Source organism: Atractosteus spatula, chromosome 2 (assembly GCF_055471065.1).
Source record: "Atractosteus spatula isolate fAtrSpa1 chromosome 2, fAtrSpa1.hap1, whole genome shotgun sequence".
NCBI classification, from domain to species: Eukaryota; Metazoa; Chordata; class Actinopteri; order Semionotiformes; family Lepisosteidae; genus Atractosteus; species Atractosteus spatula.
Genome location: NC_142707.1, coordinates 31,718,253 through 31,862,431, shown reverse-complemented (window position 1 = coordinate 31,862,431; position 144,179 = coordinate 31,718,253). Strand labels below are relative to the sequence as shown.

At 38.3% G+C, this 144,179-nt stretch overlaps 3 protein-coding genes across 5 annotated transcripts; 1 reads left to right on the top strand and 2 right to left on the bottom strand.

Annotated features, from left to right (window-relative positions):
- The first annotated feature begins 53,833 nt into the window (after nt 1–53,833).
- On the top strand, nt 53,834–57,741 carry irak1bp1 (interleukin-1 receptor-associated kinase 1 binding protein 1). Its single transcript, XM_088909456.1, has 4 exons — nt 53,834–54,142; nt 54,665–54,730; nt 56,188–56,318; nt 56,937–57,741. The coding sequence occupies exons 1-4, from the start codon at nt 53,834–53,836 to the stop codon at nt 57,196–57,198; spliced, it is 768 nt and encodes a 255-aa protein (XP_088765582.1). The 3' UTR covers nt 57,199–57,741.
- A 19-nt stretch (nt 57,742–57,760) lies between these two features.
- On the bottom strand, nt 57,761–63,931 carry LOC148839557 (uncharacterized). Of its 2 annotated transcripts, XM_088909457.1 has the most exons (7): nt 63,825–63,931; nt 63,321–63,481; nt 62,922–63,011; nt 62,600–62,691; nt 61,088–61,248; nt 59,795–59,911; nt 57,761–58,145 (listed from the first exon to the last, which is right to left on the bottom strand). In XM_088909457.1, the coding sequence occupies exons 2-7, from the start codon at nt 63,443–63,445 to the stop codon at nt 58,050–58,052; spliced, it is 681 nt and encodes a 226-aa protein (XP_088765583.1). In that variant the 5' UTR covers nt 63,446–63,481; nt 63,825–63,931; the 3' UTR covers nt 57,761–58,049. The 2 variants fall into 2 exon arrangements, with proteins under 2 accessions (XP_088765583.1, XP_088765584.1); XM_088909458.1 differs by lacking the exon at nt 62,922–63,011.
- A 2,655-nt stretch (nt 63,932–66,586) lies between these two features.
- Nucleotides 66,587–142,982, bottom strand: phip (PHIP subunit of CUL4-Ring ligase complex). 2 transcript variants are annotated; one of them, XM_088929536.1, is made up of 41 exons: nt 142,695–142,982; nt 142,511–142,569; nt 142,396–142,425; nt 142,186–142,245; nt 141,592–141,915; nt 139,177–139,327; nt 138,348–138,446; nt 136,386–136,546; nt 125,876–126,097; nt 125,104–125,204; nt 123,221–123,291; nt 122,428–122,528; nt 122,288–122,328; nt 118,461–118,559; nt 113,611–113,764; nt 112,280–112,414; nt 111,631–111,759; nt 109,785–110,010; nt 108,705–108,842; nt 107,920–108,103; nt 106,466–106,571; nt 104,788–104,928; nt 101,484–101,566; nt 101,096–101,315; nt 100,277–100,396; nt 99,418–99,525; nt 98,741–98,865; nt 98,051–98,133; nt 96,270–96,381; nt 91,122–91,183; nt 87,884–88,039; nt 86,716–86,836; nt 86,431–86,556; nt 86,122–86,194; nt 83,423–83,473; nt 81,746–81,898; nt 80,247–80,399; nt 79,681–79,844; nt 77,196–77,452; nt 76,570–76,728; nt 66,587–75,410 (listed from the first exon to the last, which is right to left on the bottom strand). In XM_088929536.1, exons 8-41 carry the CDS (start codon nt 136,467–136,469, stop codon nt 74,689–74,691), a joined length of 4,980 nt encoding a protein of 1,659 aa, XP_088785662.1. In that variant the 5' UTR covers nt 136,470–136,546; nt 138,348–138,446; nt 139,177–139,327; nt 141,592–141,915; nt 142,186–142,245; nt 142,396–142,425; nt 142,511–142,569; nt 142,695–142,982; the 3' UTR covers nt 66,587–74,688. The 2 variants fall into 2 exon arrangements, with proteins under 2 accessions (XP_088785662.1, XP_088785658.1); XM_088929532.1 differs by lacking the exon at nt 141,592–141,915.
- Nucleotides 142,983–144,179: the final 1,197 nt, after the last annotated feature.

The following is a 144,179-nucleotide window of genomic DNA, read 5'->3' as shown; positions in this document are numbered from 1 at the left end:
GAAGGTACCATGGACAAAATGTTGAGCAATATACTTTCCATTTCTACATTTCAGCATGAATAAGAATAAGAATAAGAATAAGAATAAGAATAAGAATAAGAATGCACTTGGGGACATGCAAACTCCACACAGACAGGACCCAAAATTAAATGCAGGACCTTGAACTGTTAAAAAGAGGCAGTAACCACAACAACTTAAAAAAATATATTGTTAACATAACATTTGGTCTCGTAATTGTTTATTATTAGTAAGTTTTTTTGCACAAAACATACAGACAAAATTCCATTTGTGCTTGTTCAAGACTGGAATGAGGAAAGGTAATTGTAAAGTTTTAAAATTGCTTTGCCAGTAACATGCTGTTCAGAAGGAATGTCTGATAAAAATACTATGGCAGAAAATATAATTTATAAACATAAAATCTTTAGAAAGTTACTTTACCTTGGGAGCTACCTGGACTGTATTCAATCCTCTTTCAAGCCAGAGTCATTCAAGAGTAATTCCTGACAGGTGACATCAGAACCTGGTCTCTGAGGGAATAATTTTTAGACTGTTTTAATCATTTTCAGCTCTTTTTTCATGATCCCTGTGATAATTTTTGTAACCATTTTCTTTTATGCAACAGCCTTTACATTTCTGACAAACATGGCTCTTTCGACACCTTCTGAAATATTGCTTTTAAAGTTATACTGATGTATTTCCTTTAAATACCGTAAATTTGCAGTATTTTGACCCAGATGTCTGCTTCCTAATCCATATTTTGCTCAGTTGAAGAAGAAGGGCTGATACATCTGTTGTTGACCCATGAAAAAGTGTGTACACAAACTAGCTATATTTAATTTAAAGTGCTGTGAAAATAATAATGTACTTTCTAAGAATTTCTCTTTCCTTTACAACTTTCTTCTGCACTGTTTGAGTAATGCAGGCATATTTAATTTTGCAAATAAATGTGATGGGTATCTTTGTGACACCAGATAGTCATTTTTTCATATCTTAATTCGTCACAACAACTTTTACAATAAAATGCAGATATCTTGTTAATAGTTCTGACATAAAGTCATGGCTGCAAAGCCACGTCCGGGTCACTCTTCATACTTTCCAAACATGTGTTAGTACAATTTTTCCTTTTTTAGAGGTTTACAGGAGAACTGATCAAAATTGAGATGAGCCCTGCTAGGCCTATAAGAGTCTTGTACTGATAAAGGTTACATTCCTTTGTACATCCTTTAGTAAATGATAAAACATATGAAAATTGGCATGGGAAAAACACCACCATTTATAATAAAGAAGTTTGGGGTCCCACAGAAAGGACAGGGAAAAAAATCAGATGCTCATATTTAAACTGGGAATTTTATAATTGGCCACAGAGTAAAACTTTTATATGCCATACTCTGGGACACAGGGCTGTACACCATGCCAACATATTTAAGGGTTTCCAGGGATGTTGCGCAGTGATATTTCACATACAGTATCTGCATCTTGAACGGTACTGCAATTTTGTCCTTTGTCCATGCAGTACTAGTGATATGGTTTTATGCCACAAACCCAAGAGAAGATATCTCCTTAATGAGTTAACTACTAAATAAAACAGATGGTTTAGCCTTTTATATACATTGCACAGTTCTGTATGTACAGTTCATCTCTTGCTAAAGCATTGTCATGTACCATACCACTGGGGGAGGACAGCCTTTCCACGTCATGCCACGAACTTGTAAGAAAGAGCCTTGGTACTCTGTGAGTTGATTGGCAGAAGATCATTTAACCTTTCACCACTTGTCTGAAATAAGGCATTCTTAAGGAGAGAAGGAGGCAACCAGGGCTTCTGGAATGCTTCCAAGTCAAATATTCAATTCGATAAACGTTTATGTGCCTTGATATAGATTATGTTGAAATGAGGCCCATGAGGTCATGCTTTGGTACGCTCCTGAACAGCATTGTTTTCTGGGAAAAATGTTTGCTAAAAGTGGGTGTCATGTTTTGCAGTGGTGAAGAGAAAAAAAAAACGGTACCATGCACTAAAGTGGCCATATGTAATTTATTTGGTAAATACAGCTCTTTTACTTCCTCTTCTAAAGTTACAGCCTCATTAGGCAACACAAAATTAAACTGCAGCACTCAAGAGCTGGATGTATTGATGCAGAGCCATAATATACTGAGCCAGCTGCTGACAGACAGGACAAATGCTCAGTAGAAGGAGGCCGCTCAGCTTTTACCTTTACAAGACTAGCTGCTTCTGCAGTTGCCTTTGAAAATGCTCAATGCTTTGTTTGTTTAAAGTTTAAAGTCTTTGTAAGATTTCAACTTCCCCTTTCCCTTTAATGCAGAAATACCCAGTGACGTTCGATGAAGGCATACAAAAGAATACAAACAAGATTTCATCAAAACTCTGGAGCCCCTTCCGGTTGTGAGCACAAAAAAAAGGCAAATAAACAAATGAATAGTAAGTGAATGTTGAAGGGGCTGCAGGGAGTGTGAGATCAGACTTGAGGTAACAGACACCTCACAAAGGCGTTACAGAGCCTTTTTTGTTTTATGTGTCTCAATATAGTCTTGTGCTTCTGCAAGTGACTCATGAATGTCCTCTTATTTACTAGAATTCAAAGGACAGTATAAGTAAAACATCCTTATTTTTGACATTTCCCTGTCATCCTTGTCATCTCTATGATCATGTGGCAACTGTTTGTTTATCTACCTAATGTAAAGTTTGCACATCTGCATTTGAATACATAGACCTTCTTGGTAAAGTCACTGGTTTGTTTGGCTATAAAAGACATAATTGCGCTTCCTTTCACACCCTTTAAAATGTTCTAATTTTTGAGGGCGAATTTTACTGGAATTTGTGGGTTTTGTTTAAAATCATGTTTCGCTATAGCGCACTGTGAAATCATTCCAAGCACTTAATCTTTTGTTAAATAGTGGATATGTTAATTACATTGCATGACCTTTAGATGCTTCTTATGAGGAAAAAGTGTTTATTGCATAATGATTTCATCAAAGATGACATTTAATATTGAAATAATTGAAACCACTGTTTGTGAATGCCTGCCTATTTTTAATTTTACATTTGAGAGCCATGAAGCAAAAGGATGCATCAAAGCTGTTTTCTCTAAAAGTAAAAGGCAGCACTAATACTGTAATAATAATAATTGAATCTCATTGGCAAAAGAAGGAAATGGCTTTAACAAACACCTAGGTTCACATTTAAGGAAAAAAAAACAGTAATTTACTACATACTGTATAACCTGCTGTGTGTGTAAAATTATGACAAAAGTTTAATTAAATTTGTATTATATTTAAAGGGATTGCCCTTTGGAAGACAAATTGAGACAAACTGGGGTCCATGCCATTTGGGCTTTAACAATTAGATGGCTCTGTTCATAAGAGAAGGGTTGCTTACTCTGGTATCCCAGCTAAATTCCACGTAGGTCTTGCACAATCAACCTACATGAAGATCCCATCAATTAAACTGGTAAAGTAATCTCTCACTTATCTACCTGATCTGCTGTGTACATTGTGTTGCCATTCAATCACAGGAGAATTGGCTCCTCTCCTATTAAGTATATACTGTACAGCACATTATGAAAAGCATTGTATAAATTCAATAAATCAATTATAACTACAGGAACCATAGTTGTGAACAAACCTTTGCACAGAAAATGAGAGAATACAATTAGAAACATCAAACTATAATGAAAAATTGACCTTTTTTCAGAGCAGGTTAAACATACAGTATTACACACAAAAGGGATTTTAATCAAGTCAGCATTTCTGGAAAGGAAAGTATCTTTATACAGTAAAAAAAAAGCTGTGAAAACAAGTCCACAACTGTTGGCTTTCTACTTAGTCTTCAGAATAGAAGACTGAAGAACATAATAGAAGTCAGAGACATTAGTAAGCGTAAGTTCATGAACTTGACAACACCTGGTCCCCCTCTCTCTCAGATATAACCCTCTTTGAAAATTATTGTAAAATTGCAAGTAAATATCTCACGAGACCCTCTAGAGGCAGGATGTGGAAGTTCAGCTGTACCACAGACGAACTTTGCTTGCAGGAGTGACAGTGAAGTTGATCTAGGAAGGTTGAAAAACTGTCGCACCTGCAGTTGTGTTTGGGTCAGGAGATGTTAACACTGGCAGAAGACATGAGTCCCCTGCCCCTTGCCAAAAAAAAAAAATCTTATGACAAAGTGTACAATCCAACTTTAAATCTACACTAGAAAATCTCACCTTACATAGTAACAAAGAATAAAAGTTCAAAATATCTATAAAATATTACAGTGATGTAGAAGTGTCAAATGAAAAACACATTTTGGGCGGATAATCCTCACACTTTGTAGGGTGTTTGTTGTGTTTAAAAGATAATTTCTTGAAATAAACCAGGTTTGTCAGATTTACAATTTCACCTCAGAAAACACTGAAGTGTCATGGTTGGGTCTGAGTGAAAATATGTACATTCGTGCAATTTGTACTTGGTAAATTATTTAAGAAATCTAATAATTAGAAAAAAAATCAAAGTCATTATTTTCAACAGAAGATAGTTTGGTTGCACTGAAAGCAAAGACAAGTCCATCTCTGCTCTATAACTTCATTTTGTTCACTAAGTCCCAGAGGATAAACTTGAGCTGCACTGGTATTGAGCACAGTGGTGTTACAGCTCTGCTGTGCCAAATATTAGAGAGGCTGACAGCTGTGGTCAGCCAACTGGATTGTCAAAGGGACACACATCTGCTTTTGTCTTCATTTCACTGCCAGCGTTTCCATTCTTACAGTTTTCTCAACCAGATCTGCTCTGTTTTAAATTGAAAATGAAAAGTGAAATAATAGGTGACGTGATGTAAGCGTACTAAAGCAATTTAAATATATTTTTATCTCAGAATGCACAGTGCGTTGTGGGGTGGGTGTGGCGCCAATCCATTTCTGTGATATTTTTAGGACTTTTACATCAAAGAGAATAATGCTGGCCTGAAATCTCAATCTAAGCTCTACCTGAGAAAACAATTTTGTTACGATTTTCACAAACTTTTGGAATGAAAAATGGTGCACTCACACTATATGTATAGTTCCACCTATAAACCCCCTTGCATTCATGTTGAGTTTCATGCATTTCCTTAATAACATGCAACAATAGTAGAAGAACAGGGACAGGTTCTCAGTGTAACTGCTGTGTTTGACAAATCAAGCATTAATTGATTCAGCAAAGCTTTCTGCAGTTGGATTTCGTCAGCTGGATTGAAAAAAAAGCTTTCTTTACATTTTACCTTTTGACTGTTTAAACATTTGCTTGGTATTAGACTTGTTGCGCACAAATGGAGCTTTCAAGCCATGTGCCACTTGTGAGGTGTTGATGTGAATGATCAAAATAACTTTAAACAATTAGACCACAGGCCGTTTTGAGAGAACGTATAAACATTACCAGTTACTGACCTCAGAATGCACGGAGCTGAGAGGCAGTGACCTCCAGTGCTCTGCAGCACATTTAGCCTGATAAATGATGGGAATTGATGACTAAAGCAGACTTGTGAGCCACCCTCCAGCACTGTACCGAAGAGCTATCCCTAATAACCCATGTTAAGACCTTAAACACTGACCTCATTAGCCACTGGTGTGCAAGTAAAAGCCAGTGATCATTAACACCAGCAAGTTTTATTAATTGGGTCTTCGGCCTAATGAGTTTCAGCACTTGCTTGCACTAAGGAGACATTGCAAACAGAGATAATTAATAAAGTAGTAGTGACTTAAAGAAGACAGTTAATAATAAATTGGTTTAAAAATTATTTTTTTTCCAGCCTTTTGCTTCTGTTATCCATCTGTACAGGAGCTCACTGTGCCATCTACCATTCAAGAAAACAGTAGCTTTTGTCAGGTCATCCAGCCTTTATGCACAGAATTCAGTGAAGGATATAACAAACACCTATACTCAAAAATGTGTAGCAAAACAACAGTTCTACAGGGTTTCATGGCTTAAAGAAGTGTTGGAACTCTACACTAGGACCTTGTCTTCTTCATTGGTACTAAATAAATGCAAGTGGTCTCAATCATACGTTACACACACGTTAATTGAAGACAAAACGATTCTCAATCAACCACACAAAACAGTGAAAATAACATTTCAAACATGCTGTAATATTTCATACATTCTTATTTTCCTATTGAAGAAAGAATTGGGGCTGCTAGTGGGCTTTCCTCAAGCATTCAGTTGTCGGATACATACTACATACTACATTTAAGCACATTATGTCAGAGGACCTATACTGCCATCTAATCTGTTGTAATGTGCTCTTGGCTCTGTAACCAAACAGCAATGTCAATGCAGAGTGTGAACACATAGAGCAGCCCTGACACCTTCGTATCACAAGGTATCTGGTCCAGGTTCAATTCTAGGACAAACTCATCTGAAAATCCTGTCAAATACCTGGGAGAACCATGTTTACTGTATAAATGAGAGTTAATGCAGTATTATTTTATTCGCTTCGTTTTACTTTGATTATGCTCTCCTCATTAGAGTGTCAATAGTTTATCATCTTGAGATAAATACTGCTAAATATCTCTGAAGTGTTTTTTCTTTTCAGAAAGATCCCACGTGCACAATCTTGCTCTCAGTCCAAAGCTGGTCCTGGCCGGCCAGTGTGTCTGCACGTTTTCACTCCAACTCAGCTTATAAATAAGCTAAAGCAGATGGTCACTGGCTAAACCCAACCAATTTAGCAGCTTCTCCCAGCTCTTGAGGTGCCGTGGTTTTAAGGAGACCTTGAAAACCCACAGAACACTGGCCCTCAAGGATTACAATTGGACACCGCTGGTCTAGATTGGCAGTATACAGTTTGAGTGAATACAATAAAGATAGCTGTGGGTCAGTATTTTCAGACTAAAACCTCTTTTACTGTATAGGGGTTTACTGTATACATTTTGCCTTTAAATTCTCTTTGCTTTTCTGAGCACTAAGTGGATAATTACACTAATAAAGGGAGACCGTGGCTACCATGTGTAAGGCCCTCCAGCCCACTTAGCAAGGTAATGAAAATGAACAGACAGATGAGCCCTGTCAGCAGCTGGGAGGCTGACAGCAGAACGAGGGCTTGTAAATTCCACCTAATGCTGGTGTTAAAGTCATAGGTGAGTTATACACTAGTACAGAGGCATTTCAACTGCTGAGAGTGAGGGCTGCCCACTGACCTTCCTTCATGAATGGGGCTTTCTGCCATGGGAATTAGCAGTGGTCAGTATATCTTGTTCCAGAAAGACACTGTGCTTGCATTTGGTTTTTGTAAATCACATGTCACAGGGCCTCAGACATTCAGGAAAAATCAGAGCCCATAGTTTACCTGCCAGGCTATTCAAATACCGCCTTTCAACTCATACAACAGCAGAGCTCAATTATTACCAAACATACATGAGGACTGAATTTGCCTTTGCGCAAATTTACACACTGTAGACACAAATATCAAGTGTGAAAGGCTTGCCACAGTTGCAAATCGAATCATGAGCAGTGATAAAAGGACAATTTATTATTATTTTAAGAATTAATATTTATTGAAGTCACTGAGTAGAAAAGGTAGATAAATATATGCATGGGTGAAAAAGGTAAGTAGAAGTCAATTTGCTAAAGTTATTTTTTTTAATGTAGTTTATAACGAAAGTTTATGGAGTTTATAAAGTTTGTGAGGGATGACAACAACCAAAATGTTATAATTATCTACATGATCCCTGGCTCTCTCTCAGTCATGTCTCTTGCATCCCGCCTCCACCCCATTTCCACCTCTGTAGCTACCCCTTGGTCACCCTGCATGGGGGTCCTGGCCTCCTTGTCCTATGCTGGGGAAAAGCTAGTTGCTAGATTATGAATATTGTCATTAATGTAATACCATTAGATGAGAATCATAAGAAAATTATTCAGGAAATATTCAAGACTAAAGGAATAGACCTTGATGAGCTGATCCACCTCAGTGTTATGATTATTGCCATGTTTAACTATAGGCAAGTTGTTCTAGTCATTTTAATATTCTTCTGCTTATATCTATTTGATACTGAAAACTTCCTTGACACTTTAACTAATGACATGTTAGAATAACTGCTCAAACTGCTATGGTTCAATAAATGTTAGGAAAAAATCTCTTTTTGCATAGTGAATAATGGATAAATGATAGGGTTTTAATTGCTAGTGTCTTAACTAAATTATTTATGGTTAAACTTATAGTACCTTAAATAGACTAGAAAAGATCCCAACAAGACTGTCATGTAAGCATTTTGTTTTCCTAATTTTTTTTTGTCTGTGACAAATCAAAGTTCTTACATAGCTAATTTGTGTGCTGGGTGTCCTCATTTTTGTGAGCAAATGTTTGCGCTAGTTATTTTGAGTTATGATGTATTTAGTTACAGCTGACAGTTCTTGTTCTTCTATGACTTCAGTTGATTCAACTGGAGAATACTGATGAAAGGCACTAATGAAAATGAAATGTTATATTATATTCTATTAATGTGTGCACTTTTTTTCATTTTGTTTTCTGCGAAATAAAAATAATGAAGTCTGTCCTGAAATATGATCAAACATGATATACAGTAACAGCTTTCAATTTTACTTCTGAATGAGCTTCCCTAATGAATAACGGCTTGAGCAGATATACTTTCTGTTAGCACAGCCACCTTTATGGGGTCCCTGTCATATAAGACTTATATGACTGTCTTCATGCATTAGATGAAATACCGACTACATGTTACAATTAAATACAAAATCAATTGGTTTGGTCTTGGTTTGGCCCCTGTTGTTTCCTAACCTCTGCAGCTCTTTTGTTCAATTACCTCTGCCATAGTCCAGACGTACCTGATAAAGTACCCCAAAGTACTAAGACAGTTCAGTTGCAGGCTTTTGAAAAGAGCATATGCATATAAAATTAGCCCTTAGGTGCTTGCCTCCACCTGCATTGAAAGATTTCCTCCACAATAGCCTTGACACACTCTCACCATCTGCTCTTTTCATTGAGGTTAGCAGCAAATTGAAATTCCATCGCAGTGCTTCCCTTACCCCAGCTGAAGTCAGAGACTGTCAAAAAATCCTCTTTAAACTTCCCCTTATCCAAACAGGAAATTGACCCCTGACCTTGTGGATGTAACGGTACACCCTTGGAAATTTCATTATCCCCTTTCAGCTGAACTAAGTGAAAATTAATTGTGTAATTATCTGGATGAACGCATGTGTAAAATTTTACAATGTGTCATTTCGAACCAAGCTGTGAGTGAGGCGCATGATTTAGTGCGTGGCCCCCATGCCGTCCCATAACCCGCAATCTGAGGCAAACGCTCAGAGCGCCACCGAGGAGAAAAACACATGCCTGGCCAAACACCAGACATGAGAAAGGGGTGTTCTGCCTCCTAGTTCATACCCTGTCAAAACTATTCCAAGGACTCTGATGCACTGTAGGTGTCTTTTAGGTACACGGCAATAAAATCAAACACAAAGCCAAGAGCCAAAGGGCACTGAGATCGAAACAGAGATACAGACTTAGGATTACAAAATGAACTGAAGTTGGCACGTTTGTTCTTCTTTGAAAAGCTGTTTTTGAAACCACTGAACACTTAACATTGTGTTTCAGCTTAGTACCCATACGCATCAATAGGCAAGGCTCAGCTGCATTCTCGATTGATATACAGTACAATTGAAGCACATTCATATTAACATTGCCAGGTCTCAATAGGATTCATTCTGGTATTCCTGTGGTTACAAAAAAACATGTCAAGCAGAAATACTGTAACTGAACATGATGATTTGCTGGTCAGATCAGATACATACAGTACACGCGTCCTCACACGGCACATATTCTTTATCTGCTTTGCAGGTTTTTAAGCATTTTGTATTTTTTATAGGTCTCGAATCTAAATAATAATACTTGTCATTTCAAAACCTGAGGTTAAATAAATAAAAGCCATTGACTTTATTATACTGTGTATTATTGATCAAATATTAAACAATTTAAACAATAACAATCAAATTCTCACTTGGCTGGCTTGATGATAGGCCTATATAAGTAAAAACAATGAGACAATTTTTTATGTTAACATTTTACAGGCTTATCCAGTTCATAATTCTCTTTGTGTTATTGCTGTGAGCTATCACAGTACCTACTTATATAAACCGCATATCATCAACATCGTTACCATTATTATAATAATTCTTTTCAGAATGGTTTGTACAAATGTTATGGATATATCACATTAAATCTTTAGAAAATTACTCAAAGTGGCAAAGTTGTAATGTGCTTCTGCAAATGCTTCAGAAAAGTGAAAGATAATACCTTGGTTGAGCTAAAAATAAAGCACCAGGAGTCAGAAACCTTTAACTAAACATTTCAGTGAAGAAAAGTAATATAAGACAGCACAGGGAATTCTTTCATGGGCTGCCTCACTTTTATCCCCTTGATCAGAGGAAGTAAAATGAAAATTTCCTGGAATCCTGGGGCAATAAAATAATCTCACTCTTCTTGTGAAACCACATTAGAACTGCCATTGTACAGAGGGCCTTTGAAAAATGCTAGTGGTATGTCAGTGTTGTTTGTCCCAGGAAGCCGTGGGCCTCCTCCATGTGTGTTACCTACGTGGCCGGAGCAGATTCAAGGTATGGTTGGCCTTTGGTCCATAGCAGTTTCGGGGCCTCACGAGGGGCAGCCTTTGGAGTAACATAACATTTATGTTCCTGCCAAAAACAAGTCACTTATGGCATTCAGAATTTATTGATACAGAGTCTGCTAACTCCTGTCCTCCATTTTCCAACATCATGCATCCTGCAAGGGATGACACAGAAATGTTCTTACTCCGGTTGACAGGTCTGTCGCCGATTCCACTTTGGGTACAGACACGCAAGCTAAACACTTCGCAGAAAGAAACTTCCTGGACTGTCAATGCAAAATGAAGTGGGAATGTGACTCACATTTCTCTTCACAAGAAGGCCATAAATACACTGCTTGCCTTCAATATCAGAAAATGCAAACTAGTTAGTAACCTGAGTTTACACTAAAATGAAAATTCAAAGTATTCCGTTTTATACGGCCATCCACTTTCTAATTGCTTTGGTATGTTTTCGGACTGTGGGAGGAAACAGGAGCACCCAGAGGAAACCCATGTGAACACAGGAAAAACATACAAACAGTTATACAACATACAGCACCCTACGTCCAGAATTGAACCCAGGGCCACAGTGTGTGTCCTGCTCTTCACCGTATGGTACTATACCAAAAGTCTCTTGACTTTAAAAATCTTGGGTACCTTTATCTGTCCCCAGCTCATTTTGCTATGGCATGTCTCTTATAATTGTGCCCCTTCTTGTTTCTGAAGCTTGCATGTGCTGCCGCATTAAATTAGAGAAGATGTGACTGATTGGTACAAACAAGGGGATGAAAGGCATGCTGACTCCTACAACGATTGATATATGCAGATTAGCCTCCAAAGGGGAGGCTGCATCACAAACCAATGAGCCAGAGAGCTGGTGAGAATTAGCAAAACCAAGCACCCCACTGACAGATGTTGTGACACTCGAACCACGAAACCGAATGTTCATATGTCACTATTATTCATCCACAAACAGCTCTACAGAAACAGCCGTGGCTGACAAAAGTTTAACTGGTTTAACTGGCTGAGCTCCACGGAAAGGAGCACAACAAAAGCTTTTGCTTCACAAAAAATAATTAAAATCTTCATCTGATATGAAATATACACTAAAATCCCTGCGATTATTGGGTACTATATTTAGAACTTCCCAGCTCGACCCAATATACATCCTTTTATTGAACTTAAAGAGTTTCAAAACCAAAATATCGCTAACCCACGTACAGGATTATTTCTTCTTGGGAAATGTTTCGCCACTGCTTTATTCATTTGCTTTCTGGGAAACAGAAATGATGATGGAAGGTCTTTATCCTTTTAAAAATAACCAAATGAACCAAAATCCTTACAGTTTAAGAAAACACTGTGATGAGAAATGCTAGAAACAATCACACACGAGTACATGATCAGTGCCCAGCGCACCAGGATTCCTCCTTTAGCTCTTGATGTGACAGGAGAAAGGTTTTGGATTCTCAGCATGATATAGCAGTACACCTAAATGATCATGACCTGAAGATACCAAAACTGCTGGGTATGAAAACAAAAAGGTAACTTATGTTATTTCAAGTTCAGAAAAAAACAGAAATGATAGCACTATGAAGTGCGACCCAAGATGTCATATCTTGTGAGGTCATTGAATTTCTTATTTTATCCCCCCAAAAAAGTTGCATTCATCTTGTCATTAAAAACGTTTACACTTTTGGTAATGTAAAATTGGAAGCTAAAAAAAGACACGGAAAATATTGAGGGGAAATTCTGTCCTGACTGCACAATGAAGCATTCACAGCAAGTCTGAAGTTGCACTGACAAATCTTTGCACAAAACGTCGGATCGTAGAGTTCTTCAGACAGGGTTCCTAATACTGTATCTATGATGGAGGACTGGTGTGGACACCCATATCAACCAACCTGAACTCATGCGACTGTTAGGATAGATGAAAGACTAGGTTTTCCAGGCTAACCTCCATGCCGCTGTCAAACTAAAGACATCAGCTGAAAAAGACATTTAGTCAAGTTGTATTACAAGTGTATTATAATGTATTATAATGTAGAAGAGGCCATATTGAAAGTGTTCTGAAATGATAAACGCATTTCCATTGTTACATTTGTGAATTTGGTGTTTTCTACTCAAATTCTTAAAATAAACAATTCTTAGAAGTCAGATGAATAAGAATAAAAATTGGGAAGTGTATTGCCTATTATTTTTCATTGAGATGTGCCATTCATTTAAAGTTGCTCAGTCAGGTCTTTTTTTTGCTACCAATAATAGATGTGCATCTCTTGAGTATAGCATAAAATACACACTGAATCTCTGGATGATGATGTTGTATATCCAGACAACAGAGTTTAATCTGACAGAGACTTTTTTAGAGTACTGCTTTGGAAAATGTCCATTCAAACAAAGAAGAGATATTTCTATCTCACCGTGTGCAATATACTTGCTGTCTTCTGGGCACTGGAGGTAATTCAGTCATTATGGGTGCCCTATTTACAGCACATGTTCAATGGAGACAGAACAACCACAGACCACCTATCAAATGGCATAATGGATTTTAAAGCAGTGAGGGGTTGTGGCTGGGGCCATTGGTCACTCTTCATCTATGGAATGTTAAAGTCATTTATAGTAGATGATCGGCCACCTACTAAGACAGTAGCTGATAATTTGACTTGAAATGGTTCTATTTCATAGACTTGGAAGTAAAGATTAGTTGATGTTTGTACAGTATAGTTCAAGGACCAGATTTCATGCTTATGAAGAAACTACAAATTGAATGGAAAAATGCTGGAGAGTTCTGCTGAGACTTGAATGTGAAAATAGTAATAAATACCTTGGGGCGTGCTGAGAGGGAAAAGCAAGAGTATGGTCAGAATTCCTAAATTACTGAGAGGATCAGTTTCTAAAGCAGACGTCATTAGGCTTGCTTTGAGAAGTCAATTATCCTTCAGCTTGTGTCTGCAGATTGATTTGCTACTGTATATTGTATGGATCTTTTTGTATTCTCCCACTTGTGTCAAGTCTAAATATAGAGTGATCTTGTGCTAAAACTAAAACGCCTTGATAATTTTTTCTATTCTTTAGATTTTGTAACTTAAACATCAAGGTTCCCCATAATCTGGTAAAAAAAAATTTTGAGAACCCTCCCCAAGAGAATAAGGACAGTAATCTTCTTGAACTTGGTCTTTCATCATTACTGCTTTCACCATTTACCATAGTTACTCTGTGAGAATTTCCTCTGGCCTTCTGACTGGGCATCATGAGGAACCAGCATATCCAATGTGTTCCACAGATGCTTAAATCCCATATCTTGGGCTTTTGCTCCACACACGTCTGTCCAGAACAATACAGGATTAACCAACATTTCACTCTTCTTACCTCAGTAGTTTTTCTGTGTGTTACCTAGTACACAATGCTCTCTTCTGCTTTTATGTGATTATTATTCATTCTTTTAGTAACACTTTAGTCATAGCCTAGTTTATGTAGAATGGTTTTCACAGAACACTAAGTGAGATTACTTCTACATGTTTTTTTTTGTTGTGGTTGGACCAGTTTTGTTAACCTCTTTCTCATTGCTTTCACATTGCATTGCACATTTTGGTCAAGGCAAAGTGTTTCGTGTCAATTTTCTTCTTTCAATTTTAAATGGCTTGAATATCTCATTCATTGTGTGAGAATTTGCAGAGAATTAGCTAAACATTTCTATTGGGTTTTCCACGCTTATGGTACGTAGTTATCAATTCTTCCTCTTGTAAAAATGGCAAATTGTAGTGTGGCTGTTTTCATTTTTCCAGTGATGTACTGTATAATCATATTTCCTGCCTATGCAAGTCTTTCTCTGCTTAACAGAATGTGAAATTAGCTCGTTAAGTCAAACTGTCCATTAACTGCATAAGGGTAAAATGATATAAAATGACCTTTTGTATAGAAATGCAGCACATTTATTTCTGAACCACACATTCAGGAGAAAGCATTTTCAATGGACAAGAAAATGGTGAACCCAAATATACTGTACCTGAATGTACCCAATGCACCCAAATGTTTTCATGTTTTCAAAACATGTAGTGTGTCACTAATGTTGAAACTGTATATAAAGGATCTCCAACCTTCACCTGCCACTTCACTTGTGACGATAGTCCAAATTACAACTGGCCATATTTCAGGTCGGTTTCCAAGGCAAGAGCACCCAGGGGTGTTTTTGTTGGGAAATACTGTATTGGGTTGTTGAATAAAGTAAATCGGCTGTGCATGTTTCACTCCTGTTCTTCTATTTCTGGTTTAAGATACTGTCTGTGTGTTAAAAAAGTTGGTCCCCCCTCCATCACTGTAGCTGAGAGCTTGTACAGATGCTCCAAAAAATCTTTCACCACAGGGATCAGGTTCATTAATACAGCACCATCCTGGAGCCCTTTCACAGACTGTCAGACCTGAACTACACAGAAAATGTTCCTTGTCATCTGCTATTTACAAATTGTAAAGTCTTACATTAATGTGTGGGAGGTGGGTGTATGATTACTTTGAAGAATCAAAAAGAATTGAAAACTCCCGTTTGAGGGCTACCTTCTCCTTAAGTTAATCATTCTCTTTCAATTCTCTAACAAAATATGTCATGCTCTTAGTTTTATTTTAAAGTTGCTGTTCAGTTTCTTCTCTTTACTGATTAAATACATAACACTAAAGCTTAATATTGTCAGCATGTCAGTAGTCTTTCATTGTAAAATGTATTTTTTGGGAATCTCACAGTTTCACTGAAACAGTGTCCAAAAATTCAGGTCGCAGACACGGTGGATTTATTTGTATTTTGTTTTCGGACATGAGAAATTGAGAAAATCTTTAAGGTCAGCCTTATGAATCTACATTTTTCTGGGGGGTGAAAAATATGTTAACAAGCTGGGTTTTTTTTTAATTATCCTTAAAGATTCTTATTGGCTAATATGCCCTTTCTTCCCACATCTTATCCAAATGCTTCTTTTCGGGGTTTTCTCTGTACACTTTCCAGAGACTGGTATTTGGTTTTAAATTTACGAGCTGTGCCTCTCATCAACTTTTGTCACCGCAGTAAAGGCACTGTCATCCGAGACGCCTACAAAAGGCTGCTGGAAAATGAGCTGATGTCCAGAGTGGCGAAGACCTCCTCAGCGCCAGCAAATGGCAGGGTGCTTCAGGGCAGGAGACCAGCTGTGAAGACCGTTGACCAGGTTGACCACCTGGGAGGAGAAAGACACTTAATAGCTAAGAGAATTGTTTATCTTTAGTCTTAGTGATAAACACGAGCATGTCTGTTAAACTATTATTATTATTATTATTATTATTATTATTATTATTATTATTATTATTATTATTAATAGGAACAAGTAATAGGTTTATTCCATGCTGAAAAGAGAAGAAAGAAAACACAATTTTTCGGCCATGGAGCCTTCTTCAAGAAGAATGTTGTGTTTTCTTTCTTCTCTTTTCAGCATGAAATAAACCTATTACTTGTTCCTTTGCAGCCTATGCATGCTGACGCAGCTACCCACCTGAATTATTATTATATCACTTTCTCTAACCTCTTATCTAATTCAGTGTTATTCAGAGCCTATACCAGGAAACACTGGGAATAAGGTGGGATCCACCTTAGATAGGATGCCAGTCCGTCACAGGGCACACACATACATTCCAAGACACACACACACACGCTTCAATGCCAGTTTATACAGAAGCCAATTAACCTACCAGCATGACTTTGGACTGTGGGAGGTAAGCAGAGGAAACCCTGCAAACACGGTTAGAACATGCATTCTAGAGCTCAAGTGCTGCAGCAAAGCAATGCTAACCAATGAGCCACCCTGCGCCCTATTATTATTGTTGTTGGTGGTGTTATACACTATAGATACCTACGGTATATATATACAGTATATACTGTATGCAGGCAATCCAAAATGATTAACAGTATATAATGCATACAAGATGACAGGATAACAAGGTGACAAATAAAGCCAACACAAGCCGGAAGACTTCATTGAACTCTTGCTCATAAGGATACACTATGAATTAATTCTACAGGGACTTAAATGTAATAATTTTGAAATAAAAAAGGAATGCTAATTTAATGCATTACTGAGATACAATATGAAACTATCACTCCTTCAATATACTGTACATGCTATTGAAAATTAAAAATCGTGTATTCAAAGAGGTGCTATTTATTACTGAAGAGGTTTAGAATTAGATTTAATTAAAATTAAATTACACGCAGATATCTTAAAGTGTAACCAGATGAAAGTAAGCACTCCACATAAATCAATCATGACTGTAACTGCAAAACTAGAATTTCTGTCAGGATTATCTTCAAATCAAAGATAAACAGTTTAATTGGAAATGTAAGTTCTTTATCTTCCAGCTTACTAAGAAAACACTTTTATTTGCATAATTCACATATTTCAGTTCCTGACAAGCAATGGCAAGGAAAAATAGTGTTAATACTTATTTCATCATATTTATTTCCCTTGCTTTAAAATGTCAGTGGGATGAAAATACTAAGTCTTCAGCATTTCAGTATTTAATCTAATTTGCCATGTGAAACTTAATCATTCATAATAATGACTTTAAAAATGGCAAAATAATTTGCCATCTCATTTTTTAGAATAAGAGTGGATGTTGTGATATTCTGATTTTTACCATTAAATGTGTTTTTTTAGTTCCCTTGGCTTTTTAGCCTTAATACAATAGACACTGTCATATCTCCAAAAGAAGTGTTTTAGAAGAAGATCGCTGGCATTGCTGACATTTGTGATCCCTGTGACATTCTGTTTGATCAAGAAAACTACACTAACTCAGAGTCTCCTACTGGTCTGCCATTGTCTCCTTCCTGAAGGAACACATTTCCTTGAAGGTCACTGCTCTGAGCAGTGGCCAGGGCAAATCTGACATGAGGTGTGGCAGCACTCATAAATCAATTGAATTAGCTAGTGTTGAAGGAGGCTATAAAGAAGCACACTTCTCATCTTTGAAATGCAACAAAAGAAACGTAAATCTCAGTCTGCAAATAGAGTATATAATAGACTATATAGTCTCTATGGTTTAGTTTACAGTATTAAAAATGTTCATATTTTCACCTATTTTGTAAAACAGGATTCTTCTTTTCTGTCACATTATTTCTTTCCAAATGCTTTGTGCATTGATGTGGTTCCGTTTCTCGTGCTAAGCTCACAGCTGTTAACTATGGACATTTGTTTTAACGTAAATGTCCATGGACATGTAATCACATAGTCAGCTAAGAAAAATTATCAGCTTATGGAAATAATTCTGCTGCTTTGCTTACTAGTTACCTTCAGTCTTGTATTAATTTAATAGTGGTACTGCTACTGATACTACTACCAATTACTTGCTTGTTTTTTTTCCCAAAAAATACAACAAATCTGTACATAATTCCTTAATAATTGAAGACAAATAATTTAAGCCTGATGATTCCAAACAACAATTAAATTTATAGATCTGTAGCTGATTATTGAAAGTATCCAAAGACAGAAAAATCATTTACACACAAAATTCAGTTAGAGATCATTGAAGGACTGCATTTGTTGAAATGTTATGTCTAGATGACGTATATGTTTTTTTTATTATAGCCTCATGAGTATTGCTTACATCTTTCATCTTTAATCTTTTTCATGCGTCTTTCAGCGATACGTGAATGATGCTAAAATCCAGAAGAGAAACGCAGAGTAATTACTATATCCCACGCTGTCATCACTGTGACCTGCTTCTTGGCTTTGAAGGTACGCAGTGGACGTTAAGCACAAAGCATTTACTATTTATCCAGTTCAATAAAGGAATGTGGATCTGTGCAGGGGCCCATGTGCTGGATGAGGTGGTGTTTGTGTGTGGTCTGCATGTACGTGTATTTCTGTCATCCTGTTTGGGAACTAATTCAGGCTCTGTTTCATTTGGCACTTTCCCTCTGTTGTGACTACATTAAGGCATTTCTTAAACCCTTTATACAGCTGAAAACCTTGTAACCCACACCCGGCGAGTATGATAGAAATCAGCTCCATTCTCCTCCAAGAGAGGCTTGCAGATACAGTACTGCTTATTAGTATCATTATCTGTTCTGCGTTCATCTATCAACATTTCCTTTGTTTTTGCCTCAATCACTTTTTTTATCATATGCAAGGATTTGCTTTCCCATGTAACCCTGTATACTGGACAGTCTGACTGTGTTATCTCATTCTGTTCACCCTTTATCTTATAAGCAGTTTGAAGATTTGGATTTGGTTTTTAAATCACTCATTCGTCACAGGGCCGTGATGTTCTCCTTATATTGCTAATTTTAGTTTTTCGTTTCTCAATAGACCCAAGCAATAAAGATAAAGTCGGAAGTCTGAAATTTAAAGGCAAAACTGTGATTATCTCTATTACTAAGGGATTAAAAAAAAATCCTTACACTTATATAGCGCTTTTCTGGACACTCCACTCAAAGCACTTTACAGGTAATGGGGACTCCCCTCCACCACCACCAATGTGCAGCATCCACCTGGATGATGCGACGGCAGCCAAAACGTGCCAGTAAACTCACCACACAACAGCTATCAGTGGGGAGGAGAACGGAGTGATGAAGCCAATTCATAGATGGGGATTATAAGGAGGCCATAATTCCTAAAGGCCAGGGGGACCTTTGGCTAGGACACTGGGGTAACACCTTACTCTTTTCAAGAAATGCTCTGGGATGACCATGGAGAGTCAGGATCCAGTTCTATAAATGTTACAGTTTCCTCCAGCCTCCTCTACAACAAGCTTGTAGATTATCTGGAAACTCTAGCTTGCTGAAGACATGAAGAAGGGAGTCAGGCATGTCATTAATCTGCCCTGTCATATCATGGTACCTCTGTGTGAGGGGTCTCCAGCCCTGGTCCTGGAGAGCTCCAGTTCAAATAATTTTACACGTCACTCTGGATTACCTGCTATTTAAAGATTAGAAACACTTTTTTAAGCAAGTGATCATCTAAAACAAGTAGGGTTTCAAGGAAACACTGGTCCTCGAGGGCTTGAGAACATTTGTATTTTTATTCTAAATGATTTCTAAATGCCTTAATTGAACACACCACCTGTTTAATTGATCAAGGCTGCCTATAAAGCTTGTTGGACTGGGGTTGTCCTGTTATATGTCTTGTGCTAAGATTAGCATGGGTTTTTGTAATATAATGCTCTAATTGCTAATAGTTTCTTTGCTTCACAATGCATACTTTTATATCTATCCCATTATATACGTGTCTCTTATGCCGGAACTTACGAATGCACATAATTGTGCAATAATGGAATTCTGTAGCTTGATAAGAAAAATTAATGCAACATGCAGTTATAAACACTAGTTATACTGTGTATAGAAACACATGCTTGTTTTTGCAGCATACATGTGAGTCAGTACATCTGAAAGCATATTATCTGTCAACTGTGGGTATTGCCAATTGGCGAATTAATGGCAGGAACAGCTAAGGCATGGACTAGGAGACTAAAAAGAGCCAAGGTTAATTGTTTTGCTTGTAATTGCCCCTGCAAAAGACATTGAAAAACCAAACGTGTTTTTCTTGTACTGGTTTCTATCATTTTTTTAAAATGCAGAACACAGTGTCAAATTTGCAACTACAAATGCAAGAAAGCACTATGTTAGGCCAGCCCTGGGCTAATTTAGAAAACACATTACATTTGAATAAAATCTTATTCACGCAGAGTGGTATTTAGTGTATTTAAGTGCCATTCTGTTTGGTCATTTTATCTCATGAAACTTGCAGATGCAGGTACTGTATGTCACTTTTTTGTTCTGACATTTTTGTGCTTTGCAATTATTTGCTTTGACAAAAATACTGGCAGAACTATATATTTCTTTTAACGTAAATATGAGAATTATTATTATCATTGTTGTTTAAACCATAAAAATATGGCAAAATTAATTTTATGGAAGCAAAAAATTGAGTTGAAAAGCTGTACAAAAATACAAATAAAATATTGTTTGCTTTAACTTCACAGTTCTGTAAGAATTCTTTCTATTTTTACAGAGGTGTACTTGAAGCTTATCCAAGGACAATAAAACACAACTTTATTTTTTCCAAAATGCTTGTTTAATTTTGGTCAATTTTAAACCTAACAGCCCACTGCTCACTTTTGAGAGAACCAGATGCCAGAGCCAAAACTACTTTCAAAATTGATAAATTTCCATTATTTTGTCTTAAATGTCCGTATTTAACTCAGATGTTTATAATTTCTAAATCCATTACTAAAGTGTCTCATTGATTAATTATTTTTGTTAGTTTTGAAGTTATGAATAGTCTAATCTGTAACATGAAATTCTCCATCAAAAACTGAACATGACAACAAAAGCAAATGTCATATTTGAAGTGAAAGATAAATTTATGCCGAAACTTTGACTATTATGGGCTGATGAGATTAACAAACCAATTATGACAAACACAAATGCTTAAAAATCTAATCACAAGTCTGCCAGCCCACCATGAAATACGTTAAGAAGACATTGTTTGATAACTTGTAAAATTATGTTTTCTGAGTGTCTTTATCAGCAGTTTTTTGTATGTAAATCTGCAATAAATGTACTGTTGAAATTACATGAAAAGGTCCTGCAGAGTTAAAAGCTTTAATTTACTCATCTCATCAAATTCTGTCAGATATGAGCAAGGGCATTTGAGCCCTTGAATTGAAATTGGGTTTCAGTCTGCAAGAATATGGATTCAGTGAATTCTTTTCACTTTGCTAACAACCCACAGGGGTTTGTTGGAAATAAGCCATCTTGTTTCAGGCAGGCCATGTCTTTGTCATTTATTAACCTGTTTACAGTGCAAGCAGCATCTTATTATAACACACATGAAAAAGTCCAAGATTTAAGTACTTAATATTTTGTTTTTTTTATGACTTGAGAACTCGGTAATGATTTCTGACTAACATGTCTACTGTACAGAAAAGCATTAGAATGCATATTGTTATTTTAAAACTAAACAAGTATTTCAGAACTAAACAAGTATATCAGAATCTCGTAAAGACCTCAATAAATCAAGTCTAAAACACGATGGGTATACAGTTACTCCTTCTCCATTCTTATTCTTCAATTGTTATTGCACTAAGACCATCAGAAGTGGTGACCCTTAGGCAAAACAAAACATACATGCAATTTACAATCTTAAAAAAACATGCTTTTCAACACTAGTTAATAAAATGTTCCATGACACATAATATCAAGCCAAAATAAGACGCATCAGACATGGGCAAAAAGACAGCTGTTAAAAGTATTTTGCTTCATAACGTATGCCAAAAGTAAGACATTGCAGTAAAAAAGATGATTTCAGCTGCCTTCCTTGCTTCAAACTGTACTCCCTTGTGACCGCCATGCAGCTAATTTAATTGGAAGGGAAAATGTTTTAGCTGTAGTCTGTGAGCATTAACCAATCATCAAGTGATCTTTTGTTAATACTGCCAATATGTGCTTTTGGAGGGCATAGTAATACATTTTTATGATGCATATCACCGATCTCAGCATGCAGTGATGACTCCCAGAAAAATCTGAAACCCCACAAGACTTCTAACCGAAGCGAGGCAGCAAATAATATCTGCCAGCTCTAACAGCTGGATCTCAAGGTCGCCAGCATTAGTGGCACAGTTACTGTGTGCAGATCCAATGGAACATTGACAGCACAACTGTTATCACTGCTCAAGACTAATTTCAGGTTATTATAAGACGGTTTCTGTGATGCAATGAAATGTTCTTTTTCTTCAGCATTACTTCTTTCAACGCCTTGTGGTGCCATGGCCGTTTTTTTTTTTTAAAGAAAGCAGGGCTGCATTACTATAATGAATCATTATGTCACATTAGATTCATATTAGAGAGTTAAAATTTCTGTAAATGCCAATTCCTTCATTCTCTCATGTTCTTAAAGCTTTTTACTCAAGATAAAAAGGAAGAAAGCGTACATAAAAGATAAACATCCTACATTGATCATTTTTTCTTCGTACAATCCTAGGACATCCTAGGAATTTTCTGTTTTATTCATCTGCATAAGAAAGTAGTAATAGTCACAAATATTGTAATTGATATGTGTTGTTTTCCCACCTAATGGAATAAGTACTGTTTTACTGAGAAAACAGAAAACAATTCTGTTGTTCAAAGAAAGAAAATAAGACAGGAGCCAAAAAGTGCCATTTTAAAAGCTGCATTTATTTCAAAATAAAAAGTGAGGATTACTGAATAATCAAAAATGACAAATGATTGTTAAAATGGATATCCAGAGGCATCTACCAGTCCAAACATATTAGGGAGATTTTATTTTTAAATCTGAAGGTATTTTACTATTTTTTGCATTTGTCTGATGTATGTTTCAACTAATGTATAATGTACAAAGAAGGGTTTAGGGTTTCTCTTCATTGCTAGGATGGCTAAGATGTTTTCTCTCTGTTTTTCTTAGTGTTCCCATCAGTTTTTGAAAATCAAACATTTTAGAGCTTCACTAGAACACCAAATCATTAAATGCCTGATTTCAGATGGCAGAGTACAAATGTTTTAAATTATTTTTATTGATACAAGCAAGGGGCTTAGAAAAACCTGACACTCTCACTGGCACTTGGATAACAGAACTTTGCTTCACTCGTTAAATGTCTTTCGCAACACATTTGGTCATATTCCCAGCTCATTAGTCGTGTCGGTGTGTTCCTCTGAAAAAAGGAGAGAATAGATTTCTATCCATCCATTCTTTAAATGATTTATCCAATACAGAGTAGCAAATAGATTTGATATGACATTATATACTAGCATACTAATGTACAGCACAGTACAGTATTCTGCTAATTTTGTTTTTCTAAAATACATTTACTTAAGAAAGCACTGAAGTGTTTGTCTCTCATGTGCATAATGCAACTTCTCTGAAGAAAACAAAGACAAATGCTGTTGAGCACTTAGAATTCGGACAGGTTTTCATTTAGTTCATAAGCTCTTAAGTTCTATAATGCACTAGACAATCACTTCAGCTTTTGTTTTACAGTATGATTGTCTATCTTCATTCTTAGTCCTCCTATACATTTTAATCAGACCTGTAAAACCTGTTGTTATTAACAAAGCTCCAATGCAAGTCTGCTATGAAACGTTAAGTTTTTTTTTCCAGTTAAAACTTGACATGCCTTATCAAAGTCTTGCAGTTCAAAAATTAGTGGAGTAGTAAATATCAGTTGTGTTATGTGCTGTAGAAAGTCCCTGTTGCAAATTTTTTATTTAATTTGATGCCATTGTATGTGGTACTGAAAAAGAAAATATTGTAGCCTCTTTGTAGACTAGTCAAGGCTGATAGTGAGGAAATGCAGTTGGGAAGAAATTCAGGGTAGCACAGCTCATTACACAATATTCCAGCAGGGAGATGACCAAACACCATGCGCTGCTAAATTGTTTCCCCATTACTTCACATGAACTTTTTGGAATATTTTCCTCAGTCAGATTAAGTTGAACGGTCAAACAAATAACAATCAAATCTGAAAATAATGTGTAAAAAATTGAATTACAGCACACTGTATGTGGAAATGTACGTTTAAATCCCTGCACAGTCCAGAAGACTTAAACTGTTTAAGTTTAAGTCTTTACACTCCTTGCAAATAACTGATTTTACAATATGACACATAGGACTGACACACCTAATGGTATCACCGTATCCTGAATTTACTGAGCATCAGAAGTAACATATCGTCCTATTTCTGAAGTTATGTTTTTATAAATCAGTACGCAGATTTTAGTTATTGCTTTGGTTATGGCATCATTTTTGATTAAATGCTCATTCATGACTACCCATGAGGCACTAAAGCCATGAGGCTTTTAATATTACGTGATCACTACTCACCTCATTAGTGAAAAAACGGGTTGGGCACAATGTCAAGCCTTTGTGAAAACTGAGAAAGAAAAACACAGAAAGAAACCAATACCTTCTGCTTATCTAAAGACCAAAGCCTTCGTTCTGACAAGTCAAGAGCATTACCAATCAGTCTGTCAATGACAAACCACAATCCGGTTGGCCGTGAGTCATAACAATCGCTAAGATCGGCACATTACTGAGCTCCATCTTCATCATTGTCTCCCAGGATGCAGGTCTCCAAAGGTTCTTGATTGTCTTAAGTCTGTGTGTTGACTGGGTCACTTTAGAACATTACCTTTTTGGTTTTTAAGCCATCTGATGTAGCTTTTGTGAACTACAGTACATCGATCAAATCCTGGGAACTCTCCAGCTGTCGTAACAGGCGTAGCGTGATGTGACAATATTCCAACAGGACACTGCATGTGTTCAAATGTGTGTGTATCTATCGTGAAGCGAAACTGTGTCATTTACAGACATGAGCCCCATTGAATACTTGTTGGGTGATCTGGCATGCTGTGTGTGGCACCTAGAGCTCAGCAACCAGTCAAGAGGGACATGCCTGTCAGAGTTACACAAGACAGCATCTGCAACCTGGTGCAGCGCAAAACAGGAATCACAGAAGCACAGTTTGAACTGCTGCTAACCGTGGCCAGTAGTCTCCACTTTAATAGTAGACTCCCTGTTGATCAGTCCTATTGATAACAGATGTTAATCAGCACATTGAATTTACCCGTGCCATCTCTGTTTAACTGTAGTGGCTATCAAACGTATTCACCCCCTTGGACTGTTCACATCTGCTCACATTTTATTGTGTTACAATATGGAAACATAATGTATTAATAATGTAATCATTGACAAAAAATATATATTTAGGCATATCATAGCAAAGAGGATGAATACTTATGCAATCAGTTATTTTCTTTTTAATTTTCTGTTTTATATTTATAATTAATGTACAAGGATCTAGAGAATTTTGTTTTCATTTTGACATAAGATGTTTTGTCAAAATGACAAAATGACAAAAAAATCCCAATTAAATACTGTACATTATGATTCCTTATTGGGGTGGCGTGATTGTGTAGCTGTTAGCCCTTCAGCCTCACAGCGCTGGGGCCCTGGGTTCAATTCCAGACCCGGGGTGCTATCTGCATGGAGTTTGTATGTTTTCCCTGTGTTTGTGATAGGGTTTCCTCTGAGTGTTCCAGTTTCCGCCCACAGTCCACAGACATACTGGTAGGTTAATTGGCTTCTAGGAAAATTGTTGCTTGTGTTTGTGTCCGTCTGCCCTGTCCTGGCATTCTGTTCAGGGTGGATCCTGTTTTGCGCCCATTGTTTGCTGGGATAGGCTCAGGCTCTCTCACATCTCTGAATTGGAAGAAGCAGTTAGACAATGGATGAATGGTGCCATATTTTCACAATTTATTGTGAAAAGTCCAAGGTGTTTATACTTTTGATAGACACTGTAAATGTCAGTGTATCTGCCACAAAATTCATTTTCCAGATAATACATCTTGGAATTTGTTGCAGTTAAGAGTGATAACTTTATACTTGATTCCCAATACAATATGGATTATTCACTAGAATGGTTCTTTGAATATTGGTGCTCATACATAAATAATTATTTTGTTTGCAGTAAGTATTGTGCAGCTGGACAAAATTGTTTCAGAATAAAATGCAGTACTGTAAATTTTGAATATTTAAATGAATCCATGCTTTATTTTTTTTGAATACTTATGACTTAGTTTGATTTTTTGTTTTGTTGTTATCCTCATAAATACAGTAGGTTTGAGTCAGTTATGTCTCTGATTTGAATTTGTAAATTTTTGTGCATTATGTTTCATTATTCATGTTTGGCGGGTTTACCTAGGCCCAGGCTAATCTCTCTCCTGACACATGCCCTCTACAGACATACATATCTACAGTACATAGTGTTTAGGGTATGGTCTGTGCAATGTCTGACCTAATTCAAAATATCTATTGTAACAGTCCTTAATGTTCCCCTGATCAAATGCTTAATAGCCTCTCTTTTTGAATTGCAATACTTACTTTGAACATAGTAATTTCAGTCAGGAAAATAAATAGATTTTCATGCTTAGTTTTGTTGTTAAAAATTTAAAGGAACCTTGTCAAATCAATCTCTACAGTTTTCTAGTGCTCCAGAAAAAAAATGAATTGGAAAAATGTATAACTGGCAAATCCTCCAAAAGTGCACGACAAGCCTTAGTTATTAATTTAATATGCGTAATGATTGAATTCATATTTCTTATGCTTATTTCAGAATGGTTATCCAGGAAGCTCTGGGTAATACTGTTGGTCTGGCTCAGTCTCAATATCCAACAGAAGGAATTTAGATTTAATTGGTCAAATCTCTTTTTAACTCCTGTCGACTCTAAGAAATGGTTTGTCTCTCACACTTCAGCTAAGAGATCGGTCTTCCTTAAGGGACTTGTGGAATCTGTTTATTTTTCCGCTTGATTACTTTTAACTGGTCGTTCAGGGGCAATTCCTCATCAGACAATGAAGTTTGCTCTGCATGTGAGTAGCAGCCAATTATGGCCAGAAGGCACATACAATGAGCATAAGGTTTTCCCTTCTCTTCCCTACTCCGTTTTCCTGTATGACTTCATTCTACGAGAATGAAGAAAATCTAATAAAGACGGCTTCTAAGTTGGAGTTCCAGATGATATCTGTGGTGATACTGCCCACATCAGGAAATGAATATTACATTCAAAAAGTATTCTTTGTGTCATTACTTGGCCAGGGCCATAACATTTTCATTTGGCCCAGAAGTATTGGATTTCTTTCACAGCCTAAGCAACCTTTTAGATACGTTTTCCATGTGAATATGATGAACAGATTAGGATCAATAAAAGAAAGAGACGTGAGATGTGACTAGGATGGTGCACTTGTCTAAGACCCTGGGTTTTTTTTTTTTCACGGACAAGGCTGGATTTGAGATCAGTCTCCAGTCACGACCAACGGGTTCCTGGTGGTCCCATTTTAACTGAGGGTAAAGAGCCGCTCGAGAGGAGAACCACACAGGCAGTGCCTAGAGCTGAGTCTGCCTTTAACAAATGTCCAGTTTCACGACACAGTAGAGACCACATATACAGATACTGCACTGTAAATTTACTGGGACTTGTACGCCCTGTTACATCTGGCTTCACACTGAACTGAAGAACCACGGGTGGCTCACCGTTGATAGATGGAGTGAGATCCCAAAACACTAAAATGCTTAAGACAGGGCCCCAAAGTTATGGTTTTACAGAAATAAGAAACGCAAGGGAAGACCAACCTTCGAAAAAGACAACTTATTTGTAAGTCAAGCAGTTGCCACAGATCATGGGAGTAGATTCCTCTGTACAAGAGGAAAAGGGTCTTCTAACCATCTACTGTCAAAGAGAAGCCTAAATGTCAGAAATATCTCTAATAGGATTGTCTATACTGTTTCTCCTTTGCAAATGGAGCAGACTGAGTAGTGCTACCTTATGAAATAATAAATAGACTGATAAAGTAAAATGCATAAAATAGTCTGATATTGTGTTAAAATAAATGTTTTACAGTTTCCAGTTTTGTGGCCAGGTTAGGTTCTCCCTCATCAAAACCCAACCCTGTAATGCAATAAAGTTCTTGAAAAGACATAGATAGATTGATTACAGGCTGCACAGTAATGCACTGGTTAGCATCACTGCATGAAAGTGCAGAGGCTCTGGGTTCAATTCCAGACCAGAAGTTTGTATGTTCTCAGTGTGTTCATGGGGGTTTCCTCCAAGTGCTCTGGTTCCTCCCACAGTCCAAGGATATACTGGTGTGTTAATTGGCTTCTGGGAAAATTGGCCCTGGTGTGAGTGTGTGTGTTTGTGTCAGTGTGTGCCCTGAAATGGACTGGGGCCCCATCCAGGTTGTATCCTGCCTTGGGCCCGTTGCTTGCTGGGACAGGCTATGGTTCTCCCACGACCCTGAATTGAGTAAAACAGTAAGAAATAATAATAATAATAATAATAATAATAATAATAATTCCTTACACTTATATAGCGCCCCCTTAACTGGTTGTACTCCATTCTCTATGAATAATATCCAGAAAACATCGCAAATGATCTGAAAGTAACCATATATACTGTAGCAGCAAGTCAGTTTATATTCAAAACTGTAATATTGCCTTTAGATGTTGTAGTTCCTTTTACTTACAGTAGCTAGTAAAGGCCTCCTTGTAATCAGGTTGGATGAAGCTGGGAGCGGTCACAAGGGAGCAGTTGTCGTGGGCTGAAAGAAACATCAGTGCCAGTGAGATGAGAAAAAACATATCCAGAAGCACTCCGAAATCTGACTTTCACGAAACATATGGAAATACGGTGTGTGCCAGCTCTGTCCAAGGGAACAGCCATGGCAAAGGTGATCTCATGAAATTGTCATTCAAAGATGTCTGTGAGGGGTTGTGTATGCTCTACGGATTAATTTAAATTCATCGATTGATATTCCAAATGGTCACATCATGAACAAATATGACATATCACATCTCCATCTGGACTGACATAGACTCACACTGCTGTTACTATCCCGTGCCAATCAGGAAGAGATAGAAAGCAGTGGTAAAGAAAAGTGAAGTAGAACATCTAAAGATGTTTTCAGTGCATGAAAGGTCAACAACATAGTATGTACAGTACAAAGAGTTGGTATCCCGATGAAAAACGAAGAAAAAGTCAAAGATACAGTACATGAAGTAGGAGAATCCAGGAAAAGAATAAATCTACTTAAAATCTAAAAAACATACAGAGGCCTTTTTCACTGCTTAGGATTAACAAGAAAGAGTTACATCACATCATGGGAGAGTATGAAATTTAAGAAGGTGTCCAAGACATTTCTTAAATTTCTTCAAATTAAGTCTTAAAAATAGATCAACCATCTTTCTTACCGCCAAAGATTCTTTAATTATCTTCAGGTCCAGGAAATAAAAGGTCTTTGCACTTTTGTATTAACCCGTGTTTTGTGGATTCTCACCTGAAAGGCCCATTAATACTGTAGAACTTACAACTGGAACCTCAAGGCTGCCAAATTGGATGAGGTTTGTAAAAACGTTAATCATTTCCAAGGACAGCCTCTTTTTGAAACTAACTTAAATGTCATGGAATTCATGTCATGTACATATTTCTTGGGGGGGCAAAGGAGATTAGTACCACAGAGATTGGAAAGTTAAAACATGGCAGAACTTTCTTTTTTATAATGGAGATTTTGCCCCGAAGAAAGGTTAATCTGATTTTATTTTGGAAAGAACATTACTCAAATTCCACTCACTAATTAGTTGAAAAGAGGTATTTTTCAAGTCCCAAATATGTAAAGACAGTAAGCTACAGCTGCAAAGGGATATGAGGAAATAGGTGGAAATGTTTAGCCTCCAAATTTAGGGGCACCAGAGAAGGACTTGGACTAGTTTATATTGTAACGAGCCAGAATGAAAAATCATCAATCAGCTTCAGTTCAGTGGGAGCTGAAACAGTAATATCAGATGGTTTTTGGCATCTGTTAGCATTTCTGTAGAATTGAATTGGTTAAAATTTCTCTTCAGCTTAAATATTTAGTTTAAGACCAACTATGCTTAAGCTTAAGACCAGCAATGGTCAATCCCTGTGTCTCAGGAGTGGTGTGTCTGCAGGTTCTCATTTTAATTCAAATCTTAATGACCTACATCAGCTCATTATTGGTTTGATAGAACCAGTACAGTATATCAACATTTCTCAACTGTACGGGTTTTGGTTGTTGAAGAGACCTAGAAAACCTGCAGATAATTATAATTATTAATAATCATATAGTGCTTTTCTGAACACTCCACTCAAAGTGCTTTACAAGTAATAGGGACTCCCCTCCACCACCACCAATGTGCAGCCCCACCTGGATGATGCGACGGCAGCCATAGTGCGCCAGTACACTTACCACAGATTAACTATTAGTAGGGAGGAGAACAGAATGATGAAGCCAGTTCATAGATGGTGATATTAGGAGGCCATGATTGGTAAAGACCAAAGGAAAATTTGGCCAGGACACCAGGGTAACACCTCTACTCTTTTCAAGATACACCCTGGGATTTTTAATGACCACAGAGAGTCAGGACCTCAGTTCTACGTCTCGCCCAAAGAACAGTGCCTTTTCACAGTATAGTGTCCCCGTCACTATTCTGGGGCATTAGGACCCACACAGACCACGGGGTAAGTGCCCCCTACTGGTCCCTCTAATATCTATTTTAAGAGAACTGTAGTTATTGTGGACTGCAAGGCATTAATACCAAATGATTGCTAAATTACCTTTTTAAAAAATCACCTCTAGCATAAGAATACCCACACCAATTGAGCACATGTAAATTGCTCTAAGCCAGAAACTGGTGATGTCATGATAACATATAAATCCTGTGGGACTAGTGCTCTCCAAGACCAAGGTTTGAGACCTGTATCCTGAGACCTGTATGTACAGTTTCACAAATATTAACATTTATTTATGGTTTGTGTATATATTTCATTTTCATTTGATTTTGATGCTTATATTTGTAGTAAACAAGAGTCACACAGAGAACAGGTTTCAAGACACTGATAATGTGCTGCCATAGCATTTTTTTTGGATACCACCAAAACTGGCACCGCCCTCGAAAGCTGTTTGTTCAAGCCACAGAGATTACCCTACCTCTTTAAAGTACTGAACGGTGCATGCGTGAGGTTGCAAATTAGCTTTATTCTTCAGTCACTGTTTCAATATTAATCCCCCTCCCTCCACCCCACCTTCTCTGTGAAACACTTCAGGACTATAATGGCCATGTCAAAAAGAAAAGAACATCAGCCCCTCTAATTACAGAACATGTTTACCTACTTCAGAGTTAAGGGTAAGCGGTGTTCTACTTTTTTCTACTGTTGTCACACACCTCTGCTTAAAGGTCCTGTGGTGAAAGATATAATCCCATTGAAATTTATATTGGTTTAATCTGTAATTGTCACAGAGTATCTCTTTTCAATGCTTTTCTTTCCCGGGTTGTCTTATCTGCCTGATCTTCTTGTTTTGTAAGAGGATTCTGTGGGTCCTAATGCCCCAGTATAGTGACGGGGACACTCTACCGTGAAAAGGTGCCGTCCTTTGGGCGAGACGTAAAACTGAGGTCCTGACTCTCTGTGGTCATTAAAAATCCCAGGGTGTATCTTGAAAAGAGTAGAGGTGTTACCCCGGTCAGTCAGAAACTTCATTAGCATACAAATGTTTAAGGTTGCTTTTCAGAAAGACGAAGCTAAAAACATTTATGATGCACATCAAATCAAAGTATGTGTATTAAGGCACAAAAAGATCATGCTTGCAAATTGTTTTGAAATCCAATCTTTATCCAATACCCAATAGATGTCTTCATTCTCTCAACTAAGTTTAGTCTGCACAAACATAATTATTTCGGTGAAACTTAGTGCAGCCCAAGACAACAATACTTCACAATTAAGAACAGAGCACGAAGAAGGATTCAGGAAATTCAGAAAGCATCTTTGGATGAATCAAACTAGTTTGTTTGTGTCACTTTGTTTACACCCGACATTGAAACAAGGTTGACCACATAGTCTTTCACGCCAATGGTTGCCTTGTTTTTGTGTCGTTTTAATTGTTACTAAGAAATATGAAAGAGGTCTTTTGGAGGTAAGCAAGGACACAAAAATGTCTACTCTTTGATCCTGGTTTGTGTGTGTGCCCCAGTTCTTTTCACAAAACAAAAACACGACAAGAGTCACAGTGCCTTGCAGAGCGTTCGGCTTCCTCTGGTGCACTCACCTGTAAGGTGCACTTCACATTCTCATTCCCTCGCCAGCCCCCTTAATGAGCTTGCAATGCCTGCAATCAAAACAACCCTTCCCGGTATGCTGGTCACCTTAAACCAACCAATAAACCAAATGGACTGCAGCTCCTCTCTTCGTAGTTGCCCCTGGTGAAGCTGCACTAAGGTTTCCCGCTTCCACAACTGTTTCCAATCGTTTCTGACAACCATGAAGCTGTCAATCTAGTAACAGCTTCTCAGTAAGAGCCCCTGGCATTTTTTGAGCATGCTCTTTGGGAGTCAAGGCCTGTCAACACCTGTTTCATTTTCTTTGGCGAATCTGCCTGAGAGTGATCACCTCCCAGGCAGACACCTTGGGCTCCATACTGATTCCATATCTGTTTTATTTACATTGTTCCAAATATCCTAATAACAAGAAACCCACAGGCAAATGGGTGCAATAACCCTTCAGCATTGCTATTTCCTGTACGTTTAACACAATTCTTTCAATATGTTTCTTAGGGGTTTGCTGGATTTGAAACTTAGCAACAATTAATTTCATCTGGCAGCAAAATTTCCAAGCCAAGCTTTAGGGCCAAGTGGGTTTTGGATGGCTCGGTTATATGCCATATCATTAAAACAATAACTCTTCTCATTAATCTTTCATTTAAAAAAATAAGCGTGTTTTTTTTTTTGTACTGTTCATCAGAGAAATACATTTTTGCCGAACCCCATTCTAGTTGTATGGCTTCGTTTTGTGATTTTGTCATACGGATGAATGTAGACACAAAACTTTTTTTTTTTACATCAGGTGTGAAATCTTAATGGCTTCCCACTTCTTGGGAAGAAACCTGCAAGTGGAGAGCTCTAGCAGTTGATATTCCTGTAGTTGTAGAAGCTCATAAAGCTGAGGTCATTGACAATATTTTAATTCCTGTGGCTACATAGCCAAAAAATAAAGGTGAAAGACAAAAATGCATGAGAAAGCAAAAGCTCAAGGTCATGTTTTTTAACTGGATACATCTCACTTCCAAAAACAAATCCATGCTCAGCTGCTTACTAGAAACTCAGATACCATGTAGCTTTAAATTAGCTTTCCTCATAGTTTGTTTTACTTGGCTTTCTTATTGTAGTCACATGACTTCACCACACGGGATGTTTTCTATGTATTAATTGGTTAATATGGTACTGAAGACTAAGCTAAATTTTGCACTGGAAATATAATTAACGTTCTTGAGAATGCAAAGCATTTTGCGAACTAGAAATAGAAAAAAACTAATTTATTTTCCAGGAACCTCCACTCTTGCAGAAAATACAGAGAATAAAGCAGCAGTCCTCTAAAAATAAAGCAGTGCTCCTCACAGTTCCAGAGCATTTATATTTGCTTTGTTTTGATTGTCTATAAAATCAAACAAGTTCTAACAGATTCAGGAAATCGTCAAAATGTGTTTAACTTCCTAGGTTTGAATACCACACAGACGAACACAGACTAGAGGAAATTCTGAATCTAACTTAAGTCTGAACTGAAATATTCAAAGAGTGACAAGATCTAACTTTTGCCATCTATTTAAATCAACACTAAAGTGTCACCACACTTGTGAGATAAACACAAGTATAACTGTCACCAAGGCTATGAGGAAAAATACTTTCTAATTCAAATTATTGATGAGTGTAGATATGTGAAACCTTTTTAAATTCATTCATTATCTCCTATACATTTATAGGCATTTAAGTATAATGAGAAACTTGTTTTTACAGTATGTCTACCATTTGATTATGTTTTGAAAGCCTGAACTGTGTATTAGATGCTGCTTTTGTATTCTACTGTATATTCTATATCTTAAATATTTTATATTATTTTTTATTCTTATATTCTGTATAGATGATATTATTGTTTTAAATGTCTGAAAAAAATTATTCTTCCTGTTTCCTATCTTTTTCTTGTCTCATTTCATTAATCTAGACTGAGCTCTGGGTGCTGCTGAGATTGATATGCTAAATGTTACGCGTTCAATTTGTTTTTTGTACACTAAATGACAGTGCACCTTAGATTATGTTCATGCTGAAAATGTGTTAATCTCTGATATTATTGCCTAAAGATGGAGAATCAACTTTCTCTTTGTTGGAATACTGTACTTCTAATTTTTCTTTACAATCATTTTCCAGTGAAGGGCCCCTCTTCCTTTCAACTTTATGGTTCTTCCTATACTGTATTTTTTATTAAAGAGTTAGTATATTAATACATGCTCTCTCTTGAAAAAGGAAGCTAACCCACTTCATCCAGCACTTACTTGCCACACCTAATTCAGTGACACACAACAGTTATTATGTGTGAATCAGACCAGGTGGAAAAATAAGAAAATACTTCTCCACTGTTGTAGTAACTGTTGGGTGAACTGCTGGAAGGCCAGACGGTTCACCCCCAGAGTAAAACTTAACCAGGACACTGGGGGTTAAAACCCTTCCTCTTACAAATTCCTTGAGATATTTAATGGCCAAGTTGTCAGGACCTTAGTTCAACTTCACATCTGAAAGATGGCACCTCCATCTTTGGAAAGATGGTTTGGAAAGTTTAGTCCAGAGGTAGAAGAGACACCAGCTTTTATTTCCCTACTGTTTTTAACTTTATACTTGTCTGATACTTAAGTATTTCTGTGTAACCTTTTGTACTGTATGCTTAGCCATATAGGTGTACATTTAAAATAGAAATCCACAAAAGATCAAGTAAAGGTTTATTCCATGCTGAAAAGAAAAGAATGTTTCGGTTGTGGAGCCTACTTCGTGTGTGTGAAACCCACAAAATATTTATTGCCAATCACAATAATGTTTTACTCTGTGATTAAATTTGTTTTTGAGTTTAAATGTAAAAGCAAAGTGCCGACACGATCCACCCACTGTTAAAAAAACTGAAATACAGTAAAAGGGGGTGTAGTCACACACCTTCTCTGTGCACATGTCAATCTCCAAAATAGCAGCATCAGTTCATGACCTGGGCATTCATTTTAATACATCTGTCTTGAATAATGCAAAACTAATAAAAAGCAATTCCTAAGACAACTTAAAAAATATACTGTTTTATTTAAATATACGGTATACTGATGGAAAAAAGAAATGCAACACCTCCTCCTCCACACTCTGGCCCTCCTGTCTGCGTGGAACAGGCTGAAGAGTGACTCATCTGTGAAGAGGACCTGATGCCACTGCTGACGAGTCCATCGCAGCCTCTGTCTGGCCCAAGCCAGTCGGGTGTGACGTCTAGGAGGTGTGAGCAGAGGGCCTCAGACAGGTCGCCTTGCTCTAAGACCAGCAGCATGGAGCCTCACTGTCCTGTCACTGATTCGGGCATTGTGTCTGCCGGCAGTTTCAGCAGCAGTATGGGTGGCAGATCTGAAACGATCTTTCAGATGGACCAGTCTGATGTATCGATCCTGCTCTGGTGTGGTCACTCGAGGGCGACCGGATCTTGGACGGTCATCTGTCCTGAAACCTTCTCTGCAGTTGGGACACAGTGGAGCGGCTTACTCCATAGTGTCTGGCAATGCTAGCACATGACATGCCTGTTTGCAACATGCCAGTGGCCCTCTCCCTTGCTTCTGGTGACATTCGAGGCATAATAGAATGCACAGAATACTACGTGTGGCCTTTTGTTTGCAGTGACCTAAGCTTTGAATTAAGGCCTTTTTAAAGGTGACCTGAACAGACATCGTTCCACCTGGACCTCATTGGGTAAAAGTGCACCTAAAGGAGCTTTCGTGTTATTGGCAAGTTGCCATGCCTCACTGCACACTGCAACAAATTGACAACTTTTTGTGAAAGTACATAAGCTATAACTAAAGTATTCTCATTCCAGAAAATGTTGCGTTTCGTTTTTCCATCGGTATATATGCAGATGTATACTGATGTATTAATCATTCATTTGATGCATCTAGCCAAGGCAATTTGTATAGATGACAAAGAAAAAAAAATAGAATGCATTATAAATAAATTTTAAACACAATTAAGTGAATATCAGGATTGTATACAGTATGTGCAGGCCAAGAAATGATATCCATTTGAACAGACAGTAAATGTTACTTTTATTGCTTTTAATATATAACTATGACAAAAATAGCTTTTAAATCAATCATGAAATTCCTTGATGTCTATATCAAATCTATTTTGTGATATAGGGTAAAAGGGAAGAAGGATATACCATTTTCCCATTTTCCCCATCTAATATCAGTATCACATTAAATTATACTTTTAAAATGTTGTATGTTGATTTCTACTGAATGTGATGAAATTTAGTACTACAGTCTGCATTTCATACATATTTTAAAAACAGGTTTAAGGGAAGTAAGCAGAGTGTACGGTATCTTATGTGAAAAGGAAATATTTCACTTTCATTCCACTTTTGTTACTGATAGGAACACCTACTGTATGAGCTATAATTTGCTTTGCTTATAATGTTTTATTTTTCATGTAATTTGCTAAACTGAAATCAACGGTTTGCCCCCTCTTGCCAGAATAAAAAATTTAAGAATGTTATTCATATCCGTAACATGACTGACTGGAAGTGCCCTCACTTTCTGTGGTTTTTGTGACTGGCTCTGACAATGGAGTCCAAAGAAAAACATTAGGCTCAGCAAGAGCTTAAATGACTTCTGGGCTGAGCCGAGCAAGCCACAATACAGATGAAGTGACTAATTAGAAAGTCCCATGGTGTTTAGCTCCTTTATGGGCCTTGCAAGGAAATTGGCCTCTCCTTAATCTCAGTCTCTCAAATCCTTTCAATTTAATCCCCTGAATCTAAGGAGAAGCGACCACTCCACAGAAAGCAGCACTGCTGTCTAATTTTATATCCCTGGGCATTAAGCTGGTACAGGCTCTGTGGTTTTCTCTTGTTTGAAGGCAGATCAGATGGAGGGTGTCATTGGAGCTTCATATCACAGGTGTAGGCTCCTGGTAAACACAGACTAGTTTGCCCTGTGCAGCTGCCCTCCCTTCATTGTGTTGGCTTCACTAAACCGTCCTCTTAAAAGCCTTTCAAGGATCAGCACTGGAAGGAGAGAAAGCAGCCTATTTATCAAACACACTTCACCTCAATAACTTTAGTGCATCAGGATTACCTAAAGATCGATTCTCTCGTAATCCATTCAGATGCTTAGGTATTTGTAGTTTTTCTATATATAACATATTTAGTTTCAGTTTTAGACTTGTAAGTGTATTGTCTTAGAATCTGGTGGTGCATCTTTAAAATGGCATAACTGGATTCAGACTACCTCATGGAGTGCCAATCATTGTACATGATTTTTCTTTTCACAAGCTTCAGATCTGTAGACATGGGCTCCTGGGACAACATCTATCAGCATGCATATCCAGCAAATTGTTGATGAAGGTTCAAAAGGGATATTAAGCAAAAAAATAAGGTTTTTACTTTAATTTGTTCTGTTCCATTGGCATGGGATCCTAAAAGCTATGTTCCAGTGGTTCAAGGCTGTGTTTTTCATGGAAATGTTCCCATAAACGGGCTCCTTTTGGGTATGAGAAGGTTTACTCTACAATATCCCGCTCATCTGGTTTTTCAAGGTTTTGAAAATTAAAAGTGCCAAAAGAAAAATAAAAAGGACCGTTTATGTGTTGTGTAATACGGCTTAATTGGAATGGGAAATAATTTATAGGTCTTCTCACAGGTTAGTTTAAGTTACGACCTTGATACTTTAACCTCATGCCAAACCATTTTCTTATGTTCACTGCACTTGGCAAGCAAGTTCTAATTTTTAATAAAATATCCAGGAAACTAGAAAACGTACTAAAGAAATACGAGCGAGCTATGTATTTTTGCGCTGAGCTTTGGTCAAAAATGAATTGGAACAATTAAGACCCGCAGTAAGCAGTTCAATCAATAATTCTCCCTTTTTAAAGGCAAATACCTGTTTACAAATTTATCGAAGCACTACCACAAATGAAAACAAATGTTGAATTAATAAAAGCTGAAAAAAATGATATTACTATTAAACAAATGTAAAAGTGAGCTCTGTGATGCAGAAGTAAAAAGGGCTTCAGGATTCTGAGTCAGGAGGAATCGTCTGGAGGACTCTGTGTTGCCTTCAGACATGGCTCGAGTTTTCCTGACACTTGCCAGGACTGACTGGAACAACAATTGGTATTGTTCTTTGCTTTTGATACATATTGGCAAAATACTGTACTTCATCAGCAGTGGCTTTATTCAATATATCCCAATCATCTTTGTCAGCAGACTCTGTCCTTGCATATATTCATCGCATAATCAATCTGACAGTGTGACAAAACTGAAATCCATGGGAAAGTCCATGTGCTGGAAATAAATTGTGCCATAATTATTTATTTCCTCTGCATGTACTTTTTTTTAGCTTAGAGTTACCTTCCAACCTTGAAATCCTTTCATTTATTTAGCACATTTCAAACCAAAGGATTCCAAAGGACTTTTCACATAGAAGCGGGCCCATTTCATCCAGTACTAAAGTGCAGTACCCACCCAGGAGACAGGAGGCGGGTATTATGGGACACCAGTCCCACTACACAGCCAATCAGGTGGAAAACTGATAAATTAATTTAGCAACTAAAGTAAGGAGGAAATGTAGGGAGGCTATGTTGTACAAGTCCATTGTAGAATTGAACCAGACTACCAGGGTTCACACCTCTACTCTTTTGAACAGAGATACTGAATTCTTAATGAAAAAGTTGTCAAGATCTCAGTTTAACATCTTGTGCAAAGGATGGCTCCTCATACAGCACAGGGTTCCCAGTCACCCTAGTGGGGCATTGCAAATAGCTGCAGCACCTATGGATCTGTTAACATCATGTACAGCAGCAAGCTGGTTTATACTAGGAAGTCTCCAATCCCAGTATCCACGGGAACCAGATTTGCTTAGTTTCTGAGATCTGGCAAGATTGGGTTATAAAGCGGAAAAAGGTGATGTTGAAGGCAGGAGGCATTTCTTTAGAACATGGAAAATAACACCAATTATTTATCATATTATTTGATTATTTGATCGGTGAAAAGGGACCTTGCTTTTTAAGATAAAAAAAGAATGATGAATGTTTGCCAGAGTGATGGAATTTACTCCTTTTATATTTGCAGTTCTTTTAGAAACTTTAGAAATGCCTCCTGTGATTCTCAGAAATAATTTATTTCCTAACCTATTATTGAAATTTACACGCTAGAGCATGTGGCTACTTGACGCTATCTGCAGCTATCTCTGTCTCTTTGGTTGTGGATAACCATTTCTTTTCAAAATCCATCTCTTTCCCATTGCTAATTACTTCTGTACTATTAGAGGCAAACTATAGACTATAACTAGTAGAGACAGAAAAAAATGTTATTTTCCACCTCTGTGCTGAAAGGATTGTTAAGCCCTTGACAAAACTTTGGTGATAAAATATTATTAGCCATAATGTAGGCCCATTACAAACTTAATGACCCTGAATTGTCAATAATATGTTAAATGCTCATTTTCCAAAAGGAAAGCCCATGAGGGAGCCATCTGCTTCAGTCAATTCATTAGCTTTTTTCTGTCTTGAGTAGCTCTTGTTACAGTTGTAAACTTGAGCTTTGAAGTTTTAATAGAGCTTTGAAACTTAACCAGGCCTTAAAAACTCACATTCCTACATAAAAGACACTAGAGAAGAAAAGGTGGCTTATCCAGCAGTGTAAAATCAAAGCAAGGTGAATTAATCCAGGTACGTTGGTGGTATGCAGTTTGTGCTTGCAGTTAAAGAGGTGAAAAACCACTGTGGTTATATTCATGATGAGCATTCTAAAATATTCCAGAACCCCAGCACAATGTCTGTGGGTTTGCCACCTTGCCCATCTGCCTAAGTGTTGGCAGCCAGTACAAACTTCCAGCTTACGCAAAAATGTCTTTGGAAAGAAGGTTTGTAACCTCATTGCGCTTCGTTCTGGTAAAACAGAAACTTTGCAAAGGTTTTAGAATATGAACATTACTTAATGATTGTTTTACATGTCTAAATAGTATACCATCATACTAAAACAAAATAATGTTCAGAGTCTCTTACCTCGGGCGACACAGTGGTGCAGTGGTTGGCATTGCTACCTTACAGTGTTGGGGCCCTGGGTTTAATACTGGTCCTGGGGTGCTGTCTGTGTGCTCTTCCTGGCTTTGCATGGGTTTTTCCACCAGGTGCTCCAGTTTCCTTCCCCAGTCCAAAGAGATATTGGTATGTTAATTGGCTTCTGGGAAAATCAGCTCTGGTATGAGTGTGTGCATGCCGTATGTTTCTATCTGTGTGTACTTTGGAATGGACTGACATCCCATCCAGGGTGTCCCCTGCCTTGCGCCTGTTGCTTGCTGGCTCCGGCTCCCCTGCAGTCCTGAATTGGATTAAACAGCTAGAAAAAGGACGGAGGAATAGACAGGTTACATTGATTGCATCATTCACTGAGAGCAAGAGCCTTACTCAAAAAAAGATGTACTAAGAATATATAAACAAAATATTTTCCCCTTGCCTTGAACACCATGCGATTCTAGATTATAGTCCTTTCTTGCCACTGTTCAACAATGGGAATGGAAGTAACACCAGAATACCATAAAGATCTTACATCTGCAAAATTGCTGTAATTCCGTTTTGTATAATAGTACTGTATAATAATGGCAATCTAAGAAAACGCTTCGGACTGTTGATAATATGTCTGAGCCAAATATCAAATCTACTCTACTTATAAGAGCAAGGTAACGTATTCCTTACATTACCTTGCTCTTATACGCAATCAGAAATCTGCTTCTTACACTTACGAGAATCACTGTGTGAATGTTGAACTAATGTTCTTTGAGCCCTTTCAATCATCTTTTCCGCACTTTTATAGAACTGAAGCAACCCTGCTGGGACAGGCTGGTGTGCCGTTCAGGGTGTATCCTGCCTCGACCTCATTGCTCTGGCTCCCCTGCAACCCTGTAATGGATACAAGTGGATGAAAAATAAGTGGAAGAAGCAACACTGGTAAACATGACTAATGATCTTCCTATGGTTCCAAACTGAGGTGCATTTTCTATCTTCGTCTTATGAAACTTTAGTACTGCCTTTGACAGTGTTAACTATACAACCTTCCTAAACCAGTAGGTGACCTACAATGCTCTCTAAAAAGTTATGGAAGAGTGAAGTCTTAACTGAGATATTCACCCATTTCTGGTGGAAAATACGGACTGTGAGATCGTGAAATATAACTCTTAAGTATTTTATCTTTAATAAAGTCAACTCAGTTATACTCTCTTGAGCAATTTAAAAAAGAACAGTGATGAACCTCTTTATTTTGAAGGATCAAAACTGTTGAGACAGTTAGCTGATATGTTCTTTTTTATCCTAGCCCTAACCTTAACAACTTACTGGTTCGGTGTTCAGTGTTAAGCACTCCTGAAAGAATTGTGGATGTCCTATTAACCTGCTTGTCTTTGCCTTCAGTTTTTGGAGTTGATAGTCAGAAGTCAAAAGTCTTGACTTTGGTCCAACACTTAAGAACTTACTGTTGAGAAACACACAAAAAAATTGCAGCTCAGAACCATAGCATATATGCTGGGCATACTAAAATCAACAATTTGGTACATACTGAAGATGAATGAAACTAGAGCTATAATTACCAATTAGCCACAACTGGGTCGGCCAAGAAAAACATCTGCAGTTGATGACAGAAAAATTTTCAGAGCTCAGAAGGAAAACCCTTAACCAACTGTCAGTGAAGTTGTCAACAACATCCGGAGTGCAGAGGGTGAAGGTATCAAGATCCACACTTTACAAAGGACTGAGACAGCAGAAGTAATCAGGCTGTGCTGCACCACTCATGAGCACCAAGAACAGAAAAGCCAGATTAGAATTTGCTTTGGAGTACAATGATTAGTTGGGTAGGACCAAGAAAAATCTTTACCAAAGTGATTGAAAGTTAACTTGCGAAGAAAGGAAGGAACTGTAGATGTTCCAAAGAGTATCACTTTATCTGTAAAGAATGGTGGATGTAAAGTCATATTAATCTCACAATCACAAATGAAAATTGCTTGACTATAAAGCACAGGTAACAGTTTTGACTCTGCTGTCATAAAACTTAGTTTGTTTGGTACATATATTTGAATCAAAAGCAATGTTACTATATGATGTACAACCTATGACAGTTCTTTGGTTACTTCTAGTGTTCCACAGAGCTCAGGATTGGGCCTTCTTTAATTTAGCATCCACAATACATATAGTCGTACAGTTTGTCTAGATCATCCAGATGTCTAGATGGATGGGTGCTTACTGTAATATATTGCTTGCTGTCATCGCTAAGTAAGTATACTGCCAACAGGATTTGGTATGTTCAAAATCAACTGCTAAAGCTTGAACCAGATCTAAGGCCCGATTTCAAAATCCTTCTCCTAACTTACAAAGCCCTACATAATCTATTGTATCTCCTAGATGCCCTAGACTTTTCATGATTTATTACTGTATTACATTACATCCTGACAGCTCTCCTCCTTAGACTCCTTAGAGACCTCATACACTTGATGTTTGAGTGTCTACTATTATTTTACAAACACATTTCTAAACATGCACTTTGTGATTTTTAACATACCTACATTAACTGTACAGGCTTTTTTTTTTCGTCTGTGTTTATCTGTGTAATCGTGTTGTTTTACATGTGTAATGTTGACTCTCTATAACGTGCAAGGTGTTCTGTAAAAGTATTGTCACTAGTATTATTTCACCAGTGCCAAGAGCAGAAACATCATGACAGCAGCATCAATAGTATTAGTAACATTATTATTTACTACATCTACAACTACACTCTAACTGCCAGCAACAGAAGGCATTACTTTTAAGAGAAATGCTGAAGTTAACTTTAGGTAAAAAATTAGGGTTTGAGGTTTTGAAACTCTTGATTTTTATGTCCTTCCAATTCAGAGACATAAAACAGAAAACAACTCTTCAGCAACTGTGATGAAGTTGGAAAGAACCAACTTCAAGGAACTGTGAAAACCAAAAAAGAAAAATGACTTTATAGGGATGCAGAGTTATTGATGATGTAAACACTAGTGGAGCAGTGTATACTGTACCTAAGGCTGTTGGACCAGCAGGACCAGTAGAAGAAACACGGTTCTATAGAGCTCTAGAGATTTTGTTTTTCCTGTTGAGCCTTTATTATCCAATAATGGTCTGTAACCCCAGCTAACTGCCTGGGAACTTACTTGGCTGTGCTTGTCTGTGAGAGGAAAGAGGTAGAGATGACATCATGGTTTTTGTGGTTAAAAAATATGATCAAAACACTTCTTATCTGCCTCATCAATGATCGATCTGTTGTGCGTAGTACAATTACTGTAACTTTCTGCATTTCTACCACCCATACTTGTTAATATCCATTAGGTGCTTGTATGTTAGTTCTTTTCTATGATTTTCTTTCTTGGTTTTCACCAAGCTCGAATTTTAACAGGTAACATCATCTAATCACCTGTGCCCATTGAACTTTCTCACTAATAAGGGGATTTAATTTGATTAACTGTTTTTGCTGGGACAGTCCCACAATGGACATAATCACTTCCCCCCACCAACGCACACACAAACACACACCTCTATTACTTGAAAGCATTAAACAAAGGCCCTGTTTTCAGCTGAAGGAAATATGGTCACCGTGCTTTTAATGTTTGTGCAACAGTCAAAGTCAGTCCAGTCTATCACTGCCAGTCATGAAAGATCAATTTACTGTAATGGTACCCAAAACAATGGGTTTTTCATAGTCTTTAATTTTTACTGTATATTTATTCACTTTTAATCCAGCTACATATTTTCCAAGATAAGTCTAAAGCACTCCAGATATTTAATGAACTCCCCACCTTCTGTTGTGGTGATTGACCATAATCTTAAACACAGGTTTAAGCATTTAGTAGAAGTCTAAAAACTAATGAAGCTGTTGTACAGTACATGTATATAGACTTATGTGCCATAAAGTGGTAAATTAAAGCCATTTTTTAAAAGGTACATTAGTATCCCCTATGCTAGTTACACTCCTAAGCCTCTGGAGGTCATTAGCCACATATCTAATGGATATGGGCCAGATGAATTATGTTTATTGTTCAAATGGGATGACTTTAAACACTGTATAAAAAGGCTCCATATTTTATAGACATGCATATTAAAATTAATAGGACCTAGAAGGCACTGTTTAAAAGTGTATCCATTGAATAATAACTTAAAAATGTTGTGAGTGACCATGGTGTTTCAACTTATCCAATAAGGCAACATTTATATATTTATTTTAATCTTTTTGAAAGAGGTCTAGAACTATTTCTTGCTAGATAAAACTGTTCTCAAGCATCTGCCTTTTCATTTTAGTTTATTTTATGGAACTGGTACTGTTAGCCAGTATAAAATACTGGATTCATGTCAAATTCCTTAAAGAAAGTACTGCATTCATGTTATGGTCATTAAGAAACAAACCAAATACACTTTCTAAAGAGAGCACAATGAAAGGAAAAAACATTGACTAGCATTTTAAAGATCACATTTCTATTTTATGAGCTCAGTAATTTATTTGTTAATTAAATCATGTTTTGTATCTTATGTGCAATAACAAATCATCTTAAATATTGCTACTAATGTCATTCAAAATTTGGGGAACCAAAGAGATATGCACTAAGAAAATGATGATTGTCTCTGCTGAGTTCAGATTTTAAAGTATTTTCAAATTATTTAGACCTCTTAATGTAACAGTGCCCACCCACCCAGAATATTGGGCAGCCTATGTGGATTATTTTAATTTAAAATAATAAAACATAAATGCAACTAATTTAAAAAGCAAGGAATTGACTAAGCATAAGACAAGAATACGCACAGTTTATGAGGATATCAGCATTTTGATGATCTATTAAAAATCTGTTTTCAAATAACATGATTGAAGGGTGGAATTAAAAGAACGCACATCTGATTGAAGCGTCCTCTTCATAACGTTTAAAAGTGTCAAAACAGTTCAAATAATAATCACAAAGGTTTTCTGCAAGACAAAAGATGGTGAATACATTTACTAAGATTATTTTGGGGCCAGATAAGGTTTTATTAAGTTAAACTCACTCCACATGAAATCTGAGTATGGTACAAGGCACAGGGCTTAGCCCAGATAAATATTCAATTTTACATGATGGCTGACAGCTAACAAAGCTGGCTGAATTAGGGTTCGGTTCAGTCCTTGTCAAAGTCAATGTGAACAAGATGACCTTGTTGGGAGGCACTGCTCACAGAAGTATAAGTATGTCACCTGCAATCCCATGCCCTACCAGGATCTCGACCCCTTATAATGAGTACGATTGTTCCCTGGTGCCATAGAATAAGTTCCTTTCAAATTGCTTTCCTCTCCCCATTTCATCAAAAGCGAAACCTGAGCTTGAGTAGCAGGAGCAAATCAAAGAGGCTCCGTGGCGTTCTTCACTTGCGGCTCAACACTCTGAGGAGGCCGTTTCCTCTTCTGATCTGTTACAGCGTTAAAACGGCACTGCAGTGGCTCCTCGCGCGCCACTTCCTCCGGCTCCTCCTTCTGAGAGGAGACCTTCTTTTAATGTAAAGAACACGATACTGTACAAACATGGGAAATAAAAGCGAAGTAGCAGGAAGTTAATTAAAAGCCACTGGAGAGCGAAGCAAAAAACGTGGGAAAACAATATCTCGGCATCCCCTGACGCGACACTGTTTTTGTCCCCCTCACTTTCACTTTAGACCCCCTTTCACCCCCCAGTTCTGACAGATCCTGCCACCCACTCGAGCACTTCCTGCTGCTGGACCCAGCCAAGCCCCCTCTTGTTGTTTTATCTAATCAGATGCAGAGGCCACTCTCAAGCTGGCTCTTTCAGACCGTTCCAAGGGGGTCAGAACCTTTATTTCCCAGGCTAAAAATAGCCAAGGGAAGGCGAGCCACAAAAGGCCGTTTCTGTGACCTGATAAATCAGCCAGCTTGCTCAAGAGGCAGCCCTCCGCGCCAGTGAGTAGTCAGCTTCCATGTATAAAGAGATCTCTGGTGGGGCTACAGATCGAGGCTCTCAGCTCTCCTCCAATCACTTCGGGAGACAGAGGATTTGTTCAGCTCATGCTGACAAATGAGGCACTGTAGAAAGCTTATGCAAAATTTAAGAAGTGATGATACCGCATGAGGGAATTAATTGGTTGTGGAAGACTGTAGAAAACACAGAGAAGTGAACTGCACATGGCAGTCACACAAGGCCGTGCAGCTTCCTTCTCTTCACTAGCTAGAAACTACAAAGAGAGAGGATTGGAAACCTTTTTTTCCTGGCATTATGGGCACAGCACTTGATCAACACCTCAATGAACAGAGCTGCTGAAATACACAAACCATTCAAAACATCACTTACACAAATATCAGCATCATTATCTTCAGGCGCTGACTTTTGTGTCCTAACTTCGACTTCTCCAGCTCTCCCGGTTCTCACTGAGCTCTTGCAGGTGGCTGTCACCCAAAATTTTCATTGACACAGTGGGTGGGGGGGGTCGCCATCTTGGTCTCATCTCCTGCTGAAGATGTCCTTTGTCCATTTTTTATTTTTCTTCGCAATGTGTGACCAGCCCATTGCCAAGCCAGTTTCTTTACTCTTCCTGTGATGTCTGTGACCTTGGTCTGCTCTGTAACCTGCTTACTCTTGTAGTAGTAGTAACCGGTACCTGTGTTGAACTGTTCAGATTTTGGTGATATCCTTTGCCGTGAGTATGTGTCCATTCCACAACTGAAGGTGAGGAAGCAGAGGACACACAGGCTGAACACTTTTTTAGGAAGATTAAGTAATGTATAATGTGACAGTTAAATGGCTTCTGTATATGTATTAACCAAATAGGTTGTGTGTCTACTAGTAAAACAGATGGCTTCCCTTTTTTAGGTTTTATGAAACTCAGTAAAACAAGACAGATTGAATTGTAATTATCAAACAGCATTTGAGAATATTTTAAAAGCATTCATCGACAGAATCGTTGTTATATTAATGAGAACAGCAGCTGAATATTATGATGCTAGCTGGAATTTAATATCTATGGTTTTCCTCTTAAGGTATTAACCATACATGCTCTTACACCTTATATATTTTTAAATCAAGACTGCCCTATTATTCAGTCTTTAAAAATAGTTTTTCACTAGATTATTTTTGCAAGAAGACTTTTTTTTTTGCTGAAGGGCTTTTTGTATTTTATAGGAAAACCAGTGCCTGCCTACCCATCTAACTACATGTGGTCCTTGTCTTGGATTAAGAAGAATTTATACTAAAGGATTTGTAATACTCTATCTGAAGTACTATTGCAAGAATATTTGCCTTGTTAACTTACAAAACTTAATTAATAAATAAGTGAAGTACATAAAGTACTGCAAACAGAACAACTCATAAAGTGTCTTTTCATTTGTTTATTAAAATACAAAAAGTACAAATTAAGTATTTCTTGCTGTTTCCAAATGTTTAAATTGACTCAATCTTTTAGAAATTATAATGGATTCCTTAATCATATAAACATTTGACAAGCTCATTTAGCTTTGAAAATGGTAATTGTATATTTTTAGGGTTTTCTTATTTAAATACAGACACAGAAATATAATATATATAATCTAATATCTTTTTGACTATTCTGTACAATTCTGCTTATTATAGAACATACTGCTTATTTGTCATAAGCTTTACAGTTTATTTTGTAGCCTTCTTATCTCTTATTTTTAGTGTGGGAGAAAGAAACCAAACTTTTTTGTCCCTGAAGGAAACTTTGTATTATTGCAAGTTTATTGGAAAAACCATATTACAACCCAATCTGTTTAATCACACAGTATATTTTTCCTGAATTAGTTTCTCTTCGGCACTTGCTTAAACTTGATTAGCACGGTGAAAGAAGGAACCTAAATTATCACCGTGATCCATCCCACATTTTTTATTTTGTCTCCAACGGCGTCATCTGTTTTCCAACAGAAAGAAATGTAGTGCAAAAAATAGCCAAACAAGTCTGTGATCCAGAAACCTTCAAAACAGAAATATAATCATTTAGGAATTCTGACAGACCCAGTGTAAGAGAATCAAGTAGACTCTCTCAGAATGTGCAATGTGTTGCCCATAAATGCCATATAGCAATGTGCTTTTGAGATAAAAGCTTTTTAGAAATTAAAAATAATAAAAAAAGATTTATTATACATAATGGAATAAAGGGTGAACTGTGGACAATAAGAAAAGAAAAAAGCATTAAATTGCCCTTGATTGAGGTACAGTTTCCATCACGGAGAGAAAAAAAATGGAAAGCCTCCAGTGTTATGTGAATTTTATTACCTCATCAGTGTAAAGACTGGTAATACAAAGACATTTTTTTCTAAATGGAAGCCAAGGCCTTTTCTTGTTTTTAATACACAGCATTTTCTTTCACACTGGGTGTTCACACAGTCAAGTCCAGTGTACTTATCTGGGTTTCATATCAGCAACTTTGAAGAGAATAAAGGGCACATCTTCTTTCTGCTTGGTTCCTCTGTCACAGTTGGAAAACTTAAAGATCCGCTCCTTCAATAGGATGGCATTTGTCCAAATTTATAACCCACACTGCTATAAAAATAAAAGCTCACCACATATATTTTGGCAAGCACACAACATCAGATATACTGTTTCAAAACCAAACGCACAGATATGTGAAAGCTGAGACAATAACAATAAATATGTATGCCATATTTTTAGCTGTGATTATAAAGAAAGGTTCACAGTTTAATAATAGAGGAACATTAAACAAACATCCCTTAAATTAATTTTCAGACCTTTTTTTCGGCATCCATTGTAGAGTTCCACATATTGTAAGTAAAGTGAATATGTGAATAGTAAAGCAAATCCTCCACGAAATGTTCAATCCTCAGGATTGTTCATATTCAAAATATACACCTCCTTCCAAAGATGTTTCATTTGCTTTATTACAAGCTCCATATTTTTGACTAATGGACATTTTCTTCCATTATAGCCATTGAACTCTGTAACTTTTGTATGTTGCTGTTAGTCTCACAGTTACTGTACCTTCCTAACCAATTTCCTCCTGGGCTGCCTGCTCAGCTTGCAGAGGAAGCCCGATACTAGACAGTGTCTAGGTGGTATGATACAGCTTTCTTAATGATCAAGTGGATATTCAATCACTTTGAGTTTTTATACCTTTCTTCTATGTGACAGACAGAACAAGAGTACTTTGGACACTAAACTTGCGCCTTATTTTACACCCAACTCTAAATGTTCACATATAATTCAGGTAGACAAAGTTCTGATCTCTTACCAAACACAGATCCTCATTAGTTGCAATTAACATAGTATAGTGGTTGCTGATATTACTATCTTTCTATTCAGATTGGAAATTCAGAAATGATTCTTAATTCCCTCTATACAAAACACAAAACTATATCTGACGTTCCAGATGTTCTTGATTCGTCTGCTTGAAAAATGTCTCTAATCCTAACCCTAAATTTAACCCAGCCTCACTACACAGTACCTCAAATCTTGCTGCTAACCTTAAACCTTACTTGCCCCTCTACAATCAAGTGAAAGTCTGCATTTAACCTTAAATGTAGCTGATGTGTACAGTCCACAGAGGAAACACATATTCAGACATTCTCGTAAAGTTTAGAAGTTCTTACTGTATACTGGTCACCTGCTGATGTTCCCTCAGTAATTTCCAGAAACAAAGGCAGCACTTGTTTTGGAAACAGCTCACTAGGATAAGCAGTCAAGTTCAGATCTTTCCCTGATCTAATGTCCACTTGGGGTATTTTCATTTTAGCCAATGCTTATTTATAAAAGTTGGGTCATTTCTCATCTATAAAAAGGCATCTCGCATCATCTATATAATTTCCAAGATGATTAAAAACAACAATGTAGTCACGCTTAGGAACTGGAACTAAGCAAAGATGCTGAACCTCAGTTTGTTCACTCCTACTACTCTCTACTGATTTGGATTACTTTATTTGCAAATTAAAATAGTTTAATTAGAAAAAGTTCAGTAAGTTCAGTAAGTGTATGGCCAGATCCCCTTCTGTGGTATAACTTAGTAGACCATGTTGATGAGCAAAACATAGCTTCATTAATCTAGTCTTCATTATAAAATAACAACCGGACCAACAAAGGCATTATTTGTAAACAAATATTTTGTACTTCGTGGCTTATCCTCCACTTCTTTGACACGGTAAGTATCAGATGCTAAATTCCACACCGAGTCAGAATGCACTGCGAGGTCCTGCCATAAACACCAAACAATGCTTAGGACTGAAGCTGCTGCTGGCTCTAGAGCTGGGTGTACAGGAACGTTGACCTCAGGTGATGCCAAAAAATAGGTGTCACACCCAGACCCATTCCTGAGGACAATGCAGAACAGAGGTGATGCCTGGCAAACATGAAACAAGAAGCCGAGAAAAAGGTCCGTCCGGATAGCCTACTGTACATGATTTACAGTAAATTGAAAAATGTTCCTCTGTGTGGTCAAAAAGAGGAATTGTTTCAAATGCTAGAATGTTCAAAATGCATGAAGTACAAAGAGAAACCTGTAATGTGAATGTGGAAAAGTGTATATGTTATTACTTTATTTGAAATGAAGTAATAAAGTAGTTTACATTAGAAGATTCAAAACTGAATGTCACATCTCACTGTGACTGATTGTGAAGTTTGTAGCTTTTGTTCTGCAACTTAAGAGGTTCACTACATTGGACATGCAATTAAAGCATTAAAATATTTTTTCTGCTCTCTGTATCTTTATTTTACCACATGCAAATAAAATAACTACTTTCATATTAAGAACGTTTTTTTTTCATGGACTCAGGGGAATATACATTCCTTTTAAATAATTTTAAGTAGTAATTAAATTGTCAACGTATTTTTGTTTACATTACCTAATGGGACTTAGAAAAAAAACGAGCTCTGAATTAAAATAATTTTCAAATTCTGGCCTATACTCCTGCATCAATTATTTGATTTTTCACGTGATCGTTGATTAATGTGAATATTTAGGTCAGGTGTTTAATATAAAGATGCATCTGCAAACCATAATGTTCACAGTAAATAAAAATCATACCTTTAAGATACCCATGAATACAACACCAATAATAATAATAATCATATGTTCATCTCATTTCAATATCAAATATTTTAGTAACCAACCATTTAAAGGAAAATTAACACGTATTCTTCATGGTCTGTTAATAAAACTTTAAATACTTTTAATATCCCGTAATAATCTTAGAAGAGAATAAGGAAAATAACTACAGTAGTGAGAAGAAAAACAGGAGAGTGCTGAATTTGAATTATATTTTACTGTGGCGTTTTTCGTTCAGAATTTTTTTTGAAACAATAAAAAGCGGTAGCTTCTTTTACAACGGGATGTTCACAGCGTGTTATTTATATTTTCTGCAAAACATTATAAGTTCATTCAGGGCAAAATGCTTTTAGTGGCTACTATGTATGCTGTCTTGTCTTGCTTGATTCATTGTTTTTTTATACTAAACCATAACTTTTCGCTTTCCTTCTAATACCTTTGTTAGATAAACAGAGAAGCAGTTATTGAAAAATCAATAATATTGCTATGTAAAAATATAATCTAGCTTCTTCATTTTACTGAAATGTCAGTTGCCACGTCACTTATTATTACTGTCCCTTTGCAGTAATTCTGTCTGTCGTCTCATTAAAGGAACACCATCGTTTTCTGAGAAGTATTTTTAAGTTTTATTGTTTTCGTAGTTTGCTCAGACATGGTGGATTCTAAATTTTCTTGTAACAGGAATTATTAATCGTTTGGTCTTTGCAACGGGTGTTTTAATAGATTTTCCCTAAAGACACTTCCTGAGTTCATCTAAGTTCATCTTAAAATCGTCGTTGGGTGATTGATGGATTTTATCATTACAGTATATCCATAGAATCAAGCAGCCTAGCAATCATTATTAGAATAAAACGCACAGAAGAATAGGTAGGTTATCATCATTAAGCGTGCAATTATCTTCACCCTGATGTACACAAGTTTTATCTTAACAGTAATTTTAGCACAACAATAAAAATGATATTGATCTGTTGATTTTTAAATAGAAAATCACAGTTTCAGTTTCATTTAAAATTCTTGATCACTGTAACACTTTAGTGTGTGTGTGTGTGTTTTTAAGAAATCTAACTCTTGGACACAAAAGTTCCTCATAATCACATCTAACATTTATTATTTGTTAATGTATTATGAAACCCGTTCCTTTTAACGTGTTTTGTTGACTATGTTCATTATTCATCTTAATTGAAAATTTACCACAAAAAGTCATTCGTATAAAGAAGAAAAGAAAAGACCGTATGCGGTTTCACAGTTAACTATATAACGTGAAAATATACTATACAAAAACGGTAATGAACATGCAGGATTCTCGTTTTTATTATTGTTTTTTTTTATTTATAGCGATCAAAAACTCTTTTGCCTTTTTTGCGTTCGTGTTATTTCTTAATTCGATTGTAATTGTGCATTTATCAATAGCCTAGTTAAAAAATCTTTAAAAACATTAAGAAGGCGACCTTTTCGTTATTACTGTATATCTATAATAAAATTATGGTGATAATCATATAACAGAGAAAAAATATATTGCTAACTACAACAATTTATTTTTAGAAGTGTTTAACCTGTTTATCTTTTCATCGTTAGCTTTGTAATGATTTTCTCAAACGTATTTGTAATACCGAGTATCAGTATTAAAAACTGAATAAAAACAAATTAGTTCACTTTTAGTGTTTTATTAATAAGGATTGCACTTACAGTATTTCTTAATATTAAGGATCGCAAATCAATTCGCTTTTCATCATGAGAGTTTTTGCAAATATTGATCTAAACGCACAAAACGAATTTGACTAAATGTTTTTTAAAAGTAAGAAGTCTTAAAAACTGAGATTTAAACACCCATTCATTTTTATTTATCATTATTATTTTTTTACACTTGCTACTAATATGCGTTTTTGAAGTATGGACGTTTTAGGAGGACGATGACCAGTATTCGAAGCTGATATTTTTAAAAGGCAATAATGGTGCTCAAGAGTAACTATTTGTGTAAATCTGCTTCCCTCTAATGGGGAAATTAAGAAATGCAACAGGTATTGTACACATACTTGGACGGTCTACTTTATAACACTCGGTTTAAGCAGTGAATTCGAAAATGTTATGCTAAAGACTAACATTTTAAAATTATTTGCGCAACAAAGTTTACAACATATTTACAAAATAAATGTTATTATTCTGTATTATAAGTATAAAAGTCAAATTCATAAATTCAAATGATAGTAAAAAAATGACAGATTAACGATGAACTAACGACGAAATACTGGGACGTAAATGGTTCGTATATTTGTGGTAGAGATTCTTGTTTTACATACGTTTCAAATGTGTGCAGTAAAGTGAAATTATAAACTGTTATATACTGAAGCAGATTTTAAAAGTTCATTCGCTACTTCCCTCGCTCTGAAAATATAAAAAAGAAAGAAACTTCCCTCGCTCTGAATTCTGGGAACTGTAGTCTTTTTTGTTTGGACAGGCAACAATTTGACGTCTAAAAGCAAGCAATTACAACGACAAATCCCGTGACCCAACGGGGGTGATAGGTCAATGCAGTTGCTATAGCGATGCGTACTTCGTTTGGAGCAATGGCAGGTAGCGTGTCTCGGGTGTTTGCAGCCCTCGCGCCGGCCAGCGATTTCATTTACCGAGATGAAAACGAATCGGGCCGAGGCGACAGGCGACCCACGCCGCGGCAGCCGATTCCCGGGCGGGAGGTTCAGGTGACGGGCAGCGCCGAGCTTTCCGCCCCTCCGGACCGTGCTCGACTAAACCTGTGGGTTAGCAGCAGGAAGGAGTCCGTCACAGAAGTCAAAAACAGCGTCTCCCGGCGACTGGACTACATCCTGCAAGTAACCAGACAGCACGGAGTGAAGGTTGCAAAGTGTTATTTTTTTGTTCTGGCGTCTTGCGTGCAGCATTTTAAGCTTGATTGATGAAGCAGTCCTGTAGTGTTGTCAAAGTCAACAGTGGCTGCCTGACACCTGTAAATATACTTTCAGTTACAGTACTATGAGCAAATCGGCTGCGGAATCATACCTACTTGTTAATTCAATATGTATTGAAAGTCCGATGAGTTCTTCGGATACAGTTAAAATATTCTTTTTCATGGCCGAGTTTGCCAGTCTTTGCCTGCATCATATCTAATAGGTGTCTTAATTCTAAAAGCCTTGTGATGCGAAAAATATTATACTTAAACTACAAAAAATACTTAAAATATTTCTTAATCATATCCAGCTCCCTTTGGATGAAGGTTTTTCTTATCCACTTGATATGTTTTGTTGTTGTTGTCACTCCTGGTTTCGTCTTGAAAATAACGATTCTTCCAAAAGTAGCTAGAGGTTGAATCTTTTAACATGGATATTATCGTATCCCTAATTGATACTTTTATTTTGCAGGAAGAGAATGTCACTGTGACCAAAGATATAAGAAGAGTCGAAAATGCTTACCATATGGAAGTTGAAGTAATTTTTTTTTTAAAACCTTGCTTTAAGTACATTGTATGTCAGCTATGGTGAGGGGGTTATTTTACTGGAAAATGTATAGACATTTTATTAGGAACGATGATATCTCTTTTTTTTAAAAAATAGAAGAGGACTTCGGCAACCATCACATTACACATTACAGCTCTAAATAATTTGGGGAAAATGAGAATGTACCCAGGGTGGTATGGTGGCATAGTGGTTACTTCAATTCAGGACCTGGGGTGCTGTCTGTGTGGAGTTTGTATGTTCACCCCAAGTTTGCATGGGTTTCCTCCTCTGGTGTACTCCTACAGTCCAAAGGCCTACTGATACGTTCATTGGCTTCTGTAAACAATTTGCCTTGATGTGGGTGTGTGTGTGTTTCTCTGCCTGCCCTGCCATGGACTGGTGTCCTGTCCAGGGTGTATCCTGCATGCACTATTCCAGTGTGCTTCCTGGGATAGGCTCCAGGCCACCATGGCCCTGAACTGGATAAGCATTTATTGAAAATGAGTAAGAATGTACCCATCCATAACAAAGTTTTCACAATGAGTACTTAACTGTGCTTCTGGATTTCATTAGTGGAACTCTGGTTCTAGCCTCAGTATTAAATAGTTAATTAAATAGTAATGTCAGGGAAAAGAAAGTCCATTTACATTTGCTCTGTAGTGTGGTGGGACTGGTATATGTCACCAAGGTTGCTGTCCTTTGTTCTCAGTATTGAAATCTTATTTAATCCTTTACTTGTATCAGTTTTAAGCCCAAGACAGAAATAATTTAAAGCTTTTATTACATTCATCTAAAGATAATTAAAATGTCTGATAGAAAAGATCTGAGCTTGCCAAACTGAAGCAGTATATTTAACATGCTTCCGAAGTGACAGATTTCTAAAAATGAATCTATTTGAAATATATAATTCAACATGGTAATTCTAGATTTTGACGCTACTTTCACTTGAAAACAGCTGATGTGTATTTTTGGTGGTTTGTTTTCATGCTTTTTTAATGTTGGAAAATTATTTTAGTTTTTATTTTGTATAGCACCTTTCGATGGGGTTCCAAATCAAAGCCATTTGTAATAGTCATGTTATAATGTTTTTTAAATTGCTATAAAAATTAAGAGGGTCACCTAATCATCAGGTGTAAGTGCAGTACTCAAATGCAACAGGTACTGTAGTAGATACAGAACTCACCTCAGATCAGTTTAAAATCAAATCATTATATTACAGAATTTGGATTGTGCTTTTATGAAACGTCTTTTTGCACATTACTGTGAAAAGTAAAATCCAATTCTGGAAAAGCATAGTCCAGGTTATAACAGCCCGTGCAGTCTGTCAAGAGTGAAAGCTGTATCCTGGACGTATCCATCCTACTTGAGAGGAGTGAACATTGAACTGTTTGAAAGTGTTTGATTTCCTCTTACATTAAATGTAACTAAAGCATTTTTTCCATTCGCAGGTCTGTGTTATATTTTCTGATTTTGTGAAGATGCAAAATATTAGCAATTTGCTGGTGGAAAAGCTTGACAGCTCTGTAACTGTTTGCACGCCGGTCTTCTACCACACAACCGAGAGCCTTGAAAAACTGAGGTAAAAAACAAACTAATAATGTTGGACAGAATTGTTGTTTTCCTAAATTGAAGTATGCTGTTTCATGGCCATCACCTAAAAGGCAGGTGCTCAGCATCTGAACTCATTTCTGGAGCGTTTTTAAATGTATTGAGTGCTGAATCATGAGAAAACAAGGGAATTCTACAGTAGGTTTTCTGGAACTTCTCATATTGTGGTATTTCTCAGGGCAACATTCATTTTGAAAGACACTCTTTCAAACTCAGGTGAGATCAGCTTTAGGATGTGCAGTATGAACCTCACCATTGTTGATGCCTTTGACAAAGTGTAGGTCACCCTCTTTCCTTCTGAACAGGTATGCCAGGTTCAATTGACATAAATTCACCTTAATTTTTAGAATTGTACCCACTGACCTGTAGCTGGCTAATTCTCCTCTCCTTAGAGGTCATACAGTAAACCCAATCAGGGATGGCTGAGTTGGTCTGAAATACCCTCTAATTAACGTTGTAGCATAAGTGGATAATCTAGGTGGGTAACAATATGGGGAAACTGATCTGCCTTAATTTCCCGTATATGAGGCATACGGTATTCAAATGTTTTTTGACAACTTCATGGTTGCCTTTTCTTGTTTCGTGAAAGGCGCCAGGCGTGCCTCGTGGCAGTGGGGAACGCCCGTCACAAAGCCAGGGAGGTGTGCCGCGTGGTGGGGCAGGCTGTGGGCAGGCCCCTGCTGATAAAGGAAGAGGACACTAAGGAGTGGCAGGGGCAGACGGAGGAGACCGCTGAGCCGGAGCAGCACGCCGGGCAGCAGAGAATCGGCAGCGCCACCGTCTTCGTCACCTCCAGCGTTTTCATCTCGTTTGAGATCAAGCCAAAAGAAAAGGGAAGGAAAAAAACGTGACCAATTATTGTATTGCTTTATTCTTCAGACTTTTGATTGATAAAATCACAGGAATCATAAAAAACCATATAAAACTCTTTTTTTAACTTAGAAATGTACCAGAGGACTTCAAATTTGTATTTTTTGCAGGTGAAAGTATTCTGCAATTGCATTACCTCTTATCTTTTGTCTATATACAATGAAATTAAATAAGTTTATTTTGGACAAGGACATTCAGTTGTTGAACGTGCATGTGGCCTGTTTGTTTCCCCACATGAGCCCTCTCAGTTTCATCACAAAGGTTTTTGAAGATTTATAACATTCTTCATAGAAACAGCTATTAATCACGTTCCTGCTAGATCTCTGACTGAATATATGGCAAAATGCCTAGCACAAAACTCAAACAGAGGTAAAGGTTCAGGAAAACAGGCTGTGGTGTTGGGAGTGGTTTTTCATAGCTTTCCCTAAAAACACTGAATATAACTCAAAAAGAATAGCAAAAGCTATGTGTATACAGTACCTCTTCTTCACTTTGTATGGCATCAATAAAAGATACTGACAGAACTCAAGTTCTAAATAGATGTTTTCTTTACACACTAATGATTTTTTAATATTGCAAAATGTACAAATCTACAAGCATGACCAAAATGAGTTAATACAAACCAAGTAAAAAAAAAAACATCAAAAAAGACCATAAGGATATGGATAAGGATTTCCATTGTCATAATGGCAGAGCAATGCACCACACTCCCATTACATATCTCTGCAGTAGTCAGTCTTTCATATGTTTCAAAGACATTTATCATTTAACATTCTTGACCCCCATGGGCCACACAAGAGAGAAACACATCAGGATCGTTATTGCCATTTCTTCAGTCATGAGGGAAGACGTCTCTGAGCCAAGGTTTCATTATAAACCTTTCCCCGTCAAAGTGACTGAAATAATGATCCAGTGTAGGGATGTCAGGCTAGCAAAAAAATAAAAAAAAAGAGAAACAGGTCAAAATGAGGCAAGGCAAAAGAAAGTGAAGTCTAACATTTCCAGGCTCACTCTCAACTTGCATGCCATGAATACTCTTAAAAAAATAGCATTTTACATTCCTTGACAGCAGTACTAAATAACAAAGCCATTTATTTTTATTGACCCCAGCGATGAAAATTTAAGCTCTGACATAGTTGTGAAACTCTGCTGCAGGGAAACATTCCAAAATGAAAGTGGAATTAAGGCAACTGTCGGTCTCTGCTGGCAGTGTCCAGAAGTGGCAAATAGAACATTTAGTGAACTGTAATGAGTACCACAAGCATTAGTTGATGATTTAAAGTAGAAAGCAGGTAGTTAGTAGTTGCACACTGCTATAAAAATGATACAGTTTTACTCTTGTAACAAAAGTTAATTCAGTCCCCAGCAGAAGGCTTTTAGTCCTTTGGGGTCTTTTACAAACTGGTTGTGAACAAGCAAACCTTCTCGTGCTTTTACAAGGTTCTGGGCTTCTGTGCAGTGGAGGGCTGTCCTTTCTGTACAGTAGGTTGTATATAAGACACATTTCCTTGTATTGCGACTTGTATGTGTGCCTTCAGTACCTTCAGCCTTCAGTGCATAAATTGTACATACACATTATAATATAATCCCTATAGATGATTCTTAAAAAAAAATGAATTAGGTTATAATGCCTTTTTTAAGTATTCTTCTGCCTTTCCAACAACAAAAAAATGTCCAAACTGCCCAAAAGCAATTTGATTTTGCTAGATACAGTTCTGACTGTTATTAAATCACATGGGACACAATGTTCAACTACAAAAGACTCATTGTGTCAACACTTAAGTGAGAAAGCAAAAATAAAAAACAATACTATGTTGTTTGATTAAATAGATTATTTATACCCCAGAAAATGCCCACCACAACACTTAAGCCCTGATGGATTAGAAAGTACTACTTCATTAAGGCTCTAGTTCACATCTGATGTATCCTTTCCATTATGAGGCATTTTAATTAGCTCATTATAATCTAATCAATGTTTCAGGGAAATCACTACATTCCATTTCTGAACTATAGCCGAGTCTTAAAACCGGCATGAAAACTTACTTAAACCAACACAGTGCTATCACTGTCAAGATCCCTGAATTACTAAAGAGACATGTACTGTACTTCACTGCCAGTTACATACTTTTTCCTAACTGTGACAGGAAATCAAATTAAAAGAACCAATATTTCACTAGGAATAACAAAAGCCAAGAATTACTAAAACAAGCCAAGTGTACTAAAAATGTTTCGAGTGTTTTAGTCATATTAAATTTGGCTTAACCTGCCTGCCTGAGGTCTGACCCCCTGGCCACAGGCTCAAGGAGACTAGGACCCCCATGCAGAGTGAGTGGTGACCAAGGGGCAGCTGCAGAGGTGGAGATGGGCAGGAGGGACAAAAGAGAAATGTGAAGTAGAGAAGGTGCTTACGTCTAGTATTTACATTTTTTTTTAATTTGATAATATGTCAGGAACTTGGCTGCAGTTACCCTTCCCAAACTTTCATTGTAAACTCCATTCAAAACAGGTGCCTAACACCTCCTAATCATGCCTTAACCCAACAGTGTATTAAGTGCACATGGACTCCATATACTTTACCTTTATGCCTATAGAACGCTCTAGTGATGTCTGAGGAATGTAGCCCACAAAGACCGATGATGGGCCTGGTCCATTAAAGAGAACTTTGTAATGTGGAATCTGTTCAGCTTTTAGGAGCTAGAAAGACAACAGAATAAAGTTCTGTAGCTTTAAAGCCAATAACCAGCTTGTCACAGTTATTTGACCAAGCAACTGCACTAATGAACACAAAACATTTAAATATATTTGATCATAATTTCAAAGGATGTTAATAAAGCTTCCCATAAATTAGAAACAGGCTATAGGCTTGAAATCATGGATCTGGATTAAAAAACGGATTAGGAAACCAGGGTGAATACTGAAACAGGTGATATCATTAGCAGTTTACTACAGGGATCTGAAGCAGTATCACTTCTATTCCTGATTTAAAACAAGAGATCGAGATCTAGATCTCTGGCAGAGTTAGTAAATTTGTCAGGTTTGCAGATGATGGCAAACACCGTAGAAGCTGGCAATTGAAACTGAAAAATACCAAGAATTCAAGAGTGGGGAAAATATTTGGCAATGCACAATGTACATACAGTAAGTGCACAATGTTACATACAAAAACAAATGATAAATCTACTGTAAAATGGGAAACATTAATCTTAAAGAAGCTACCTAGGAGTGAGATTTAGGTGTTAAGATTGACAATCCTTATCTTCTATGCAATGCCTAGGAGAAATAAAATGGCAAACCGTATATGGGTATGCAGTTAGAAGCACAGATTTTAAATAAAGGGGATTGTATCAGGCTCTAGTAAAACCTTGTTTAGAATATTGTGTGCAATTTTAGTCACCACATTTAAAAAAAAAAAGTAATGTTGGAGTCTCAAACAACCTATATAGCCATGTTGTTGAAGCCAATACTGTGGGTTCTTTCAAGAAATGACTGGGTGAGATCCTTGCATAAATCAGCTACCAGCAATCAAGTATGAGGGGAGCCTGACCCATCTAACCTCTGTAACCTTTCTTGTATTCTTAAAACTGTATAAAATGAATATGATTGTCCAATTCTAATTTAACCAGATACCTTTAATACTTATTCAGGTATAAAGCCGAAACACTGAAAACCTGCAGGATTCCAGACCCTGAGGACAAGTCAGAAACCCTTTACTTAAGTAGTTACATATTTACACAAGTTGTCCATGAATTGTGCATGAAATCTGATGGACTCTGTACGTTTCCTGGACTGAATATTTCCCTAACTTTGGAACTCAGTCTCAGCCCTACAACTACAATGTGTACAATGGTAAGCTGGCAGATATCTACCTACCTCAGTGCCCGTGTACATCCTCTTAACCCACTCTGGAGGAGCCCTCAGCTGCTCATCCCAGCTCACAATCACACCCACCATGTGGTTGTCCATGTCCATTACCACCTCGCCCACACGGAAGAGGACACCTGCAGGTCTGGGACTACGCACCTCTGTGGAGGCTTTGATTGCGGGGGGGGGGGGGAGAAAAAAAAGATCAACCCTTCAATAATAATTATCGCCCTGTATAAAGTGGAACTGCGATGAATAGAAAACATATTAAATTTAAGTTGCTGGATGAGCTTCATCTGGTTATTTGAACCACACCCTGTTAGTTGCAGAATTTTTCTTAGTGTAGATTTACAGAGTACATGACGGTGGCACAGACGACTGGGTCATCCTTTATTTTAGTTTGGTTTCCAGGTGACAGGATGTTTTCTCGAGTGGGCAGAGGGCGCCTCTGGAGTCTGCTGCATTGATCCGATTCCCACAGTAACCCCGTTACCCTGACAATACCTCCAGCTGAGGATGTTACACCGGATAGGCCTACCTTCTCCCACAATGAACACTGATCTACAAACACGTTGAGCTGGACAGAGTGCTGGGAAGAGCCGTGTATTGGAATTTCAGCGGTCACTGGTTCAGTAGCCTGTTCCCTGCCCACTAAGAGTAATCATGGGCATCATAGACGAATATAGATACTGTAGCGCCCTCGCCCGATGGTGAGGAGGAAGCGCACCTAGGCACTCAGGGTACTGCGAAGCAGGCTGGGAGGTGTAGCCGGGGGGGGGAGTCTGAGGGTCAGCACGATGACCATCAGCTGACCCTGCTTATGTAAATAGTGTTATATTAGTTTAAGTGTCCCGTGTAGCTTTGTAATTGTGTAGTCTTCTGTTAACGAGTTACCACCCTAAACCTGTGTACGTGTTCCGTTGGTCCCCTTATGTGTGTGTAAATCCTGTGTTGGTTTTGGTTTTGATGGGAGAATAAAAGCAGTTACTTGTTTTGCTATCTCATCTCCACTTGTCTTTTGTCCTGTGTGAACTCGAAAATGCTACAATACCATATGCCAAACTTACAATACCATAGTGATTATGAAGATCACAACCTATCTCGCTCTCATGTCATCCCCGATAGCAGCATTTTATAATACGGTGATATTGCAGTTATCAAGCAGAGCATGTCAAAAATCTGTTTAGATATTCCAACCACTCTGGCCAAGTATACTGTAGTCAGTCCTCACTAAATATTTCTGTTTCATTTATTCACATCTTGGTTCAATTTCCTCAATTGACGCTGATGGATTTCAGGCTTTGCTGCAGCAAGCGCCGTGCATGTGATTTTTGAACAGCTCTGCTTCTGGATCATCAAGGCTATTAAAAAGGGTTAACATCTAATTCCTGTAGTTCTACAGATTGATAATTCTTGGCAATTGCAGGAAAATCATCAAAAGAACATCTCTCTCCCAGACTGCTAGTATGCAGTAATCTAAACAGCTTCGTAGCCTTGTGTACACTGGAGAGACACCATTACCTCCGAAATAGCCCTGGTCGTTACTATACAACAGAACTTCCAGCGCTGGAGATTCTCCATCTTGGTCCTGCTGCCCCAAGTCTGAGATGGGCCTATAGGTCACAGGAAGAAAAGGGATGAAGCAGTACTGGGAGTTTCAAAAAATTATTAGTGAGATAATACAAACATATACATCTCAATGGAAAAAGGTGTAATTTCATCTAATACTATAGGCTATGTTTTCAAATATCCTCATTGTGAAAAATGGTACAACAGCTTTGGTTATTTTCCTTTATTGCTGTGCAGGGCATGTCCACCAAACACTTTTTCTTGTGGTACTTACACGAGGTTAGCAATCCAGCGGTTCAACCAGTCCGTCCACTCACCCACGTTTAAGTAAGACTTTCTGAAGTTATTCCATGTGCCGAGCAGACTGTATGAAGAGAGCATAGCAGCCTACTTATTTCACAAAACAATCTGTTGATCAATTTTATCCGAAAACGCGTACTTTCAGAAAACAAGATTATAGTATCACACAAGGGGAAAAATATTGCTACGGCGCATTGATATAACTTGCTTAATATATCAATTTGTCCAAAGTTTTATGGTTTAACTTTAATTGTTTACAATCTATACCGACAAGATGCGGATACCCTGGATTAGTTTAGGCCACGATTTCAAGGGTTTTCTTAAAGCATATCAAGTGTTTAACCTGTCGAGCAAGTATTTATAAAACTCCTACCGCTGTGTGGCTCGGTTTCGCTGAGCAGCACTATTCCCGGTCCACTGAGAAATTAAGTACTGAGCCGGTAAAGCAGACAGCAGCAAACAGATCTGAATAGCCGCCGCGGCTGTGATTTGGGGCATTGTACTTCCTTCGGCACATCAAAGTCCGTGTTTCACCTGCAGCCCGGAGGGAAGATTTACTATAAAAGCACGGTAAATTTTCCTTTATAACTGGCGAAAAAGCCATTGCAAATGCTTTATAAATATCAGGCACTAGGCGTTTTAACTCAATAAAACAAACGGATAATTAAATCAAATGAACTCGCTTTAACAGGTGCTCAGTAGTTCCGAAGCAAGCTCGAGTACTATTAAAACTTTTATTACGCTAATGTCGTTACTAGTAACGTATTCAGATACCAGTTTAGGACACGGGAACTGAAACTAATTTGTGATATATATTTTAAAAACTACACCGTAGTTAGTTTTAAATGCTGCATTTAATCTTATCAGAGTTTCATACCTCCTCAGATCCCACCGTCCTGAGCACAGGACCCAATAGGACTCTTAGGTACTTCCACAAGTGCTGTTTAACTGAGCCTCTCCAAGCAGCTTGTTGACACTTCGCTAACTCCAGCTGTGTCATGTGAGCTCGGAGCTTTCAAGCGACATTAGGCTGTTGACTATATTTACATAAACCGGAGTTTCGGTCTGCCACCTGCGCAACTAAAAATACGAAATATCAGATTTGAGTGCGCCCAATAGCTAATGCACACGAAAAGAAACAGCACCTCTCTGACTTCGCCACGTCAGGAATGATGGCTTTCATTGACTAAAATAAATAAAAACTTACATAATTACACCGTGCAGACACAGGGGGGCAGCATTTTCTTCACTTTCCCTGTAAAGCTTGAGAGTGAAGATTCCCCCCCCAAAGAGTTGCGATCTGCTTGCATGGCTCGTAGCTTGCATGGTTAACTTGGCGCAGCTATTTTCAGATGGCCATTGATGTTCAGAATTCAAAATCGCAGAACGTGTGGGCAGAACAATATTTGATAAATACTGGTGAATTAAGCAGACGACCAATGAGATGCCAACTGTCAGATTAGCCTCCAGAAGTGGATTAATTTGATTTGTTTACGGCCCTATCATTACTATCACAGCGGCTGATCCTTTGCACAGACTGTATGGTGAACAGGTTATCAGTCCCTACTTAATTTGCAATTAATATTCAAATGACCAGGATGTTCTTTTAAAAATTTTAATTCATGTCTGGGCAGTACTGTACTGTATGTGCTTTAAGGTTTATTGAATTGTATTGTCATCTAGTGAAAAAGGAGAAATTCTAACAGTATCAAAGCAAACTCAGAGTCTGCTTAAAAATCATTTTTAATCTTTTATCTTAGTGTAAATGTATATATATCAACCAGTAATATCGGACAATAATGGGTTTAAAAATTGAGATGCAAAAAATTGACTAATAAAGATCACTCTCAATAAAGCATTTGAGATCTCAGTAAGTTCAGAAATGTTCCTAGAAAAGTACATTGAATACCATGAAAGCATTATAGGTCTTTTATTTTCAGCTTTAATTATCACAAGCATGGCTAATGAATAACCTTTTTTTAAATAGTTTTTTAGAAACTGATTTTCTGTGGGATATACTAGGTATCAATTTAGATCTAAATCTATATTTGAGTGTGTTAAAACAAAAAAGATGGAAACTGCACTAGATAAACTCAACGTCAATGCCAAAGACAACACAAAATGCAGAAAACCATCTTGTCCATTTTTCACATTCTCTAATTACTGATTTTTTTGTGACCAGATTCAGAAGGCAGAGGCCACAAACATCTATTACAAAGAAATAAGAATAGATTGATACCGTGCTAAAAAGACAAGCACCACCTTCCTCTGGTGTGTGGAGTCGTCTTCAGAACTCAGATGATTCAAATGATGCCACGGCCAAAACATTTTGCTTTAATTTCTCACTGTAGAATTAATGTCTGCTTAGCTCACACACTGATAGAGCTCCTCACTCGAAAATACATGATAAAAGGTCTAACACCTACCTTGGAAATCAAAGGTGGACTTAAAATGTTAAATGCTAAAAAAAGTTGCATTAAAAATCATGCAACACTTGTTTTTCCACAAAATGTTGCCCAGGTTTGGGTTACAGCGTGAACATCTCGAGTTACCATTTGAAATACCTTTCGCATTGAATTGTAAAGTTGTATAATGCTGATATCTAATATTTTTATTGCTCTGAGAGGTGTACTGCACACAGTGGTACATCAGTTGTATGCCAACAGACATCGATCTGTCATATTCATGATCTCTGATCAGCACACATCACTGATACCATAATATTGCATCAATACATTTGGCTGTTAAGAATTGCTGAATTTTTATATTGGGAATGGACAAACTGGAACGGCATGGTGGTGCAGTGGTTAGCATTGCCCTGGGTTCAGTTCCTGGGGTGCTATCTGCGTAGAGTTTGTATTCTATCTCCTTGTTTGCATGGCAGGACAGTCTAAAGACATACTGGTAGGTTAACAGTCTAAATTGGCCCTGGTGTCTGTCCTGCACTGGGCTGGTGTGCTGTCCAGGGTGGACCCCGCTGGCTTGTGCCTGTTGCTTGTTGGGATAGGCTCTAGCTCCCCTTTCACATTGAATTGGAAGAAGAGGTTAGAAAATGGATGAATGTATGGAATGGACAAATGAAAAGGTCAAGGTTATCTAGCTTTAAAAATGTTCAAGTAGGTAGCTGCCATCAGCATGCATAGGCTGCAAATGAACAAGTAAAGGTTTATTCCATGCTGAAAAAAGAAGAAAAGAAACAACTTTTTGGCTGTGGAGCCTTCTTCGGGTGCGGAGTGGAGCTGAAGAAGGCTCCACAACCGAAACGTTGTGTTTCTTTTCTTCTCTTTTCAGCATGGAATAAACTTTTACTTGTTCCCTGGTTTAAAAAAAAAAGTTTTCCACCCACCTGTTTTAAATATAAATGCCATACAAAGTACAAACATATTTCACATTTGTTCTTGAAGGTCAAACGAACCTTGCATTGCACTATACCAAGTGTGACCAATGTAATGTCAACTTTGCATTTCCGTCTTTTTAATTGCAAAGTCTGGATTTGAATTATTGTCTTGGGACCCCTTAAAATCTAACTAGACAGCAAGAAATGTTCATGCAGAATTTCAAACTGACAATTAGGACCAAGACTTCCTAAGTCACAGCCAATGAAACTAAGCACAAGAAAGTGTAACAAGAGGCAAGTAAGAAAACACAACTGTTTATTTTAAAAATATCAGTATGTACTAATATAACAGCAGTACTCCCTACACATACATTCTAAGTTTTTGTGTTTTTTTGCCTTTATCTTTTATATAAAAGTATCCAAACTAACATAGAAAGTCCCACCCACCCCACTACCACCAGTAGGTCAAATAATCGTCTGAACAGCTAGTAAGAAAGAGTTCACTGAACACTATATTAAGTTCAGGGACAACTTCATGCTGCAAGCATTTAGCAGGTCCTCATCTTTTGTGATATCCTGGCTGTACTGGTCGTATTCATATTTGCTTTTCACTCTAGTACATTATGACATTTGGAAACTTGAAGTTGATGTAGCTTCACTGATTTTCCACCCAAACCTTCATTCCAATTTTTACAGGTCACAAGCACAAATCTGTGTTTCAAAACAAAAGTTACATACACAGTATAGTACAACTCTTAAATGCAATGGGATAACAAGCAGTCCGTCTCTTGTTTCTTTAAATCAAAAAAATTAAAATTTCTCATACAAGTATAAGCACAGGATAGTATAAAAATACTATTTCAGGCCAGTTTAATACACCAATATATCTATATTTAAATTTACAATGACAAGATATGTCAAACATTGGATTAATTAATAAAAGGTAACAGGCATAATAAAGTTTGTCACTTATTTTACAGAACATTTCATATTTTCCTATAACTTCACTTAATTTAAAAAGATGTACCGTGTTTTAATAAAAATGGTTTCCAGTGTTCCACGAAAGAAAAAAAAAGGATTTGGGTAAACAGAACCTGTATCAAGAATTTTTTTTAAAATAAATTATGTATGGTTACTTTTAAGACATTCAAAAGAAGTCAGTATTAAATTGAGCATGTATACATTACAGTGTTAAAGAAAATGTCCATGCTGCATCCATCTTATAAAAAAAATACCCTTCTACACTGAGACAGCCTATTCTGTAAAGCAAAAAGTCACACACTCCTTCTTAGAGAAATGCTTTGAAGAAACAAACCTTCAGTGGCAATGAACTCTTTAAAGGCTCTTTAGAATTAATCATCCCTTGAATAACCTTGTCTACATTTTGTAGACATAAGGAAAAAGTACAAAAGTGTACAAGGCACAATCATTAAACAGAATTTTTCTGGGAATAGTTCTGTGTCAGCAATAGACACGTGCCAGGAAAAGTGCAGATAAAGAACATGCAATGTTCAATGAAACATGATTGCATATAAAAGTGATTTGGCCACTTTTGACAACAATGGAAATAATTCTTAAAAACAGTGAGAATTTACAAAACAAAATACAGGAGATAATTTAACATACATCTTTTGCTAAGATTTAAACGCTGTAAGAACTTCAGACATTGTAAGTGCATATATGGCTATACACATACAAACACATTTGCAGGTCATTTCATTGTACCTTTAAGATTTCACAAGTACTGAATAAATCTGCTATATAAATATGAATACAACAACACAACTGTATGTATGACCATTTATAAAATCCAAACCCCATTCCAGCAATTCAGTTGAATTTTTTTTGTCTCAAAAGAAAAAAAAGTCTTAAGTTTGTTTCTACAGGATGTACACACTTTATGTCAGTGCAATCTATTCACCTTAGTCGCTCAGGATACTCAACAGACTCTGATATTAGAAGGTACTGCACGAAAACCACTGGCAACTGAATTCCAGGCACACAGATGTACTTGAGGTCAACTGCTCTGAATCTTAGTCTTTGGCAAAAAAAAACATCAATGATATATCGCTGTTAACAAACATTGTGGGAGGCGGATTCGTTTATTTTCATCTTTAGCAAATGAGCTGGATCTATCAGATACAGGATAAAAAAACGCATAGGTCATCTGTTGCTCTCGAATGTACTGCAGAGATTTTATGTCCAGAGTTCTTTAGCAAGAACAAAGGCAGCTTCACAATGTAACCAGTCACATTACTTTAAGAGTACTTAAGCACAGGGGCTAAAAATGTGTACAGAATATAGTACGTCTGATTGGTTACCTTTGCAGGTAATCAGCTGTTTCTCCCCCTCAGCTCTCAAGAGACTGTTTTCTCTTTAATCCACTTCCCCAAAACCAGCTGTCACTTCTTGAAATCCACTGGTCAAATATACATTTGAACTCCGGATTTCACCATGATTCTGGAGAGTGACGGTTCATTCTCACTTTAAGTACTGGATCAAAAAGCAAACCCCCCCCCCCCCCCCCCATATAAGTCTCATGCTTCGTGAAATCACTCTGAATTTACCAAGAGCCCTAAAAGATTTTCTGTTTTGTGGGAAAATGTCTCGAGACACTTCCTTGCATTCTGCATAGACAATAAGTCCCATCACATGGCGCAGGAGGATAATCTCCTGGTTCATTTTCTGTGAAGGTGGAGACCGTAAGGCCTGGTGCAGAGATGGATTTGTATGAGAAAAATGATGTCATGCCGATTGCCATGCTTGTCATCAAGTGACCAGCGCTCCAATGCATAAGTCACGTTTCAGCGGTAAAGGCGGGACGCGGAGCACTGTCAATGAAGTCAAAATGCCAGTGCTCGCAAGTCTAAAGTTGTCCAACAAAATGTTTTGAATTCCCAGTCGAGGCTCTGCTTCAAAGCTGGAAAACGTTTTCTACCGATTCCGCAGGTTCAAAGAAAGCCTCGGCTCAAGGAAGAAAGGGATTATGCGGGTACTGGGAACGTTATCGATAAACAGGTGGTTTCCAGGAAAAGCCACTTCCAGCAGGCCTCTTATCTGGCTGAGAATACAGATTCCACCATCTCCACATACTGGATTTATCATAGTTACTGAAAAGCCTAATATACTGCTACACTGCTGCTAGGGATCTAACTTTTCAACACAGGATTTTCCTCTTGTGCCATTACTTGAATGTCTCAATGTAGTTAATATACAGTTTAACCCCATGCAAAGCGATGCATAACACATTTTTTGTACTGTAATTAATTGCATTCTAATAAACCAGTTCCGATTACATAACCCTTCAACAAAGTTTAAGGGGAAAATCCTTCCTGAATACATTTTTAAGATGTCAGTTCAAGCGTTCTCACTTTTTTGTCTACTACAATTGCAGCACCTGCACACTCTACATCAAAATCAACCTTGTATTTTGCTGTGAGCTCATTCTTGCATTAGGTCTTGAGGAGCACTAGGTGTCCTCAGCTGCACTTGAAGGACAGCTATGAGCCCCTTCTGTAGCACAGAGTTCATTGTGTCAGCAATGTTCAAGATGAGCACTTTCGTTTTCTATGTGTGGTTTCATTCTCATCTTGGCATCTTATTTACATCTTAGGTGTCCATTCTTTCCCCATATACAGATTCTAGCCCAGAACAAGACAAATCGTCCTCTAGATTTGGTGTATTCTGCTATATAGTGTTCCAAAGTTTCTCACCACACCTTGACTGGCCTATCAGCAGTCACAATTAAGTAGTTTCATAAGTGCAGAAAAGTGTCCAATCGCGGATGTTTCACCTCATAATGGTGTCAAGCCCATCTTAAACATTACTGATAGTGTGCTGGCATCAGAAACACACCGGCTAAAGGTGTCTTAGTTTCCACAACACTTCCTACCTCAAGTTATTAAAAAAAAAACAGGTGTGGATGAGAGTTTCAAACCTGCCTGCTTAATATAAATCAAAAACCCAGAAAGTATCCAAAATGCCAAAATCCCAGAAAGTTCCCAGCTCACACAGCCATGAGACAACTGAAGTTACTGAAATATTTAGGCAGGGAAGATTGCAGATGCACACAATGAAGCTCATGTGAAAACAGACAAGAATCAGTTTTTACAAAAAAGCTCAATTTGAATTTCCACAAAATTGTAGATTGGGAGGTTGGTGTACCTTTCTTTTGCTATTAGACTCAACCAGCAATTTATTGTTTTTCCAAAGGTTAAACTATATTGACACAATCAAGAAACACAACGCACAGCAATAAAATCATCTTTGCTGAAAACATTAGTTCCCAGAATTCAGATTAATACATTATTTTCCTTAAGATGGCCCAATAGTATTTTCTTCTGTAGTTTTTGTTGTGCACAGGTAGACACAACACTTTTGTTGTGTGGTGTGTTTTGCACGTTTTTACACTATCACACATGGAAGTACAAACATACCTGTAAAACAATCGTCACACTACAACGGCACATGGTTAAATGACAAGGTGCTTAGGTGCAAATGCTGGCCTTGATTTTTTAAGTCAGAAGTAACATAACTAATGAAAAATAACTTTCCAAAGGCAGTTTCTATACAGTAGGTAGCAGTGTCAGTGTCACTGCTGTTCTCTAACATTTTAAAAACAAAAGAATTACATATCATTGTCAGAAAAAAACTGTTTATGTTTTAAAAAATATTTTCTAAAGCAAGCCTTTAGCCTTTATGGTTTTGTCAAAGACATAATTGTTAGTAGCTGTAATGATAGCGATGGGTAGTTATGGCTATAAAGAAAATCAAAAGAAACTTTTGCTCTATTATCACTACATATGTTCTGAAAAATTAAAATATACAGATTTTTTGTATACTGACTTGAATGTTAATTTACAGTTCACTCATAACTGACCATGATGTCTGCAAGTGCAGTCTGCTGAACGAGATGGCTGTTTGAGCAAGTGACTGACTTCTGCTCAAGCACTAAAATCGCCACATTCGTGACAGAGCTGACTGGGCTCTGGCGATGACTTTGCTGAAAGTCCAGCCTGGTGAGAAAGCAAGAAAAATTCAGAAAGGAACCCACATGTCTTGCTCATCAACAGAACCAACACCCAACATTGAGATGGTGAAAGCTAGACTATATCAAATCAGTTGGACTTGTCAGCATTGCAGCCAAGTGATCAGTAAAAATCATCAAGAGTTTGTGATGGATGTCCACTGCTGTGGTGCAGATGTGAAGAAGGACACATTAACTTAAATTGCTGGACCACTCAAAGTAGATGCAATGTAATGGACCATTCAACATTTGTGATGGTCTGTTTAGAAGTATGTAGTTGCTACAGAACTCCACCTGTAGTAACTGAAGGCAACCTGGCTCATCTCAATGTGACAACATTCCTACAGGACAACCCACGTCCTCATGGTGCTCCTGTGACAATGGCGGCCCTGTGAGATGAGGATGTGAGTATGTGCTGGGACAACATGTGGTTTCTAAAAGACTAGCGAACAGGCACGTGCTTGTCCAGGGTGAACAAGAGAAATGAGACAGAACCACCTAACACAGAATCTGCCACCTGTTGCAAAGCATGTCACATATGCACACCTTGTGTTGTCTCCAACAGTGGCCACACATGCTGATAACCTGCGACTTTCACAGTAGATTGCATTGATCAACCCTGATGACAAATCAGCATAATGAATTTGCTGTTATCACATCTGTTTGATGAAATTTCTCTGCAACTGCTTCCATACAAAATGTCATTTTCCCCAATAACCTTTTCAAAATTGTTTCAGTTTTAATTGATGAGTTTCTTTTGATGCTCAGTATTTTTAAAAATAATACTGAAAAGACATAAACACTTAATTCTAGGTAAATTTAGTAAAAAAACCAAAATATCAAACACTGCTTCATAAACCCAAGCATCCTAAAAATAAGTTAAACAAGTGTTTGGTAGCACAATAAAAAAAAACAATTTTCATCCTCATCATTAGATGGTTCTTGTAATGAACTGTACTGTGATTTATTTGAACCAGATTTCAGAATTGGGTAATTGGATAATTGCAGCCCACACACATTTGTAAAACTCACATTTTTGTTGGAGAAAAAAGTCACGAGATACATATGTGGTTTGATAATATCTTTGTTCCTAAGACCAAAGGAAATCTATGTCACTCGACTCTGAATCCCAAAAATGTAATTAAGAAAACATGTAGTATCATTGTTGTAATTCCAATTAGATACAGTAAATGTTAAATCTGTATAAAGGCACGACTTATTGCTATTTTTGATGACCGGATTGTAGGTAGTTCTGAAATTTGTTTTTAGACTACAGTCCATTTTTTCCCTACTTACTGTAATCAACTCTTTCAGAACGTTGAATGACCAAAACGATATTCTCCCACCAAGGTGAAAATCTTTCAGTATGAGAATACTCTTCCTCAACATCAGAATAAAGTCATCTAATAAAACTACTACTGAAAACTATAATCCATGTAGTTTGAAACATGGTCTTCTCTTCATATTTCTGTTTCTTAGTACTGCAAGTGAGGTATTTTCTTCTTGTAATTTAAGATTAGTATTATTAAACATAATACATTTTAACAGTCGCACATTTGGCACAGACACTTAAAATATGAATTCCACATTATTGGAGTCTATCCATTGAGTTTGTGTAGATGAGGAAAAAACGTAATGAATGATGAACCTTGAGGCCAATCAGTTGTTGTCCTAAAAGAGCCTGAGGAAAGGCAGACATGATTGATAATCCAAAACGTCAAAGATGTGCAGTTTTCAGAGAAAGTGCTCATCAAGTCAGCCCCCATGAATGTGTGATATAATCCAGCATTCCATCTCCATCTCGGAAAAAGAGCTCTTACTATTCGTTTGCTCACAAGGACTGATTGTGAAGTTAACAAAATGGTGTAACATCTTTTAGCCTTCGATTAATTTTTGATTATGAAGTGGCTAGTGTAAATATAGTTGGGTCATTGTTTTTTTTGGTTTAAGTGAAAAAAAAACTTAATTTGCAGCCCATTCTGGTGAAGCAGAAGTAAATTCCATGCTGAAGGCTAGAAAGAAGAAAATGACACATATCAGCTTTAGAGCCTTCTTCAAATGTGTGAAGGCTCCACAGCTGAAAATCTGGATTTTGTTTTCTTCCTTATTTCTGCTTTTTGCTGCAGAATTAACCTCTACTTGTTAATTAACCACTCCCTGCCCTCCTTCTCAAACCCAACCCATTGAAGGTGACAATGGAAGCAGGAATATTTTAAATCATTTAAAATTCTTTCCCATTTTCAACCCCTGCATTTCAGCTCTCTTTATTGTAATTCTAACAGACAGCAGAGTAAAGCTGATTGGGACATCTGCCCGAGTCTTGCCTTTCTCCACTCTTTTCATGGTAAAAATGACTTTCCCTACAATCTCATTGATTGTGCTGATCAGCTGACCTCTTGACAGAAAGACAGTGCTCTTTCAAACTATCTACATGGAAGTGTGGAAGCATGCAACATATGTACAATGAAAAAAATGTGCAGGTCTAAATCTTACCAAGACTGTCAGAAAGCTATTGGCTGCAAACAATGACATTTTTATTCAGTCAACTAAAACCAAACCTAATGTTCTATTATTGTTTTGCAGCCTGCATCTTTCTTCTTGTAGACAAAGATCTGAGTAAAGCAATGTCTGTCTTTATGCAGAAGCACTAGATCCTCTTTATCAAGTACAGAATTTAGACCACATTGGCATTAAAATGATGAAAAAACACATTTAGGCCTGTTATCCAGGCAAAGAAACACATTGACTGGCGTGATATTGAACAGAGTTCGCAGGTAATTGCTTTTTAGAAACATAAATCATATTCCCACAACATGATTCCTTTAAACTCTCTGGAGTAATGCAATACCTTTTCATTCATTTCAAACAAGGTTAAAAGAGGATCTAAGCTTCTACATTAAGAATTCTAGGAACAAGCTTGGAATGGGTCTCTTTATTGTTTTTGTTTTTTTGGTCCTTTTGATTATGACATGCTAATAGTGTTACCTGTAGAAGACCCACATGTGTATTTCATTCAGGCAGCAGAAATATAGGATTTTGCATGTGCAATTTACATTATAATTAATGGTCTCGCAACTGAAGTCAGGCCACAGAAATCCACAATCATCCCACTACCAAAAAGCTTTGTGTACGTTATAAAATCTGGGTTTTCAGTATTATTGTGTTCAAAGGCTAAACAATAATAGTTAATATAATTACCATAAAGAGGAATATGTTCACTATCAAAGTGTGGGCAAAAAGCACCCAGTTTTGGTCCCAACGTAGGTAGGTTCACAAATGAACGTACAAAATTAGCAGCAAGATTTGCAGTGTCCTCAAGTGCTGTAGCTTTATCTTTACCTGGATATCACAAAGCAAAAGCTGTGTTTTTTCTTCTTTTTACCAGCCTATCAGATTCGCTTTTGCCTTTTCAGTCAGTTTTCGAACTCTCCCTTTACTGGACGTCCCAAAAGTCAGGGAGGCGTCTTCAAAGAGCAGCTGCCTCTGCTCTTCTTCAGAGTCGTCCTCGTTGTAGAAAGCTGTCCTGCGGCCCTGGTTCCTAGTCTTCATGGGAGACTTGGAGCCCCTGTCCTCCTCTTCCTCTTCAAATTGCCCGTCGAGCTGTGGTGGAGGCTCGTGGAGACTCTCGCTCTGTCTCCTGCTACTTCTCGTCTGCATCTTTGGACTCACAGTAGAGGGTTCAGGCGGGAGGTCCTCCATCTTTTTCTGTCCTTTGGGTTTCCTGCCCCTGCGAGACTTGATTGGCTGGGCCAGGTCCGAGTCTGCGGCAGTGTCTGTAACGGCGGCGACAGAGGAAGAGGTGCCGGCCTCATCACTGGCGCACTGGTCCCTCTCCTCCTCGGCCTCCTCTGCCGTGTCCCACAGCTCGCTCTCCCGCATGGCCTCCAGCTCCTTTTTACTTTTCCGTCCTCGCTTCTTGCCTGGCGGCTTTGCAAGGCTCTCTGGCTTTACAAAAGGCTCTTCCTTCGCGGTGCTTTCGACCCTCGCCATGGCCTCCGACTTGGGTTTCCGACCTCTCTTTGCCACGTAGTTTGGTATATGTCCACCGTGTCCATTCAGCTGCACACTGTTCTGGGGCTCAGCGTCCAGCTCAGAATTCACTGCAAGGAAGAAGGGAACCAAGCATTTCAGCTGAGAAGCACCAAGACTGCTGGCAAAATGACCTGCTGTAATTAGCAGTCTGACACGCAAAAACCACCTAAATAAAAAAACAACACTTCAGAATATAAGATGAGAAGATTCAGAGGTACTAATCTTTAATTTACAAAAGCTTCAATGATAATATGTATAGACAATATCATTGCCTGCCCCAAGTGCTGTTTTTACAATGTTCATAGGACAATAAAACAACTCTGAAATACAAGAGTTAAAGGACATAAAACCTGTAATGTGGAACTGTTATACTTCTACGCTGGGAAGTTTAAGAAAACCGACCATTTATTGGACTAGGCAATAATAATACTGGAAAATTGCAAGGAGGCATGTCATTCTCACCTGCTAGGTACAGCACCAACAGAAAGAAGACAGATACCACATCAAGTAAATATATGAATAAAACCACAAGGATGGCTTATCTGTATGTGAATTAACATAGAACCTGTACTGCCTATGCAAACAGGCACTAGTGAACAGTTTAATTTGTATTAATTACGCCCCCTACTGGCTTTGTTTTGAGATGTCAATGTGTTAAAAAAACAGTAGGAAAGTGAGTCTCATTGTCTGCAGATGATGCCACATAACACAGGCAAGCAGGAAACAATGAGCAGAGCCTGTGAGTATCTGTGTTCTTTATTTAACTTTATTCAACAAAATGTGAATAGGGACATAGCACATAGCGTATGAGAAAGGTTACAGAGGAAAACAAATCATTCAGTCCAACTCTTTTTATTCGGTGCTCGGTACTTTTCATTCCCAGAACTCTGTGAAGGTGTCCTCAATGCAACAAGTAAATCCAAAAAATCTTTCCTATCTTGGACTATCCCGAAACTCCTCAAATTTCTAATCCAGATTCATAACACTGCTTACTTTCAGTGTTATGTTAGCCTACATTTTATTGCTTAATAAGTTATAAGTTATGAAACCTATACCATCCCCTTCCACTTTGAAGTAGTGGCATAAAAACAATAATAATAATAATTAATAAATAAATAAATAAATAAATTCTGAACAGGTCTGCTAACATAGTTGTAATGTTCCAGTCTTACTCATTACCCTGAGTGATCATAGTTGTGTGAAAAGCTCAACCGATCTCCGCCTTACCCGGCTGGTGGTCCACAGATGACTTCTGTTTCCGTTTCACCTTTTTCTTCCCAGAAGTCTCTGCCACAGACGAGCTCCTGCCATTGTCTGTGTCACTGGAGAAACTTGGAGTGGATGCAGAGTTGTGGACTTTAAGGTGCCTGCTGGGACTTTCAGTCACTTGAAAGAAAGAAAACCGGAACACCTTTTGAATACTCAAGATAACAGAAACAAAAAGCAAACTTACAGTGGTCTTCAAGAAATCACCACAACCAAAGTATTATGTTCCCCTCCGAGTCCAAAGGAAATTGATGGTCTGGTTCTTTATGTCAGGCTCCTTCAAAAATTGAAAAGCCAGGCCTGCAAGAACTGGACACATTTGCAGCCCAGACGCGTGGCTTACCTTAGACTTCATATGCTGTACTGTTCAGAGAGGACTGCACTCTGGATACCCAAGATACTGCACCGCTTGCTAAGAAATGGACATTCAAGCAGCCAAGATTCTTACTAAGATTCTTACAGGACCACAAGGCCCACCAGATCTGGGTTTTTAAAAAACAATGAAAATGAGATAACCAAATGTGGTTTTCTTTCCCCGTGACATTCAGAGCTCTGAGAAATAAACAGGATTTCTTCGATCTCCCCACCTGGTTTCCTGTTAGCAGGGAGGGATGGACTGGCCGATTTGGCCCCGCTTGAAGTTGACGGAGGCTCTACAGCAGAATGGTTTCCAAACCGCGTGGTGCTCCTGGTCCGGACCACAGCCGGGGAATCCACAGCCCTCCCATTGACGTGAGGGACCGTCTGTCTGAGGGCGGCAGGCCGGGAGGGGCCCGGGGAGGGAGACACGGCACAGGGCTCTGGCTTCAACGGGGCTTTGACCGACCGCCGCTTCCGCTCGGGGCTAGGGGGGGACAGAACCCAGCACTTAACCACCGCAGTCCACTCTCATTAATCATTACAAACAATACCAGCAGCTTTACAGAGCACTTTGCCTCAGTCTAGCAGGGAGTTTTAAGAGAAAAAGCGATTCGTTTCTTTGAGAAATAAGACACCAACCCATTCAAGAGATTGGTTTCCTAACACTGTGTTCTTTAGAGTCAGATTTTAATCAATGAAATGCACAAACATATAGACCTTTAGAGATTTTCACTTTTTTTTGACTGACCAGAAGTCTATTTTTTTTGTTATTTTTTGTTATTGTTATTATTGTTTTCTATTCAAATACACCCACCTACGAGTGGTGGCTCTGTGGCTAAGGATCTGTCCCTGTGGCTGGAAGGTTGCTGGTTCAAATCCCGCAGCCGGCAGAAGAATCCTACTCTGTTGGGCCCCTGAGCAAGGCCCTTAACCCCTTAACCACTGTAGAATGTCTGACCCTGTGAGTGTGTGCTTGTTTGTGTCTGTGTGTGCCTGTGATGGACATGCATCTCATCCAGGGTGTGTCCTGCCTTGTGCCCATCGCACTGCAGGATAGGCCCGGCCCCCCCTCCACAACCCTGTACTGGATAAGGATAAGGGGCGGAGCGGTAGCACTGTGTCTAAGGATTCGCGCTTGTGGCTGGAAGGTTGCCGGTTCAAATCCCGCAGCCGACAGAGGAATCCTACTCCGTTGGGCCCCTGAGCAAGGCCCTTAATCCCAGCTGCTCCAGGGGCAGCTTATAAATGTCTGACACCGCACTCTGACCCTAAGCTTCTCTCTCCCTGTCTGTGTGCCTGTGTGTCTCACGGAGAGCAAGCTGGGGTATGCGGCAAGACAAATTCCTAATGCAAGAAATTGTATATGGCTAATAAAGTGATATTATAAAGCATTTAGAAAATGGATGGATGTTTAAGATTAAACCAGATGATTGACCATCCTTTCTTTAATCAATCATTGTTACAGACGAAGTTTAGTTAACCAGAGCTTTTCAGAAAAACAGACCTGATCACAAGTTCTCATCAACCCTCTGTTTCGGCTACGGAGAGCCTACACTATGTCAAGAATCAAGTGTGTGGCAGTCACGTGCCCATAATCAAACATCTTAACAATAGACTGTGTACAAATATAACACTCCCCCAGGGGGACCAACTAAAAAAGGGCCTTGAAGGAGCTCTTACTGCTTGATCTAGTCAAGACTCCCCAGGAGGATGGTATACGAGCTGGCAAGTGCCATTGCTGTTAGTCAGCCAGGGCATCCTCATCTTGCCAATCCCAAATTAAAAAAAAAAAACACAGTCAGACCCGACGGCTGAAATGTTTGGAATTCTAGTCTATCACGGTCAAAAATAGGAATTTTAGCACTCACAAACCAGGGTGCAATAGTTTGTCTTTCCAAGAGCAATAAGTGCCCCCGGGCATTTAATTACAAGCTACAAGTTGCTATTTGCTTAACAAATTACTACTATCTCTAGGAAGCCATTATGAAGAGATTCTTCCAGTAAAACACCTTTGCCATTTCTTACAGCCCTTACAGTCTTACAGACTGTAGACAACAGAGAAATTCTGTTGGGGAAAAAAAAATAATGCTGTCAGCTGCATTTCTCCAACCTGCTTGTCTTCATAAAAATTAGTAATATGTAAAGTATATTCAACAGAGGTATCTTACGTGAATGTTGTGCTGCAGCTGATTTGGTCTGATGTTGTTATAATGATTTTGAATCATGTTTTAAGGGTAATATTCAAATTTCTAACCTTAATCATACATTACTTATAGAAGATTGCTAGAATGTAAGCAATGATATGATCCTATGTAGGCCTATGTATATACATATTAATAACAGAGGGCTGTTTGAACACCATGCTCTTCATAATCCCTAAAACTATTCTGTAAAGTCATAGTAAATATAAACTATGAAGATGTAAATATGTCAAATTTAAACTGTTAATTATGAATTAACTTCATAATATAAATTATGAAGATGTCTCACCTTAAACACAGTTAAGAAGGACATTGATACGGGACCGGAATTATGTTGCACTCCTGTCAGCTTGCTGTTCCTATGATTCATCCGCCTTTAATTCACAAGTCCCAGTGTTATATGAAGCCAAAGGACAGGCACGGCCACTTGCTCTGCCCCTGGACGTTATGTTCCTGAACTAGGAAACTTTCTTGCGGCTGCGCTGGACAAGCCCGTGGCTGCCGGACTAACCTTGATGCAGCACTGCTAGAAGGCGATGTACTTCTCCGCCTCCTCTTCCTTTGGCTGCTCAGTTTGTTGGCTGAATGAAAGCGATGGGCCGACTTGTAGTCAGACAGGATAGCGCTGACGTGTTCTTCAAACAGAGCTGACAGCCGCAGACTCATACTGTAAATCTACAAGGAAAGCACCGTTAACATAACTGTGAGTCTTGATCTGCCACTATCTACTGTATATTTGAAGGAGATCTGCACTCTATACACTGTGTATTTACTGTTAGTGGCTCATATTTGAATTAACTTCCTTTTAAAGATTTTCTCAGATCGTAATTACTCTGGATGACATCCTTGTGTACCCAAAATAATCCCTTACAGTACTAAAGCCCTATAGTTAAAGATGTTTAACATTTCTGTTCGTCATTGTGAACATTTTTTTCTTTTAAATTAATGATATACTCCTGCATACAATAAAGGTGGTCATGCCTCTGCATCACTATATTACACAGGACAAAAAGACGTTATTGGTTAAATGAAAAAATCAGGCAGCAATAAACTTTCCACTACAGTAATTTTTAATACCCTTGACTTCTTGCTAGGCGTGTAAGCCTTGGAGTTGCTGAATATTAGCCTGACATCCTTGCACAGCTCTGTTGGTGACTCATAGTCTCCAGCCTGAAGAGTGTTCAGCACTGTGCCGAAATCCATTGGAGTATCAATGATGTCTCTGTAATCCTGAAAATGTACAAGGCTGTTTAGTGTTTGATTAATCCATGAAAGCATGTAATACAGTGCAACCTAAAGATTACAACCTAATTTTGTATTATTCCATTATACCGTTCACATTAATCCAGAACAGCCACCAACATTTTTATAAAAAAAACACAGAGCGGTTAATTTAGAATGGGTTCTACTGAAAAAGCAGAACAATGCCATTTCGTGGCACTGCAATTCACAAAATGCTATTCACGTAGAAAATGGAAATAATTACATCATAGATTCATGTGCTCCACAGATGTTATGAAAGCTGAATTCATGCACCTAGACAAACACATGTAAAATCAGCCTACAGGAAAACTCAACGTATTTTTGTCATATGTTAAACAAAGACTGTGCTCATTATAAGAGTCTTTTAGTACAGCCTCTTTCACTTTCTTTGATCAAGAAAGCACTTAGACAACTAGACTCCTGACCAGAGGGTAAAGGTTCTCAATCCCAGACAAGTCTGCCTTGCATCCTTGAACCAGGTACTTCATTTGGAGGTCCTTCTCTAAATGCATGACAGTATAAATGGGTACTCCAGGTCGTCATTGCAAAAGAGGATTTGTTTTCAATTAACTTCTGTAGTCAATAAAGGATACTACATAAATATGTCATTAAAAATGTCTTCCCACTATCTTCAGAGATAAACCTTCTCTTACACAAACACGTCAATGCTTTGCAAATGTTCTTATTCCTGTCAACTATCACAAAAAATAACACAGTAAGGCAGGGACATACCAGTATGCTTAAATGGGAGAAAAATAGGAACTGTTATTGTCTAATGAAATGTGGGATATACGTAAGAAAGGATATAATACATTCAGAGATGTCATTCTGAAACCTTATGAAAGGTTTTCTGGTAACTGCACCAGTAAATGCTCTTTCTCAGAACTCTTCCTGCACACTGTGAGACTGGAAGAGTGAACAATGATGGATAAGGTCATCTTCCACAGGGAGGCATGTTCACTTCTCATCCTTCTGAAGGAGGATTACAGCCAATAGGCCCAACTCCAAATAGGAGGGGAGTAAAAAGACAAACAATTGCGGTTTCTACTTTTATGAGAGTGCTACATCCATAAAAGAGCAAAATCTAGTAAATGTGAAAGTAGGAATTTCTTTAGTGATGTCCTCAAATAGGAATCAACAGACTGACTGGTTACAGCTGCTCTGATTGGGAGCTAAGGATAAGGAAGACCTGATACGATCCATTTTCACCATCAAATCAAACACAAATGAGCAAAAGGGTGGGTTTTAGCAATGCTTGGTTACCACTACATTTATTATGTTACTAATTTTAAATCCGTGCTCTGTGTTCTTACCGGATACTCTTGCAGGTCAACAGGCTGCCGAAATGGCTCAGAATCTTCACATTGAAAGATGAGGTCTAGCAACTCTTTACAGCGAGTCTTCCAGGCTTTAATATCGTACGACTGGGCTTTGTTACGCAGTTTTCTTATCATGGGCTTGTGCTCCTGTAATAGAACAAAGTGCAGTGAGCAAGCAAGCAAAGTTTCAGACGTGCATATTGATCACACATCTTTGTTAGCTGGGAGGAAAAACAGTTGCTATTTTCTATCTGAGTTGTCATATTCCAACTCACTGAATTCAGTCCTCAAGCTTTGTTCTAGATCACTCATGTAACTTGCTTGATTGACCAAAGAAAGCTGATGTGTTGCATGAAAGACAGGGGGGAAAAGTCAATTTGGTCACTGGTTCTTGCTTTGAAAATGCAACTTCACAGTACGTTCCTAACTGCAAAGCACTAAGTTTGCACCCTGAAGGAACCTGAGGTAATGTATCGGTCAGCTACAGCTCAAAAGGAAACTGAAGAAGGGGGAAGTGTTAACAGCCTGAAATACATGTTTAGCCAGGACACTGAAACTTGCACCCCCTTGTTTTTTTAACAGTGTCACAAGACACTGATTACAAATCTCTAGAGATCGTGAGCTGAGTCCTCTGTCACTAATGGTAGGTAGTTATACTATATATGTGCCCAGGAGGTCGATGCTTCAATTGACTCAAGTTCTCAGGTGTGTCCCTGCTTAATCAGATCACCTGGTGGACAGGCTTGTGCTTTGTTCACTAGCCCTCTCTGAAGTAAGAGTGGTATCACAACTGTTTTTCTTACTGCACAGAAGGGAGTCAACAATTGCTAAAGGTTTTTGATCCTGGGATGCTTGATGTCAAGTGGGGGAATTGCACATAAAGAAATCATTTTGGGTTCTTTATAACTCATTACATTACAAAATATATCTCTTCAATCAGCATTTTGTTTCGTGTTATTGCTGGGGATTGCTGATATCCAACTTCATCTTAAACCAAGCAGGAAAATATGGAAAAATATGGACTTGAGTGATAAGTAATGTTTTTTTCTATGATTGTTACAAACTGAAAAATGCTGCGATGTTAAAAAGAAATCTACTTCCTGCACTGTCTCAATCAAAGCCGGATTAAATTAGTTTTTGAATAATTTAAAGTTTCTGATTTATTATAAGTTGTTTTTCTGTTAATTTTCTGTGTCAATTTGAACCTTTGTTATAAACCCAGCTGATAATATTCGGGCGTGCCCTGAAAATCCTTTTTTCCCTGTTCTAGGACAGATATTGACTAAAGTTGAAGGGCTCACCATTATACCTAACTTATTTAACTATTAAAATAGTTCAAGCCTGAGGAGATTTACTCACGGCAAAGGTTATCTAGGTTGAACTTTGTTTTTTGTAACTACTCTTTTTGGTAGACTATTACAAACAATCCCCAACTACTATAATAAATGATTAGTCCTGTACAAGGTGTTGGTGAGATTAAGTCTAACTCTGCAACCAGATTTACTTTGTAGGGGGGCAGAGATGCCTACTGATCTAGAATTGAACTGTGAAAGCACAATGATAACTCTTGTGTCCCTGTGTCACACACAGTGCTAGAAAATTCATAAAAACAAAAAATGGCATTACTGGAATGCTAATTACCAAAAAGAGGTTTGGGTAAAGACTAGTTACCTTCTTTTTTCTTGTAGAAGTACCAGGAGCATCAGTATCCTCATCTTCATCCTGCAAAATAGCGACCGGCAGGTGTCTGATTAACAATTTAATCATGCAGCTGTATGTTAAAATAAACACAGTCATTGTACAGTTTACATCTAGCTTGTAAAGTTAATATATGCAAGTATTTTATGTTTCACAGTTTAGTGCTTGAATTAAATGTAATGCTTTAATTACTAGATGAGAAAACATCTGAAGTGCTTGTCAGTAATGTGACTTGCTTTTATAGAATATGTCACAAGCATCTCCCTTCACAGACACTGTTGCTACATGATAATACGTCTACTGATTTTGACGTCAGAAAAATTCCTATTTATATGAAATGAGCAACAAAGGACAGACAAATATTCTTGATAGACCTTAAACTTTATAGATAAAACAGGAATTTCAATTTACCAACATGTTTCTCCTTTTAGAAAACATTTTTAAATGTCTTAATTTATTAATATGCTTTGACCATAAACCCCTTGGTCATGAAATAAATGTCTGTCCTCCTATAAACATTACAAGCAGAAAAATTCACATTAATACAACTACTGAAAATCACATTAACATTTAGATTAATATGTATCACATCATTTTACTCACTGCTCAGTAAACTCTGGCTCTTAGTGTACTAATAAACAAGACATACAAGGTGTTCAAACACAAATGATATGGGCTTTGTAGATATACCCATCTATCCCACTTATTCAAACAGATTAATATGAAGGATCAACCGGGGTCACTCAGAATATCACAACAAATGCACAAGTTTTTCCACTCCCGAAGAAAAGGATTAGGAATAGGAAATCGTACGCTACAGCTTTCCCTCTATTAGCCCTCGCACACCAGCAGCGCCAGGCTTTGAGGTACTGGAGCGTTTATACAAGCACACCACTGAGATGAGTGAAAACCAAGCTGACATTTGCCCTCATGACATATTGGAGTCCGGTTCTGGGCGGAGGCAGGCCATGAAAGAAAGGGAGCAAGAATGTAGCACGTCAGAGGAGAAAAAGGGTTTAGCACTCTTGTCACAGCTAAAAAAATGAATATAAAAAAGAAAGCGATTTGCTAGAGCTTGGAACCCCCCCCAAAAAAATCATTAATACACCAGTGTATTATATGAATAGCATATAGTTTACACAAAATATTTTAGCATAAAATCTATCGTTACAATTCAGCATCCATAGCTGTTACACCCTAAGGAGGGTTGCAGCCTAACCCAGTGTGCACATAAGCACACACACCAACTGGTGTGTAGCAACACCCGCTAACCTATCCAGCACGTCACTGGGAGGTGAGAGAAAACCCATGTGACCAGAAGGAACGTGTATACTCCACACAGAAGTACAGTCCCACCCCAGAACTGAACTCGGGACCCAAGATATGGGAGGCAGCTAACCAGCCCTGTGCTGCCTCCAGATCTCTGCTAATTATTATATATAGTCTGTGTGGTTAAAAATAACCTGGAAGCACGAAAATGAGTACAGGATGTCACGTCATTTGCCAAACCGCTTTATACCATACGGTGTTGTGGGAAGCCGCAGCCTACCCGGCAAACAACGAGCTCAAGGCAGGGTACACCCTGGACAGGGCACCAGTCCATCGCAGGGCAAGTACAAGCCAATCATACATGGGGACAATTTGGAGGCCACGGTAAAGGCCGAGGGGGGAAATTTGGCCCGGACACCAGGATAACTCCCTACTCTTATCAAGAAATTCCCAGGGATCTTTAACGACCACTGAGAGTCAGGACCTCAGTTTAACGTCTCACCCGAAAGACGGCGCCCACTACAATCCAGGGTCCCTGTCACTATACCGGGGAATTAGGACCCACACAGACTGCAGGGTGGGCGCCCCCTGCTGGTCTCACTAACATCACTTCCAGCAGCAATCATAGCCTTCCAGGAGGTCTCCCATCCAAATACTGCTTAGTTTCAGTGGGTAGCCAGTTGAGAGCTGCAGGATGATATGGCTGCTGGCTAGTAGAGGATGTGTTAATTGAAATATTTAACAATGAGATCATATTAGTATTGGTGTGCATTCTAGTTTTGAGAAACGTTGTGAAAGTGATGATTCAAGCACAGAAAGAACAAAATAAGAAATATTAAATAATAAAAAGCTTTGGATTTTGACATTTCAATTTTGGATTAAGATTGTGAGCATATGAGGGAAAACTGAAAAAAATGTCTAATAGTTCATTTGTTCTAAGTGAGTTACTTTTGTATTTTTACCAATGCACAAAAACGATATTGGAGAAACAGTAAGATGGGCTCTCCATGCGTTGACATGGAACAGAGAAAGTTTTCTTATTTTGAAGGTGGCATCTCTTGAGTTAGTACTTGCACACAGCTGCCCTCACATGTTCATCACTGTGTGTGACTGTGACTCAGCTCACCTCTCCAGTGTAAAAGAAATTCAAGGAAAGCAACCCCCAGAGAGCTGACTTAGAGCAGCCTCCATACAGCTCAGCTGTGCTGGTGCAAAAGAGGTTATAGTCTATGGAAAACATGCTGCATACAACTGGGGTTTGGAATAGCTTCAAATAAAACAGACATTTCTATACACTTTACATTGTTTACATTTACCTAGAAAAAATTACTTATCACTAAGGGAGTGACGTCAGACTACACCATCACAGCTACAAGGAAAGAGTGATAATTTTCAAGTTATACCTCTTCTGTGTCAGAGAAGGTTTTCTTTTTCATGCTGTTGTACAGAGGGATTATATCAGTGCAACTTTGGTCCCTAAAAAAAACAGAACAATTTAAATGATGTAATGTCATACAAAAATGAATACAGTTTTACTTTTTTAAGTCTTTGTAACAAAATGCAAGAGCATTGCTATAAAAGTCCCTATGTTCTTTACTTCTAATTAAAGATAAAATACAAATAAATGTTAATTTATTGAATATTTACTGCAATTTCTTCAAAAAGCTTAAAGCAGTTCAGGGTTAAGCCTGTGAAATACAGACATCACTTACTTGATAAACTGCAGCAGTAAGTCCGTTACAAATTTGGCTGTTTTTACAATAGGAGTTCCTGGTTCATTGAAGGTCTGTGCGTTGTGCTCTATGTACCGAACTTCCCACATTAAAGAGGACATCCGCCTGCGCAAAGTAATGAAACACAACAGGCCAAAGATTAACTGAGCAAAGCCCTACAAAACTCAACTAAAAACCAACTTCAATCATATGCACTAAAATTCCAAACAAAAATGCTAGATAAGACACAAGTGCTTCTGTAAAACAAAATGAAACTGAGTTTACCTGTAAAACCTGTTCTCTAATCTCTGTTTAATCGTACTGAGGTCAGTTAGATAGGCAACAACAGTGCAATATGTCGGATAAGCATGAAGATCCACAGGGAATACAAAGGGAGCAGCAATATCTAAAACAGAGGAAAAAAATGAAACAATTATACTATTTTAAGAGCACAGTTGAAATAAACAAAATGCACATCTTGTATGAATAACTTCAATAATGTATTCAAGAATTTTAATGTTAGTTAAAATGTCCTAGAGGTGGTATCTAAAAGCCTTGTTGAGAGCACCCTGGCATTTAACATTACAGGAACAAGTAATAGGTTTATTCCATGCTGAAAAAAAGAAGAAAGAGAACACAACTTTTCCATGAAGGCTCCACGGCCGAAACGTTGTGTTCTCTTTCTTCTTTTTTTCAGCATGAAATAAACCTATTACTTGTTCCTTTGCAGCCTACGCATGCTGACGCAGCTACCCACCTGAACATTTAACATGACAGTTTGGTATGGAAACCCGAGGTTGAAAAGCAAAGCCAAACTGTCCAGAATTGTGAAAATTGGAGGAAAACTAATTGGGAAACAGCAGCCCCAGCTCAGCGATTTATATCAGAATACAGTTCTCAGAATGGCCAGGAACATCACAGCTGATTCCACACACCCACTCCCTTCTCAATTCATAAAACTCCCATCAGGAAGACGGTATAGGGTACCAAATTCAAATAAAAACAAAGTCTTTTGTCCCCTCTGCAACAGAACTACTCAATGAATGTATGCAAATGTAGTACCCCCACTACCAATTTATTGATTTATTTATGTATCACATACTGCTGTGGTGATGTCATGTGATTGTATGTGACTCTTATGTTTTGCTTGTGTGTTTTGTACTTCTGTGGGAGAAGCCAAAAACAAATTTCCACAGCAGTGGACAATAAAGTATCTGTTAAATAAAAAATCTCCCCATTGTTAAACACGCAGGACTTCACTGAACAACTTTGAGCGCTTCCATGTGATATTGATACAAGGGCCTCTACATTCAGCACATTTACCAAAACAACAGTTCACAAAATTACAGGTGAACAGCTGCTTTTAAGAAGCAGGAGTTCCTCGGGGTGCTGAGGTGTGGAAGTGAGAGGCAGACAGCCCCGGTGAAGGCTGGGAGCAGTCGCGGAGGCGCACCTAGAGTCATGAGCTGGTTGATGCCGGCGATGATCCGCTCGCACTCCTCGTCCCTGGTGCGGGAGCCCCACTCGCCCTCCAGGGGGACATACAGCAGCTGCCGGTGCTCCTCCTCGGTGAGAGGCACGCTGAGGCCCAGCTCCTCCGGGAACACAGCTGGGGAAACCATGCGTGCCGTTACTCTGTGCTCAACAGGCTCCAGGCCTCGCAAGGCAAAACTAGGCTTCTGGCGGGGTTTTTTACTTTTAAAAAATCTGCTTGAGCTGAATATTACCTAGCAGGAAGAGCTTTTTATTCTTTTAAAAGAGAATGATTTCTTTTCTTTCTCTATTTTGAAAGCCTAAGAGTTGACCACAAACGTCCACCAGTAACACGCAATGTTGAGATTTGGGCCTTTTTACAGTTGTGCAAAACCCATCCATCCAAACCCCCCCTCCCACCGGTTCTTCCAGTGTGGGGCCATGGGGGAGCCAGAGACTATCCTGGCAAGCAACTGGCGCAAGGCAGGATACACCCTGGATGGGACACCATCCGTTGTAGGGCGCACACACACACACAAACTCACGCTAGGGCCAATTTTCCCGGAAGCCAAATTAACCTACCAGTATGCTTTGGACTGTAGGAGGAAACCAGAGCCTTGCAAAATCCAATTAAAACAATCTAGCATCAACAAATATGATTCAACAATAAAGACTGAAAAAAATGGAAAAAAAACCCCACTGGTAAACAGTATACATTACTATTATTAATCATTCAATAGGAGGTCACATAAGGACTGTGGGAGTCAAACACACAGGTACTATTACAGCAGGATGATATGTGCAGACTTACTGTAATAGCTGCCAAACAGATTTTGCACCTCTACATGCATTAAGTACTTAAGCGGTCATAGCCATAGTCAGACAATAAAACAAGACAGCCGCAAAAGCAACAATTTTAATTACTTGTGGTTTAGGTGAAAGATATTTATCATTTTCATAGTTTAAAGAACCAAGAACAAGATGTCACACGTGGAGATGATCAATACCTTCTTGCGAATTGGCCCCTTTTAAAAAAGCACATTTGAAAAAGGTCCCCTGAGTGGTCCAGCTTATACCGGTGTTCACCAAGAGCACAGAGTGAGTCAAACAGTCCAGACACTGCTAGTTTAAATCTGGGCCATATCTGGAAATAAGACACTTGGTTCCAATGCAAAATGCAAAAATGTACATGCCTAGAAATAAACAAAACAGCAGCAACTAGAGCACTGTTGTACTTTGTTATTCCAAGGTACTTGGAATAAACTCCATGCCAAATGTGTGTGCAACTTCATTTTAACAAACACACTGAATGACAAAGTATTGCCTGAGGTAAATTGCATGATACAAAAGCATGAACAATAACTATCTTTCCCCATTCTAAATACTCCAACTTTAACCCTTAGCTTACCCTGTTTAATCATATATGCTCAATCTGGAGTTACTATGTACTTACAGTACTATGGATACTATTACAGTACTATGGATTCCTACTGTACGAATACATACAGTGAATTGCTTTAGAAATCTAAAGCAATTCACTGTATATATTCGCAGGAATCCATAGTACTGTAATTACTTTTAATTTATCTAAAGTTAACTCAGAATACACTGATAAACTGACATCCTTTAAAAACTCAGTTATAAAATTAGCAGTTTGGTTAGTTTGCCTGTTATACTCTCTTACTTGCTGTATGATCATCACCACTGCTGTACAAGAAAAAGCTGTTGCAAAAATAACGTTTACTTCACAAACATGGCCTGCAATTTTCCATCCTGCTGGTCTCCTACAGTTGTAAGCAAAGACTTCTCAAATGCTTGTTAAAGGAACTGCTAGTTCATTTATTTGTGTCTATTTAAGGTACTCCTCTCAGTGCAAGCATCCTTGTTTATAAGCACTGCATGTTTAATGTGACAGATCTTAAGCGAGGCACTGCACAGTCTTGACATTTCTCCCTCATTTACATGGAACCTGTGTTGTTACTTTATTTATTTCAGAGGTTTCACTGGAGACAGATAGAGTGACTTTTCGAAAAACAACTGCATGATTTAGTTAGTGCAGATTCATGAATATGTATCTTTTGTCTGAACATCTATAGGTAAACATATGACTGTGTCTAGTCCTGACAGAAAACCTGTAGATGACAATGCACTGTTCCCTCTCACACCATGTCCCCCAAAAGAATAATGAGCCCCTACAATCATATTATCCTTTTGCACTAAATTTGTATCCGAATGCAAAAGTCCTGTGGCTATAATTGATTTCTTATTCATTTGGGCATTGTGTTCCTAAGAATTGGGTTAGTGAATATGTATTCACTATTGGAATACATTATTAAACACATTTTAGCCTTTTTAGCACTGAAAAAAAATGAAGAGAAAAAATCGGGTTGGATATGGACCAAAACAGAGCATTCCAAGAGGAATCGTTCGCCATATTTTAAGATAAATTGTGCCTGGCCCAATTTAATCTACAAAAGGGATTGAGTGTCTATTTGACAATTTGAAGGCATGTTTGTTTGATCCCTGAGGTACATCAACCACACTGTACCATCGGTATAATCAATACTACATCACTACTTCCATTAGGACAGGCACTTTTGAAATATTGTGGTAAAAGTTAACAATTTGTTTCATTTTTAGTTCAAACAGTAACAGTAACTTTTCCCTCAAAGGAATCCAGCATATAATATACAATACGTTTTGCCATGTTAACAAAAATATATGATTACATATTTAGAGGTTGTCTGAAGTTAACTATATTATCATATCCTAAAAACCAACAAGAATCTTATCCCCAGCAGTGAGCCTTCAATAATAAATGGCAAAAAGAAATACATTTATCTGGAATACAGGTATTTGTCTTGTTTATATCTTTCTACTTATTATATTATCTATATCTGCTTTTCTTAGTTCTATTTATTTTCTGATCAGTAAGTTCAGTTTCTAAGTATTATGTCTGTGTTAAAAGAAGAGTTTTTGTTTGTTAAAATATAAAAGGCATATCATCTGCTTTCAGTAGTTCTTCAGCTTAACATGGCATTAACTTTTAAAAACCATTTAAATTATGAAACGAAACAACAAACAATCTTCAAAGATACATGCATCAAAAATGAGAAAATGAATTTCACCGAAAGAATCTCATCTTGAACCAGCTCCTGCGAGCCACCAAAACACCAGTTCTATTTAGGTTTACAATTCGGAGGGGGCACTCCACTTACCATCATTAGGAATGATCTCCATGTCCCAGGGGCTCATCTTCTCTGTGTCACCATTATCCCAACTAGAAGGAAGATTAAAATTGTTAATGGATCATGAAGAAGTCGTTGAGTCTCACTGCCAAAGGAACAGCTGCAAAGATTCAGTACCATGTATCTCCCTAATTGCTGCACTAGGTAATCTCCGTATGTTTGCCACAGATGGGGGAGGACAGAGAAACGGAGAAACCTCTTCTAAGAATAAAAGCAGGTGACGGTGAAGAAACACCAAAGCCCTCTAAAGGAATATATTAGCGACTTCACGTTTTATTAATGCCTTTCTGTACTTCATATTTTGGGAGGCTCTCTTCAGTAAGTATACTTTTAATAACGGTTCACACTTCCCAGGTGCCGGGTTACACTTCAGGAACACAATTTTCACTTTTTGGTATAAAAATTGCTTCTGTTTATTTATGGTGTGATCACAGAAGAGTTACCAACGCCGTGACTATTACTGTTATCATACTTATTATTCCTCCTTCTCCAAGCTGGGGTGAAGCCCCCCCAAGAGAATTTGCAGGGGTACTACACACCACAAAGTACAAGAAGTGAAAACGCCTGCATGTTTTAATAGAATTAATATTTTTCATGATACCTATTCAGGGTCTGTTGACAGGCTACAAGAGTAGAAAATCAAGAAATATAGGTGACGTTTGTAGCCACTGAATTGTGCGATATCAAGCTCCCTCTTTCCTCCAACAATACCGGCCCCAGCACAATCAACAGAGAGAGGCATCAGTGACTCTAACATGCCACCCAGTTTGCCATTTCAAAGGCCACTCTGAACCCGTTCAACTTCTGCAGCCCTCAGCCAACTTTACTTGGCGTATCCAAGTCACAATGTGCTTATGACACAGCCTAAAATAAAAAAAGAATGTCTGCATGGTAGGCACATTAATTCTCAGCAGGAACCACAACAACGAGGCGTTGAGGTAAATGGAGATGAAACAGGAGAGACAAACAATGAACAAAGGATGACAATTTAAGTGCAAAAAAAAGCAAAAACATGAAAATAAAACAAGTTATATAGAAAATAAGCCCTTTACCATGCATATAAAAAGGTGTACTTTGAAACGGTACAGTTTGAGACCAGATCACAGGCCCTCGCACCTTCCAGAAAGCCAATGTGGAAGGAGTTAGAGATCAAGAGAAGTAAAATGGCACAGGACAGACGTGGAATCAGAGGAGAATGGTGTAGTGAATAGTGAAAACACAAACACAGCATGCCAGATGGTTTAACAAATAAATGAGGAAAAACAAAGAAAAAAAAACACTTTATAATTTTAAATATATTCATAAAACATTTTTGTTAATAAAAAATCAGATTCCAGTTAAAGAAAAGGTGAACTGCAAGCACAGGTAAGGATTTTAGAAAGACAGAGAGGAAATGGAATACAGCAATGGGGAGTAAAATAATAAAAGGTCCTTTTTAGTATTGAAACATCAAATGAACATTAAAGGATGAAGTAAAATGCATCTGAGACAAAAAGGGGAAACCTCTAGACAATAAAAGGGAAATGCTGATGTACTAAATGAGTATTTCGCTCAGGTGTTCACTAAATAAGAAGTTAACAAGATGCCGCAGGCAGTGGAAGGACAAAGTTCTGTACTAAACACTTTTTAACGCAGATTAAGCTAAAGCTTTCTCAGGTAATACAAGCAGCCAAGATTAATAATTCTCCAGGGAACAATGATATCCTATTACTATACTTAAGAAAAGGAGATGTTACTCATAAACCATTGACAAACCTCTTTCAAGATTCGCTCAAGATAGGGGTAGGAGTACTCAGGGGCTGGAGAATGGCTAATGCAGTGCCCATCCATAAAAACGGTGATAAAACCAAATAAAGAAACTGTAATGGACACATACAGAGCGTACAATTCTTTGTATTTATATTTTCACAAGGCTTTTGATAATGTTCCTCATAAAAGATTTACACTCAAATTACTGGCGGTAGTCATGCTGGGAAATGTACGTGTTTGGAATTGGTTAGTGGAGAGAAGCGGGGAGCACAGCTAATCGTCTACATTTTGGTATAATTCGCAAACTACTAAAATTTGCAAATGATACCAAAATAGGAAACTTAGCAAACACAACGGAAGCAGGAAATAGCATTCAAAAGATTTAGGGGAAACGCAATGCAGATGACCTTGATTGTAGTGCAGTAGTGTAAGTGCAGAATATTACCGTGCATGCAGGTAGCAAAATAAAACTAGAGATACAAAATGGCAAACACTGAGCTTGAAAGGCTACTCATGAAAAAGACTTAAGTCATCGTTTACGTTAAGACAATGTGAGTAAGCAATAAAAAAACAAATAAAAAGTTAGGATATACATTACAGTTAAAAGCATACAATGTAAATTATGGGATGTTACACTGAAATTGTACTATCATGTAAAAAAAAGAAATTACAAAAGAGATACGGATGCTATGAAAACAGATACTTTCCGTGGCTTAAAGGAATGTCCCACACAGAAAAGCTTAAGGAGCCGAACGTGACCTTCGGAACAGACAAGACGATGGACCAGATCCAAACAGTCCAAGTCCTCCAGGGCAGTGACAAAACCACCCCAGTGGACGACTTCAGAAAAACAGTGAAACACAAACCAGGGAACACAAGAGGAAACTATGTGGAAGCATATTTAAAACCAAGAGCGGGAGGCACTTCAGTACTGAGAGGGATGTTGGAATATGGAAAGGGATGCAAAGCCATGTTGTTGAAGCCGATACCTTGGCTTCTTTCAAGAAAAGGCTGGAGGAGATCCTCGGATTAATTAACCACCAAACGAGCTCGATAGGCCAAGTGGCCTCCTCTGGTTTGTGACCTCTTATGTGCAGCAGGACTGATTTGGCTCAGATTCAGATGAGTCCTAATTAGACCCCTGTAAGTCCCCTCCTGTGCTGGGTCGATCCCTCCCACTACGAGTGTAACCCACAACACAAACCGAAACACGCATTAATATGGCTCAACTCTAGTTTAACATCAGAAAAGCAAAAATAAAATACAGTCATATGCACAATTAAAAGGAAGGACTGATTTCAGTCGTTTTCACAGGAATATAAAACTAAGCACCCCCCCCCCCATCACCTACTTTTTGATCTGACCGGGTTAAACAGCGTGTACGGTTGTACAGTATAAATAGCATGTCGGTGCCTGCTATTACAAGTTTTACAGCTCAATTGCAGGGTATATCTATTTCTCCAGCTGCCTTCTGGCCTGGTTTCTCCCTCCCCAAGATGAGCTCACTTCCAGGTAAGTGCTTTGTTTGGCTGTTCAGAACAGGAACTTGGATTACTTTTAAAATGACCCTTTCATTCAAACCGCAGTTCCCAAATTACCAGACTAAGTGTTGTTCATCAACAATGCAGTGTCTGAAAATGGGTCTAAAACCTGCCAGTGCAGTTTTCAGTCAAAATAAAGATACACTGAAAAAGTGCATGTCTTTGTCTTTATTTACAGACAACGTACTGGCATTTACACCCCAGGTAAGAAGCCCTCTATTTCTTTATACTTCAACATTTTCACACAGTGGTGCCAGCAATAATATGTACATTATTAGTTACATCAAGTACCACAGCATATATACTTTCTTAAGAACATCAGAAAGATGGGGAACTAGAGGAGGCCATCTGGCCCATTACACTACATGTTATGTCACTTCACAATGCAAGTCATCTGTTAAGAGTATAAGCTGCTGTAAGGAGCTTCTAGGCTTCTCACCTATATAGAAAAGTGTAAATATATTGAAATCTTTACACTGTTACACAGATCTGGTTCCATTTCAGACCAGAACAGGACAGCCATACCTATCTTTGTAATGAGGTACCAGAAAATAAATGACCACATAATGGTACATGCACAGTAAAAATTGTAGGAAGCCATTAATTCATTAATTTTCAAGCCTAAAATAATGTATACTTTGTATGTTCTTGTGCTAAATGGAGAATTATGATAAGCTAAAAAAGTAGCAGCAACTGTTCTCACTTACATACTTAAACCTAAATGTGATTACAGAAAAACAAGTTTGTGTTCTTTTTTTACTACACTGTAAGTCTTATAGTTCGAAAAGTCTTCATACAATTGAAACTGGTCCTTGCCCCAGCAAATAAAACTAAGAATGCACACTCATACACACCACTGACTTTGTTGCTTATACAAGGGGCACTGAGTTCATTAAATACAAGACTTCAGGTCTGATTAACTACCACAGCCGACTGGCTTTTCTGGATACTCACAGCAACAGATGCTGATCTTAAAGGGAAAAGGCTCGACTTCAGATTTCTGTGTAGTTTGATTTGAATCAAGGGCTTCATGACGGGAAAATCAACAACATTGTGCAAAAATGATACCACATAAAATACATTTAATGTCTGCCCAGTGCATGTGTTGAGTTTTTGGGTACTGCGTGTACTTTCGAATGCATGCTGTGCCAGTGAAGCTTGCCAAGTCATTTGAAAAATCTCATGATAAAAGAAAATAGGCATTTTTGTTTTAATACTACAGTAACTACTCATTAAACAAACAATAAACCAATCACTAGAGAATCTGATATTTAAATTACACACATTTCTGTGACACAATCCAACACCTTCATCAAATCTAAACATAATTCAATAATCACCATGGCATCAGTCAGATTTGCACTCATCAGCATAACTGAATTTGATCAAATAAACAGTCCATACATGGAGGAGTGTTAATTACATGAAATGTCAAAAATGATCCAAAATAAATATGTAAGCATATTATCGAAAAAAGGAAACAGTCAACGGTAAGGCTAAGCAACAGAGCAACTATAAAGCACCAAAACGTAAAAGTACAAACTAGTGCTGTAAAAACTAAAAAGTGAAAGTAACAGGTAGTCTTTCTCATAAAAAGTAAATTTTGTGCAAAACAACTGAATGAAGTCTACCATTTTATAAAGTGCTGCAAAGCATAAAAAGGACAATGTTTTCATACAATATTTGTCTTTCACCACTTGAAATACAAACCATTAACAACTGATTTAAGTAAAAAAAACAAACACCTTAAGAGTTTCTGAAGTCTTCCTTTTAAAATTGGATGCAAAAAATGTAAAAGGCTAGGAAAGGGAGTAAAGCAACTACTCACCAGACATTGTAGCACTGAAAGAGGCTGTCAGGATACTGGGTCTGAAACGGCTCCTGGCTTTCAATTGTTCCAAACCACCAGGCATCATCAATAACAGAGCGGAAACGATCACCTATGTGTTGATATAAAACACTCAAAGTCAAACAGACAAAAACTCACTTCAAGGCAGCTGCCTAAAACCTGCACCACATACACACATAAAACCAACAAGCTCAATATCTAGGTTATCCCTTGAATCTGATCTGAAGAATGAAAAATCTCACTTAATATGTCCTCATATCTTCATTGTCGGCTGCTAGAAAAAGCAAAGACAACTAATTCTAGCAAAGCCTCTGAACAGTACACAATTGTTTTTCTTAAGACCACTCCAAAAATACACCATCTGGCAGCCAGTAGCTCCAATAAAAACAAGTTCCTTGGAAGAAAATTAAACTCAAGGGATCTGTCATTGGTAACTGTGCTTGCATTTGCTGAGAGAGAACACTAATTGTATTTTATGGAAATAGAGGATTTAAATCAGTTTTAATATCTGAAAGACCTACCATTCTTTAATGTTTCCTTTTAAAATTAATCTTATATTGAGATTAAACATAGACAGCTGCAATTGAAGCAGAAAGAAAATTGACAAAGTGATGATAAATGTGTCATTTAAAGAAACAATGAGCTAGTGTGCGGCAGTGAAGGACACTTGCCTTTGTTTTACTTATGCGATGTTTGTGTCAGTGTTTTTCACCCTCAGATATTACTAGAAGAAATCTTTATATACTGTTTAAAAAATGTAGCATTTTAACATTTTCCACTATTCTAATTTCAGTCTGTAGGCTGACCTTGAACACATAAACACTAACTTTATTACTCTGGTATCAGTTAAGAATCAGAGCACCTTCACATTGGTTTGGGTAAATTAGAAAAGAGTGTCTGTCAGATACAGAGAAGTAGAAGAGTCCTGCTGGCAATGAGGAAAAAAAAACACATTAACCTTTTCTTAAGGTTTGCTATAATGCTGAGTTAAGCACAAGTGCAATACTATGACTAACTGTCCCTGCATTTCCCACACAGCATTTAAAAAATAAAATACTGCACATACTATTTCAAATTAAACATTTAAAAAAATTCGTTTAGTGAAAATACTGTTTTCCCCTCACACCTTTGTCTAATCTTCATAAAATTTGTACCTTAAGCAGGTGCTTTGTTTTGACAAAGTTTTCGCACACCACCATCTATCTGAATAACACTTAAAATTAATTTCAAATTTTATGGTGCATTATGTGTTGGGTATATTTTTCTGTGTAGGTGACGAGTCTCTGGTCTTGGGATAGAAATAAATCAGAAAACAGCTCAACTGTTCTCCCTGATCTCCCTGAAACTCCCCAAGGCAGACTGGTCACCAATGGTGCAGATGTACTGTTTTGGGAGCTGGAGCTCACTGCAACTCGAAATAGAAGTGTGCAGAAGAACGTTTGTGAATATGAGTATTTATGTTTCGTATCTTGTGTGTGAGTTTTAATGTGTTAATCTTTTAATCTTCTTAGGGTTCATTTTTTCTAAACAAAAACACCATATTGGTGAACCTAGATCAGTATTCCTTGTTTAGTGTTTTATTATTTAACATTCACAAGTTGCTAATACAGTACTCAACCTGGTGTCAGGATTAACCCATAACACCCCCTTATTTGTTACACTCCTAATGTAGCAAAAACAACTATAAAACACCTCACTCACAATTCATCACTCTGATAGCCTAGAGAGAAAAGATTTAGCAGAACTGAGTAAGGACTTACCTATACTCCACTGCCTGTTCCGTGCATCATCAAACTGCTGTCTAAGGACTAGGAAATCTATCACATCAGGCATGTCATGGTACCTACAAATATAAAACCTGATTATAAAATGTGAGTAAAAACAAAAAAATGTACGTGAACTATTCTTCAGTCAGTACGTTTAAGTTTTTTAAACCCTAAGCACCAAAACCTTTGGCAAACCAAACACAGCACAGCTGTCAAGTTAACATCTAAACTCACTTCACATGGTAAGGATCTAAAGAAAAGTAACAAGGCTGAAAATATCTTTATGACTCATTCTTTTATTTTTTTAATTAATCTAAGTGATGGAAAGCCATTCATTTGCCTTCACAGATCTATATATGCAGGGAACAGAAACTATCAAGTTTCTTTCTCTTTCTCATTTCGTGCTCGAAATTAGTCAATCATTACAATCTACACCGGAATAAAAGCAAGGAGACATCGCAGAACTCTGGAGCTCATACAATAATCTTTTTCTGCTAAAGCTGCATCCCACAATACAGCAAAGAGTACCAATTGCTTAACTTGACACATTCCAGGAAATGAGAATTTGTTTAACTGCTGGTTTTTAAAAGCAGTGCTTCTATATCAGTTAAGATTGTAAGGCTCAAGAATAATCCAATTAAGACAAGACTCCCTTTCTGCATTTGTGTAACAGAATGGACTTACTTCATCGAGAAAGATCCTCCAGTTAGTTTGCCAGTATCTGGGTCAAGGAAAGCCAGTTTGAGACAGCAGAGGGTGGGTAGCCCTACATCGTATTTAATCCCAACTATCTTCATCAGCTCCTGCTCCTGTTGAGAAACAGACCTCTCAGTTTAAGGCAAATATTCAGCGGCTTTCTAAATGAGGATCTGCAGTGGGCTTCAATGCCATGCATTTCTATTGTGGGATATTACCCACAATAAGATGAAAACATCTTTAATCACATCTGCAACTACAGCTCAATTTCTTCTCTGTCTGATTTCCTGTTCTTCAGTCTTAAACATTACACTCTAGCAGTCGGTTTTTTCCGATTTATTTAACTCTTTTCACTTTCTCTCATACTCTCCCTATCTCACTTTATTAATTGCACTTGGAAAATTTACTAACGCATCACAAAAAAAAAGAATGTATTTTTTGCCAGTATAAAAAAATCTGTTAATCTTGAGAGGAAAACCAAGTCTACAAAAATAATTTGGAAAATTTAAAACAATAAAAGGTTTTCACTACAAATGTCATTCTTTTTCGTTTCCCTAATTAACATATTCTTCATGGAAAATTAAAAATAAGTACAGTTTATATTTTCCAATGAGAGGTGTGTCTATGTACGAAACTGAACAGTATTTTTTGGAAAATAAAATTACCCTCAGCTCCATCTTGTGCCAGGGCTGCTTTTTAGGGTTTATACTGAAAATCTTGTTTTTCTTGGCCATTTCCACATAGGCTTCATGGCCCTGGCGGAAGTAGTACACCTAGACAAAAAAATAAACTACCGCAGTCAGCAGGAAGAGAATAAAAAGATTTCAATGCAAAACAGATGAGCTGTCATCTCCTTTAGGAAAAAGTGTAGTGAATCATTAAAATAATTTGGGATTATTACATATTTAACAACATGTGGGAAAGACTCTAGCCAAAGCGATTTACCCCGACAACGATAATTAAGGGAGTTCCCTCAATAAGATGGATCACTTTATTGGCCATATACAATTTCTTGCATTAGGAATTCGAACAGACACACAGACAGGGAGAGAAGCTTGGGGTCAGAGCACAGGGTCAGCCATTGTACAGAGCCCCTGGAGCAGTTGGGGTTAAGGGCATTGCTCAGGGGCCCAACGGAGTAGGATTCGCGGGATTTGAACCGGCAACCTTCCAGCCACAGGCGCAAATCCTTAGCCACAGTGCCACCACTCTGTAAGAAGTAAGGATTCTGCTTACTGTCCAGCCATTTGTATTACAGTAACCTACAGAGCATAGACCTATAATAGGGATCCCAACTAATCCGTCACCCCACCACCACTTTATTATGCTCTCTTAGTGTAAACCACTTTAATAAGTAATACGTCCCCTGTCCCTTTCAGGAGGATGTTCCATGTTCATGCCTGCTCACCTCCCAGCCGCAAAAATAAGGAGGAATCTGAATTGGGCTTTCCAAAACTGAGAAGAAAAAAAAAAGTCTACCTGGAAAACTTGAATAGAAATCACACAGTGATGACGCTACTGTACCTCATCGCCCATCTGTGGAATGAAAGGGCACCTCCGGGGCACAGTGTCTGTGATCCAGGCAGAAGGCAGCCATTCCTCCAGTGTCAGGCCCTGCTCCTGGAAGTCCTCCACAGGCACCCTCTGTGTCGAAACACAGCGAGAGAGCCGGGACATCATCAGGATGAATCACATTGTGAAAAAGACAGCGAGCATCTGGCTGAAGGACTGAAGGAAAAGCTCTCTTTAGATGTTTTGTCCTAAAACCTCAGCCAGCTGGACTGTCCAAGAGCCAAACAGTTCAGAATGATCAGAGCTGTAAATGTAAGCGATATCTTGGGAAAAGGATAAAGTTTAGACACTGTTTTATGTTCTCGTAAGTAATTAATTGTATGGAAAACAGATGTATTTGCCAGGAAAACCTAAGTATCTGCATCAATTTCAGTTTCAAGGAGACATACTAACTTAGTTCTATTGAAGGATGAACTACGGCCTATAATTCATTTGATGTTTTCCACAAATTCGGTGTTAGCATTATTCTTTTCTGAAGGCCATAAATGTCGGCAAGTTGTAAAACGGAAGGAAAATTATTTCCTCATGCATAGCATCCATAAAGTAAACTGCATGCCCTGTGACTTACTGCTTTTTATCTGTAATTTATTTCAGTCTTGTTAGAAAGAAAGTGTCAGTAAAAGTGAACTTGTGTTAAATACTTTGAGAATATGTACCTTGGATATGTACATATGTTTCTATAATCTAATCTCATCATAATTCTGTCCCCGTCAGTGTGAAGAATAATGTCTTGTTTTAAAAACAGCAGTACATTAACACAAAATTCCTCACTTTCATCCTTCTTTCTTTTGGCTTCTTTTTCTTTGGTAGTGCTCCGTCCTTGTCGCGCTTTTCATTCTTCCTCTCTTTTTTGTTCTCTTTCTCCTTCTTCTTGTCCCCGTCCTCCTCTGAACTGCTTGTGTTCTTCTTTTTGTGGCGCACGGTTTTCTTTGGTGGCTGCAGGTTGATGCCAGCGTCGGCTGTCCAGTCAGAGTAATCACTGGAGTAGTCGCTGGAACACAAGAGTCAACATGCCTTCACCAGCACAGACCGCGACGCGCCATTTATATACGGCCTTTGCTGCATCATTGAGCCCCTGTGACAAATAACAGGCTGTTGAGCTGCGGTTTAAGTTCTAAATCTGTTTAATTCAAACTGGCGGATTCTTAAACGCACCAACCTTGAGCTGCTGCTGTCATCAGGCCAGGCCTTTCCTTCTTCGTCTGATGTGTCCCCGTTCACAGGACGAGCATCCCCTTCCCCCTGAAACAGAGGCATGATGGACACGGAGCTCACTCAACATGATCTAAACGTAAATACTAGTAACACAAAACGTGGGATTAAGGGACAGCCACTGGATCCCCGAACCGCTTTGAACTTTTATTTCAATACAGAAAACAAGCTACATTCTGTGTTTTTAATTTCCTAGCCATGATATGAATTCCCACGGGAAGGCCGGACAAGTAGATGAAAGAGCTCTGTGAGTCAGGTCCAGGCCTGCCTGCCAGAGACTCCAGGACCTTCAGTGCTCATCTACGAATGGAAATTAAAGATTTAAATTAAATTAAATTTAGATTTAAGACTTGTTGCGTTCGTGATTTATCATTAATCATCCTCCTGTTTGGGAATCAAGCTCCAAACGGAAGTGCTTCACAAACAACTGTCCTAATTGCTTGCAAAGATGAGTTCATGACAGGCACTTCTCATTATCAGATCTTTAGCTGGGTAAGAAAGTGGTTCCTATCGTTTCAATTTAGACTGCTGTCCTCCCAGTCATGCCTTCCCAAGCTACGGTATGTGAGGAAAATCCAATACCCCCAAGAACGCACTACATTCATTCTGTACTGAAGGGCACGTCAACCCAACGGAGTTCTTAAAAATCAACAGTGAAACATGACCCAGGAGATACAGATAGAAACTAAGGAAATATGAATTTAGAATTGAGAACACGAGCACATCTTCTCACAAAGAGCTCTGGAAGTATGAAGCAAGTTACCCAGCTCTTGTTCCGTTCCACAAACAGCTAGATGGGATTCTCAGATCAAATAGCTACTAGCAACCAAACATGGGCTGACGTTTGCAACATTTCTTGTGTTATTAATTCTACAATGGAACACTTATTATCTGTGGCCGTGTCTGGTAATTCAGTAATTCCCATTACCGGCACACCTTCAGTTGGTCTGCAAGATGGCTGAAAAAGAGACTCATGTCTAACTAATATGAGGGGACATTTTATTATCTGGGCCTTATACCCAGGTGAGTGTGTTGGGTATGCTTGCCACCAGCTCGGAAAGATAAATCCTGTCTGACTGTTGGTGTCTGCTCTCAGGAGGTCTGAGGTCAAGTGCTAATTACAACTGCTATAACCTAATGGGCTGCACTTTTTTTGTACCACAGCCATAGTAAACTGAAAAATAAATACATCCACCAAACTAAATCAGAACTTCATCACAAATGGGTATTCTGAACTGAATTTAATGTTTTTGTTCGTAATGAATCATTTGGAATGAATTCCTACAGTAGACAGTAATATTAGAAAACTTGTATTAACAGCACTAAACAATAAAAGCCACATCTCTGGCCTGTTATTGAACCCTAACTCTCATCCTGATGGCCCACAAACCTTAAGAAATTAAGAAAAAAAAACAAAAAAACAGCAAAAAAATGGGATGCACTAATGAAAGTACAGTAGACGTTGATGTAGCAGTGTTTATGAGTTTGAAGAATATGAGTAAACACAGGCCAGTATATTTAATTTTGGATTCAAATAGTTTGCTTATAACAAGGCAATAATTGAGATATCATGATTCTGGCAACCTGCAATACTCAGTAATTAAGTAATGGTGCTATCCAAATTTGGCACATGAAAACATTGAATTGGAATCCAAGTCTATATTCTTGAAAGAAAAAAAATGAATTAAGGTTAACAGCTATTTGCAGCACATTGGACTGAATACTATAAACTCATGATATATTTTGGAAGAAAAACCTCCCTTGTCTGTGTGCCTGTGTGTCTCATGGAGAGCAAGCTGGGGTATGCGAAAAGACAAATTCCTAATGCTAGAAATTGTATATGGCTAATAAAGTGATCTTAAGATTCAATGTTATATGTTGAATATTAGCCAGTTGTCAGATGGAAAATGTGTTCAGCTGGGAACCGCCAATGTATAGAAATCTTCTTAGAATTTGAATTTACTCTCGCTTAACCTTATCCATCTTTACAGAAAACACAAGTAATTGGTTTATTCCATGCTGAAAAAAAGAAGAGAACACAATGTTTCGGCCGTGGAGCCTTCTTCAGGTGTACAGAAAACACTATACCCACTAATATTATATTCGCACCTGTCACTCTCCATTAGCTAAGTTTCAGACAACCCTATAATAATCATAGTTATCTGCTAATGCAGTTGGCGTTTCCATACATGTGGTCTTTTGCAGGGTACAGGCCAAATGCCCGAGAGGATCACAGATTTGGGTGTGGTCTTTAAATAGTTTGCACAGCCTCTGAAATTGCTCTGCAAAGATTTTGGGCTTCCTTTATAACTGCCATTCATATCTATATGAACCACCACCACAGGGCTCTCAGCCAGTCTGGTATTGATTCACACTACCTTGGCTCTTGGAAGGCATCCTACAGTTGTAGATTCAAGAGCTCATTGGCCTATTTGCGGCAGTTCTCAGGGTACAGACCCCAACAACTTCCATCTTTCTAGTTTTGGGACTGGTAGATTTTCTTGTAGATGAGACAGACAAGTCTGCGTGGCTTTGCAATATCTGAGGCTTCATTTACCACAGCACTAACAGGGCGACTTAAATGCTGTTCTCTGCATCTTCCGAATGCCGATTTGCAGATTCTACGTCCCGTCTTATTGCAGATAAGACCTTCGCTGGGGCCACTGACTACTCGGATCCAGTCAATCTGGCACTTCTGTTCTTGCTTGTTAATATTCAACTTGGTTTTGTCACTGCAGCGGGAAACAAAGCCATGCTCTAGAATTTTACCCTGACAGAAAAATCAGGATGTTTTGTCTTGTAAAACTTTTTTCTTAAAGATGTACCAAATGAAACTTCGATTAGGTAGGACACAATGAAGAAATAAGCTGAACAAAAGCTCCTATTAATAAACTGCTTATATAGATTGTAACTGAGGGTGGCATGGTGGCACAGTGATTAGCATCACAAAGAGGTCAATTCCAGATCCGGGGTGCTATCTGTGTAGAGTCTGTACGTCTCCCCTGTGCTTGCGTGAGTTTCCCCCTGGTGCTCTGGTTTTCCTCCCACAGGCCCAAGATACACTGGTAGGTTAACTGGCTTCTGTGAACTTTAGTCCTGGTGTGAGTGTGTACGTGTCTATGTTTCCTCTGCAATGGGCCAGTGTCTTTACCCTGCTTCTTGCCAGGATAGGCCCCGTCTCCCCCCGCGGCCCTGAATTTCATAAAGCAGTTAAAAACGGATGGAAGAACCGAAGGCGCCATGTCCGGTACCTCTGAAGAGCTGTTCTCCTCCTCGGCCGTGTCCGCCTGCCTTCCAGTCTCTTCCACGGTTGCTCTGGTGTGGTAGCTGTGCTGATTTGGCTGCGGTCTCCTTCCTTCACCTCCCTCGCTGGCCGGCTCCTGGACATGGTGCTAGAAAGGAGGAGGAGCAGCTTACTGAAACTGCAACATGACCTCTCTCAGCAGCGAGGATAACCATGGGTTACTCAACTGAGAGACCACAGCACGCACAAACTGGAGCGGCCGGGTAAAAGAAAAAACTCCACCACTCAATTTCTGCCGATCCCGAAGTCTCTCCTCCCTCTCAGAGGCGGGGCGTTGGCTCTGTGGCTAAGGATCTGCACCTGTGGCTGGAAGGTTGCCGGTTCGTATCCTGCGGCCGGCAGTGGAATCCTACTCTGTTGGCCCCCTGAGCAAGGCCCTTAACCCCAACTGCTCCAGGGGCGCCGTATAAATGGCTGACCCTGCGCTCTGACCCCAAGCTTCTCTCCCTGTCTGTGAGTTGGGGTATGCGAAAAGACAAATTCCTAATACAAGAAATTGTATATGGCCAATAAAGTGATCTTATCTTTCCTTAACTCCCCTCTCTCTTCTGCCACTTCCTGAGCCGACTCATTCTCCACTCACTCCTCCGTTACACAATGAACCATCTACAGAATTCAGCACTGCTCAGTGTCCCATCATGTTTCAGCCATGTTTAGGCAGCAAGATACATGCTGTATTGTAGTGCTCTTATATCTCTTATAATAATATCTCTTATTTAGTGCTAATCTAGAATAATGTACAATCAAGAGTGTTTACACAACCGCAAGTGTTTAATTCTTTGAATCTGTCAGCACTTACGTTGCTCTTCCAGTTTTGTGCTAGTCCTAATGTATTTTTTTATTAATTTATTCTTATCTTGTTGTATCTGCAGGTTTGTTCCTTTTTCCGGTCTCGAATGGAAGTTTTCTATATTGTCCCTGCATAAAGCCACCTGCTAGGCAAATAACGTGAGGGGACTTCAGAGTGACTCAGGCAGGTAAATCTTCCAAAGTGCTTGTTAAACTCACCCGCCCTGATATCATCAGACAGTTCGGTCTGGGCTAAGTAATCGGCCGACGGTGATTGGGGTACCCCTGACAGGGTGTTGAGGTAATCAGGGTGTCCTCTGGTTGGCCCTTACAACTTGCTGAATACACTACACTGTGGCTTGCTCGTCATGTTTAGTCATATTTTTTCAAAAATCTAACAGATCAATGTTAAAAAGATAACCAGTTTCTCCCATTCCGCCTAAATGAAATTTAGATTCCTGAAGAGGGAAATGTTTTCCCACGTTAAGAACCAGAAAACATCAGGACAACTTTCATTCTGACGGACGTCATGCTGAGAATTTCATTTCTGCTTTATTAAAAACAAAGCTGGGCTGCTGGTCTAAACAAGGAAATTTTGCTGTAGCTGAATTCCACTTGAAGAACTAGGTCATCATTCCCTCTGCATTTCTGACAGGTATTTAAGCTCAACACTGAATACAGAAACTGCAAATTGGTTAAAGGCTGCTGGTGCCTGGATTCACAATGTGAATTTAGTCAAAGGAAGCCCAGAAGAGAAAGGCCTATGACGCAGCCAAAGCCACAGCCCCATGGTGCATCATTAGGGAGGAAAGGGACACGGTATGAGAAGGATTTACCTTGGCCTCCCTCTGAATCTGACTTGGCAGTGCTCTCTTCTTCTTCTCCGATTTGTAAATGCGGATCTCCTCTTCCCCTTTTGCAGTCCTCCATTTTTCCTGCTTACTGTAAATAAAAATATTAAAAACAGCTTCAACTCTCACTTTTTTTATTTTGCTCCATTACATTTTGAGGGCAAAAAAAAAATAAGAGAAGAAGAAATCACACAACTGATGGCTCGAAACGTTGAAGATAGCCCCCGGTCACAATCAAAATAACCATAAAAAAAATACAAGGCAAAAACGTGGCTTTGAAATGCAGGCAAGAGCAGTGAGCAGTGTTACCACCTTGCAGTTTCATCTGTAGGGCGTGACCAGTCAGTACTGGAGACTCCTGCTACAAGCTGTGCTGGCAGACCAGCAGGCGCCACTTCTCACACTGGACCTGAATTTCCAAGACCTGTGCTTCAGCAGAGCAACCAGGGACCCTGAGCTGCAGCAGGTCCTGTCCTCTCGACGAGACGTTCGACTGAGGCCTTGACTACTAAGTCATTACAGCATAAGGAAGCCTCCTTAAAGTTTCCTCCTCAATTCAACTGGTGAAGCAGTTTCTCACTTCTCCTCCTGCACTGTTGTACAGTGGGGTGTTGGCAAACAGTGGCTGCTGTGTGTCACCCAGTGGTGGATGATGTGGGTCCCCTCTTACAGTATATGTAAAGTGCTTTGGGGTCCTTTGAGATGAAAAGTATTATAATGCGAAGCCAAGGAATGAATGTCATTAAAATCGCAATGTTGAATAAGAATCTATGAACAATATACCCACAGAACTAAATAATTTCACATAAATATAATTAAGGTTCACTTTGTTTAGCTTCTGAACAAATTCTAAACAGAAATGGGCTAGTTGAAAATCAGATTTTAGAAATGCTATGTCTCTTGGCTAAATAATCAAGTAATAGAATATTGACATTTACTGGAAAAACGAATATGGTATAAATAGATGGTATAAAGTTGCTCCAACAGGCTAAATCCCACGCCAAGATTGCTGAGGAATTGCAATAGCAGCTTTTTTTTAAATTGTGCAATGGATTCTTCTGGCCACAAGCGTGATGCTGCAAAAACTTCTGAACTCCAACATTCGTGAAGGAGTAGAAACTAACATTACATGAAATAATTGCAATTTTCCACTAGCTTCATACTAGCCACCACAGTTTTATTACTTCTGTTATTTCATCCATCTCTTAAGCGATCATATGGGCGATCCACGCCTTTCACATATTTTTACTTGCACTACATAGATACACAATCATTTTTGTCCCTCCAGAATACAGCTGCAACGGTCCAAATCCAGTGGTCCATGACTTGATTTGTTCCACTATGAAGTACACACACAGAAAAGTCCTAAGCAATATTCAGCGGCAGGCATTTTCCGGAACGGTCTTTCTGAAGAGCTCCCCTGCCAGGCGCTACAGTACCTGGCTATTGCGGGAGGTAACTCCGGCACCAGCACTCGGCGGCTCCAGGCCACGAGGTCCCTTTCGGTGGCGATCTCACTCCTGGGCGCGTTGCTGTGCATCTGCCGTACTCCCTCAATCTGCCCACTGCGCCGCAGCCCCACGTTGGGGGGGGAGTGTACCTCTGAGGTAGAGCCCACAGAGCCTGATGGGACACAAGAGCGCAGAACCCTCAGCGCTAGTATGAGGGATGCTTGGAAACAAAGACAATGCCTGCATTTATTGTTTGATAGGCTAACTCTTCAGCAATTGTTTTAGACTGTTAATGCCAGGTTTAGACTGGGTTTACTCATTTCTTTTCAGAACACTTTAAATAATTCTTAAAGAAAAAAACAAACAGCATCTGCAATTTCCACTTTACAGTCTTTTTTTTTTAAATTGGAACAATGACTGACTTGGTTCCCTTCAAAACCCAGCACTGGGATGATTTACTCCGCGTAAATAGTCTCTGCTGGTGGTTCTCAAGAAAGAAACCACCTCCAGGAAAAAGGGGATAACGGTCTCCAAGGAATATCCCTGCTATTTAAAGAAAATAAGCTCACAAGCTTATTGCCAGAACGCCCCAAAGATCGTCTCGGAGGTTAAGATTATTGTGGGCTTTTTCGTTATTTACATATATGATTAAGCACCACCTCAAACTGCTCCATTTTCTTCTGGTTTCCTACACATCATCACTGTACTTTCTAATCCTCTGGAACTACCATGTAACACAGTAGGTAGATTAAAGAAACAAACAGATTCTGCACCTCTGTTTCCTCTGTTCAAGCTGCTGCTTCCTGCGTCCCCAGACAGCCTTTGATCCTGCTCCTGCTGCAGCCGTTGAATCATAGTGTCCAGGGGACTAGATCCGTCATTAACCTGCTGACTGAGAACTTGATTTAAACCTGCAAGGCAAATAATTGTCTTCTTGAGACAGATTTCAATACTGGGAAACTGTGTTTACCCTAGCAGCAGGACCGCTCGGGTTCAAATTAGATAAATAGAGTAAGTATGAAACACTTAGAGTAAGCACGAAAAAAAAGACCTGAATGCAGAACATGGAGAAACCAACCCTTTAAACATTCCCTGAAAGTCATTTGTGTCAATTGAAAACCTACAAAGCTAATTATTCTGGGAAAAACCATACATCATGTTAAATACTAGCACCTAAATTCTTCCTGAATCCCCTGAAGTTAATTTAATCAGACAGGTTAGCAAGTTCTTGTTTTCATTCTTGAACTTATTTGCAATGATGACTAAACCACAAAATAGTTCAGGTGGGTAGCTGCGTCAGCATGTGTAGCCTGCAAAGGAACAAGTAATAGGTTTATTCCATGCTGAAAAGAGAAGAGAGAAAACACAACGTTTCGGCTGTGAAGCCTTCTTCAGGTGTGTGTTGACACACCTGACACACCATTTTATGGTTTGTAAACCATAAAATGCATATCATCAAGAGATAAAAGCTGCAGAAAACTTGAATTCAAAGCTCAAAAAGAAAGAATGAATTGTATGAAACAAGCTCAACCTAAACTGATAGCTCTTCCAAAAGAGCAGTTCAGACCCTTGAAGCCTATTGTATATACAAATGTATATACAGGTAACTAACAACAGCAGGTTTACATATAACTATTAGGATGAAAAAAGGTTGTTTTAAAATAACACGCCAAAAAACACTACTAAGAGAAAATGCAAACGTTAGAGTGATTATTATTTCCACCAGCGATTTTGCTTTCTTTATAACAATTTCCTGAACAAGAGTGGCATTGCTGTATTAAGGCCCCCCTCCCTCAGAACCTTTCCTCACGCCACGGCCTGTGCCCAGAGCCGAGACGAGTGCAGTCTCCCACCTGAGGAGGTCATGCCCATCTGTGGAATGAGCTGCTCGTCTCGGCAGTTCTCCCGCCCGGGGACCAGCCTCTGGAATCTCGCAGGGTGCGGGTTGCCATCCACGTCCACCAGGAACGGGGGAGGCATTAAATGCGGGGCCTGCTGGGTCTGCTCATCCAGGACGTAGTTGTTAGCGTCACGGATCAGGGGCCGGTAGTCCGTGTGGAAGAACATTTGGTCTGCGATCTGGAACAAGGAAAGGGAGCAAACTTACGGCCAAGTGCGCAAAACCCCCTCAACACGCCGAACTTGGAAAGCCAAGAGAAAAAACTATCTTGAGTGAATGACAGGGTGGATGTCATTGCTGTGACCCGGAGATAAAACACATGGAATAATTCATAAACATGCTCGGTTAACAATGAAACAAATTCAGAAAGGTTTTTCCATCTGCATATTTGAAAAAAGTTCCAATATTGCGTTTTAACCTCAGGCTCTGTACGTTTGCACACCGAAGTGGGGTACACTGTACTATTACAAAAATGAATATGCATCACAAAATGTACAGCAGCACATTTTCTCTTTATCCAATAGGACTGATTTTCTTTTTTATGTTTGTCTCTTTCACAACAGCGGACATATTCATTCTAGTTTCGGTACTCCTATATGTTGGTGACACCTTACATTCCTAGACCACTGGTGACAGGTAAAATTATTAATTTTAGCAGTTAGCAGTTTCAGAGTACAGTGGAGCATGACAGTAATTAACCCACATCTGTGGTTTTCCTCCCTGTAAGACCAGGGTGCTTTGCTCAGAAACCTCCAAGAATAACATGGCAGGAGAAAGCTGTAATTATGTTCTCTTTGCTTTCTGCTTCACCATCATCCCAATCAGCTTCCAGCACCACACACTTCGCAAATGCATAGGAGAGTGAGGAGCAATCACAGAACAGAGAAGTGAAATGAAATCTTAATACTCAAGTATTAATATTTTGCTTTCTGTATAACCATTCCAGAGACATATTACTGTATTAAGGCTTTTCTCTATCAGAACCTTTTTTCCCCCCCAACTGTTTTTTTAGATGAAAAACAGCAGAAACGTTACATGGGAAACTACTACTACATGAAATCATCTGGGTGCAAACAAGTGAGAAAATCTTACCCAACTCAGTCAAACTTACCCAAGAAGCCAACATTATTAGCAGTCGATTTCAAACAACTGACTGTGGACTGAAGAACCTAACTTTTAATTTATTTCCACAGAAATAAAAAATTAAGATATTCACATGCCACTCCCAATGCGATTCCACATCTTTGAACTTCTGACACGTCTTCTACAATTCTAGATCTGTCCTGAAGTTCTGACCAGAACCTCTTTCAGTTGTCTTTGACCATCTTTCCATCTACAGCTTTCTGTTTATAAGACAAATGTGCTGGAACTTCCTTCCTTCGCTGAGAGCACCACTATGAACAATTCTCACTTCATGTTCTTTGGCATTCAGTTTAAACCATTCTGTCTTAGTGAAGCAGAGGTGAGGAAGATCTCAAAAAAACCCAGCAACTCACAAACTCTCTGTGGAGGTGTGAGAGAAAAGCTTTTTGTATACAAGCATGCATTCTGTTAGAGCCTTGTGTTCTGAAAATGCTGGAAAATTCTGAACTAGCCTTTTCTTTTTATCTTATCTGAAAATTTCCATCAACTTCAGGCATAAACTTGGTTTTCCCAAGGAATTCACATCTATCGGCAGCATCATTTCTTGGACACCCGTGAGATACCTGTTAGTTAGCAAACTCTGACCCCACAGGAGGCACAGGATCAGGCACTTGAATGAGTCATTCAAAACAGGAGTAGACAAAAAGATTTGCTACCTTGTCATACTTGCTGCTGGAGCCAAAGCCAAAAATGAGGAGGTGCCCATGAGAGTCGGTGCAGGCAAAATGTTGTCCATCTGGAGAGCACTTACAGTCGAATACTGCACCGTGACCCTGGCCCTCGATCTGACAAGCAGCAACAAGCACAGGGTTTCCTCAGACAAGGATACAGAATGCATCTTCCACAGATTCGGCTTCAGAAAGAAGTTAAACTTTTAATATTTACTCTTGTAACATGTAATTAAAGAAAGAAGCAAGAAGTTCTGAATTTTGGGATTTAAAACAAAACAGTTTGAAATATATTTCCTTAAAATTGTTGTAACCTTGTTATCATGTGGAACCAAGTTATCAACAATTTAATTATCATCACTGTAACAAGCATACAAATGATCATTCTAAAAGAATGATTTTACCAACTATAAGTTATAAAAAACTTCTAAAATTTAAAATAGTCAAATATAAGTTTGAGTTACAACTCCACTAAAGAATGGCTCAAGGAAACAGTTACCATAGAGATTTATGACAGAAACTAATTAAAACAACAAGAAAAAGAGCATACTGTACTGTAATCAAAAAGGGGGTTTTATTTGTCAGGATTAGAAATTTTACAAGAAACTAAAAAGCAGTGAAAAAGTTTTCCAGTTACCATATTGAAGTAGGAGCGAATTTTGACTCCTCTTACAAGGTCCCATACTATGGCATTCCCATCATGTCCTGCGGAAAAGAGCACTCTGGGATCAAACGGATGAGGTTCGAGTACAAAAACCTCATCTTCGTGTCCCTGCAAAACAACATACAGTCCATTGAATAAACACTGAAGAGTTTTCCCCCGTTTATTTCTCTTATTACCATTGAAGCCAGCGTCTCATTCTTAATTCCGTTTTGCCGCTGCAAACTCAGGGGCTATGAACCAGAAAGGAAGAAAGCTCCAAGCCTAAGCTGAGCTCTACAATTCAGACATCCCAAGTCTACAGATGCCAGGTGGGCAGGTAAGAGGAGCCTATCTGTCTTTTCTCACTCTATACCTGTGGCTGCAGGAGTCGCTGCTGTCAGCCGAGACTCAGACAACTGGCAAATCTAAACTGAGGCGTACTCTCATCCCCCATTACACATTCTCTTTACTTATGAGTACGAATGAGCTTGTAAAATGAGAGATACACACACATACCTATTTTTGTCATACGAGTTAACTTCCTGCACTAATTCAAGCTCCAACCGTGTCTATTTTTATTTTTGGCTCCTCTCAAATGTCATCTTAACAGAAATTAGAAATTGTAAGGGTATTATACTAGTTACGGCACAGAATATTTTGAATGCACAATTTATGAAAATAATATTGAGTTAGTGTTGCTATTATAAGTTTTTGCCTAGGAGCAGAAATTTTGTAACCAGTTGTGTTTGTAGAATAAGGGATTTGTTAAAAAAAAAGAGAATGTCTTGGTCAAGTCATTTTCAATTCTGGCAAATGAGCTTAAACGGATTTTATCCCAGATATGATGTATAAGAAAAATGTTTAAACTTCTTGTTTCACCAGTTACACTTGAACTTCTCCTTAACATATGTAAAAACAATAAACAGATATTCCCATCTATCCATCCATTTCCTAACCACTGTTCTAATTTAGGGTGATGGGGGAGCCAGAGCCTATCCCAGCAAGTAATGGGCACAGGACTGGGGAGTAGACGGCATGCCAGTCCATTGTGGGGCGCACACAGACACAAACACACCCATGCTCACAACAGGGCCAATTTTCCCAGAAGCCAATCAACCTACCAGTATGGACTGTAGGAGAGACCAGAGCAACCAGAGGAAACCCATGCAAACACAGGGAGAACATGCAAACTCCACACAGATAGCATATCCAAAATTTAACCCAGGGCCCTTTTCGTTCCCAGGCAGCAATGCCAACCACTTTGCCCTACAAACATTTCACTTTTTTTATACAACAGAGCAAAGGTAAACTGCATCATTACTTACCATTAGGACATGAATGAGCTGTCCAGTATAGGAGTTCCAAACCTTCAACGTAAGGTTATTCACAGCTGTTATAACTGTGTTGTCATGTCGATCCCAGGCCACCATTGTGACTTTCAGTTTATTGACTTTGTCTTCTACAGGCGGTGGATTGTTCCTAGAAAAAAGTTGAGAAGTATTTTGTTTTACAATAGTACACCTGCTCACGGTGCACTCACGGTAAACTGTTAAAAGAGGAGGAAAGACTAGGTCTACCAAGAAAGGAAGCATGGCCGTTCTATATCAGATAAGGTACCATCAAAAAGAAAGTATAAAGAGATTGTGAAGTCACGTTACCATGGTACAGTGTATGAACAGTGAAAACACACCGGCTTATACAACCAGATCAATTAACTTATTTTTTTCATTTTTTAAAGACCATCAAGTATTTCATTGTCACATGTGCTTTATCGGGGGCACATCTTTAGCAGAATCTGTTAAAATGACTTACAGTATACCACTTTTCCACTGGTGTACCTAAGCCATTAGGGCTCTGCTAGTTATTTCTCTGGGAACTATCCCATGTAACTCCATCACAGCACGATAATGGCTCAGTTGTAAGTGGACTAAGGGTCAGGGCAAACAACTTGTGTTATTACTCTGCTCCAGTCAGTGCAAAAGACAGAAAAAAGTGATGTATGATACTGTAGAGAGGAACAAAGGACAATTCAGCCCTTGCCTGCCAAGTAGACCTGTTACAATCTGGGTACAGCCTTGGGTTCAAGAAGAGCTGGAACTTTCAGGCCTTAAATAGACTAAGTGCTTGATGTAACTTGGAACCAAAATCAATTAAAATGTGAAATCCAAAGCCGTGCCACAGAAAATGAAACAGTAAAAATACAAATGTATACAATGGGTATATTTGACATGTTTCTCAGGATATGCACACTGACACTTTGTCTCAGAATCTTTATTCTGTAGTTCCTCGCCACATACAGTAGATGATGTGTGCCATCATGTGTCACACGCAGTGTACACAGTGGAGAAACATTACAGCCACACTGGGGAGAGTTGTTTCACAAAAGAGATCCCGACATGAAACAACGCGCTAGATGTGGCTGTAATTCAGCAGTTCCACAGCTGAATCCAATTTGTACACCACATGAACATGCAATAAAATGGAAATGGACAGATTCACCAAACGCAGCATTTTATTATAAACATTAAATATATATTTTCTGTTTAAGTGTATATCTTCAGTCAATCAGAGGCCATCAAAAATGACTTGTGCATGTTTACTTATATCTTCTATCCTAAACATGATAAGTGGCAACTATAATCTGATAACTGTAAGTGACATCACAAAACTAGATAATGTGATACACACAGATAAAAACATATTTAGATGCTGATCTGTTTGTATGATCTATTCTGACAATATTCATGTAACTTTTACAGAAATTAAGACCTCTCAATGATGTCCAGCATATGCTTTTGAACATTACCTATTGTTTCTAACACAGAGAAAATCAAGAAAACAATTTAAAAAGAATAGTTCCAACTGCAAGTTAAAAAAAAAATTCGAATTTATCTTTTACTTTTTGTCTCCCTGCAATGAGTTTCTTTATCCATCCAAATCATCTGAGTTTCTTTATTTCTTATCCTTGTACAAGCTAATACAAACTACTCCTTACACCTTGCCTTTTGTTAAGCTCAGTAAAAAAAAAAATCACAGGTAAATAAATTTCCAGGAAAATTGAATTATTCATACAGTATGTTCTCAGTCAGGCAAATTCATTCAAATTAAACAAATCTTCTCAACTTGGTCACATAATTGAACTCGCGTCTTTCCTTTATTATTAAATCAGCTATACAATTTATCTAAGAATTTCAAGATAATTCACGTACACGACGTGTGTGTACAGACTGTACATCACCTCCCTGAAGAAATGGTGTGTGTGTGGGGGGAAACACTCTCAAGAGGGAGTTAATTTTCCACCCCGTAACCCGATCACATCAGTAGCTAATCAAGCCTGGGTTAGGTTGGTACCTGGGAGGGAGACCTCCAAGGATAACAGGGATCACTGCTGGAAGTGGTGTTGATGAACCAGCAGGAGGCACTCTTCTGTCAGGACAAATCCTCCAATTCAGTGCCCCAATACATTTACAAAGGAAATTACGCTATTGCAGGTGACAACTTTCAGGCGATACTTTAGAACAAGATCTTAAAGTTGGTGCTCCCGAAGCCTAGGGATGTTAAAACCAAATGAAACGTGACTAAAGTGCACTTTGGGGTTACACAACCTGGGCACTATTAAAATCCTCCTTATTTCATCAGGGCGAAGTCATTTCTCGGCTCTCCACCTGATTCGCTGTGTAGTGGGGCTGCTGGAGCACAATGGCTCCTGCACATCTCCCAGGAGGAGAGCTGCACTTCAGTGGTGGATAAAGGGAGTCGCCTCTTACAGAAAAGAGGACAACAGAGATGCAAGCAATCAAAAATTAGACATAAAAGCTATCAGGGACCAGGTGGTCAACTCTCTCTCGCAGATCATCACAGGAGCAGATATTAAAACGCTGCATTTGTGTCAGAGCTCAAGATCCAAAGCATACATTATATTTTAATTTAAGGAATATTACACTGTAATTTCTTACACTGTAAACTGAATATTTTTGCTTTTCTCTCAGAATGCACTGTTACCCTTTACTTATCTGCTGAAAAAGCATCATCCACTTGTTGCATTATAACCTTAAAAGCACTGAACTGAAAGAAGGTGTGCTAATACACAGCTCTGAATTATAGACCTCAACCCTTTGAAACTGTGTAAACAATAGTAAAGGGGGCATCTGTTTCTTCTTTCTCACAAAGACAAACTACAGCACTCAACTAAAAGGGAAGGGAATGTTCCTTTAGCTATCGTTTTTTCACTAAATTAACTATACACCACACACTAAAAGATTCATACAACTAAGGTATTTCAGAGATCAAGAGAACACTTTTTTACAAAAATCAAGACATCATAATACAGAAAACGTTAAGATTTTTCTTTCTTATTACTATTACAGATTATATATTTGTTCAGTTAAGAAGTCACTGAAATTCATTTGGTGAGTCTAGATTACATTAAATCCCATGTTAAAAAGAAAATAATTTTAGATGCAAGGCGCTTCCCCTTTATAATGTGACCAGTTACAGTGTGGTATCAGTTAAAACACGGTCAGACCACTGCTCCCCATTTTCTCGGTTAATGAAAGTTGACTCAAACACTCAAGAAAAACAGTACGAAGCATAACTGAGCAGAAAGAGAAAACTGGTCTGGTGGACAGAGTGAGAAAAATTGAGACCCTAGCAGCATTTTCAAAAGATACACACAACACCAGAGAGAACATTGTGTGGCTGGCTCAAAGATAAGATATTTCACGGTACGACTTCAAGAAGGGATGTTCAAGGGGAATCAACTGCTGTATTTCGTACCAGTAATTATTATACTTTTATTTTCTTGATATCTGCAGGACCATTAACAAGGAATCTGGGTTTGGTACAACACTGTGAGCATAGGCAGGGAAACTTGAACAGCACTTTGGCGATCAGCCTGATTTTTAAAGCACACTTGAGGTGGCCGTGAAGTTTAAAAATGTTTTCTTTCTACATGGGGAAATAAACCTTCAAGTCAAACAGCTTCAGAATGGTTTGTATATTTGATAAAGTAAGGTGTATATGTCTTGTAAAGAAAAACAGTGGATACATTTGCAAAAAAAATGGCCTATTAACTAAAATAGATAGCCTTTTAACTCAAATTTGCTTATTTTTGACCTGTTAACAAGCCACAACAAGAGTAGTTACCGATTTAAAATGTGTTCTTGATCTTTTAAAACTCAGATCACTGCTGAGATGTTTTCATATTTTCAGATAATGTGAGCCCTCAGTCACGTCACGCCCTTCTCTTTTTCCGTAGATACATTTATACCACTGTGACTACATTATGTGAGTCAAAGTGGCTTAGAAGAACCTCAATTTTTAGGATTAATAAAATCATAATATATGCAGTTATTGTCACTTAACTTAAATTAAGAGCTCTCAACCTCCAGTCAGACAAAGCAAGAAATAGGCAATGTCAAAATCAGTTTTAAACTAAACAGAGCAGATTAGATGTTGAAAAGAAACTCAAGTAAAGTGAAAGAAAACCTAAAACACTGAATTGTGATACTATAGTTACAAAACATCATGTAGAAAACTAGAACATGCAGCACTTATGCAGCCCATATATTTGCTTTACATTTTCTTTCCAAGAGTAAAAACTGATTTCCTATTTGTTTTCAAATGTTATCATCATGAACCATCCTTGGATTCTATATTATTTATACTTTAAAACATTAAAAAAATATAAAATTTACAAGAAAGAGTGGTGTTGGCTTGGTATCTATTACATATAATCTATTAGTGTGGCTTGCGGGCTCTGGAAATCATTTCGGAAACAAAAATGCCAGCACTCATTGTAACACAACGCACAAATAATGCGGCCTTCCGCTTCACAAACACCAGCCCCCACATTACAAGCGGGCAGTGCTGCATAATTTATAATGAAAGTTGGTTAATGAAGCAGCTTAGTGCAGACGAGCAACAACAAAAAAAACCACTTAAAAGTAATGGTGGCTGTGTTGGTTTAAAGTTTTTGTACGTCGCAGGATATGTACCCAGACAATATGGTGGCCACAACAACACACAAATAACGAGGTCTTAAACTTCTCCAACGCCAACTCCTACATTCTTATCTCGCTGGATAATTTAGAATGAAAGCTGAAGCAGCTTAGGGTAGTTGAAAGGTGGCAACAAAAAGCCCTTCAGAGCTCTGGTAGCAGTGCTGGGAACTCACCCAGACAACTTGGTGGCCATGTCCAACAGGATGCTTTTCCACTCCTGCTGATGGAGCTGCCATATCCGCGCCGTCCCGTCCCGGCTCCCGCTCACAAACCTATGGAGACGGACGGACACAACGTCACAGCCGCCCCGGCGCCGGCCGAACAATTACACTTCGGCAGGTCTGAGCAAAGGGGCAGCGAGGAGAGGGAGCAGCAGCAGAAAACCCTCGCCCCTGATACTCTGAGGAGTTCCACACGTCAGAAGGAAAGCATGACAGCATCATGTATGCCAAGTCAAATTTCTGCTATGCTCTTTGACTTGGTTAATGACGAAATAACAGCGGTTAAATACAGAGAGCCCTGGAAATAAAGTCATTAAAGTACTGGGTCAGTCAGCGCAAAGTCAAGGCAACAGGAGGAGATCAATCCTTTTGAAAATATTCCATAATACATGACTGTGAGTTCCATTAGTTAAATGACACAGATTTCTTTTTGAAGTATTTTATTTTCCTTCGGCAAAACCTGAAATGTATTGCTTGGAACAAATGCAATATTTCTATATCAGTCAACTACATGGAGTGCACCCTAACACAACAGGAACATTAATGAAAGAATGAATGAAAGCAGAGATTCTGGGTCACGTAAAATATTTTTCAAAAGGCTTGAGCTAAAACTGAACTACGTTTTCACAGTGATGGACTTTTAACCACCTTTACCCTTAATTGTAACTAATATAAGAAGTTCAAGTAGGTACTGTCGGGATGTGTAGGCTACAAAGGAACAGCTAAAGGTTTTCTCCACGCTGAAAGGAAAAGCAAAGTGATACAACATTTCGGCAGTGAAGCCTTCTTCAGGTGTCCAGGCTCCACAGCCTTTGCCTGTTCCTTTAGGCATTAGAATACTAGTATACAATATATTGTAAAACACAAAATTAAAATGAATGGATTATTAAATCTTAACTTCAACCCATAAACAAATCACAAAAACAACTTTTGTCATGACTGACTTTGGGCTACATTCGAACTGTGAATCACGACTTGGGGAATCCTGGTCATAGCCAGCTAATAAAACAGATAACCAGTCGGATCAAAAATCTTCACATACTCAAAACGATGGCCTTTAACAGCTAAGCCACTCAGGAGGCCATAATTGCTGATTTTTGTCTGGCAAAGACTTCTTCCTTAAATCCAATGGAATCCTGCCAGGAAGTACTGGGTTTGCAATTTTTATTTGGCAGATAGGTTGAGGTTTTCAGTTAATCTAGGCCTTATTGCTAAAATGGACTAATCCTTAAGTGCCATCACATCTGGAATACCATGTCCCTCCCTGGCTATCATGTTAAACAAAACATAATACTGCATACATAAGTAAAATTACTATAGAAATAAAAAACAGTCAGAAAAGAGGCAATGAAAAGCTTATCTGTGTAGTGAAGGCAGCGTGAGGAAAATAGTGATGGATAACAACAGTTTTCCAAATGAGGAAAAATTCAAGATAAAAGTCTTCTGAACGAAAATGAAAACTTACTGTTTTGCCAGAGATTCAGCAATGAAGTCTCTAATGGGTATATGGAATTAAGTGGCGAACATACCAAGGATCTATCATGATAAATAACAGCTAACAGGGAAGGCAAATTTATCAAGGTTGTTCTCGAATCATTAGACCCCAAGGCAGAGCAAAAACAAGACTTGACCCTTCATTTATTTAAAAAGAGGAATTCATTTATATGAAATCCCTGTAGCAATAAAATGGGCAGACATTAATTTCTCAATCTCATTTATCAATCGAATTTTTAGCTGTACAACACAGTCATAATGCAACAGGAGGACATGTCTAAAAGGTAGAATCTGTGGCTGATGGGGAAGAAGAACATGAAGAGAACTTGGAAAAATAAACAAGCAGGAATGTAAGCAATTCAAAGCCTTCTTTCCATTCTATTCCACCAGAAGGAAAGAATGGAATAACAATCGGAGAATTCTGGTTTATTATGAAATGAAACAGGACAGCAGGGCAAAACAATCCTCAGCTCAGTCCAGCTCATTCAATTTGCTCAAGCATAACCCTGCATTTATCAGCACCTGCTTTTACTTTACAACATGATATTTTTCAATACTGGTATTTAGGACAGTTTGCTATTTGCCTTTTCTCTTTGTAGGTAAAAGTGTATAATTAAAATGGGGGTAACATTTATGAATTCCAGAGTGGGTTACTGTATTACCACTACCACTAACTGATAGGAACATAGATGGAGCAAAATCTTGGCTAATCTTAGTAAAAAAAATGACCTCAAACTTAAAACTGGGACAAGAATTCACCTCTTAGTAGAACAATGATCCAAAGTACAAGGCCAATGCTACACTGAATAATAAAAAATGTACCTATTAAAGTATAAAAAACTGAGTGTCCTTGAGTGGCCCAGTCAAAGCCCTAACTTGAAAAGTCATGAAAACTGCTCTCCATAATCGGACGAGCCAACAGTACGGTTGGCAGAGCCGTATGGCTATAATGAATATTTGGTGAAATAGCTGTAGCCGGCATTCTTTTCTCTTTAAATTGAGTTGACATATTCAGCAACTTATTTTACCCATAGAAATCTTCAATTGGAACAAAATAATCTGTGAAGCTTCATTTTTTCAAATTTCACAAAAATGGAAACACCAAAGGCAGGGCGTGGATACTTTTACAAGGCTCTGAAAGTGCTGTAGGACTCTCCATCACAAACCTAAGGCAATGTGAGAAATTGCGAAGTCTCACAAGGTCACCTAGTTCTTGGTTTATTTGTTTTTAAAACTCTGCTGCATCATCCTCACTATAGGGTTCCAAAGTCAGTTTATTTTTCCTCTTCAGTTTTTAACTGAACAGAAACTCCTGCTCTGCTCAATAGTTCTACAGAAAAACCTACAAATGTAAAAAGGCAGATGTTGCATTTCTTTATTCTGATGTAAGACTAGTGAAAATATGGAATCAACGGTGTACTTAATAATTTACAGGGCTTAATCGAGAAATCAGGACAGTTTAGTAGGATGACATTTAAAATGTTAATTAGCCATCAAACTGTAAAATCAGATTAATTCAGATCCTCAAAATGAATTTCCTTTGCTAACAGAGAAGTTCTAATTCAGGGGCTGGATCACAGAAATAAGGAAGGACATCCAGTCCAGGGCATTCTGAACAAAAAGCAGTGTCAAAAATGGATTTTTGAAGAAGTTCTCTCATGAACAACAGCTATAGAGGTTTTTCAACAAAAAACAAATTCTAATGTACTTTATATTCTGTACCTGTGCTTATATGGCACAGAAAATGTGACCAAGAAATGTGAACAGTGTTTCTGACTGAAAAGGCAGAACAGGCAGCATCGGTGTTAATTTTACTATTCTGCTTTGCTTGGGCCACCTCATTTAGTTTTTCAGCATTTCATGTTTCGCATTAGAGCCAGTTTTGGGTAATAGTTTCTCTTTCCATTTTCAAAAATCCCTTGGGATCTTACATTGCCGTCAAAGACTTCAGTTACTGCAATACTACATCAAAGAAAATGATATTCCCGAAACAGTTGATTTTCAGTTGACATTATTAAGATTAAATTCATCTGGAAAGCCAATGAAATTCCCATTTCTAAACAGGCAATTGTGTGAGTGATTTAAGGGGGATGGAGACTTGCTCAAACTCCAGATTTACCTGTAATTGTGTTTTTTTCTTGCATTTGCTGAGCAGGTGCAAAATTGAGTCTCAGTCCCACAAAGGTTATTTTTGCTGACCGAATCAAAACAGTGAATTGAACTGATAACTTGTGAATTAAACCAACTCCTGAAAGCAAGGCTTTATATATATATAAATAATTTACCTGTCACCAGTGTTAGAGAACTGTATGCTGTCAACTTTATCCTAAAAAAAGAAAAAAAGAAATCAGACTAAGCTTTTCAGACATATGTACATTCACACATATCAAAAGTGTACTGTAATAAAGACTTGGAAAGTACTTACCGTGTGCGACTCCAACTCTGATATTTTCTCGGGCTGACCAGATCCAAAAAAATATACTCTAATGATGTGATCTGTGCTTCCTGTTGCCAAGAACATTCCACCTGCACCACGAAAATATAAGAACACATTCAGACATGGTGCCAAATATCACACACAACAGTCTTTTCAGCTTGTGTGTTAAGACCTCACAGGGCTCGCACTACAGTATGCTGTTTATCAATTATTTACTCTGCTAAAGTAATCACGTACCAAAATAATTATTCCAAATTAACAGACCATTCGCAAACCATTTTCATTTCCATTTTTCCTTCAAAAGGAAGTTAAACACGCTGACATTCGTTCTCTCTGTAGTACTGTACAACACCCGAGATCAAAATAAAACATAAATTCACAATAGTTCAAATGCAACTGCTAATCCCACTTCTCACCTGAAGAAGTAATAAACAGAGAAAGAGTGCACAACAGGCAAAGCTGTCAACTATTTAAAGCCAAACTACAATAAAAGGGCATTTATGTTGAGGTGAAGAGCATTTTTATTCATAATAAGGTCAGTACTTTGGTATTTTCAACCTCTGGTTCATTGTGCATATTTTTCTTAACTAAAGCTATGCATGTGCCATAATCATTTAGGAGTTACTTCAATTTTTGAATGCTTGAAAGGTCCACTCACCAATACTTTCCTTTCACTCTAGCACGAAAACAGTCTTAGAGCTTTCAAGCACAAATTGAATAATGCAAAGACAGTAAGCAGTGAACTACACTGAAGCCTAGTACAAAACTAAAGGAGCATTACCAGCGCTGAAGGAAGAGCAGATCATTTGCACTCCTGGTCGGGGACGCTCAGTGAACTTACTGGGTCGCTGGCTGGGAACACAAAGGAACAGTCATATGACTACTGCAAGCTTGCTTTTGCAAATGCCTGCTAAAATCTGGAGGATGTATTTTTTTAATAAAGCACAGTGTTTGTCCAACAAAGCCAAGCTGGCCCAGTGGCTAGAATGCAGCCAATTCAAAACAATGGTTGTTTTATTGTTTTAGCTGGACAAATACTGAGCCAATCGCAGTACAAAGCCTCATCTACAAAAGGGCCCCGTTTTGTTTCTTTACAAAAAAGCGAGAAACTAAAGAAAGCGCTCAAAAATCTTTTTGTCTAAACTGTCTTAATTGAAAGTAGGCAAGTGTACAAACACGGGTCTATAAATGGTTAAAAAAGCAAAAATAGCAGCATCCAACATTTTCCCTTATCAATCACACACAAATAAATTATATGGGGTAAATTAAATTCTTAAATAATTTCACGAGTTCTACTCAACTTCATATTTTCTGCATTTACCAAATAATGATTCACACTACTGAGTAGTGATAAAAATTCTAGGTGCATTCCACAAGCTCAGACATGGAGTGCCAGTATTTGTGTCGGCAACTGTGACGTTGGTTCAGCAACATTTATCTGTGGCTGTACATCCACACACACAAACTGCAAACATACTTCAACCTTGCCTGTGTAGAAGTGCCTATGACTATGTAACAAAAAAAGGCTGAGAAAACAGAAAATGTGAACTGCTCAGTACATATGAGCAACAGATACCAAAGATGAAACATTCTGGTTGTTAGAAAGAAAACAATCCTTGGCATCTAATAGATTTACTTAGCGTTGCCTTTTTTTGACTCTTACACATAGCATGACTGTAGAATTTGCGTATCGAGAAAGGTTACTTAATTGACTCATGCCACCTTTAGGGCTGGCCAACTTCCTTTTAACAAAGAAAGGAAGCAATTAATTACAGAACTAACGGCAGAGCAATATAACCAATGAACCATGATAAATAAATGGTGCATGTCAGCAGTTACAAACAGCTACCATCAAAAAAAGCATAAAAGAGGAAAAAAAAAATCCTAAAAATAAGAAGCTATAGAAGGTTCAAACAACCCCTTGGGTGTCAGACTTTTTGACAAAGACCACAAGAAAAATTTGCAGAATTGCCCTTTTATGGGCTAGTGAGGATAAGATGATAAACCCGGTTTCTATTTATCCCCAGAAAAAGCTTCCCCCCCGCCCTCCCCCATTTGTGACAGCCAGCTGACTCTTAAACCGTGAAGAGAGCATTTCAGGCTTGATGAGAAGGAACGGTAAAAACACGGGGCAGCAAAGCTACACTGGGGCTTCGTTGCTAAAAACGGATCGTGTTATTTTTTAAAAAGGAATTTCGAAAACAAAATTACGAAGTTAGGCTAAATTGCAAAGCACATGTAAGAATTCACATGTAAGAAGTCCAGAATGAAAGGATATTGAAGGCCACATTAAGTGGAGTTTAAATCATCGACAGGTGAACACCTGCTGAGAAGCTCCACTTAAGCCTAAATCAGACCAATCTAGCCATTCTCACCGTGTGTTGCCCCGTCAAAGATTTAAAGATGCCTCAGGAGCTGTGATCTACCAGGACTGTAGGGAAGAATCCCATTGTAGGTGTAGGTTATTCTTGCAAAGATGAAAGTACCGAAGATTTAAAAATACACCAAGACATGCGAACTTTCAGCCAAAACATAGAAAACGATACAACTGGATCCTTTTCAAATGGAAAGTAATGTTAAAGAGAAGAACACATCTCTGAGACCTCTCTAGGCCTGCCCTCCTGCTAAGGACTCATTCGTTTCTCATAAACATGAGGAACTGACCTGAATTTCAAAGTCCTGGCGTCCCACTGCCAGAAACAAATAGAGCCGTCTGCCCCCGTGGAGGAGAGGTACCTCTTGGAGCCACTGCACAGCGGAGAGAACTGAAACAATCACAGACCACAGTCAAGGAAGCCGACAATCACAGCTGCCCCACCAGCTTAGTAAAAGGGTATACATGTAATCCTTAAATTTGTACATTTTCAGTGTTACTGTACTGCTTATTGTAAAACATGGGAGAACGGAATTAACAAAACAGCTTCAACAAATTACTTAATACAAAATGCATCCATGAAAACCTTAAAGTCTGGAACACATGAAAACGCATTAGATGCACCTGTATTTTACTCCACTGTACTTTAAAGTATGATACTGAAGTGGCATTAAAAAATCACCTGATATATCATTTAAAAAATATGCTGTGAATCACAAAGAACAAAATTACATATATAGCATAATTATATAAATAACAGCAATGTACACAAACTACACAAACATATGCACTATTCCATTAATAAATTAATGTTACTAATTACAAATTAAACAAATATGTTTTTATAGGATTGATCAGAAGCCCAATAACAAAAAGACATCTTTATTTTGTAGGAGCTGACCTAGTTATACGGATTTATATAAAAAGGTACCACATTACATCCTCTTGTCCAGGATGTAGGCACACAATGAGATTTCAGTTGCTCTAAGAGAAATCGCAGTGAACCGGACAGCAGCATGCATTCTTGCACCAGACGCAGGCTGGCACGAAACGGCCCTTCACCTGCAGTGAAGTGATGAGCGCGCCGTGGCCTTCGAGAACCGCGAGGGGGGCGCAGGTCTGCAGGCACCACACTCGAATGGTTTTGTCGCAGCTGCCCGCCGCGATCATGGTGTTCTCGTAGTTCACGGCCATGTCCGAGATCTCCGCCGCGTGTCCTCGCAGGGTGGCCAGCAGACGCCCATCGTCTGTCGCCCAGATCTTCACCAAGCAATCATCCGAGCCCTGGCACGAGTGGAGGAAGACGGTTCGTCACCGACACGCCCTGGTGTACTCTTTACTGTTACCAGTGATGTTCCAACACTGGACACAGCCAAACAGCAGACCCTTCTGTTTACATCTGTTTGGTAAGTATTAGATACGTACTCCAGCTGATGCCTTTTCTTCAATAGCGCCAATATAAAATATGTGATCCTGGATCATGGGAAACATTTTGAGCTCTTTTGAACACAAATCTTCATTGTTTGAAGCTGTGGCTTCATGCGCATTTTTTGAATTGCAGTCGAATAGGGTAAATTCCTAATGGCAGTGATATCACCACTGTAGCATTGTGAGCAAGAATCGTCTCCACTGTGGTCCAATTAGTTACAAATAGTTTTAATATAGAAACCGTTTCTCAAGACCGGGCTCTTTTATTGGCATACCACTTCAGCAAGTCACCTTTTGGCAGTTTTAATTCCAAAGAAACACTTTTTCTTTTACAAAAATTCACAGTGTTTTCTAAATTATGTTTGTCATGTTACACATAAACCCCTACACAGCCACCGTACTTGCTGAAATATTCCAGTGGCATCTTTTACTTCTTTTTTCCTGTATGTATGCTAATATTATTTCCAGTGGCAGCTATAAAAAAACAGGTTATTAACTCTATTCATATGCTTTTATGGGACTTCTGTTACACCAAGCACACCTATTGTAGTCAAATGCAGTTCATTACATGCACAAGCCTTTTCATACAAACTGTTAAAACCTAATTAAATTAACTACGTGAATACTAGGAATTTAAAGTCATTTTTAAATGGCACATTTGTAGAAATTTACAAGCTACCGAATAATAAAAAAGCAAAAAAAACAGCCCAGCTATTTTTTCTTACCTTGCAAATAACCACTAATCTACCAAACAACAAAAAGATAATTAAAAAGAGCGCATTCCAACTATGACATTCAAATAGACATTTGTAAACCACATAGCTGTTTAACTGCTACAGCTGCAAAAATGAAGCTGAGACCATGTGATCGAAGTTTAATTTCATGCCACATAAACGTACTATTATTATAATGCTCTTTGTTACACCACATCAGATATAAATCAGCCAGACACTGAATCCAAATTAATTTAATCCTTATAATATCACTTTCATTTAAACACACAAATCTGTTTCCCTAAACAGATGTAGAAAGTGTACATTTAAACTTGCATTACACTGTGAACAACACACAAAATGTAGCTATTAGAGTATTGATAATAATGTGAGCATTTACAACAGCGACTATACTCCTTCAGAAGTTCAGCAACCTGCCTTTAGCTTGCTGAATTACAAATTACTTTGAATTTTACTTGGCATTGCAGCTTTCTAACGGTTTTGATGATTGCATCTTCATTTGCTAAAAATATGAAACTGGACTCAAATGCATTTGAAACTCAAAGCAGGTTTCAGTCATTCACTTGCAAAAAAACATGTTACAGATAAGTGATGGGGCTAACTTGGAAATAATCCATCAATCTAATATAACCATAAATTCCCCAAATATCTACATGACACAGCTGAAGACACCATCACCAGGGGTGACGCACATCTTTTAAATATTTCATGATAAGAAAACAAAAGAAACCTATTTAAACTAGGCCATTTGCAAAAGAGAAATGCACTGTATCAAACATGATCTATTAATAAAACAAAAGCACCAGCAATTTAAAATAAACTAAATTTCATTTTAAATGTCTATCAACTCAACTTTGCCTTTTAAAACTAGATCTATAATGTGTACTTAATAAGTACTTTATAACAGGAAGACAAAGCAAGTGAACACCTCTTGTCTACAATTAAAATTTTGAAAATACCTCTGGTAACACCACTAGCATGGGTTGGAAAATTTAAATTATTCGTACTTTTATTTCTTTGAAATGTGTTCTGATTATTTTATCACAACTGTCTGATGGCAGAATATCCAGTCATGTGGAAAATCTGAATTTGCCATGTGGGTCACGCCTACTTGGCACATATGCTACAACTGCATTTATCGAAGTAAAAAAAAGAAATGTATTTATTCATCACTGCATGCATCATTCCAGACCAGTTCTTATAGTAAACGTTTTCCTACAAAATCATCCAAGACATTTAAAAAAATCAAAAAACATTTAAAAAGAGGGACAAAAATTAGGAATAAATCTAGGAGAAGTATTTTTATGGCATCACTCTACACCCAACAGAACAGGAATTACATTATGCAAAACTCCAGGTTGTGGCTGGATTTTGTTGTGTGTTCAGAATACTTTCGCCCTAGAAAAGAAAATAGCAGTATACTCTGGCCTAATAGTCAGCGAGTGGCTTAAATGAAATATGGAAAAAAACAGACACTGAGCTAAGCTTCTATTTTCCAAACGGTAAAATAATTATTTTTTCTTAAATCACTTCTTTGAAACTACTTCCGGACATCAGCTAAAGACAAAATTGTTTCTTGCAGATTGGCATTACAAAACTAGCTCTCTCCACACAAGCAGTGACTACAAACATCAAGAGCAGATGGAAATAGATGCCTCAGAAAATTTTGAGAGATTGCGAGTAGATTATGATGGGTCCAAGTCAAGTTTCCATTTATTCTTTTCACACAACCACATGAGTTTTGCAATCAAAATCATTACAATAGTTAGCTACCAGGCACATGCTTCTGAACGTGGGGTCAAAAGCAAATGTAATATTCTTGTGACAGTTCATATGAGGATATAGTTATTCATAGGGTACATGAGGTGACTCGTTCGAACAACAGAATTCATGGTTAGAAATTCAACACTCAACTTAAGGGCCTAAGCATTTAACAGTAGGATTGTAAGAGATCTATCAGTGTAGACAGGTAAAATATTTAGGGCTACTTATTACACTTTTTCAGCTTTTAGAAATGCAAAAAAAAACGCAAAAAATACATTTCTTGTAGAGCTCAGACAATTTCAGAAAAATAAACCAAAATAGATTTGCTGCAAAAATTATTCAGGTTTACATTACTTGTTTACATGTATAGATCTTCCAAAAATGGAATAATGATGATAATGGAGCGTTATCATACACAGCTATTTCATTAAAAGGTTAAGTTAAAGACTGAAAAAGATTAATTAAAAATCGGTCTGTACAATGAAAAACAAGCCTCCTTTATCTGACACTCGAGATCACAATGGAGAGCTGTAAGAGAGGTGGGCTCTTCCAGATTTTCTGGGAATGTGGCATACTGCAAGGCTAGGCCACCACAGGCCTGCGTGGTCTCCTCGAGAAAAATGATGTGGTCTTTTTGTTTTTCAAGCACATCGGGACTGGCACGGTGCCACGGGCTGGACTGAAGGAGAGCACTGTCACTTTATTCACCATGCAGCACTGGTGATATTCCCTGAGGTTTACAAGCTTGCAAGGCACAGTTCACGTGCAAGAACCAAGTAAACACAATTCATTTGGCTTTAATCCCAAGCAAGACGTTCTCATGTAGTGATGGAAAAAAAAACGTTTTCCTCCTTCATTTTAAGTGGCACGTGGTCAAACAGGGATGAAACAGTCAATAAAATGGAAATTAATTCACATATAGGAGCAACAAGGAAGTTAAATTGTTTGGTAACTTAATTCAATAATATGGCGATCATGTGTGTGTTACCACATTTACTATTAAAGGTCAGTACCGTTACACAACTCAGTTGTCAATTATATATCACCAAGCCAACAAAATGTACAACAAAGGAAGAGAATGAGTCAGTTACAGCTTATGATTACAAAACCAGCAACACGATTCCAGATGTACGAGGCTGTAAGTAAAATCCGTTTTACTTACACCATTGGCTCTCTCTGAAATAAGAGAAATTACTGGTCGAGTAATTCTGTTTGCAGTTACATCAGAACGTTGTTAATCTGTTAATCTTTTTTAGAACTTTAGGCGTTTGTTTGCAATGAAACAACGAGAGGTGAGGTAAAAATAAGTCAGCCATGTGACATGCTGACACTTTAAAGCCACCCTTCTTAAAGGCAAAAGAAACTTAACTGAAAGTTACTTCTTAAAAACTTGGCATAACATGTACAATTGTCATATACAGTACATGCATATGCAAGCACAGGCAAATACACAACATAACACCAACTACTTTAAATTGTGAGGAAGCCAGCAGGAATTAAGAAAAACTTAATAATTAAGTCAAAACTTAAAAAATTTACTGGCAGAGGGAAGAGGAAAATGAGACACAAAGTAGTTAATGTTTGTCGATCAGGTTAAGAAGTCAATGAGTGTATGAAGTAATGAAGCAGGTCTTCCAATGAATACTTACAGATAAACGCATCTAATTACCAGAACCAAAGCCTTTTAGAGTTTAAAGAAACATAGTAATTTACTATGTCAAAAGGTATATATTATCAGTCTTCTTAAGATGACCAGGTATTTAGCTCTAACCAGTGAAAATGCATGCCCTATTAGACAACCTGTACAGGATGTTGTTTCTTCATTACGTAGTTAATCATTGAGCAAAACACTGACACTATACTCTGGTTTCTAAAGGAGAACCTTCTGTAATCACCTTAGTAACAGCTTTTTAAAGTACTCAAAGGTATTTCAAAAAAAGTCCCCAGAGAAATTCCCAAAGAAGACAAAAAACCCTCACCATTTTCAGATTTTATAGCCAGACAAATAACTGCAATGACATGTTCTGAAAGGAAAAATGAAAATATATAAGCTATATATACTGTACATAAATTCTAATATATACATTTTATTTTAATTCCACTGATTTAGGAGACCCACCCCACTATCATGCCAGCATTTAATTAGCTCTTTGCCACAAAATGCTGAACAAGTAAAAAATCCTTACTACACAGGCAATAAAGCAACATTTCCTACATCCAAAAATTATAATACCTCTGTAGTGAGAAAAATTCCCATTTGCCACTGAAGGTCATGGCCAGTTTATGATCCATTAAGCTGTAACCTCTGGTAAAACAATCTGAAATTCTCCAATAAAGTATTAATATTTAAATCAAGCTGATATACCTAGAGGACTTCTAAAATGAGTTTCAGTACTTTTTATACAAACGTGTAATGCTCACTTCTTCCAAGTTCAGAAATACTGCAAGTAGATCCTTGTGTGCAATTAAAAAAGCAAATGCAAACACGTGAATAATATTTTAATAATAATGATAATAATAATAATTGATTACACTTATATAGCGCTTTTCTGGACACTCCACTCAAAGCACTTTACAGGTAAAGGGGACTCCCCTCCACCACCACCAATGTGCAGCATCCACCTGGATGATGCGACGGCAGCCATAGTGCGCCAGAACGCTCACCACACAATTTTTTTTAATTGCTTTCAAAAAGAAAGGAAGAGCAGACCAAGCAACAAATTCTGTAGTGGACATTAATATCATCAGTACCAAAGCACAGAAGATATTTCATCAAGGTGTACAACTCAAACAATTTGCAGCAGCGCCTTTATATCGAGTAATTTCCAACAAATTTAATGGGAGAACTATAAATAACCTAGATGAAGACTGCCTGTCCTCCCTAACACTCCATTAAACAAGATGGAAACCTAATCAGGGCAGGAACAATACCAAATAATTAAAAGCAGACGGTTTAAAAAAAGTTTGCATTTCTTAAAATATAAATTGTATATAATGTAAAAGTCCCCAATTGCAACATTTACATTTTGCTTTGACAGAGGTATCCTCTGCATTGATAAAAATGGTGATTTTTGATTCAAGCATATTAAGTAGACTTTGATTTATAATATATAGATAATGCGTTGCTCCCTTGAATGCCTCTACCAGAGATTCTACCACAGGAAGATGGGTGTAAGACATTTAAAACGTCATAAATACCTGTTCCTTACTACTTTAACACAATGACAGCTCAACATAACTTTAGGACACTCAGATTTCTTACTACTGCTTCCTATCACTGTGCTCTTACTTAACCCTTTCTCTTCCAGAAAGACCCATAAAAAATGCTTAAATCGTCAAGACAAAAAACAACAAGGAAAGACAAAAAATATTTTACATGTAAATTTCACAGTTTATATTCATGTTCTGAGCAACGTACTGAAACTACTTTTAGGAACTTTATATTTATGATTTTATCATCTTTTTAATCAGTTTGAACATTACCGAACTAGTCTAATCTCTTTAGCTCTGAAAACGTTTATATCTGAATTTTGATAAAATTCTAAAACACAAACACAATTAATAAAACTTCTAATTTCTTTAAGCCTTTTTTAAGCATTTAAAACTTTTTGAAGTCTTAAATTACCCTATTTTTTTTTACTTTTTTCACTTTAGAAAGTGTGACATGCTTTGAACATGGTATGAAGGCAATATAATTACAACTCTGCAGCAAACCAGCCAAGATTTACTGTACTCCACAGGCCAAACGTACGCCACACAGTAGCCTAAGCCAAATGCTCAAAAGGCATGACTCAGGTCACCGTATGAGTGAAGCTTCGATTCAAAACCACTCTCCTGATGAATTTTAAGGGCCTCCATTGTCATGAAAAACCCCCTTTAAAAAAAAAAGCTTCAGTAATTAACAGTTTAGGATTTTGCACATGTAATGCAAACAATTGCCTTTCCTTCCTGTAGGCTATCTTTAGTCGATCTTTGGGGTAGAATTAAAAAAATCCAGCAAAATCGCTCTTGCAAATTATACCGCTAAACTACCTGGGAAATTCTGAAAATGTCAATAGAACTCGAGTCCTTTGCAACCCTGTACATGCCTGGCATTTCTGACCCATTACTCTATTAAGAGCTCTCACAGCACATAGAGAGCAAGTTTACAGGGATGGAAAAAAAAACACTTGACTAACAATAACCAAAAGCCTAGCAGCCGCTGCAATACAAATTCCAGACTTCAGTAAAGAGCACCATTTAGATGTTGTAAAGCAAATTCTCTGTTTTTTATGCCTTTTTTCATGGTTATTACAGTCATTTGTATTGCAGGCATATTGGAATATGTCAAGACAATGCACAAATAAAAACAAGGCGAAAATAGTGTTCCTAATTATTATAGCGAGACCCACTCTTCTGTTAAGAGTATGAATTTCATTCGTATCACTGAGCTGTTAAAGATAATGCCAGTTTTCATTATCTGAACAACATTAAGCGGTTACTTTAAATGAAATTGTGCTCTTTTACAACTGCATTTTGTAACATTTGCATTTAAAAAAAAATCATTTAGATCGCTTGTATGCACGCATGTTCAAGGTGTAAATCCCATATGAAGAAATAAATACCCTGGCAAGCTTATGATGGCATTATTGAAACGAGTTTGATTTTTTTTAAAAACCAAGGTTAGGTTAAAAACGCTGTCAAAAAAAGAAATGAAGTTGGAACACTAGAACACACTATGCTTAACAGAATATGTTATATGGTTCAACCAACGAGTTGTAATACAAGACAACGGCTACCAGTAATTGAAAACATGAACTTGTTTGTGTTCACAGTGAAGACGTTTATGAATAGGCACTTTACTTACACTGAATTATGGGCTGGAGTTAGAGAGTGTTGATCCAAATAAAATAAAACTCATTGTTACATATTTTTCCGGTTTTGCCTGCATCTGCGCACATGGGGAAACCTCGCAGGCAATGAGTCTGCGGCGTCAGTGAAGGTGTTAAAATCAAAGCCTAATTACACTTCAGATTCCCCCAGATAATCCTACACAGGGCCTACATCCCAATTTATTTTAAATACAATTTTTGCTCCATATACCGCTGTTCTTCCCGTCTCCGTGAAAGCAAGGAGCTAAGCAGTAGAGCTGCAGAATACACCACATTCTCTAAATTGTGAAAGAGGGCTCCGTGTATCCTTGCCTAAAGATCAATGCTGAAAGAAAATAACTTTATTTCGCATGAATGTCCATAAAGCGCAAATGAATTCCCAACTCAATTTAAACATACTGGGTATCGAGTTGAGATGCGTAGGATTCCATTCCTGATTTATACCATCTGGATCTTCCTGTGACTTTATGTCTTATTTGCTACATATGCTCTTGGATCAGTTGTGCTATTTGTGTCGCGATCGCTCTGCGCACGAACCCAAATGTCACCCAAAAGCCAAGTCTTGTGGAAGATGTCTTACGCTGGGCGAGCAACGCAGACAGAGCTCCCAGCAGACGCTCCACTTTCGCTTGTTCGCGGCGTTATGCTAGAAATCTACGGGGGGGAACTCTTCGTAGGAACGATTTCTTTTTTCAGGAAATGTACCCCTCGTAAATCATCAAACTATCACTACAACTACGGCGCACGATGACTTGAATACGACGATCTGAAAATCTTTGATCACTCGCAGCTCTGTTTCCTTTCCTTTAAGTTGGATACAACGAACAAAAACAGCGAAACCCTCACACACCTGTGCTCTGAACTCTTCAACCCGTGCTCAGGACACCTCTCCCGTTTCTTTCGCAACATAATCTGTAACTCTTCACTAGTTACACATTGCAAGGTATGAATGAACACTTGCCCCGCACATTAAGAGTTGATCTGTGTGCTGAAGGCATGCACAACCTAACCAAATGAAATGTTGTTTTTGTTAGTAGCTACACAGAGGAAAAAATAAAATGCATTAATTTGTCAATTATGCACTATAAAACGGCATGTGTTTCCGTTCTGCACTTTTTTCACATTCAGCTGTAAAACAGAAAATAAAAAAGAAGATTTTGCCAAGAAATCTTCTAGAAGTATTACCCAAGTGTTAAATTTGCATAAGCCTTTCACATCACAGTTTCTGAAGTTAAACTCTGAACAATTTGCAACTTCAAACCTTTTCCAAAAAGAGAAAAGATCAAAAACGTATGGTTTCACACTTCTTCACTTTGCACAAGGCTCACACTTGACTTTCTTATCTAAAGAATAAAAGTCATAAGTGTGAAACCCAATAGCCAAAACCAGATGGTTTTTTTTTACGTTTCAAAATTTGAAGTTGTCTTTAGAAAAGGTTTTTTCAAATACAGGATACTTCTTACATGAATCATCGCAGAACCACATATTTTAAAAAAAGGTGTCTGAAGCACAACACAATTATAAATATGTGGATACTCAGGAATCATTTTTAACCGTGCTACAGAACATGAATGACCAAGAAAAACAATGCATTACGTACCAGTACACCAAGTACTAGTTACTATTTCTTTAAATAACATCACTTTTTGCAAACATTTACATTGTGCAGCACTGTTCTAAACTATTCCTAAACATGCCTTTGTCTTAACCACTGCAGCACGAAGCGGCACTAGAGAAATGATCTGTCGATACCACATGCCTCAATACCCAAAGCTTGCAAGCAGTTCACTTTTCAGGTAGGTTGTGAACACTAAAGGCTTAATATTAAGGCCACTAGACTGGTCTTCAATGTCATGGGCTGGGTAACACCTCCATCTATACTGACCAAGACCACAAGAACGGATACAATTTGGCCCATCTAGCTCGTTTGTTTGTTAGTGGCTGATGGATCTGAGGATCTCAGCCAGCTGTTTCTTGAAAGAGGCCAGTGTACCGGTCCCAAGAACATGACTGGGTGTGTGGCATGTCCCAAACTCCCACAGCCCTTTGTATAAAAAAAAACATCCCTCCGGTTCGTCACGTTTCATTCAGCACAAAGTAAAAGCAAGAGAAGGAAAAACAGTTCTCTTAGTTTTGTGTGCACTACCCTCCTCTGGCATTACTGATTATTACGAATTATTTGCGCCTTTTCCAAGATAGGTGATGTCAGCACAGCAGAGCTACAATGCAAATGTGAGGTACAGAGGCAGAGACGGATATCATTTGCATATTTATAAATCATTCAGAATTGTAGCACAGAAAACTAAATTTTGCAGATGTAACAAGGAATATTAAAAAACGGGAAGCCTGAGCTGTAAGAGGTGGTATTTCATATTTCATTTCAAGGTGGCCACTGTCATTGGATATGGGGCCCTTTCTGTTTTCCAAGCTCAAAATATTCAAGAAGAGTTTTAAAGCAAGTTCCTTTGCTGAGCATACAGTATTAATTGCACTTCAGGTCAATGCTTTTAAAATAAAAATATCGCAGCTGCCTTCTTCCCAAAGTAATGATTACAATACCACTGGATCTGATATGTACTTCTTCTGAATTCAGGAAACATTACCTTCAATGGGATTTGCAGACACAGCATTTCTTTGCCAGTAAACTAACATTATTTTTAAATCTGTCAGTAAATCACATAATAATACATAATAATATAATAATAATACTGGCTCTAAAAGACTGTTAAGCAAGTTTAATAGCCACAGTTAAGAACTGAAAGCACAGCTACTTACTGTGAATATCCTCCTGCCAGTGCGATCAAACGTTACGCAGTAAACTGAAGACAGATGCCCCAGAATCCTTTTGTGCATTTTCATATGCTGATAGACCGCTGTAGGGACAAGTTGTCCAAGCCTGTAAGTTCCATTTAGTCTACGTCCATATGCTGTTTCCACTGTAAAAGAAATATCAGAAAAGTCAGTTTAGGAGAAAGCTTTCTCCATGCAACCCACTTATAAATACAATGATAATCAACCGCATTCATGTATTGCTTTTCATCCCGAAATATCCTGTGCATATGGGAGGGGAACCACCACCCAGCAATGAACACAGCACTCACTATGCACCAGCAGTCCCACTCCAGTGGATCGGTGGAAGAGGAGAGAAACCAGTGCTTGGGGGGCCAGTATTTGCTACTCTTCCCTCTGTGACAGAATCTCAAACCAGTGCTGGGGAACTTGAAGAAGCCCAGACTGCACAAGCCTAGAGTGAGATTTAGCCAGGGCACTGGGATAAATGCTACTGCTCTTACTTCGTCACAGGATCTTAAGTGACCACGCTAAGACATCCGTTTAACCTGTCTTCTGAAAGACAGCATGTCACCAGTCATCACACTGGGACACTGGCTCTGAACTGGTGTTTCAGAGAGAAGAAGGCCACCTACTGGTCCACCAACACCAATAAAATACCTCATGAAACGCAAAGATCATAATCTACAAGACAACAGTCACAGAACTGATAATGATCACTGGCATTGTATGGTAATAATTATAACAGTTACAATACAAGTATAATTATTAATTGCAGTGGGGGATCACATAATTATAATGCACAATAATTCAATGACTATATTTTAAGTGTCGAACACCAACAATTTCAAGCACTGTATATACAACACTTCTTCCCCCCCCAATGTGGCCCTTCTTTCTTATTAAAATGTAATTAAACATTTAATGTTGCTTAAATTAATTTAAAACATTGATTGTGGACATACCAACAATCTGTTCAAGAGCAAAATGAACATTCATTAAAAAAAGGTGCTCCGGCTTATTTAACAGCATTACTACTAGAAGGCTCATTGCTATTGGTATTTTTAGATTTTTAACAAAAATTCTCACAATAAGATGAAAAAAGACAGGGGAAGTTAGAAATGTTTAAATGAGAAGACCACCACAAGCCTTTCTTAGATTAAACAGACAATTTCTCTGAGCAATATGGATCAAGCTGACACTGACACAGGGATTTTGCACCACAAGAAAAAAAAAGAAATTAAATTTCTTCGGTTTAGTCTCTTATTTGTAAGGATTATGAAAGCTTATCACCACTATTAACTAGGTCATTCCCCAAAACAAACGTTCCAGACCTGATAAGCATTCTCTCTGGGTACTTTGTTTAATTAAAACACGGAAACCAGGAGACACCAATTCAGATCCTAGCCTACATGACAGATTCAATATGCAGGTAAAGACAATGTTAAAATTTTGACTGTCCTTACGGTGTGAATACAAATATCATACCAACGTTATCAACAAAATAAGCTAATGTTGTATAAACAGTTACTAAGCCCTATTCTTAGAAACTGACAGCATTTATTTAGATGAAAAATACATAAAAAAATCTTAACACAGGAATCCCAAACTTCAGGTTCTAGTGTCGTCTATATTTTGTTCACTTCCATAGTTGGCCACGTTTTTTAGCCTCGTGACTGTAATGCTTCTACACAGGCACCAGGATGTTTTATATGTAACTAGCTTTAAACAAAGTGAACGTTTCAGGATGGAATTGTAAGAGTCGCCCTGTGTAAGACTAGGGAAACAATTAGATGGCTTATTTAAACTGACTTCTCACACTGAAACAGAACCTGGAAGACCCCAGGAAAGGAGGGCATGTTGTCATATGCATGTGTTTAGGCTTAGCTGGCTGTTACGGTGAGAAAGAGGAGAGAATTCCCATTTGAAAAATGTTTAACAACATACCGATATTTGGAGGGCTCCCGTAGTTTACTGGCGGCTCGGGGGGCCTTCCACAGTGCAGAGCCGCCAGAGCGGATCCCTTCCACACAACGTGCTTGCAACCTGCTCCCAACAAGAAACACAGATTACCCACAGTAAGACACCCAGCCTTTCAAGGGGAACTGCAGTCCAGATTTCTCAGACCGGTTATTAAATCTTGGTCACAAAATAAATTCATTGATGGTAGAAAGAAATAACAAATTTCGAATTAAAGCACAAAATCTCAGAACTCTGTGAAAGCTGCCGGGTTGTTGCAGACCTCTGGTCCCGCTGCAGTCGAGAACCGAGAGATCCCACGAATTGTGACGCGATGCGGCCCTTCCTGCTCACTAGTCACTGTAATGACTAATGTAATGCAATATAAGAGCAAATGAGTACAGGTTGTGCAACAGATATTTCACTGCAGAATTTCACTGTTGCAACGTGATCTGCGTGCAGAATTAACAAGTGAGTTCCATGTATTGACCAAACCGTCTCTAAGTGAAGAGCAAGTTTAAAAGAGATGTTTTCACAAACCTGCTTGTTTACAGTGTAATAGGGCCGCTTCACGTCACAGGCAGTTTTGTTGCCTCGTTCTGAATCTCAGAACATGGCACTGCACATACCTGGAAATGTAATCTATTTTGTGATGTAAAATGGAGGTTTTACATGGCACGGTGTATATTTGACTTTTACTGTGGTTTGAAATGCACTCGTCAATGGTGATTCTTTTAACCCCACAACATAAAAACAGCGCTGCGGTTCCCCTTTCAGCCTCGTTCAAGAAAGAGCCCCATGTATCGACGTGTCGTACTCTTGTTTGTGCGCAGCAAAGACTGGCGGCCGGCTCCCAGTAGGGACTGCACCCCCGGCACACTCGCCGGGACCTCCTTCTCCAGGAGAGGGCCGATACACCGGCATATCTGCAGCAGGTGATCCGGAGCAACGTGCCTGTAAATCTTCACCTGCGGGCAAGGGAGAGGACAAGGTCAGGCTGGGTACGGCAGCACTGGGATGACTGTTGTATTTCCGTCAGCAGAGGAGAAAAGGCGACAAACATTTCATTCCACTCCATAATTTCAAACTGCTTTTACTGTCCTTACAGTCCACGGTGACAAACTGCTGTTGGTGCCATGACTTGCCTCAGAGCCCAGAGCCTCTCTTATTTAAAACCCAGGAAGAACACTTGCAACAGCATGTTAATGCATGCGTTTTCTCAAAAGTTCTTTTTTTTTTCAAAAAACAGAAATCTTTACAAGGAGGCTCAGAGAGAGGCGATCACAACAAACACAGAGCACTGTTTCCGTTTTAAACAATTTCTTTTGATTACACAAATGGCCAAAAGCAGTGAATAAAAAAGCAGTGAAGCCTTGCAATGTCCTTTTTGAAAAGGCTTCTAAAAACGCTCTGACAAAATTTTAATTTCCTGCAATTTTTAGATCCTGCAAAAAGCACACATTCTGATGAATGCAAGATTCGAGAATCCTAGATTCAAGACTTAAAAGATTTGAAAGATTTCAAAATTCAACTTTAAATCTAATTATTAGGATGGAATCTGCTACAAGAAAACATGCTTAAGATAAGAAGCATGCAGCTCTGTGGCTATTCAACCAACCACAATATTCAAACATCTACACATCTTATTTCAAGTGCAAGGCACACTGAAAAAACCTGTCTTGCAAAATAGTTAATAAAATGCGATCGCGGTATCGACAGTCAAAACCCCCCAGCATACATCTCTGAGGAAAACCTTTAACGGTACTATTTTATTTTTTAAGAACTTTTTAAACCAAAAAAAATAATTTATGAAACCGACATCAGAAATCTAGGTGTTTCCGTACTTCGTGAAAAAATCCACGTTAAGGCTTTTGGAATGAGTGGATTTCTCTAGACTTGTTTCCAAAAATTACCTTGTTTTGTATCTGTAGCCAGTATTGAGTATACTGAAGGCGTAGGCAAATACAGTCAAAACCGGACTTCCAGGCGCTACTGCAGTCCGCATATTTTGACAGTTAGTGAGCTGTTTCGATCCATTTGTCCTATGGTTACATCCTTTGGTAATAAGATACAAATTCAGCTACGTCTCTTTGCTAGCTTTTCAGAAAATCAAGCTTTCGAAATACTATCTCCTGCGCAGGAATTGGTTGCGAAGCGGCGTTGTGATGCTGACCGCGGTAAAGGGCTTCTTCACCTTATGGCTGCAGAACAACAAGGCAGCTAGTGTTTATGTTCTGAACAGGCGCTACAGTGTGTTTGTTACCTGCTCTTTATCCATGCGCTCTCTACACGAATTTTATACATGCAAGGATTTCCGCACAGCTCATAACGCTGTCGACGACAGCAAGGTTACATTTATTTACAAGCCATTCACTCCAAAGAAGCGATTAGTCATACACACAGCTGACTTCTCAAGGCGAAGAATACTTAATAACAAACCATATTTACAATAATCGATTAAGTAGAGAGTACTGCAAAAATGGGGTTAATCGTGTTCTACGTTTTTCATTAAGATCCGAAATGCCTTTTTTCCCTAGCTTTAGATGAATTTGAACATGGAGATTCTTAAGGCGGAAAATAAAACAAATACAACTGAAACATGCTGCTCTCAATAATACGACTACAGACGATGATAAATAATGTCTGTGTATGCTTAACTTCGCAGTTTTGAGATAAAGCTGTATAATTTAACCTCACTCTGCCCCATTTGGTTAGTCTCGTCTGTTCCGATGGCCAGTATCAGTTGCCAGCAATGATTGCTAATCGAAAATTCAAAAATGAGATTCAAAAACGTTCAATGAAAATTATAATTTATGTTAATCTTTTCTTCTCCCAAGGTAGCCTAATTACTCTATTTGGGATTAGGCAATACATTTTTAATTTAGCTACCAAGCCAAAATAAAAACTGGAAAAAAAACAGACCTTAACGTTTTCCATGTCAAGTAACTGTCATATCGATGCACTTTCCTGATGCACTCTCCAAAACATAAAATAAACGTTTGAAAACTCCTCTATTTAGAATTTTTAGATAAACATCAAAAACGTTTCCCGACTGTATAAATCAAAAGTTTCGATCTGCCCGAACAGATTCTCCACAGCCATTTCGTGTCTTAAACGCCCAATTTTTATTTTTATTTTATTTTATTTTTAATAACTACTGACTAGATGGTGAGTCCACGATTTCTGATGATGTAACCCCGCATATGAAATCATATCTTAAATGACATATTACCTTTTCATTGCACAGTAATTTTTTAAAAGTCCTCTCGCAAATCCCATCCCGAGAAAGGGGGAAAACATCTTCTTCTTCTTCTTCAATCCTAAATAACTTCCTCGTGAGCGTTTATAAAGCGTCATTCTCCTTTAAAAACAACGTTTTTCACTGCGCACTCTAAATGCACGTTTGTCAGATCCTAATGCTTTATTTTAACTAGTCAAGTCATCATGTTGTGTATTTTTACACTGCGACTGGAGCGCGTTGAGTAGAGCGCCTCCATCTCTAGTCACTGCTCTGCTGCTCTGGCGCTCTAGTCCCTCCTCCGGTCCCTCTCTGCTCCTACAACACAACATTCATGACGTATCTTTATTTCTAGTACATTTTTCCAAACTATTTAAATCGTTTTGGCACGCCTGTCACCAAAATCGCACACCAGGACCCTTGGAAGTTGTGAAATCACCCCCGCGGATCTTTAGTCCCGATGCCCTTGCGTTTCCCCCCGTTTTTTTTAATGTAAAGTTTTTTTTCCCCCGATTTAAAAATTGCGGGAAATTCAATTTTTATTTTGCTCACTAAAAAAAGTTTTTCTCGGTTATAGGGATCTCTTACCAAATTTTCGTAAGTCCCGGGGTGTTCTTTTCCCGTCCAGTCTGTTCTTTTCGGCAGAAGCTAAAATGAAATTACACCATTATCTCAGTGTCAATCTCACCCCAGAATGCGCTCAATGAGATATTTTAAATATTAAATCGGGAATCTGTCCGAAATTAACATCAGAAAGTACAGTGCAGCGAGATGCAGTGCGAGCTCTGGGCTGCCTACCTCCTTCTCCTCCACTTCTTTTATCAGGGTCTGGAAGGCAAATAAAAACACGAAATCAGACGCCAATCCTTTCTCGGGAATGTACAATATATTAATAAAACCCCGATTTACCCACCTCAGCTGCATTTTGACAAGGTCCTGCTTCCAAAAATCGGGCTATTAGGAAGTACAGCTCTGTGAGGGGAAAAACATTACATTAGATAGGAGGAGAGAGGACGTCGGAGTGGTGGGGGGGGGGGGGGTAGATTTTAGAAATAAAAAAAACCTTCGCCGGTGCATTGCCATCCCCTTCTACTCACCAGATTTGAGCTGCGCGACGTGTTTACTGTCAGAAGCCATTTTTGGGGCTGTTTGAGTATACAGAAGACGGCGTGCGGCCGTGCTGTGCAGCGGGCACCAGTGTCTGCCCTGTAGCTGTCACCGCTCGCTCGCCAGGAAGAGTCTCTCCTCCTCCATTCAGCCAGCGCAGCCAGCGGGCCCGGCCGCCAAGGAGCCGTCCGCGCTCCGGCATGTAGTCCCCCCGAGAGGGGCGCCAGGCTCTCCGCCCTGGGCAAACCGGGCACCCGCGCCGCAACTGGGCGTTCTTTAAAAATATATAGTCTGGATAATATGAATTGTAAGGTCGAGGTGAGGCTGACTGCATTTATTTTTTGTTGTTTTTATGTTGTTCTCTTTCCCCCCTCCTTCTCCTGCGTAGGAACACCACGCAGTCGGCTTTTACGCACGCACACGGGGACGTCGAGGGTGGCTGAAAACTGTAACATTGGAGCAAAAATAGGAAGCGAGCTGAAAACAAAACGTTTGAGCATTAATGAACTGCTTTTCCGTAAAGTAACAAATTTATATTCGTCGTCCGTGGCTTTCCGAAGCGTACACTTGAAGTCCTCCTTTGATTTGCTTTAATTCAAATGGCACCCGTACCCACACAATAGTGTCATACGTATGCTTACACTTCGTAACTTACAGCTGCCATGTTTTACACAAGCGAAAGATATATTTTAATATATCGCAGAACCCATTAAGTAGGTTACAGCTTATTCATGTGAGGTTCGTTTCAAGATTTTTACTTCATTTGTAATTAAGCAGCAGTTATAATAGCTATTAACAATAGAAACGTTGGGCATTTCTTCACTCCAGAAATCCTCCATTTCTTTCCGAAATGTAATCTGGTAATAAAATGGGGGAGGGTTGTAAAACAGGGGAATGTAATGAATTAAACCTCGTGAGTTACAGGAATACCACACTTAAGAGCAGGAATAGAGGAAGAGGCGAAATTATCATATTTCCTGGAAAATAAATTATATGAATATATTAAAATACTTCAGTTTTCACAGTATATTGGTCGTTGGTCAGCGGACGGTTTTTCTTACTGTACATGTTGTTTAGAAGAAAAATAACATTATCACTGAAATAGACAGCAATAGAAAGGCCTTATTAAAAACATATTTTCCTCCAGGCTACTTATGTAAGGATAATACTAAGATTAGCATACGAGGTTTTGCTTTCTGTAATTAAAATATTTCGACGAGGCAGAACGACTTGGATGTTCCAGAAATGGATAGGATTTAATCGATAAGATCAAAAAAGATTTGTAGCAAAACAGTAATAAAAATTGCGTTTGTCTACATAAATACTACATTATTTATTTTAACATTTACTCTTCTTTTAACTAATTGCTTATATTTCATGATTTCTAAAACATTTATCCAACAAAGTATGCATACTGTACACACAATGCTAAATATGTGACCATAGTTACTGTAATTAACGCACATGCTTTTCCC

Coding starts and splice junctions, on each gene's coding strand:
- LOC148839557 (XM_088909457.1), bottom strand. CDS start 63,445: ATGCCCCAAATCACAGCCGCGGCGGCTATTCAGATCTGTTTGCTGCTG. Junction 62,692..62,921: donor CGCTGGATTGCTAACCTCGT/GTAAGTACCACA, acceptor TGTGACCTATAG/GCCCATCTCAGACTTGGGGC. Junction 59,912..61,087: donor GGATGTACACGGGCACTGAG/GTAGGTAGATAT, acceptor TTGTCTTTCTAG/CTCCTAAAAGCTGAACAGAT.
- irak1bp1 (XM_088909456.1), top strand. CDS start 53,834: ATGCGTACTTCGTTTGGAGCAATGGCAGGTAGCGTGTCTCGGGTGTTT. Junction 54,143..54,664: donor CCAGACAGCACGGAGTGAAG/GTTGCAAAGTGT, acceptor TTTATTTTGCAG/GAAGAGAATGTCACTGTGAC. Junction 54,731..56,187: donor CTTACCATATGGAAGTTGAA/GTAATTTTTTTT, acceptor TTCCATTCGCAG/GTCTGTGTTATATTTTCTGA.
- phip (XM_088929532.1), bottom strand. CDS start 142,734: ATGGCTTCTGACAGTAAACACGTCGCGCAGCTCAAATCTG. Junction 101,316..101,483: donor GATGACAGCAGCAGCTCAAG/GTTGGTGCGTTT, acceptor CTTGTGTTCCAG/CGACTACTCCAGTGATTACT. Junction 86,557..86,715: donor TTAGAGAACAGGTTTTACAG/GTAAACTCAGTT, acceptor TACTTTGCGCAG/GCGGATGTCCTCTTTAATGT.